The sequence below is a fragment of the Apodemus sylvaticus genome, chromosome 13 (genome assembly GCF_947179515.1).
Source record: "Apodemus sylvaticus chromosome 13, mApoSyl1.1, whole genome shotgun sequence".
Lineage (NCBI taxonomy): Eukaryota > Metazoa > Chordata > Mammalia > Rodentia > Muridae > Apodemus > Apodemus sylvaticus.
Genome location: NC_067484.1, coordinates 73,425,175 through 73,568,506, shown reverse-complemented (window position 1 = coordinate 73,568,506; position 143,332 = coordinate 73,425,175). Strand labels below are relative to the sequence as shown.

At 47.5% G+C, this 143,332-nt stretch overlaps 2 protein-coding genes across 7 annotated transcripts; one reads left to right on the top strand and one right to left on the bottom strand.

The window, feature by feature from the left end:
• Positions 1-51,312: 51,312 nt before the first annotated feature.
• Positions 51,313-110,642, top strand: Bin1 (bridging integrator 1). 6 transcript variants are annotated; one of them, XM_052156076.1, is made up of 18 exons: positions 51,313-51,595; positions 80,123-80,203; positions 86,033-86,087; positions 86,235-86,329; positions 86,692-86,787; positions 87,747-87,854; positions 93,290-93,375; positions 93,502-93,577; positions 95,214-95,296; positions 98,110-98,257; positions 100,129-100,257; positions 103,670-103,777; positions 104,165-104,188; positions 105,549-105,656; positions 106,487-106,558; positions 106,797-106,907; positions 106,996-107,097; positions 110,037-110,642. In XM_052156076.1, the coding sequence occupies exons 1-18, from the start codon at positions 51,512-51,514 to the stop codon at positions 110,142-110,144; spliced, it is 1,674 nt and encodes a 557-aa protein (XP_052012036.1). In that variant the 5' UTR covers positions 51,313-51,511; the 3' UTR covers positions 110,145-110,642. The 6 variants fall into 6 exon arrangements, with proteins under 6 accessions (XP_052012036.1, XP_052012031.1, XP_052012033.1 ...); XM_052156071.1 differs by lacking the exons at positions 103,670-103,777; positions 104,165-104,188; positions 105,549-105,656 and having other exon boundaries at positions 51,317-51,595; XM_052156072.1 differs by lacking the exons at positions 51,313-51,595; positions 103,670-103,777; positions 104,165-104,188; positions 105,549-105,656 and adding an exon at positions 71,777-71,920.
• On the bottom strand, positions 110,396-129,756 carry Tex51 (testis expressed 51). Its single transcript, XM_052155310.1, has 8 exons — positions 129,558-129,756; positions 129,394-129,468; positions 128,141-128,230; positions 127,883-127,900; positions 127,720-127,803; positions 125,908-125,983; positions 125,770-125,824; positions 110,396-110,572 (listed from the first exon to the last, which is right to left on the bottom strand). The coding sequence occupies exons 1-8, from the start codon at positions 129,754-129,756 to the stop codon at positions 110,396-110,398; spliced, it is 774 nt and encodes a 257-aa protein (XP_052011270.1).
• Positions 129,757-143,332: the final 13,576 nt, after the last annotated feature.

Sequence of the window (143,332 nt, the reverse complement as noted above, 5' to 3'; positions counted from 1 at the left end):
CCTCAGCAACAGAGAGGGCAACAGAAACCAAGGAGCACAGCACTTACCCAACAAAGACAAGACGGGACATTCGAAGCTAGAATGAAAATATTCCCAACCTCAGATGCCTGGACACCGCGTAAGAAGCCAATCAAACAGCCAGGCCTGGAGCAATGCAATACAGCTAGCTGAGAGACAGACAAAGACTTCAAAATGGTGGCCTTTATGAAGGTCATTACAGGTCCTTTAGAGGAATCAATCCAGTAAAGAAATCTCTGAAAACAAAATGGAGAACAGCTCAAGGTTTATAATTGCAAAAAGAATCAATAAAGAGAACCCAAATAGGGAAAACTGAAAATGAAAAAAAAATTAGGAACTCAGGCAGGCACCTCAGAGGGGAGCCTCATCAACAGAATACAAGAGATGAGAGGGAGAGAATCACAGGCAGCGAAGACAAGACAGAAGAAATGGATAATGCAGTAAAGAAAGATGTTAAATCTAAAAACAAACAAACAGCCCAGGCACAGAACATCCAGGACATCTGGGGCACCATGAAAAGACAAAATCCACAAATGATAGGAATAGAGGAAGGAGAAGAAACCCTGACAAAGGCACAGAAAATATTTTCAACAAGATCATAGAAGGAAAATTCCCAAACTTAAAGAAGGTTCCTATCAAGGTACAAAAAGCAAAAAGAACACCAAATAGACTGGAGCAGAAAAGAAAGTCCCCTTGACTCATAATAATCAAAACTGTAACTGTAAAGAACAAACAGAATATTAAAAACTGGTAGGGAAAAGACTAAGTAACATATATATTTTCTAAACATATTAGAAAAATGCTTGACTTTTCAATGGAGACTCTAAAAGAAGTGCCTGGGCAGCCCTGTAGGAGGTACTGAAGAAAGACTTAAACCTGAAGAGCCTCATCACAGCCAGGAAAACATAAGGAATAGTGACCTCAGACCAGCAAATCAAAAGAGAGGGAGGGGAACCCAGGCTACTACCACAAAATAACAGGACTGAACAATGCTCATTGGTAACTCTCAACAACAGTGGACTTAATTCCTCAATGAAAAGACACAGACTAACAGAATGGACTAAAAAACAAGATCCATCTACAATAGATCAAATTCAAGGTCTAGCTATAGCACATTTGGGCATACACCCAAAGGATGCTTCCTCTCACTACAGTGACACTTCCTCAACCATGTTCATTGCTCTTCTGTTCATAATAGCTGGAGATTGGAAACAACTTAGATGTCTATCAATGGATGAATGTATAAAGACATTGTGGTATATTTACACAATGAAATATTACTCAGCCATTTTAAAAAAATAAAAATCATGAAGTTTTCAGGGGTTTGTGGATGGAATGGAACCAGAAAAAAAACTCATTCCATGTAAGGAAAATCCTGATCCAGAAAGACAAATCTAACATTAGGGGTGAGGTAGACAGTGAGGGACTATGAGAGAGGGATGGATCTCCCTAGGAAGGGGATATAGAATATATAGAATATATGGAATATATAGAAATGGATGGATATGGCAGGAACCAGAATGGGAGAATCAAACAGGGAGGAGCATACAGAAGGGAGTGAGGAATGGAATGTGGATGAGCAGGAAAAAATAAGTGTGATTTGAAGGGTTATATAAAAGCTGAATATGTGTGTGTGTGTGTGTGTGTGTGTGTGTGTGTGTGTATGAAGTTGACCTAAATGAAATTGTTAAATAAATGAAGCTTCCAGTACTGGGAACATATTGTTTCATCAAGGTCTTGGCCAAAGGGGTCCCATGGGAGTCTACAAGCCAAGTTATTGTCTAGGCTATTGGTTTCCACAAACGGACATAAAGATTCTATTGCTATAGACAACACCTACCCAGCTCAGTACTTACAGAGCAGTCAAACTGGAGCCTCCCTAGAGCCTTCCTCTATACTGACTAGTTAGTGTTCAGGGTACTCAGAGATACTCTGCAGGCTGGGGTAAGCACTAACCTATCTACAAACCCTTAGATCAGCAATGCTGACCTGCCTGCAAAATACACTAGTGCAACACTGGCACAAAGCTTTGGGAGTAACCAACCACTCTCTGATTTGAGTTAAGACTCACTCTATGAGGTGGAACTCATCTATAACACTGCTTGGGTGGCCAAGACCCCGAGAAAAGATAATCCAGCGACCAGGGTAAAACCAAATACTACTGTTTTGCTAAAGGAATGAAGCATTAAGGGGCAGGAGACACAGTACAGCAAGGAATCAAGGCCTTTTAGACACAACAGGGCTGGCGCCCATATGAACTCAGAGAGACCAAGGCCTACACTGGTCCACACCAGATGGGGTCCTAGAGCTGAGAAGAATGGGCACACGCCCCCATTCCTAACTCAGAAGCAATCACTAATTGCTAGCCACTTGCAATGAAAAATTAGTTTTCTTCAAGGAAGTTGTACTGGGGAAACAAATCACTCTTTGCAGTGGATGGCCAACAGAAAACAAACTCAACAGCATCATTGGAGGCACTTTGTCCTAATGTTTTTTTTTTTAACCTTTTAAGTTCTTTGCATGCATGTGCAAGAATGCATCTCTGTGTCTAATGCATTTCTTAGGCTCTTTGGCTCTTTATCTTTCTCGTTTGGTTGTTTTGTCATATTCCAATTTGTCTGTTTGTTTGCTTATTTTATGTCATTATTGCTGTTCCTGTTTGTTCCTGTTGCCTGTTTGTTTTCTGACAGAGAGGGTTTGGATCTGGATGGGAGGGGAGGTAGAGAAGTGGCAAGAGTGGGGAAAGGGAAACTCTAATCAGATTACAGTGTATGGAAAAAAATCTATTTTCAATAATAGGGGAAAAAAGAAATGGAGGCCATGAGCTCATGGGGGTGGTGGGGTGGTGGGGGGGTGAGGGGGTGTTGGGGGGTGGTGGGGAGGGTGGGGTGGGGGTGGGGGGTAGGGGAAACAGGAGGAGGAGACACCGGAAGGTCTGGGAAGATGAAAGTGAAGGGGGATGCGATGTGTGCATATCTCAATTAAAACATTTAAAAAACCATTAGAAGATGGGCAAAAGATGGTCAGAATCTTTTTTTTCCTTTTAAGTTTGGAGAAGAACCAAATTATACAAGTCTGGGAAGTATATATTCAAGAGAAGCGGCTGGCTTTTGGTAAGAATTGTAAGCTTTGATTATATCTTCCCAAGTAACCTTAAAAAGTCACAGCCCACATTCACAGTGAAATTATCATCTTAGCAACCACCAAAGGAGATGGACTTGGGCTTTCAAGGTCCCAGTACCAAATGTCTACCATTCCACACCTGTCAAGCGGTCCATAGGAAGCTCTCTCGTTAGGATGTCTACCCATGACCTGTTTCTGGCTTGCACAGAGCAAAAGGCATTTTTTTTTTTTGTTACAAGGTGTTTGTTGAAAACAGTTACAGGCAACTGCAAAACTTCCTAGATGTCTGGAGCAGTGACTAACACACAGCAGACTACCCAATTTTCCTCCTTTGAGAGGAAAATCTGGGGAAAAGAGATACCCATGGGCTAGTGAACATCTTGGAAATAACCCTGGTTGTCGAGGAGGCTTCAGGCTTTAATTAAAAAAAAAAATAGACTGCGTAATCAGCTTTGTACAGTGTGCAAAACAAAACAGCAAAACCAAAAACACTCTGGGGATACAGAGAATCTGTTTTTCAGAGTAGTCAACAATATACCCTGTGAATCATCCCATTTTTAACAAAACCATAAGAACACTGAAAGAGACAAAGGCATGGCACATGGACAGGGAAATAAAAATAACCAGTAGACACTGTTTTCAAGAAAGTACAGACGTTGCACTTACTGGACAGAGGCTTTAAAGTAGCTGTTCAGATTCCGTTTGGGGCTCAGGAGGCTGAGGCAGAGGATCTTTTGAACCCAGTAACTTTGGGCTAGTTGGGTAACAAAGGGAGGCCATGTCTCTTAAAATTCAAATATATTTAAATGACAAAACAGACGAACCAAGAAGTTAGGCCGTACTAACCAAAAGAGCAATATTACAACAAATAGAAAACATCAATAAAAACGTAAAAGTGGTCTATCTATGTCCACATAGAAAATCAGAGGTGGGCTTGGTGGCACATTTGAAATCCCAGCATTGGGAAGGTCAGTCTGGAGCAATGCCAGTTCTGGGCCAGCCTGGGCTATGTATGTAGTGAGACTCTGTCTCTCACTCCTTCATGAAAAAAAAAATCTGGAATTAAAAATATAGCAACTAAAATGAAAACCTTATCAGTGCAGCTTGACAGCAGATGTGAGTAGGCAGAAGACACAGAAATTCATGCCTTCGAATGGCAGTCCAGTGAGACTAACACATTTCAAAAACAGACCGAAATTAAGAAGGGCCGAGCCACAGGCACCAGTGGGCCCAATGAGCACCATCAAACACTCCCAACTATGCATATTGTGGGTTTCAGATGGGGGTGTTGATCCAATCAATAAAAAATGAAGGCTCACAGATATTGTGAATGTTGGCCTATACTTTCAAATACTCTACACACGTCAAGGAGAATCAATTCAGAGTAACCCACAACAATCACATCATGACCATGTCAAAAGTTAAAGACAACAAGTCTCAAGCTCTAGAGGGATCAGAGCGTACCATACAATGAGGCCTCTGGCTTCTGTAGGACCAGAACCAGATAGCATCATGCACCAGCCTCTGCAGGATCAGAGATGTACTGGTTAGTTTCATGTCAACTTGACAAAAACTAGAGCCATTGGGAAGTAAGGGATTTATTAGAGAAAATACCCCCACCAGATTGGCCTGTGGGGCATTCTCCTGTTTGATCTTTGATATAGCAGGGCCAGGCCACTGTGGATGGAGCTACTCCAGCACTGGTGGTCCTGGGTTCTTCTTTTAGACAGCAGACTGAGCAAGCCATGAGGAGCAAGCCAGTAAGTAGCACCCCTCCATGGCCTCTGTATCAGCTCCTGACTCCAGATTCCTTGTCCTGCTTGAGTTCCTACCCTGACTTCCCTTAGTGATAGACTTATCTGGAAGTGTAAGCTGAAGTAAATCCTTTCTTTCCAAGTAGCTTTGTTCCTAATGTTTCGTCACTGCAATAGAAACCTTGCTAAGACAGAAACTGGTATCAGATATTAGACTATTGCAATGTCAGATCTGACTATGTTGGGAGAGGATTGTTAGAGAACCTTTGACCTTTGGGCCAGAAAAGCCTTTAAGTGTTCACAGCTTACTGAGCCATTGTAGAAAATTAGAAGACAATTCTGAGTGTGGTGCAGATAATAGAAGCCTGGTTTGTGACATTTCAGAGGGAAGTTTGACAGTTCCGCAAGGACTCAATCAGGGTCATTTTGAGTTAAGGATCACCAAAATGAAACTTTTGTTTTGTAGAAACAAATTAAACTGGTCAACTTGGGCTGAAGAATCAGCTGTGATTAAGAAGAGACAAGCATCACTGAGATAAAAATTTCTGGGAAGTATTTCCTTATGGTAGGCACACAGAAGCTGTGTTTTAGAGTGACCAACACCTTACCTAGAGCTGGCAGAACTTGATAGTGTTTTCCAGGTGGTACTGGTTTTGAAGGCATGATAGAATCCTGGACAGCAGCTGAGGCTTGGTACTGAAAGGGGCCAGAGGAGGCCATTGGTGAAGGTACACACTCAGTTGCAGTCAAAGGCCCAGGTTTGAAGGGGTCGTAGAGAGAAGCTGAGCACCATGGGATAGGATAGAGTCCCTGAACAGAGAACCCAGTAAGGTGTCTGGTGAAAGTGCAGACCCATTGTGGTAGAGACCCCAACAATTTGGAGATGCCAGTTCTATGTTGGGACAACTACCAAGATCAGCGTCAGCCTGAGCCTAGACGAGCTGTCTATGCTGTGCCTACACTGTCAGAGAAGCGCTGCTGGCAGGGCCCTCTGAGCCCAGATGACATGAGTGGGTCCCATATGCCAAGCACTGAGCTTTCTCCACTTGTTTAACTTTGATTTTGGTTTAATCTGATCATAACTCTGCCCGGGTTCTTCCAGCACACTTGCTTGTGTTACTGGACCCTACAGAATTTTAAGAGAGACTTTGGAGTTTTAACGAGACTACTTTTAATGAGTTAGAGAATTCCAAAGCGAGCCACTGAAACAGACGACAGCGAAATACAAAGCATTATTAACAACCACTTTGTAAGTTTACATCAGGAAAACCTACTCCAAAGGATGCTATACATGACTTAAACACACTCATTGCAAACAATAAGATTGAAACCACAATCAAAAGTCTCTCACAAAGAAAAGCCCAGGATGAGATATATTACCGCTAGATTCTATTAATGCTTCAAGGAAGATTTCAGACCAGTTCTGGTTGACTTGCTCTTCAAAATACAACATGAAATTTCTAGATGAGAACACAGGGCACACATACTCTTTCTTCAAGACACTGGGGTAGGCAAGGACATTAGCAGCACGGAAACTAGTCCCAAGGTTCAACAGAGGTGACTACATGAAAAAACGAAGCTTCTAGATAACAATAAAAACACAATAGAGCACAATACAACACAATACAACACAATACAATACAGAGTGGGAACCACCTTTCCCAGCTATGCTTCAGACAAGGGGCTATAATGTCTAGACTTTACAAAGAACTGCAGAAACTAAATACAAAAGAAGTAAAACTGCCAATCAACAAATGGACTATGAAATCAAATAGATGGCTTTCAAATAAAAAGTTATAAGTGGCCAATAACTGCTTTAAAACGTTGTCAATATTCTTAGCCAGCGAAGACATTAAAACTATTTTGAGATATCGCCTCAGTTGTCAGAATGGTTGTCATTAAGGAATCTACAACAAGCTCTGGAGGGGACACACGAGAAGAACTCTTATTCACTGTTGTGGTGCAAATTAATACGTCTATTGTGGAGATCAGTTTGGAGATTCCTCTGACCTAGCTAGAGAACCCCACACCACAGAGGTCTTTGTGACCCTTGTTTATTGCTCTTCTATTCACTATAGCAAGGAAAGGGACCCGGCCTAGCCCAGCAATAGTGAGAAGGAGAGTGTGAAAAGCTGGTGTGTATGTAAAATGTAATAGTACTCTGCTCTAAAGAAGGATGAGATGACAGCTCTTCCCCAATGTTGATCCAAGCCTACAATGTATATAGGCATATATGTAAACAAATGTATGTGTGGGTATAGTGCGACATTTAAAAAGGAGAATAAGAGAGGGTAACAAAGATAAAATGCTCACTAGTAAATTAAACCATGTGCAAGTCAGTTGAAGGCTCTCTCAGTGTCCTATGCATTTCCAATGCAAAATAGTTCTTAAACAGGCACTGTGTACATGTGATTCCGTGAAGGACTATTACCTTACCATGAACTTAAATTTTAAAGGTTTTTGTTGAGTGTTCTTGTAGGATGTAGTTTTTGAAAGTACTAATAAACATAGAGTACTTTATTCTTTAAAAAGAATATTTCAGGTATTCAAATTGTAGCATGTGAAGATTGTTAGAAGTATGCTTGAAATATAATTTTGAAAATTCTGAGAATACTTGGGAATACTGATTAATTGTTCCTCAGTCTCAGAATATCATGCCAGAAATTTGAAAATACCAGAGAACTTTTCCCCCCCACCCATATGTCACAATTCTAAATCATGTCATTGTTGGTGAATCAGCATACTTTTTTAATTGAAAAAAAGGAAAGGACAAAACAAAGAGAGAATCTTGAAGTCAGTGAGGGAGAAATGAGTCATGTGTGAGCTGTCTGCAGCGAGCGTAAAGGTGGACTTCTCAGCAGAAGCAGTTGCAGCTAGAAAGCAAGGGGTGACATATTCAAAATGGTGGAAGGGGAAGAGAGGGAGAGATAGTGAGATGACTCAGTGGGCCAAACACTTAGCACCCAGCCTGATGACCAGAGTCTGAGCCATTGGACCCACACAGTGGAAGGAGAGAACTGAGTCCCACAAAGTGACCTCTGACCTCTGTACCAGATGAGACACACACAGACACACACAGACACACACAGACACAGAGACACACACACACACACACAGACACACACACACACACACATAGAGTAATTTAAACATTAAAAAAAAAAGGAAAAAACACCTTGTAGAACAAAAAGTATACATCAAAATGAAATCTCAAAAATGCAAATCAAGCCACACCCAGGTAAATAAGCTCTATCACCAAGGATCACCCAGTGAGAGATAACTGGCAGGAGTCCTTCAGGGCAAAAGAAAAGAAACCAGAGGCAGTGAGAAGGAGAGTTCTGGAAAGAAGCTGTGTGCAAGGCTGGTAGACTGATGGAAACCTCTGTGTGTGTGGCATTTGAAAGGGCCTGTTCTCAGAGCCTAATTTACAGTTTATCTTGGGGTGTTTAGTGGACTACAGAGCCACTCCTCACCCGCTTGTCAGATCTACAGAGAAAGCCCGTTGCAATGTATTAATAGAACTCTAGTTTACACCAAGTGGAAAGGCCAGGAATGTTGTCAGATTAACATCTGAGGGCCGTTTGCAGGGCTATGACCTGTTTCTTCAGCATACCCACCAATGTGCTTTAAAACTGATTGGATTTGGCCGGGTGGTGATGATGCACACCTTTAATCCCAACACTTGGGAGGCAGAGGCAGGAGGATTTCTGAGGCCAGCCTGGTCTACAGAGTGAGTTCCAGGACAGCCAGGACTACTCAGAGAAACCCTGTCTCGAAAAACCAAAACCAAAATCAAAACCAAAAACAACAACAACAACAAACCTGATTGGATTTGTGGCTTTCTGTGCTCTGCCATATAAACCTTCCTGAAACTGCCTCTTGCCGCAACATGGAATTGTTTTTTTCAAACCATGGTCCCTCAACCTTGACTCTGGGATAAACTCTCTTATTTCCCTTTTGAAGCAAGAGCTATTTTGTTTGTTGGTTTGGTTTTTCCGGAGATTTGTTTTGGTTGTTTTATAGCAGTAACTTGAATGTAGGTGAGGAAAGGAAGAACAGGCAAAATGAGAACCACAAAAGACAGGATGAGTCACAGTACAGTCTTTTCCTCTTCTGATCTAAAAGAGAGCAGCGTGAGGCATCTGTCTGCAACCTGGAGTGATGGGCATACAATGTAAACACATAAATAAATCCAACTTTTATGAAAACAGCACGACAGGGAGAAGGGAGCAGAGCTTCATAAGGAAAGATCTGGAAACTAACAAAACCAAGAAAGCATTAATAAGAGATAGATTGATTTAAATTTAAGGAGCAGGTATAATAATCAGGATAGACACTGAACAGAAATCTTGACAGGAGCATTAAGAAAAGTTCTACACTAGAGAGAGACATCTTAATGCAAAACACGACAGGGACAGATGAACAAGGAGACAAAAATCATAAAAAAATATAGAAAATAAGCAAAATGATAAACAATCCTAATCATATCAATGATAATAATTAATACACTTAGGTTAAACAAGTGAGGATGAAAGGATAGAAAATAATACAGCCTAACTCTAATGACCCCAAGAAGTCAGAAGTTTAAAATGCTATCTTGCTTTGTTAGAAACTAGGTAAAAGGTCACATTCCAGAGCCCACCCTTTGTTTAGACCTAGCAGAAAGGCCTTGAATAGGTGATCCTGGCCCCATAAGGTAACTGAAAATGGGCTAAGCTTATCTTGCTTCTGTAAACTGCTTAAGCCATTACCCCTATACAGGAGTTCACGCAGCTATAGACATTCAAGAAAATAGGAAACTAATTGGTCCACTGAGCGCAGGCTCCGATAATTTAAACTGGTTGGCCTAAAAACTAATGGAGTGGTACAAATCAATTGGCTCACATTTTGCGGGCTCTCCATGCTAAGAAATAATTGGTTTGTGATTCAAGGGCTTTGTCATAAACTTATAAAAGCTGTCGCAATTTGGCACTCGAGGTCCACAGTCCTCTAGCCCTGTGCGGTGTATGGCTGTGGAACCCAGAATTCTGGAATAAAGAAACCCTCATGTTATTGCATCGAGACCGTTTCTCACGAGTGATTTGGGTGTCGCCTTCCAGGGCGTGGGGTGCTGGGGCACCCTAGGTTTTTGGGCTCTTACAAGGCAAAAGGCAGAAATTGTCAGACTGGTTTAAAAGCTAAAACTAACCCCCCCCCCAAAAAAAAAAGAGCAGTAACAACGACCCTGTGGCGCTAATCTCGATTGTCAATTTGGTGGATATATTATCACCTGGGAGCCAGGTCGCTAAGGATGTCTACAGGGGATTATTAGAAGTAAATAATAGAGGTGGGAAGACTGCCCACCGTGGGCAGCACCATTCCCTAGGCTGGGATCTGGGACGGGATACGAAGGTAAAGTGGGCATTCAATGCTTGCTGCTCGGTGACTCCTTCCATGTGACTGTCCCACCATGGTGGTCCGTAAGTGAACCAAAAGAAATCCCTTCTCTCTTAAGCTGCTTTTGTCAGGAAATTTTATCGTTTAATAGGAAAAGTAACTAAGATAGCATCCAAATTCGATTCTGTAAGAGATATACTTTAGAAGACTTGAGCTAAAATTGGAAGTGCCATAATGCAGGGCTGGAGAAATGGCTCAGCAGTTAAGAGCACTGACTGCTCTTCCAGAGTACCTGAGTTCAAATCCCAGCAACCACATGGAGGCTCACAACCATCTGTAATGGGATCTGATGCCCTCTTCTGGTGTGTCTTGAAGACAGCTACAGTCTGAAGATGAGCTACAGTGTGCTTACATATACGTTAAAATAAGTAAATAAATATTTTTTTAAAAAAGTGCCATAATGCAAAACATCAAAGATAAGAGAAACAGAATGACTATACTATCAGCAAAAGTAGACTTTAAAACAAAAGGTACTCTAGGGATAAAGAGGAATTTTTGGAACAACAGAAGGGTCAGTACATTAGTAAGAGGGGTGTTGTAAATATCTATACAGCTATCAGCAAATACATGAGCAGTAATGAGTGTAACTGAATAAGAAAGGAAAGATACAGTCCAGCAGTGGTGGTGATGAGCTCTAATCCCAGAACTCAGGAGCCTGGTCTACAGACTGAGTTCTAGGATAGCCAGGGCTACACAGGGAAATCCTATCTCAACCCCTGCCCACCCCCCTCCCCGCCCCCAAAGGAAATAAAAATTCAACAGTAATTGTTTGAAATTTGTGCAACTAATATTTAGTCATGGATAGCAGAAATCAGAAACAAATATTAGAATAACACAAATAGTACTGGGCTGTGGAAGTTGCTTAGCAAGTACCAGGATCTAACTTGAGTCTTCAGAGCCCATGTAAAGTCAGGTACTGCTGTCATGGGTTTACAATCCCAACATGCCTATGGTGAGGCAGCAGGGGAGATAGAACCCTGGAAGCTCACAGGCCAGGTAGCTTGGCATAGGGGACAGAAATTCAACAAGGGCTGACATCTGAGGTTGTTTTCTAAACTCCAGATGTGCGCATGTGCAAGACACACACACACACAGACACACACACACACACACACACACACACACACACACACACACGAGAATTAAAATAACTAGAACTAACAGACATTTCTAGAACTGTCCACCCAATAGAAGTAGAATCTATTTTCTTAGGTATATACAAATCCATTTTTGAGAACTGAGTATGTTAGGCCACAAAAAACCAACCAACTAACTAACCAACCAACCAACCAAACAAACAAAAAACCTACTAGTTAAGCTTAGAAAAACTGATACAGTGCTAAATACATTTTCACATCAGAATGCAAGGAAAGTTTAGGTTGTAGCTCAGTGGTGGAGTAGCTGTCTTCCATGTGTGAAACCCTGAGTCAACCTAGAGTACTGGCAGGGACAAACAAAGAAACTATAAGTCAGCAACAAAAATACATTTGAAAATGCATAAATATATAAACAGCAAAAGAAGTCACAGGGAAATTAAACAGTGCTTTGAAATCAAGTCCCATTAAAATCAGGATGAGACAAGGCTGTCCAGTGTTCCCACTCTTTTTCAATATAGTGCTGGAAACGCTAGCCTGAGCAATAAGGCAAGGGGAAGAAATGAAAGAATTACAAATACGAGAAATCAAACTAGCCCTCCCTGTAGAAGGCATGATATTGTACATAAGAGAGTCACACAGAAGACAACTGTTCAGTCATAACAGCATCAGGACAGCGTAGATGACTCTTGAGAACACCGTGTGTGTGTGTGTGTGTGTGTGTGTGTGTGTGTGTGTGTGTGTGTGTGAGTGTAAGTGTGTGTGTGTGTGATATAAAGAAGTGAACCAAGGGAGGTCACACAGTGTGTGATTCTGTCTACAGGGATGGAAAGAAGGGATGGGCTCACGAGGAGATGGCTGAAAGTTTTGGGTTACTTCTTAGAGAACCCAACATGTCCTCTCCATGACTGTGGTGATGGCAGTACAAATACTTGAGAGTCCTGGAACAGGATGCTTTAAATGGCAGAACTGTGTCACGTAGAAATCCTGTCCTAATAAAGGTGTTAGGCACTGGGGAGATAGCTCAGTTACCAAAGAGCTTGCTTTGCAAACATGAGAACCCAAGTTCGATCCCAAGAAAACACGTTTTTTTTTTTTTTTAAAAAAAAAAAACCTGTGAAGTAGCACTGAGAAAACGGAGACAGGGGAGTCACTGGGACTCACTAGTTAGCCAGCCCAGCCTGCTTGGTGATGAAAGATCCTGTCTAAAAATAAGGTGAACAGTGGAGGAAGAACACCTGAGGCTGTCGGTCGGCATCCGCACGCATGCGCACACGTTCCCCGCACAGGCACAGTTCATATCCCAGTACCCACAAGGCCTACAGCCATCCAGCATGCCTATGGGCACATATGCACATGCAGGCAAAACATTATTCTACATCCAAAAATAAATTTTGGGGGAAGTATAGATATTCACATATACTGGCGGTGGTGGCGGAGTGCAGGGGGCAGTATGGATGTTTCCAAACGATTCAGCAGAGACGTCCAGTGTTTTTGCATAGTCTGTGAGGGGGGAAAGGGTGTATCTCAGAGCCCTGGCAGCTGACCCAAGTTTTGTTGCAGGGCAGTTGCCATAATGAGAGGTAACTTGCACAGCAGTTGGGCTGGAAAGTCTTTGAAGCTATGCATGGGGACTGTAGCACTTTAGGTTCATGTTGGCTGCACACACTTCCCACTTGGGCATTGTTAGGGTAGGATTCTTGGAGCCCATGAGATTTAATCCCCAGCTGCAATGTGAGCTAGGCTCGGATGCTAAGCAGGGCAGCACAGCTGAGGGGCCAGCTCATCTTTCCCTCAAGACATGTAGCCACAGGGATCCTGAGCCCTTCCCAAACTCAGCATGCGACTAAGAATAGCCACAGTACTGTATGTGTGCTCCAAGGAAGTCATGGCTATTTATAGCTATCCCAGAATACAGAGATCCATAGACCTGCAGGACCAGGGCTCTATGATCCAGGCTGGCCTTGTATTCACAATCCCCCTGCTTCATCTCCCCGAGCACTGGCTGGGGTTGCAGATACACACGACCACACCTGGAAGTTAGAACATTGGGTGCTAAGGACAAAAACCACACACCAAGCATGGGCAGTAGTCAGGTTGTTGGGAGCAGACACAGCATCACCAGGGTGTCTTTTCCCCCGTGGCCTCTTCCACCTCACTATGTCTGCTACACACAGGGTAGCACATGGCCACAGACACTTCTGATGTGCCTCATCTGTATTTGACACCTGATGACCCCTTCCTGACTTCTGGTTCTGATTGGCTCATTGTGGTTCAGGTGCTTACTTCTAAGCCTATTACAAAAACTAGAGAGGCTGGTCAGACTACTAGGGAAGAGAGGGCAAGGGAGCAGAAAGGAGAAGATCTTCAACTCCTCTCCTGTTGGAAGTAACTCTGTAGATGAATGAGATAGTATGGGTCAGAGAGGCGAGACTGCCGGGGGGGGGGGGGGAGGGGGACGGATGGCACAGCGCATGCGCCCTGGTGCTTGCTAGCTGCTTGGCCGCAGAAACTGCTCAGGACTATAAACTCCCACCTAGCAGAACCAGGAAAGGGCTCATTATTTGCTCAACATTCCTTGTCATGACCGTCCTGACCAGCGGGAGACACACTGCTCTTGCTTTCAGTCCCAGTCTTTGGTTGGTCCTCGTGCTCAGGCATGGAACACGATCCAGAGACACTATTCAGAAAAGTCAATTCCTTGTCATCCCAGCAATGGCTCTTGGCTGACACAGAGAATCTCAGGGCAACAGTTGAGTATCCCCCTGTGGGAAAGTGGACCGTGCCAACCGACAGTAGAATGGTAAGGCCCAGCAAGCCTAAACCCCGGGAAGTCTCAGAATCGAGAATGGTAGCCATGAGAACAGCTCCCAGCCAAACTACCTGATCTGGAACGTGTGACCATGACACCCCACTGAGAGGACCAGGCAATCGGCCACATAGCATAAAACCTGGAGTTCTCTATGCTAATGAGGTATCTAGATAGGCCCAGAGCGTTTAGCCAATGACCTTCCCTTCCTGGGCATTCTTTCCCACAAAAAGTATTTAAACCCTGGTTCCCCCTGAGTAAGGTGTATGTATACAGATCTGCCACAAAAATAAGACAAGGGTCATCTCTGTCACCAAGGATGGCCTGGGGGTGTGGTAGGGGTGTGGTAGGGGGGTGGGATAAGGGTGTGTGTGGTAGGAGGTGTGGTAGGGGGTGGGGTGGAAGGGCTTTCTTAGTAAAGAGCCCTGTCTAAATCTCCCAGAGAAGGCCTTCTCTTTGCCCCTGTCCTGGACTCAGCCATCCCCTTCCTGCCTGGCGCATAGGGAAAGCGAGGACCTGTGGACCCCATCCCTGAGGTTCACAGAGGCATCTGGGTACTCAGGAGGCCAGGAACCACAACATCTGTCCCAGCCCCAGCTGTTTCTCCTCCAGCTTGCTGGCGGCACTCGGGTACCCCAGCGGCAGGGCAGACACACAGCCTGACAGGATATCCCCCTGCTCTAGATCTTCCACAGTTGTGGTGCCCAGACCTCAAAGACAGACGAAAACCTAGGGTTCCTTGGCTAGATGCATTGAATCAGTGTGTCTGGGCTGGTCCTAGACATTTGGGTGTGTGTGTGTGTGTGTGTGTGTTTGATGTTTTAAGGTTGATGTGTATATGAGCACATGTTTATGTGTAAGTGGAGGCTTGAAGACAGCACTGGGTGCTATTCTTTAGGCATTGTTCACTGTAGTTTTTTTCGTTTTGGTTTTTGAATTGGGCTAGGCAACTGACCACTGAACTCAAGGATCTGTCTGTCCTGTGTTTACCTTGACAGTCCCAGGATTATGAACTCTTGCTATCATACCTGTAATTTTGTTTTTTGAGACAGGGTTTCTCTGTGTAGTATTGGCTGTTCTGGAACTAACTCTGAGGACCAGGATAACACTGAATTAAAAGAGTTCCTCCTGCCTCCCCATCCCTCCAGTGCTGGGATTAAAGGCTCGCCTGTACGTATAAAATATAAAATATGGATTCGAGGAGTATGGAACTCAAGTCCTTGCCCTTACAAAACAAGTACTTTACTAACTTAACTATCCTTAGTATTGTCTATTTGATGTTTTAGAACTTTCTGGGAGGGGGTAGAGATGGAAAGGATTACAGGTGTGATATGGTATACATATGGAGGTCAGAGGACAGCTTGTGGGAATCCGTTTTCTCCCTACATGATGTCGATCCTAGAGATCCAACTCAGGTCACTAGGCTGGGTGGTAAGTTGCCTTGAGTGATGGCAGGCATGGGGCTGTTTTAAGGTGGTTCTGTTGGTTTTGATGGCAACTGGGCCTTTCCTGGTACCCAGATGGTACACACACACACACACACACACACACACACACACACACACACGGTATGGCGATCCCAGGAGCTGGCAGAAGCCCAGAGGTCAGGACACTAGAGAAGACAGTGTTGAAATGGATCTGCCTGTTCAGTTCCAATCAGGCCACATCAGAATGACTCAGATGGAATGTCAGAGTCTTCTAAAATTAATCACAGCCACTTAGAAAGCCGGCACCCAGCACACACAGGCCCTTGGGGAGGGGGAGTGTCGCGGACTGGCCCTGTCTATCGGCCCTCAGACATCTGTCAGAGTTTAGACCCATTAGCCAGCACTTTCCCTTCTTCTTTTTCCCCCTCTGTGACATTCTCTCTGTCTAACTGCAAGCAAAGGCTATTTTTATAAGACCAGGGTTTCATCTCTGCAAAGAAGAATGCAGGAGGCAGATATTTTAGTACAATGAATGTCTTGAGCTTATTAATAAAATCCAAGGCCAAACTTTATCCAGAATATTTAAGGCTTTCTCCCCCAACCAGATGAATTTTTAAGCCTTCAATAGGCATGCTGCAATCTGTCAAGCCATAAAGGTTGGGTGTCTCGCGAGAAAGGGAAAATGGAATACATAGGTATAGAGAGACAGAGAGGCCATCAGAACAGGAGGACTCAGTGGAGATGGGCAGGGGAAGAGAATAAGGGAGACGACATGGGGAGGGACAGCTAACATGAAGGGCCACCAGAGGGTCATCTGGAAACTTACTACAGTAGAAGCTTCTTAAAATATATACATAGTTGAAAGAAATCTAAATGGCATCTCCAACAAGATCTCTTGCCACCAAGTGAAACGTCTAGTAACAAGGATGGGTTACTTCTAATTACGTTGTTGGCTAAAGGGGCCCCATGGAAACCCCCAAACAACTCAGGTGATTGCTAATAAGGCTATTGGTTGCTATCCACAAATTGAAGGTAAAACCCTATCACTAAAAACAACAATCACATATTTCACTGAACATAGAGAAGTGCTAGTGCTGAGCTAGAGCCTTCAACCACCAATGACCAGTATTCATGGCACTGGGAGGCACTCTGTATACTACTAGAGGAGAAAGGTAACACCAACCCAGCTGTAGCCCTTATCTACTGTGGTGACTTGCCTACAAGATATGCTGGTATAATAATGGCACAAAAGTTGTGGGGGTTACCAACCACTCTTTGCCTGTATTTAAGCCCCAGTCTATGACATTGAACCTATGCCTGACACTGCTCAGTCTAGACAGGTCATTGACACAGGGGGAAACCAAATACTATTCTTATGCTAAAGGAATGCAACAATAAAACGACTCCTAATGTCATTCTACTATATTCATAGATCAATGTCTTTCTCAGCCATCGCCAGAGAAACATCCTCCTGCAGGAGATAGGAACTTCTACAGAGATCCACAACTGGACAGTGTGCTGAGGATGAGAGACCTTGGTTCACTCAGTCATAAACGGGATGTCTTCATCAAACCCCTTTCCTCAGGACCTAGGAACCACTGCAAAGAAGGAGGCAGAGAGGTTGTAAGAGCCAGTGGGGCTGTGAGACACCTAGGAAGCCATGTTTTCCAAACCTAACGGCATATATAAACCCACAGGGACCATAGTTATGTATGGGGCCTGGATGAGTCCAAGTTAGAAGGGTTCCCAGCACTTCGAAGTAAGCAAACATAACCCCCCATCCCTAACCCAGAAGCTAGCTCCAGCTGTCAACAGCTTATAAAGAAAAATTTAGTTTTCTCCAATGGAGTCTCACTGGGTATACAAACTACACTTGGTGGTGGGGGTTGGGGGAGGGTGACGGGGGGGGGGGGGTCTCATGCCCAAAAGTAGGTGGCCAACACAAACTCAGTGGTATATCTGGAGATAATTTGTTTCATAATATACTTTATTTGGGCATTTCTTACCTTTTCTTAGTTTTTTTTTTTTATCTGTTTGTTTGTTTCGTTCTATTCTGGTTTGACTTTTATTTGCCTGTCTGTTTTCTAACAAGAGAGGCAAAAGTTCATGGGGTTGGATGGGTGGAGAGATGGGAAGATCTGGAAGGAGATGAAGGAGGGAAAATGACGACCAGAATATATTGCGTAAAAAAGACATTTATTTTTTAATAAAAAATGGTCAGTCGTTGGGATTGGGGGAGATCAGATAGATTGGTGAGGAGTTAGGGTGACTATGATTGTGTATTTGTGACTATGACACAAATACATGCTAGGAAATTCTCAAGTAATTAATACGATCACTATACTAAAAAAAATTGGGGCTGGAAAGATGGCTCAGTTGATAAAGTGCTTGCTTACACAAATCTAAGGACTCGATTTCGCTCCTCAGCACAGATGCTGAAAAGCCTGGCGTGGTATATCCTGGTAATCCCAGCACTGGGAATGTGGAAACAGGTGGACTTGAGTCGTGCTGACCAGCCAGTAGCTAAGCCACTGAGTCCAAGGACAGTGTGAGATCTTGTTTCAAAAAATAACGTAGATGGTTCCTGAGGAATAACAGCTGCGGTTGACCTTTGGCCTCCACACACATGCACACGTAAGTGCATGTAAGCAGATTCCCATGCATGTACACCCATACACATGTGCACACAACTACGCTCAATGCCTGTGTACAGATATGCAGACCCACACACGAAGTTTGAATAGGATTGCTGTGAAGGATTCAGATAATCCAGAGAGCTATAGAGAAGAAAACGATTTCTCGGAGACTCCCATTCAGAGTAGATACCATGCTGATGCATTTCTTCCGAATGACAAAATGACAACTGCCTAAGTTCTATAGATTGAGGAGAATTGAACATAATTTGTATATATGCAGTAAATATTAATTTCAGTAAAGTTCTTTGCTTCTTTGCAACAAGAAAGTCACAAGGGGAGGCTCTGGAGAGGTGACTCAGTGGGTAAAACACTTGCTGTACAAGAGTCAGTGAGCACTGGGATCTGGACCATTGCAAGCCATAGAAATGCCAGTCAGGGGGGTGTCTTGCCTGTAGTAGCGCCAGCATTCTGGAGGTAGAAATGGGCTCCCTGAGCAAGCTAGGTGATCTCTGTTCATTGACTGATCCTGCTTCAGTATATAAGATGGAAAACCATCGAACAAGATACCTGACACCATCCTCTGGTCTCCACATATACATCTGTGCTCATAGACCCCATTCATGTAAAGTACATACATGGAAAACACACTCATGTAAAACACACCCCCATACACACAAGGTACTGGAGTCAAAGAGTGAAAACATTAGCTGTGTGGAGCCTTTGTGTCAATGTTGTTACTTCTCGAATGTCTTTTGTTCTCATAATCTGATGGTTAGATTATAGATGTTAATCTCTGGGGAGAAATTGAAATTTATTATAGAAAGAAATAAAACCCATCTGCCCTTTTATGGAGCAAATGCCAGGACAGGAATTTATCTGAGATCAGTTTTCCTGTTGGTGCTTTAATTGTTTGCTGTACAGGACTATCCCCCGCCCCCCCCCCCCCCCGAGCCATTCTCTTCACCATCTCCGGGATTCACCTGGGTCTCTCACCCACTGCACCGCCCCTAAACTTAATCAGCTCACTGGTCCCCAGAGTGGAACCACACCTGGATTCATCAAGGGACCATACAAGCAACATGGAGACAGTGTTTACATCTCAGGTAGGAGAAGAATTTTAGTAACTCTTGGCATACTTGGCAGGAGAGACAAAACGGTTTGTCTGGGAGAACAGTGGTGGTGTGCTGTTTTGGGAGAATAAGACAAAAACGGCCAAAGAAAATCCCATGTGTGTGTGTGTGTGGGGGGGGGGGTTGTCTCTGTAGGGCTTGTGAGAGTAGAGGCAGGGACATGGACAAGGCAGAGTGTAGTGAGACATGGGTTGGGGGTTGTCCGTAGGGGCAACACCAGGGTGGCTGTCTTCTTCTAGGTGGTATGGAGTGAACATGTGTGCTTTATGGGCAGGGTCTGCCTGGGAATGTGGAGATTCTCTGGACAGGTTGGAGGTGCAGAGCAGACATTATGAGCCCTGTAAGTGGTGTATCATGGCTGGAGGTGCGGCCTGGCCTCCACTATGAGTAACAAGAGATCTATCTGAGGCTGAGGTGGCAGCACAGATGGAGTCTGCAAGGTGTGAGGGGGGAACTGCAGCAAGACAGAGATATGAAGCCAGCAACTTCCGTAGTGACTTCCAACTTAGTAGATAAATTGGATAAAAGAAAAGAATGGAAATGTTGGCCTGACATCTTTCTTTAATGACAGGGGTAGAAAGGGGGAGAGGTCCTAGATCAGATAGTAATAAAGAGCTCTTCCTGAGACCCCCCAAAACCTTGGATCCATACAAGGACCCAAAGAGGAAGACGGTGAACTAGAGGCAATAGAAGGTGTGTTTCAGGCTTGACCTTTGGCCCAGAGAAAGGGAAATATCCACGATCCAGCATATGGACAGGGATTGTAACCATGGTTTGGGATGAGAAACCACGGCAATCAGAGAATCCTCAGCATGGAATTGCTGGAAGACTTCAACAAGCAGTGAAAGGGTCGCACAGCCTGGCTTGTGAGGTTATGGGACACGGGGGCAGGTGGGACCATCGTGTGCTGCAGAAGCAGAGACACATGCCACAGTGGCTGACGCAGTGCTGGGGCTCAGACCCTGAAACACCGGCTGATATGAGCCAGGAGAGACGTGTGGCCATCACCAGCCATCAGAAGTAGGTATGAGGGATACAGTGTTCTCTCAAACTTAAGGAAGAGCTGTATTCAGAGACTGGCATGGAGATCCAGCAACTCTGCCGCACCATTGGTGAGGCAGGATCTTTATAAAGTAAGAGAGGCTCTGAAGGATCTAAATGACCTAGCTCAGCACTTAAAAGAGTGCTCATCTTGTGTGAGAGCAGCTCAGAGAGAAGAGAAAATAGAGAGGCAAGCACGAGAGAGTAGTTCCTGACACGTACAGGGCCAGGTGCAGCTATGCAATTCTTGGAAACTTTATGCTTGGATACGGCCCAGATGTGATGGGGGGAGGGCTGAGCAGGAGGGGGTGGGGAGCAGTCTGTGATAGCCTGGGTCTCTAAATGTTAAGCGTAAACAAGGATATTGTGTGGGGGGTGGGGTGGGGGGGGGGAAAGCAGATGCTCCCAGAATTTATAAGGTTATTGGGTTACTAGGGGTGGGTTACTTCTCCAGCCTGCTGGTTAATGAGGCTCTAGCTGTCCCTGTAGATAGAGCCTGTCAACATTGCTGTTTCGTTGCGTTCCAGATGGCGAGACCCTTTAGCTAAAGACACCACATGCTCTGCTTGCAGGACTCTGAGAAACGCAGTTAGAACTAAGCCAGAAGTGTCTCTTCCCTTCCAGCTACTAAAGTTGCTGAGGAGGATTAACACTGAAAGTCCTAACTCAGCTGTGGAGCCTGATTGCTTCACGGTGGAAGCACCAGGCCCGCTGTGCCAGCCGCTGCAATAGTGGTACAAATGGTTATGGATAGAACCAACTTTTTGATTGGATTGAAGGCCCACTTCCCGGGGGGAATTCATATCTGGTACTGGGAACATAGACAACATCCTGGGATGAGGGAACTCAGGCTCCAGTGGAGAAACAACCACCATTGCTTTGTTAAACAGTGTGCTGGCTAAGGCCTTTCCCCACATTGGTGTCTATAATCATAAGCTATTATTACCACAGTACATGTCCATTTGGTTATTTTCCCAATTCCATTGTTTGTCTGTTTTCCCTTGTGTTTTGTAGTAGGAGAAATGTCCCTCACGGTGGTCATGAGCTGGCCATGAACAGGGTTTGGTACCTAGCTGGAGAACAATTAGACATGTGTGTCACTTCCTACAGGACTCAGGGACCCTTGCTGAAGAGGAAGCTGGAAATAATTGAAGAGGCGAGGGAAGGGGTGGCTTCAGGATCCAGGACTATCTGTGAGTCCGACTACTCTCTTTTCTTTGGATCTTGGTTGGGCCTGCTTGCAAAGGATCGTCAGAGCTGGACCTGTTTTGAGCGTTGATATTCTCTGGATGGGGTGCAGACCATCCAGAACCCTCATCAGTCAGAGTACCCAGCTGTTCCTCCCATCAAGCTGTCCTTCCCTGATTGCACTCGGGATTCTCATGGTAGGGCTAGAGTCTCCAGGTGGGGAAGGACTAGGGTTCCATCTACACAGAGAGTCATCCTCCCTGCAAACCTTCCAGTGTGGATGCTCTAAGGTCGCCCACATGCTCACCGTAACCCTTCCCCCTACTGTCCAGCCTGTAAGCCACATACACTCACTGGTCCCCCACGGTGAAGTGATATGAGCTCGTTGAGACCTTGGAGGAGAGAGAGATTACTTATGTGTCCCCCAGGAAAGGAATTTCAGCAGTATGCTGAAGGATGCTTTTCCTCTAGGGTACTTTGTAAACTAAAAGAAGTAATGGATAGTTTCACCTTTAACGTAGTTATGTACAAAAAGTAAAATCCTTTCCTCCTAAATAGCTTATTTCAAAAAATAAATGTTTTCAAACCACATGGTTTGAAATTTTTCTTCCTTCCTTTCTCCTCTCCCTCTTTCCTTCCTTCCTTTCTTTCTTCCTTTCTTTCTTTTCTTCTTTCTTTCTTCCTTTCTTTCTTTTTCTTTCTTTCTGTCTTTCTTTCTTTCTTTCTTTCTTTCTTTCTTTCTTTCTTTCTTTCTTTCTTTCTTTCTTGTCTGTTAAATACTTGCTTTGCAAGTGTGAAGACAAGTTTTTTTTTTGTTTGTTTGTTTTTTGTTTTTTAGAACCTATGCAAAAATAAGAGCATGCCGACAGGCACCTGTAATCCCAGTGCTGGGAAAGTAGGCAGGACGATCCCCAGGGTTTACTGGCCAGTTTGATCAGTAAGTACTGGGGCAGCGAGAGATCCTGTCTCAAAAGATACGATGGATGGATGGCTCCAGGACAATGACACCTGAGGTGGACCTCTGACCTCTACACAATAAGGGTTCCATTGTGTTCACAACAGCATGCACATGTGCGTGCACGCACACAGACACACACACACAGGCACACACATGCGCACGCACATGCATACACATACATACATACATGAATAACCTGCTCTCTGTGGTGCTGATATTGAACCCAAGACCTCACCTATTACTAAGCACACATTACTACTGACTACATCCCCACATACACACTTTTAAAGTTTGTGCTTGAGTGACATCAAACAACAGCACTGGCAACTAGCAGCTGATGACATCTTCACTGGTCAGGGGATGGCAGCTTGCAGCCTGGAAGGCCAGGCATTGAAAGCCCATGGGCAGGGCATGGGAGCGCATGCCTTCAATCACAGCACTCAGGAGGCAGAGGTAGTCATATTTCTGTGAATTTGGGGTCAGCCTGGTCTACAGAGTGAGTTCCAGGTCCACCAGGACTATGTAGAAAGACCCCATCTCAACAACAACAACAACAACAAAAATCTGTCTATGTGCGATTGTGATTTAGGCCCGTGATTTTAGCACCTCTCCAGAGTCTGGATCACTGCTGCTAATCTGTGATGTTGTGCTGGACAAACAAACGAACTAACTGGAGACTCGGTTTTTTCTTCCAAGTGCTCAGAGACCATGGTGCTTAGCCCAGATGTGGAACCTTCGGAAGATTTTTTTGAGCATTAGAGGCCAGGACCACCTGCAGGCAAAAGACCAGAGTTCACAGTTGTGTGAGGAGCAGGGGGCCAGGACAGGCTCAAGGAATTAAACAGATCTTTGCCTTTGAAGTTAATTTGGTAAAAAGCATGATTCGGGCCAGGTGTGGTGGTACATGCCTTTAATCCTGGCACTTGAGGGGCCAGCCTAGTCTATCTGTATGGTGAGTCCCAAGCTATCTAGGACTACACACTGAAATCCTGCCTCAAAACAAAGCAAAACAAATCCCCATGGCTTAGTGATCAAAGAGAGGGGAGGTCACAGATTGACCTGTGTCACCTTTCCAGCGCCAGGATTCTCCTTGTCTGCCTCAGTGAAGTTATGCACAAAAGACAAAGGGAGACAATGTCTACACTTCTAGGGAGAATGAGTCCCACAGCAAACTGGCGCGGCATCCATACTCCATATTAATTATTAGCTATTGACATTAATGTTTAGCCTTTCAAGACTACCTTTGAGCTCTATAACTTATCTCTTCGTGTGCACGTTCAGATACATGCAAGTGCATTTGTATTGGCAGGTGCACACAAGTCTGTGTATGTCTGTGTATGTCTGTGTGTGTATGTGTGTGTGTGTGTGTGTGTGTGCATGAGTGTCTATGATCATCCATGCGTGGAGACCAGAAGATAATCTCAGATGTCCTGTTGAGACTCCACCTACTGTTTTGCTTTGCTGAAATTATAATTATATTATTTTCCCCTTCCCTCTCTTCCCTTCAGCCCCTCCCACCCATGCATCTCTCAGCTCACTCTCAAATCCACGGCCTCTTGTTCTTTAATTATTGTTTTACATATTTTTTAAATACATAATTGCCAACTGCTCATTCCTTAGGATGATACTTATACATTCATGATAACCATTTGGTGTTGGATCATCCGTTGGGGCACTCTTTCCCAGGGGAGACCATCTCTCTTGCTCTCAACTTCCTCCAGTTGCCCATAGTCTGGGTCTCAAGTTCTGTGAGCGTTCTCCCTGTCAAGTCAGCATGCCTGCCCACAGGTGTCATGCTGTCCCTGTGGTTCAGGTCTTGTTTAGGCAGCCATGCTGGTGAGACTTCATGGGTGTAACTTCTATGACATTTCTAGGAGGCATTATCTCAGAGCCGACTTCTGGTTCCTCTCTCTCTCTCTCAGTCTCCCCTAACCCTCTTCTGTGATCTCTGAGCCTTGGGTGCAGGAATCGTGCCGTGGGCGTGTCAGTTGAGACTAGGCACGGCATGCCCATTTGTTTCCTGCATTTTGAAATGTTGTGGTTTTCTTAATGGTTTCTGTCTGTTGCAAAGAGAAATTTTTTTTTTGATGAGGGGTGTGGGATACACTTATCTGTGGGTATAATTACGGATCAATGTTTAGATGGCAGTTAGGAATTAAGCTGATTTAATGAAGTGGTGGTTGTAGATGTTCCTTCAAGATCCATGACTTCAGTAGTCTTGGGAAGTTGCCTAGGTTTTCAGCACCAGGCATAAAGTTTTTGATTACTGCCAAGTTATGTGTGCCCTAGCTGCACGCATATGGATTTTGTGCTATGCCGGTCATTGTTTTAGTTCATACGAATCATAGCTGGGTAGGACTGTTGGCCACTTCCTGTCTTGGCTAGGGTTACTATCACCGTGATGAAACACGGTGACAGAAGCAACTTGGGGAGGAAAGGATTCACTTAGCTTACATTCTCTCATCCTGGCTCACTTGTCATCAAAGGGAGTCAGGACGGGAACCCGGGGGCAGGAGCTGATGCCGAGGTCCCGGAGGGACACCGTACAGACTTGTTCCTCATGGCTTGTTCAGCCTGCGTCCGTATAGAACCCAGGACCATCAGCCCAGGGAGAGCCCCACCCACAAGGGGCTGAGCTCTTTCTCATAAGTCACTAATTAAGAAAATGTCCTACAGGTTTGCCCACAGCCCGATCTAATAGCTGAAGTTTCTCAGGACTCTTTCCTCTCTGATGATTGTGTTAAGTTGCTATAAAAATAGCCAATATACTTCCCTCCTTTAGAAGCTTGCATGACACTTTTTTTTAAAATAGGCTCTCTTTGCTAGCCTAGAACTTGCCAATTCAGCTACACTTAGTAGCTCTAGGAAGCTACTGGGACTGTGATTAAAAGCATGTGTAGTCACGCCTAGGTTTTTTTTTTCCAACAAGGGTTCCGAGGATTGAACTCTGGTCCTTGAAAAGCAAGCACTTTACCAACTAACTGAGCTCTCTTCTTACCACTAGGTCAAAGATTCACAGTGACATCTAACTCTCTGCTGAAGTTAGGCAGAGGCCTGTGGTGGCAGTGATGTTCAGTGGTCAGAGCCCCTACTGCCTGCCCACTCCAGCCTCTGTTCAGAACTGCATGACTCACCAGGCCTCTCTCTGACCTCTCTTCTAGTGTCTGTCTCCATTCACTTTCTCTCCCCCTATCCTGCATTTTACACCAAAGAGGAACAGGAAGTCAACGCTCTAACCATAGGGAGTTTGTACAATTCTAAAGTTGGGAAGAGGAGGGCTAAGGTGAGGGGCTTCCTGCTGACAGGGTAAGACAGAAGCCCAGGCAGCCCAGGGGGGCACATGGAGGGAGACTCACGGGAGTGGTCAATCTAGTATTTTTAAATGATTTCTAAAAAAATATTAATTTATTTTATATATGTAAGCACACTGTCGCTGTCTTCAGACACACCAGAAGAGGGCATCAGATCCCATTATAGATGGTTGTGAGCCACCATGTGGTTGCTGGGAATTGAACTCAGGGCCTCTGGGAGAGCAGTCAGTACTCTTAACCACTGAGTCATCTCTCCAGTCCTAAATGTTATTTTATCTTTTAGTGTATGTCTGAGAGTATTTTCCCTGTATGTTTGTGTACCTCATGTGTACCTAATACCTGGAAAGACCAAAAGGAAATGGTGTTGGATCCCCTGGGACTGGAGTTATAGACGGTTGTGAGCTACCAATATGGCTGCTGGGAATTGAACCCAGTTCTTCAGGAAGAGTTGTCATTACTCTTTACTGCTGAACCACCTCTCCAACTTCCTTTTATTTAGTTTTTGAGACCAGTTTTCATGTGGCCCATGCAGGCTTCAAATTCATTACCTGGCTGGGGATGACCTTGAACTTCCAATCCTCCTGCTTCTACCTCAGGAGCACTGGAATTGCAGGCACTCACTACCATGTCCTGTGTTGAACTGACTTTTATAACAGACCTGCTTCTTTGCTAAGTTATTAGTTCACTGATTCATCAATGGTTCATTTTATTCTTGAGGACAGGCCCATGACTCAACACCTGCCAAATATATCACTCCACATTCCATTGGCATGTGACTTGAGGAATTATATTCCAACATGAGTGTGTTAGTCAATTTTTGTCAACTTGACCCAAACCTGGACATCTGATATGTCTTCCTAGATATGACTTAGATGCCACGAGACTCTCAACGGATGACCTGCCTTCATCAGATTGTCCTGTGGGTGTGTCTGAGGAACATTTTCTTGACTTCTAATTGACGTGGCAGGACCCAGCCCACTGTGAGCAGTTCCAACCCTGACAGACAGTCCTGGGAGGTAGCTGAATGCATGCCTGACAGCAATAGGGTAAGTAGCAGTCCTCATGGCCTCTGCTTCAGTTCCTGCCTCCAGGTGCTTCCTGAGTTCCTGCCTTGACTTCCCTTTGTGATAGACAGTGACCTTTTAGATGAAATAAATCAGCCCAGACTGGTTTAGAGAAAAGTTTGTCACAACTTAATTTAGCAGAAGTTTAGGAAGCAATAAACACCCACAGGGTACAGGCCTTTTCTTTTAAAGTAGAGTGTGTCCTGCTGGGTTCCCTAAACAATCTCTCATGATCTTAGATTTGGGTTCCTCCAGGGCTTCAGCAGTCTTTCCTGAGAGTTCTGCGTAGAATTTCTTGGGTAGTAAAGCATGGGACCGGAGAACTGGCCCTTACAAGATACTGAAGTGGCCATGCCTGCAAATGCTTTGCAAGAGAGCACCAAGTGCTCTTGCTTGCGAATTCCATGGTCCTTACACTATTAGTTGCCCTTTTCGTGGCTTTGACAAGATACTTGACAGAGAGTTTCACTTGACTCACAGTTTGAAGGCACAGTCCACAGAACCAGTGTAGGAGTGACAAGCAAGCTGGTCACCTCACACCTATAGTCGGGATGCAGGGGGGTGGGGGGACACAGGCTAGAGTAGCTCACGATTGAAGTTCTCGGGGTGATGTCAATCACTTTTAGGGAGGATCTACCCACTTCAACCCAATGCAGAGAATTGTCTTCTAAGTGACAAACTGACAATCAATATTAAACATCATACCAGGGTACTCTTTAACAGTGATAGGCACTTTGGTGGGGCAGAGGGGTGGCTCTTTAAGAGGCCAGTTTCCTGAAGTTCCACTCAGCCGGAGCTGCTTGGAGTTTTGTTCTATCCTTTTAGCACTAGACTCAAGTACTCACGAGCTTCTAACTTCTCTCTCTTTTTCGATTGGTGGGGTCCCTAGGCTTGCGATCATCCGGGCAGTTGTCAGTGAAGCACCTTGTCTGACAGCTTGGAGGTAGAGTGTCTCCCAGTGTCCTAGGTGATAGAGGCTAGCCCGTCCTAGGTGACAGAGGCTAGCCCCCAGATTGGCACTATGGGGGAGTGGTGAACCTTTGAGAGGTAGGACCTAGAGGGGAGTTACTCGGGCAGCTGGTGTGGGATTGTAGGATGCCTGGCTACTCTCTTCTCTTTTTTGAGGTTCTTGACCACATCTGCCATGGGGCGAGTGCTCCATCCTACACCTCCACCTGATGCTCTGCCTCATAGCAGCCCCGAGTCAGTGGGACCCACTGACCAGAGACTGAAACTGTGGACTCAAACAAACAAACAAACAAACAAACAAACATTTCTTCTTTTTTAATCTAATTTATTCAATTATTTTAATGTTGCAGTGGAAATAAATGCACGATCTGTTTGCTTTCTACTGCTGTGATGAAGATCTCAACCAAAGGCAAACCATGTGTGCTGGGGGAGGCATTTGACTGCATATCCCGGTCACAGTCCACTGAGGGAAACAAAAACAGGGTCTTGAAGCAGGAACTGAAGCAGAGGCTACGAGGACCATGCTTATTGGCTTGCTCCCCATGGTGTAATTCTGCCTTTTCTCTCTACAACCCAGACACACCTGCCCAGGAGGAGCACTGCCCACAGTGGGCTGGGCCTTCCCGCCTCAATCTTCTCAGATATGTCTATGTTTGTGCCAAGCTAGAAGAAACAGCTTACTATTCTGTTAGATAACGACAAGTCCGTATGCAACAGACAGTGCACAGTTTATTTCATTTTGCAGGTTAGGACACAAAGACTTAAAGTCTACTCTGAATCAGGGTGGCAAAGCTCCTGATGGCCACAGTTCTTATCTGAAGACTATTGCACAATATGAGCATATTAATTTAAAGGTTGATCTACAGCTACAAAAAGTGAAAATCAAATTTGAATTTCAAAAGTAAGGTATTGATTAGATAATATAGTACAACATAAGGCCCACAGTGGGGCCTTATACAGCAATTAAAAATGATGTGGACAGATGAGATGACTCAGCAGGTAAAAGTCCCTGCCCCCACTCTACCGCCTGTGGCACACATGGTAAGAGAGAACTTGCTCCCATAGGTAACACATCAATAAACAAATACATGTTAAAAATTGAAGAATAATGTGGTATTTACTGACACAGAAATACTTATACAACATACTTAAAAATAAAAAAGACAAATACATATATGTCAACAGTCTGAGTTGCTGACCAGGAGAGGTAGTGTATTCCTGAATTCCAGGACTGTGGAGGCTGAGGTGGGAGGATGGTGAATTTGAGACCACTCTGGGCTCTATAATAAGTTCAAGGCAGTTTGGGGAATACAGTGAGACCGTTTTCCATATGCAAAGACAAAGGCGCTTAAGCCAAAGTGAGGGCACACTATTATTTCATAAGCCGTGCAGCTTGGGTTTTGCTTAATTTTTGCTGGGAGGGATTGAACCCAGGGTACTTGCACATTAGGTGTACATCCCTGTAGATTTTAAAGATTTATTTTTATTTATAATTAGGTGTGTGTGTGTGTGTGTGTGTGTGTGTGTAGTGCTGGTGCCCTTGAAGGCCAGAGGCATCTAACCCCTCTGGCATTGGAGTTACAGGTGGCTGTGAGTCACTGTGGCTCTTCATGAGGTCCTCTGTGAGAATGGTGTGCATTCTTAACCACTGAGCCAGCTCTTCAGCCTCTCACGTAGTTTCTGCTCTGTAGAAAATATCTAGATATGGGTCTACTTGCAAAACCCAGCAAGTCTCTCATGTGTGTTCTGTTTGCTTTCTGTTAATTTGATAACATCAACATGTGAACTTTCATAAATGTTGTTGAAATTCATAAACTTTCTTTCTTTCTTTCTTTCTTTCTTTCTTTCTTTCTTTCTTTCTTTCTTTCTTTTTCTTTTCTTTTTTCTTACAGATTTTGCTTTGTTGGGGTTTGGTTTTTAGACACAGGGTTTCCGTTTTAGCTTTGGCTTCCCTGGGTCTTTCTCTGTAGCCTAGGTTTGTCTCAGACTCAGAGATCCGCTTTCTGCCTCCCAAGTCCTGGGATTAAAGGTGTGTGCCACCACCAGCTAGTGAGATTCATTAAGAATTTCTATATGAATCATTTAGTAAAAGAGAGTTACAGAGGTCTTAGTCCACATGTGTGAAGAGGAGTTTACCCATGTAGTAAGCTGGGTTCACACGCAGGGTCGCCCTGCTCGAGCATCAGACTTGCAGTTACAGGTCTGTGTCTCCACGCTCAGCTTGTAGCATTCCCTAAGGAGAAATAACATGTCAAAACAACGATTTCAGCTTTTGAAATGTAAAGCAAATGTTCTAAGGCCTATAAATACTGTTGGGAGAAATATCTGTGGTGTGCAATCTAGCTTTTCAACATTATCCACATATAATTTATTTTCAAAAGGTAGGGAATATTAGGGACAAGTTTGTAAAAAGAGGAGACTCTGTCGGTCCTGTAGTGATTATGAGACTTTGCATGTCGGGGGTGGGGTGGGGAGGGAGGGGATCTGTGTCAGAGGACACCTTGGGGACCACTCCCCAGGCACCACCTACCTTAACTTTTTGAGACAGGGTCTGGGACTGCCGGATAGTAAGTAGCTGACTGGCCAGAAACCTGGGGGTCTCCACATCCCTGTCTCCTCAACACTGGGCTTTCAAGTGTGCGCCAACACACCCAGCTCTCTCTCCCCCCTTACCATGTGAGTTCTGAGGATTGGCAAACTCATTATCACCGATGCTGTCCCCCACCCCCACACACACACTATGTGATCTTGGGAAGTCTTTTCCCTTCTGTTCTCAGGTTCTCAGCTTCTCCATCTAAAAGATGAGGGACCACTTAGCAGCAGAGAGGTACGCAAGGACTGGAGCCAGGTCCCGTTTGCTCTTATGGAGTCTGCAACATAGGCTAGTCTCAGTGTAGGACGTCATGAGTGGGTGAGTGAATGGATGAACTGTTCTCAGTGTAGAACGGCATGTGCAGGTGAATGAGTGAATGGATGAGTGAATGAATGAATGAATGAATGGATGGATGGATGGATGGATGGATGGATGAACGAAATGGAGTGGCAGTGTTGGACGGTCTTTGGAAACATGGCAAATAGTCAGAGTCCTCGTGTGTGTCCTGGAGCAGAGGATCCAGAGTTTACAGGAATCTACAGAATTAGATGTGACTGTGCTTCACCTGCCAGTGTGGGGCTTGGAGTGGCAGTGTTGGACGGTCTTTGGAAACATGGCAAACAGTCGGAGTCCTCGTGTGTGTCCTGGGGCAGAGGATCCAGAGTTTACAGGAATCTACAGAGTTAGATGTGACTGTGCTTCACCCGCCAGTGTGGGGCAGGTGCAGGTTTCTGTACTTAGTAGCAATGCAGTGTTAATCTTTGTCAGCCATGAGATCTGTTCTTTTTCTTCTCCCTCCCTCCTCCTTCCCCTCTCCCTCCCTCCTCTCTCTCTCTCTCTCTCTCTCTCTCTCTCTCTCTCTCTCTCTCTCGACAGAGTTTTTTGCACAGTTCAAGCTATGTCCTAAACTTACTATGTAAACCAGGCTAGCTTCAGACTCATAGAAATCCACCTGCCTGTTTCCCAAGTATCGTAATTAAAAAGCATACACCATCATGCCCACGGGTTTTTTTTTTTTCCAGCCATGACATCTTAAACACATTAAACACCTTTAGCATTAACCTTGCTTTCTCATTGGTAAAACGAAAGTGATTGTTAATATTTAGTTCATAGGGTTGCTATGAACATTCCAACAACCTCTTTAAAAATTAGCTCCAAATGGTAGATTGAATTTCAGTTATCTTACTACCCCAAATCCTTAAAACTGTTAGAAAAAATATACATGCACCATTAATCTGTATTGTAGAGAGCAAGAAGTGGTGAGCTCAGCTGGAGCACATCGTGTTAGTGTTTTGTTTGGGTTTTGGTTTTCAGAGGCAGAGTACTACTGTGTAGCCCTGGCTAGCTTGGAATTTGCTATGTAGATCAGGCTGGCCTCTAACTAACTCAGAGAGCTGCTTGCCTCTGCTTCCCAAGTGCTGGGATTGAAGGCAAGTGCCGCCATGCTTGGCCTGTCTTGGTGTTTTGAGACAGGATTTCTCATTGGCCTGGGACTTACCAGGTAGGTTAGGCTGGCGGACCAGCAAGCTCCAAACTGTTTCTGCTTCCCCAGTGTTGGGATTAAAGGTATACCGTCATGCTCGGCTTTTCCCCCCTAAGATTTACTTTATTTTATTTATGTGTTTTGCCTGCACCTTTGTCTGTGTGCCTGGTGCTTAGGGAGGCCAGTAAAAGAGTGTTGGAACCTGAGTTAAAGACTCAGGTTATGAGCTACCACATGGGTGCTGGGAATGGAACCTGGGTCCCATGGAATAGCGATAAATGCTCTTAACCCTTGAGCCGTCTTTCCAGATCAGTTGACCAGCTCTTTACATGGGTATGGGGGACTGAGTTCTGGTTCACATGCTTGTATAAGTAAGCACTTTAGCAATCGAGAAAGTGCCCCAGTCCTGAAGCTTTGATGAATCTCTTGTTTTAAAGAGAGGTGGTGTTGGAGGGTGGGACCATTGCAATCAGAGATGTGGCTTTGCAGGTGAAATAACTGATGGGAGGAGAGGGAAGGGGGAAGGGGTGGGGTGGCAGGGGGGAGGGTGTAACCAACAGGGCAATGTGTTGGGATGCTAAGATAGGCATCACAGAGCCAACTAGCTGCCTTTCCCACCCCAACTTCCTCATCTAACCAAATAGTGTGCAGCAGTGAGACGTGTAAGCTGTTCACTTACAAAGGCCAAGCATCAGCTCTTCCCCACACCAGGCTCAGACAGAGGCTGCAGAACAAAGGTGAATCATTCCAAGGTGCTGGGGACCCAGGGTGTGAGCTTCAGGGGCAGTGGGTGAGCAGCCAGGGTGACTCATCGGGACATAGGTAGACACTTAGGGCATGAGCTCAGAGGTGGCATTGCTGCTGTTTCATCCTTGGCCAGTATATCCAAGGCCAGTCTACCCGGGCAGGAGCACCCCCAGCCAGCCTGAGCACACGGGGCCAGACAGCATGTGGAGAGCCCACCTTTCTCTCCTTCCTTTCTTCTTCTGAGTTGTGCGGATCTCTAATCATCCCTGCCTGGTTCTGCTGAAAGTAAAAGGGGGAAAGGGAACTTAAAAAGCAGAACTGGAATGTGTGCATAAAAGCACATCCTATTTAAAGCTAAGGCCCCGGTTTAAGAGAAGTCAGCAGAGAGAAAGACTGTTTAAGTGGGGGTCAGCACTGAACCTAAGGTCCTTAAAGTCCTCCTGCCCGCCGGCTCCAGGCCTGGGGGTTGGGCGGCAGGATGCGCTGCGCTCCAGTTTTTCCTGCATTTGCAGGTCCACTTGCTCGTTCTCCTCAACTCTGACTCTCTGCCACAGCACACAGAAAGAGACACAGGGGTGGCACTAGTGCTACTGGAAGCCAGAGTGCTGGAGAGGAGTGGCTTCTCTCGTCACCTCGAGGCCTAGGATCACCTGAGAATATGGCCGCTGTTGCGGAGTGTTTATTAGGTAAATTGCGGTTAATTGTGAGGAGCACCATTCCCTGGGCTACAATCCTGGGCTGTGTAAAAAAAAAAAAAATGAGAAAGTGAACTGGGCACAAGCGTTGTCCTTCTGATCGTGGGGGTGACCTTAAGCAGACAAGTTCATCACTATGATGAACTGTCCCTTTGAACTGTGGGCCAGAATAATATATTTATATTACATCTATCAGAATATTTTATCACAGGAAAAAAGAAGAAAGAAGAAAGAAGAAGAAGAAAGAAGAAGAAGAAGAAGAAGAAGAAGAAGAAGAAGAAGAAGAAGAAGAAGAAGAAGACCACCACCACCAAACCAAAGACAAACAAATTTAAAGCCTTGTGCCTTCCAAATATGACCTAATTTGTTGCTTATGTTCAGTAAAACATTCTCATTCAACATGTTAATTTGGGAGAGAGGCACATTCAATATGTAGCAATGAGCTTGAAATGTTCGTGGAAAAAACATCTGTGTTGGTGGCTTTATGTATTGGGGGGCTTGTTAAACACTAGTAGAACTCTTGCTGGAGGAGAGAATTGTGTAGCTATGATTGACATATCCAGTTGATGTCAATGACAAAGGCAGCCCTTTGTAATGTGGGTGAGTCTCCTGCTACCAGGTCAAGGCAGGGCTAGCCAAAAACGAGTGTTCTACAATAGAAAGCATTAGTTGGATTGTGGCCAGAAATCTCAAAGGAGTTTCCAGTCTGCTGGCCTACTTTACAGATCTCAGACCTGGACAAATCTAGGATAATTTGAGTCTCAAAAAGATAAAGAACTAAACTTATAGAAAATGTCAAAGACAGAAAGAAAAAAAGGAAGGAAGGAAGGAAGGAAGGAAGGAAGGAAGGAAGGAAGGAAGAAAGGCTAGGTGTGGTGGTGCATGTCTATAATCTCAGCACTCCTGAGGCTGTGCCAGATCAACTGGGCTGTAACAGGTGATAGGATAGCCTGGGCTATGTCAGGAGAACCTATCTAAAAAGCAAAACAAACAAACAAAAAACCTCAAAACCTTCAAACAAAAATCCCAAAGCAAATCCAACCAGTCAATCAAAGAAAACAAACAAACAAACAAAACAAAATAAAATGTCCACAGGAAAATAAATGGTACTGGAAACTATATTAAGCGAGGAAGCCAGGTTGGGAAAACTGGACCTGCTCTCTGTGGTTGCAGGACCTGGCTTTAAGTCTCCTATGTGTATGTACTTGTGACATGTAAGTATGTAGAGGTCAGGAAGCTATGTGGGGCCATAGAGGGGCAAAGAGGCCCAAAGGGAGAAGCTGGGGAGGTGTTAATGTAAGACATGTGATACGAACATGGGAGAGGGAATGCTGGGATGGAAGCATGTAACGGAGCAGAGAGCAGCAAAAGGGTCAACGGAAACTAAGTATGAAAATGCAAAAAAGAAACCAGCCATTTTGCAAGCTTATTAAAAAATAATTAAAAATACCTCAGTGCCTTTACAGCAATGTTTAAAAAGAAAGCGAAAGTGGGGGCACCCCACTTCATCCGTCACCACTGATGACAGTCCTACCATTTCCTCATTCTAGGAATAAGGAGGCACAACCATGCATTTGTAATTGTGTTTTTTTCTCTAAAAACAGGAAATGTAGAAAGATGTTAGAATTGGAAAAAAATCTCTCCTTGGGGTTCCCAGTGAGAAATCAGGTCACCGAATGGGTCATTCTGGACACTGAAAGTTCCTATCGAGAGTCACTGGGGATCCCATTCTGTGCAGTGACAAATGACCTCCCCGCAACTCCATGACTCGCTGCGATGTGAAAACAACCTGTCGTGATGGAGCCATGAAGCATCATCACCTTAGCAACGGGTCCAGCCAGCATCAGACACTTCTCATGATGGTACGGTCAAGCGTTCAGTGTGGCCGTTCGAAAGTCAGTCGCTAGCTCCATTGAGTTGTGTGTGTTGGGGAGGCAAGTGTGTGCTGTGGCCTGTGTGTGCCAGTCAGGGGACAATTTTCAGGAAACTGTTTTCTCTTCTGCCATGTTGGTCCTGGGGATTGAACTCAGGTTGTCAGACTTAATGGCAAGTGCCTTTATGGTGTGGTTATGCCAAATCCAAGGCTACAGAACAAACCAAACCTCCTGGAAAACAGTTGTCTCATGTTCAGAATATGGGCTACACTGTAGATAACTAACCCCCTCCTTCTCCCTCCTATTTTTTCCTTTTCTCCACCCCCTCCGTCCCCCCCCCTTGTGTGTGCGTCTCTGGATTTCCTTCTCAGTGTATGTTGTTAAAACAAACAAACAAACAAACAAACAACAATAACAACAAAACACCCAACACCACCAAAACAACAGCCAAGCTCAGAAGTGTGTCAGACAGGGGGAGGCAGCTGTATCCCTGGAGCTTGCAGAATCCTCTAGGTAAATTGGGGAGTTCTGGGCTAGAGAGAGAGAGAGAGACACACCTTGTTTTAGACACAAGATATATGGCTCTGAAGAATGACATCTAAGGTAGTTCTCTGTCCTCCACAAGTTCACCCCCCCCACACACACACACGAGATAGAAAGAAGAGGAAGCCTTAAAAAGAGTCAAGCATTTCCTAGGCAGGGAGGCCTGTGGGATGAGCTACATCTGACAAATCTGACAACATTGCTGTGACGGGGCGCAGAGCCCGTTGAATTGGACATTGTCAGATGTTTACTCGGAGTGAACAAAAACCATGATTATGTTGTGTCCTCTTCTGTAAAATGCAAAATGCAAAACCCATGATTTCATTGCAAGAGTAATGCTGGCCACCTGCACTTCGGTGAATGTGTGTCTGTCTGTCCCAGTGAGCCTGTCCTCAAGGTCCAGCCAGGCCAAGCCCAGCTGTGTCCCCAGAGCTTTCCCCAGCTCTCGGGGTTGTCTAGCCTGGCAGGATTAGTAGATGTTGACTTCAGAAGTGAGGCATAGCATCAGGAAAAAAGTGAGTGGAACATGACTTAAAACCTCATGTCCTGGCCAGACCTATTTTAGCCAGTGTTCCCAGAGGGGGAAATGGTAGGGGGTGGACAGCTGAGTTGGTAAAGTGCATACCTTGCAAGCCTGAGAACCTGAGTTTATCCCCCAAGAGCCCACGTTAAAGAAACGCTGGGCACAGTGGCTCATGCTTGTAACCCCATAGCTAGGCTGATCCTGGGGTCGACTGTCCAGCCAGCCTAGCTTATTTGACAATCGTAGAGCAACGAAAGACCCTGTCTCTAAAACCAAAAAAGAATGACACTGTGCCTGTCCTCTGACACACACAGCACCTACCCCCACAGGAACACACATACACACACACACACACACACACACATACATACACACATACATATACTCATACATACCATGTACACACATACTCCACAAGTTCACCACACACACACACACACACATGCACACACATGCATTTACATATGCATACACATACACATAGATACACACATTTACATACACACATGCATACACACATACGTACACACACATACATGCCCATACATGTACACACGAGAGAGGAGGCAAAAAGAGCAGCCCCAAATGAGAAGATGGCTAAGCAGACAAGGTTAGACAAATTCACTTGCCATGGATGAGACCCTAGGGAGGCCATGGTCTCCTCATTTTCTCTCCAGTGCTGAGGGCCATATCTGAGCTGGGTGAATGGTTCCTACAGCCCTCTCATGGAACATCTCCTGAACACTTGGTCTGTGCCCAGCCCCAAGGATAGTAGCCCTGGGTACTACTGTTAGCCAGACCCAGTCTCTATTCCCCAACGGCGAGTTGAAGGCTGTGGCTCTCTGATGGCGTCACCTCTACTCAAGGAAAAATGAGTATTTCGCAGAGTGTTAGAAGTTTTCAATGTGGCACCTGAATAGGAAGTGACTTTTCCCCCCTACATGAGTGTCATTTCCTCTGGAACTTTAATCGTCACTTGGAGAAGAGCACACATCCTCATCCACTGTCAGGTTAAGAATGGGGGCCAGAGCTGGGGAAGTGGATCAGTCACGAAGGTGCTCACTGCTCACACACTAGGGCCTGCGCTGGGACCCCTAGTCGCCAGGTTGGATGTGTGCACCTGCAGCCTGCGTGCTGGGAGGAGGGGGAGGGGCTGGGGCTGTGCGGAGACCAGGGTCCTTGGGGCTGGATTCTCAGAAATCTTGTAAGAAGGGTGGAGAACTTCATTCTTCCATTAGGACAGAACACTTTCTAGTGTGTGGCAGGGGTACTAAGTGTATAAGATAGACAGGCACTACCATTCTGGGGGGAAGGGATGGCAAAGAGTCACGTGTCCTAAGTTATGTGAGTCAAAGAAGGAACTCTGGGATATTTAGTTAAGTTCCTGTTTTGCCTCCCAGTCCCATGCTCCCAGAAATAAGACTCAGACTTAAATTATATTTACAAATATTTTGTTCATATAATTAGGCTCTACTCTGGTTATATCATAACTAAATATTTATTTTAACCTACATTTTGCCCTGTGGCTGGTTACCTGTGCTTAGGTACCCTGCATCCGTGCCTCTGTCTCCTCCCCCCCCCCACTTCCTTCTCTTCCAGATATTTTTCCCTCCCAAAGTCCCACCTTTATTTTCTGCCTAAGCCATAGGCCATAGACTCTTTAATTGATAGGTAAGGAGGCATCCATACAATACACAAAAGGATCTCTTTACACTGGAGAAGCTGATACCAAAGTCAAAGATGTCATGCCAAGTAGCTGGGTCTGTATGTGTGTGTCTGTGTGTGTGTGCGCCCACACCTGTCTTTATAAAAGATATATTCAGAGCCCCATCTGTGTGCAGCCTGGGCAACGCTGCGATGTTTGAGGCTGGGGAAGCACCTCTAGGTCTATGTGTGTCCCAACACAGTCACTCGGGACCTAAAGACTCAAATGGCTTCATAATTGGATTTTGGATATATAAGATGGGTTTGGATAGACGGAGAGACAGGAAAAAAAGGTAAGAATAAGGAAAGGTCTGTCCTGAAGGAAGCAGGAGGAACATGGGAGAGGGGAGGCCAGCTAGGGGGGAATTTCAGTTGATCCAGAATCTCACCAACATTTGATGGTGTCAGTCTTCTTAATCTGAGCCACTTCTTTCTGTACATGTGCAAGGTTAGCCCCTCTGAGTTTCAGTTTGACTTCCCCTAAAGATGAGGGGAAATGAGCCTCTTATTATACGCATAAGCTATTGTTTATTACCATAACAAATTACCTCACAAAAGTAACTTAAGGAAGAAAGGGTATATTTTAGCTCATGGTTAAAGAGTACAGCCCATCCTGGGGGGTGGGGGGAGTGGGAGGGGCTGGTCACATCAAATCTGTAATTAAGAAGCAGAGAGAGAGAGAGAGAGAGAGAGAGAGAGAGAGAGAGAGAGAGGAGAAAGAGAGAGGGGAGGGAGAGAGAGAGAGAGAGAGAGAGAGAGAGAGAGAGAGAGAGAGAGAGAGAGAGAGATCAATGAGACATTTCTCTCAATTTCTCTCAGTTTCTCCCTTTTTATTCAGTCCAGGATCCCAGCCCCACGGATTGGTGCTGTACACATTCTGGGTGTCTCTTCTCACAACAACAAACAATCTAGATTCTCACTCATTTGACGCCCACAAGTACTTGCTGACTGGAGCCAGATATAGCTGTCATCTGGAAGGCTCTGCTAGGGCATGAGAAATACAGAGGGGGACACTCTCAGCCAGCCATTGAACTGAGCACAGGACCTCCAATGGAGGAGCTAGAGAGAGGACCTAAGGAGCTGAAGGGCTTTGCAGCGCCATAGGAGGAACAACAATATGAACCAACCAGTACCCCCCAGAACTCCCAGGGACAAAACCATCAACCAAAGAGTACACAAGGAGTCACCCATGGCTCCAGCCACATAGGCAGCAGAGGATGGCCTTGTTGGACACCAAAGGGAGGAGAGGCCCTTGGTCCTGGAAAGGCCATAGTGTAGAGGAATACCAGGACAGGGAAGCAGGAGAGGGTTGATTGGGGAAGGGGAGATGGCTTATGGGATTTTCAGGGAAGGGGCGAACCAGGAAAGGGGACAACATTTGAAATGTAAACAAAGATATATCTAATTAAAAAAATAGATACTCATTCATAGGCATGTCTGGAAGTTTGCTTCTTATGTGGTCCCAGATCCCGGCAAGCTGACGATCACTGTTAACCAGTGTGCTGTGCTTATTGCCAGTTGTGAATCTTCTTTGGGGAAGGGTTTCTTGAATTATTTGCTGGCTCGTTTTTTTTTTTAGCAAGCTGTTTCTTCTGATTAGGGAATTGCAGTACATCCTTATGTATTCTGTCTATAAGTCAGATTAGCATGTCATAGACCAAGATTATCTGTGTGGGTTAATTCTTCATCTTTACAGCAGTGCCTCTGGGATTTTCAAGTTCCATTTAACAATCTTTTGTGACTTTGAGCTTCTTTTAAAACATTTATTTATGATGTGTGTGTGTGTGTGTGTGTGTGTGTGTGTGTGGTGAGTTGTATGATTTCTGATGTGTTAGGCCTTGTGAAAGTCAGAGGAAAACTTTCCGGAGTCAGTTTTCTTCTTTCTCCTTGTTTTGAGGCAGGGTCTCTCCTTTTTCTGTCATATCGCATGCTCCACGACAGCCGGCCCTCAGGTTTCTGGACAGTTCTCCTGTGTCACCCTGTCATCTGCTGTAGGTGTGGTGAAATCACAGAAGAATACCATCACGTTGGATGATTCCATGATTCCAGAGATTAAGCTTGTGTCATCCGGTTTGCCTGGAACGTGCTTTTAGTCGATGAGCCATTTTGCCAGGCACATTTAGCTATTTTTAATGGTGGCTTCATATTCAAGTCATAAGTACCCCAAATTTAGACATAGCCAACTGCTACTTAGACATTTATATGGCCGTCACTTTTCACCATGCTCTGTCACAGCAACCCAGGGCACACACATCTGTTATAGACCCTGACACTGCTGTCCTAAAGGGTGCTGTGCCTGGTGATCCAAGGAAGCGAGTGCCCTCTTGGATACCCGATAGCTTAGTGATGTGTTTATAGAAGAGTGAAACTTTAGCAGTAGTTAAAAGAGGCGGGGGTAGTTTTGCCTCAGTGATTTGTTTTAATAAGCCCAGTTTTGTTTGTTTGGTGGCTGATACAGGGATAATTATAGTAAACTTCCGGGAAGTGTTTCCCAGGATGGGCTCTTGCCTCTATAGGATCTCAGCAGTGATTTGCTAAGGGAGTGCTGGGCAAAGGGCGGTTTGCTTTTCTGTACTGCTGTTTACACATTGGTAAAGCTGGCAAAGGTCAGACTCCTGCCTCACCCGAGATACAGGCCACACACTGCACTGGCTAAAGAGACCGGGGATCGTGGTAATGATCACCATTTACTACTCCCCTAAGTGCAGGGCCAGGGGTGTTTCGGTTACTTCCGCCTCCTAACAACAGCCTGGCCAGACCAGTGGGGTGGCTTTCTTTGAAAAGAGCAAGTAGTTATTGGCCCAGGAGAGGTCAAAAAAGACGGAGAGGAGAAACGAGGAAACCGCCATCTTGAAAAGTTTTCTTTTTCCAGTTGTGTGCCTGAGGTTGAGCTCATCAATCTTCTTACATCTTAGTCTTTGAGACAGGCTCTCTCAATCAAACCCAGAGCTCACTGATCAAGCTTCTCTGACTAATCAGCTGGCTCGGGGCTTTCCCTGTCTGCCTTCCAAGGCTAGAGTTACATGTGGACTCCGGTTTGCATGGATTCTGGGGCTCTGAATTCCTTGGGCTTGCATAGCTTTAATCATCAAGCAACACACACACCCTTATCCCCATGCGCCCTTTGGGGGACTTCTTTTTCTGGTGACAAAAGGACAGAACTGGTTTATATTCTGTCAGAATCTTTGTTGCTATCCTGGAGCTAGCAGGTGACTAAGCAACTGACCCACTGCTGAGACCCCCCTCAAAACGTCTGTGTCAGTGTCAGTAGGTTTGGAAGCCGGGGTGAAGGAGAGAGGTTCTTCTGGAGAGCTCGTAGGATATTCATCTTCCCTGATCTGTATGGATGGCCACAAAGAAACTGGACAGACCCAGGGAACGCAGTGGGGACAGCAGGGCTCAGCACAGGCTATGAAGGGCTTGTCCTGAGCACCCTTCTCCCCTCTAAGCATCTGTCCCTGACCTGAGTGTCTGGGAATGAACATGACCCAGTGTATTCCTTACTTTTCTTATTAATGCAACAAAATATTTGACCAAAGCATCCTAAGGGGGAAAGGATTTAGTTTGCTCTCAGTTTGAAGGTATATAGTCCATCATGGCGGGGGGGGGGGGGGGGGGGGGGACGGGGGACGGCATGAAGGTGGGAGCTTGAGGCCGCAGGTCACAGTCCCCAGTCAGAAGAGCAGTGGTGGTGGTGGTGGTTCTCTGTTTCATTCAGTCTAGGACCTAGCTGGATGGAATGGTGCCACTCACACTTAGGGTGGGTCCTCCCAGATCAATTAACCCAATCTCTCTCATAGACATATCCAGAGATCTGCCTTGTAGGTGACCCCAGATCTTGTCAAGTTGATAACCAACACATCCTGTTTGCTGAGGAGAATCAGAGTTGACATGTATTTCTCGGGTGTAGTTATTTTTCTTATTACTAAAATCTGTCCCATGTTTGGCATTCCAAACAAAGAGGCTGAGGTAGAGGCATACAGGAGACAGTAGTTTGGAGATAACTAGGCATGTGCTGGAGTTGCCGCTAAGAAGGATAGACCATGTATTAATGGCATACAATGTCTCTTTTCATTACAAGTGATCTCTGATTGGATTTATTTATCTGTCCATTTATTTTATTGAGACTGGATCTCATGTATCCCAGGCTGGCCTAGAATTCAGTATGTGGTTGAGGATGGCCTTGAACTTCTTATCTTTTTCTCTTCACCTCCAGGATGTGCTCTCACTCACACTGTCTGTGTGTGTGTATGTGCGTGTATAGGCCAGGGGTCAACTTTAAATCTTTGGATGTCTTCCCCAATCATGTTCCATCTAATTTTTTGAGATAATGTCTCTCACTGAACCCAGAACTCATTTAATCGAGGGAAGCCAGTTGGCCAGCAAGCCCTAGAGATTAACCTGTTTCCACTCAATGGCAGCAGCACTAGAGTTACAGGTACACATTTTAAGTCTGGTGCTTTTGCTCCTGTGGCAAGCTCCTTATTGACTGAGCTATCTCCCCATGTCCCCCCACAATCCTTAAACTGTCTGTTTGAATCCCATGGGTCCCTTGAAGCTAGGTATGCACATATCAGGTGCAAAAGAGATGTTTCCTCTACGTCATACTGTCTTAGTTGTTGTATAGCAACATACAACAACATGTTACACTGCTGTTATAGAATGTCTGATGCTGGGAAACACATACATACATACATACATACATACAGAAGAAGTTTATGCAGTTCATAGTTTTAGATGGTGACTATATAAGATTGGGTAGCCCTGCTTGAACTGTCTCCTAGTGAGAGCTTTGTGGCCATGCTATGTGGCTAGAAGCCATATAGGCACGTGGCACAGAGTCGCTTTATATCAACCTATTCTCATGAGAACTGACCAAATCACGAAAGCACTACACATGCTTTCTGAGGACAGTGCTCCTTGAGTTAGTCACCTTTCCCTCAACCCTGTCTTCTTTCTTAAAAATGTCGTGGTAAGCATGCTTCTAGCCCAAAGGAGTTAAAAAGAAGCAGGAGGATTGAAAGGGAAGATGGACTTGATACTATCTGGCATCTGCTATGCATAGTGGCTGTTTATCCTGTGTCCCACTGAAAACTAAAAGGGACATTAGTTCTATATTACAGACAGGATGTGAACAGTTTAAGTGAGATGCTCATGAACAGAACAGTAGTGCTCAGGGAGCTGATTTCTGAACCCCTGTCTGTCTACTCCTTCCATGATGCCTTTAGGCTGGTGGTGGTATTTTACAAACAAGGGAATGAGAGTCATTTGAGTTTATGAGTTCTTGGACACCTTATCCTACTTGATTCTCTGAAACAATTAGTTCTGCCTGTAGATTATCCTAGATTCTGGACAAGGTAGCTCTTTCCCTATATTAAGAGATAAAGCCTACCATTCTAGTGCATAAAGCTGATCTATCCCAGAGATTGCGGAGTGCTGACTAAACTCACACGGGATCTTCTAGCCAATGTCCTTGTTAAGCTCATTTCTGAGTTCCCATCTTTAAATGGATAGCAATAAAGCCATGGGAAGACACAAAGGTTTCTTTTTTTTTTTTTTGAAATTAAATATGACATCAGCTCCCCCTTCCCTTTCCTCCCTCCAACCCTTCTCTTGTACTCCTCCTGTCCTTGTGCTCTCTCAAAATCCTGGCCTCCACTTTTTGGTTCGATCCTATGTTAAACACTATAGAAATATAACCTTCTCAGTCCATATAATGTTACTTGTATGTGCGTGATTTTAGGGCTGGCCACCTGTTATTGGATGGATAGTCAGTCAGGGTGGTGCTCTTATCTAAAGAAGACTTATTTCGATTGCTCTCAGCATTCCTTAGTTGCCTAAGGCTCTCTGCCTATCCGTGAGACCCTATAGACGTCCCCTTCCCATACAAAGTAGCATCTCCGTAAGTGTAATCCTTATTCAGTCCTGTTTACGCAGCCATGTTGATGAGATTTCATAGGTGTAGATTCTCTGATATTTCTAGGAGATGAACGCTCACAGTAAACTTCCTGTTTTTCTGGCTCTTACAGTCTTTCCTCTCCCGATGATTCATGACCTTTGATGCAGGAGTTGTGTTATAGATAGAGCTGGGCACCATATGGTAACTTGTTCTTTGTATTTTAATCGATTCTGGTTTTCTGTAATCATCTCTGTCTGCTGCAAAGAGACATTTCTTAGACAGGGGTGGGAACTATATTTATATGTGGGTATAGCTGCTTAAAATGGAAGTAGGAATTATTCTGGTTTGGTGAACGGCAGTTGTAGGCTTTTCCTCAAGCACCAGGTCTTCATCAGCACCAGGCATCTGGATACCTGGTTTCCAGTACCAGGCATGATTTCCCTCTTGTTGCCTGGATTTTAAGGTCAATTAGAGAGATGCTGATTTCTGCAAAGGTGTGTGTGTGTGTGTGTGTGTGCCTCTATTATGCCCTTAGGGATTTTGTGCCATGGTGGTCTCATTGTTTAGTTTATAGGTATCAAAGATGGGTGGGTAGCTTCTCTTGAAAACTTGCATGGCATGTCCTGATACCACAACAAATGACTTTTAGATTCACATTACTAAGTGAAGGAGGCTGAGGAGGTTATATACTAGTTATGTTTAGATTTTGATAATCAAGAGTAGAAATGCTGAAGAGGGGCTGGTGAGATGGCTCAGCAGTTAAGAGCACCAACTGCTCTTCCGAAGGTCCTGAGTTCAAATCCCAGCAACCACATAGTGTCTCATAACCATCTCTAATGAGATCTGACTCCTCTTCTGGTGTGTCTGAAGACAGCTACAGTGTACTTACATATAATAAATAAATCTTTACAAAAAATAAATGCTGAAGAGACAATGCAGCAGCTAAGAGCACTGGGTGCAGTTTCTGATGACTCAGGATTGATTCCAATCATGCACATGGTGGCTCATGACCACCTGTAACTCCAGTCTCAGGGAATGTGATGAACGATTCTGGCCTCCTTGGGCATTAGGAAAGCATGTAGTGCACAACACCACAGTGACAAAACACCTGTACACATAAAGCAGGGCAATATTTTCAATAAAAATAGAATAAGTGATCACAAAAGATGTTCAAATAATATTCTTGAGTTATAAAAGAAACACAAGGAGGGCTGGAAAGACAGCTCAGCCATTGAAGGCTAGATTCACAACCTAAAAAAGGAATCTAAGGAAATCCTGTTTCTCTGAAAGGAAAATTTACCATCTTTAGCATGTCTATGCAGTGGACATCACTACATCTGTCAGAACAACCAAACTCAGAACACCGACGGCACCCGAATTCTAGTGGCACTGTGGATAGAGAGGTGGCATCTAGCCTTTGCTGGTAGGAATGCAAAATGATTCAGCAACTTTAGAAGATAGCTTGGGAAATTCTTTTAACACTAAATTTATCCTTGCCATTTGGTCCAGCAATTTCACATCTTAATACTTCTCCAAAGGAGTCTATAATTTATATTTATAAATGCCCGAATACCAGCTACTTTAAGCTACCTTATTTACAATTATCCAAAATTAGAAGCCAGAAAGATGTCCCTTAATAGATGAGAGGAACAGCTGTGGTGTTCCAGACAACAGGATGCTATACAGCGCTGAAGGACATGAGCTTCGACGCCATGGAAAGATAGAGGAACCTCACCCTTCGCCATGCCCTCTGTCTGCTATGCCTGTGTACTATGTATGCATGAGAGTTAGTGCATGTGGGGTGCTAAAGTCTATGTCAGGAATCATTCCCGATGGCTGTCACACCTTACTCACTGACGCAGGGCCTCTCAGTCAAATCCAGATCTAGCTGACACGGCTCACGAGCCAACTAGCTCTGGGGACACTGTCTCTACTTTTTCAAGCTGGAATTACAGGTAGACTGCCACACCTGCCCAGCATTTATTTGGGTTCTGCTTTTGCCACACTTTTGCCCTCAGTCTTGCGTGACAAGCACTTTAACCACTGAGCCATCTCCCTACCTACGTGAGAGAGGTGAAGGAGGAATCTCAAATACATGTGACTAAGTGAAAGTCGCCAATCTATAAAGGTAATGCGCTGTACAGTTCCAACTCTATGACATTCTGGAAGAGACACGCCAGTGTGACTAGGTCATGCGCTGATGGGAGTTGGCGCTGAGAGGGGTGAATAGCTGGAACACGGGAGACAGTGAACTGCCCCATGTATAGTATGCATGTTACTATACACTTGTCCAAACCCATAAAATGTACATCACCAAGAGTACTGGTAGAAACTAAGGAATTTGGGGCAAAGTGAGATGACCAGGTTAATCAACTGTAATGAAGGGCCACTGATGCGCATGTTGATGGAGGGGAAGGCTGCATGTCATGGTTAGTGTTGTCAACCTGATACAGCCTAGACACATCTGTGAAGAGAATCTCAGGGAGAGAGGGTCTGGATCAGGTGAGTGTGCACGTGTCTGTGGGGATTGCCTTGATTGCCTTGATTGATGGGAGGAGACTCAGTGTGAACGTGGGTGGCACCATTCCCTGCCCTCAAGCCCTGGATTGTAAGAGAGCAAACAGAGCTAGCTGAGCACCAAGTAGACATCATTTTCTCTGCTTCTGATGTGACCAGTTCCCTTAAGCATTTGCAGCTGTGGTGTTCCCATCACGATGGACTAAAGCTTGGAATTGTGAGATAAAATAAGTGCCTTCTCCAGACACTGGTTTTTGTCAGGGTAATTTATCACAGCAACACAAACAACCCCATGATGCCATGCCAGACTGTGAGTGACAGGTACACAGGGGCTGGCTGTGTCTTCAGCTGTGTGTGTGTTCCCCTCACCCGCAGACAGGGTTTCTCTGTGTAGCCCTGGCTATCCTGGAACTCGCTCTGTAGACCAGGCTGGCCTCGAACTCAGAAATCTGCCTGCCTCTGCCTCCCAAGTGCTGGGATTAAAGGTGTGCACCACCACCGTCTGGCTCGGCTCAGTTTTATTGTAAATCTAAAACTGTTCTAAAGGGAGCCAGAGAGGTGGCTCAGTGGTTAATCGTATTCCGCCTGGCAGAGGACCCGAGATTGGTTCCTAGTTCTTATGCTGGGTAGAGCAACACTGCCTGTAATCCTAGCTCCATGGGATCTGAAACTCTTCTGGCCTCTGTAGCCACCTGCAATCACAGACACATATCCAATGCACGCAGGCACACAATTTAAAACAAATTAATCTTTAAGAAGCTGTTCTGAAACATCAAGTCTATTAGAAACATATATTGTTTCTCTGCCTCCCCTAAATTCAGGTCCTGTTCTCAAGCCTCCCCTCCCCCTCCTTTCTCTCACTATGTTTGTTGCTTCCCAAATACTGTCCTAAAAATGTTTCCTTATAATTTTTGCATTAAAAATTTCTGTATGTTTGTGTTCATGTGTATGGTTGCACATGGAGACCAGACAACCACCTTGGATGTCATGCCTCAAGCTTCTATCTACCTTGTTTTCTGAGACAGGATTACTCACCTTCACCTGGAGTTTGCTAATTTGTTCAGGATGGCTGGCCTGACCTGAACAGTGCATAGACTCTATCCCCACGGCTCCTGATTTGTGTGGTGTGTGTGTGTATGTGTGTATATGTGTGTGTGTGTGTATGTGTGTGTGTATGTGTGTGTGTGTGTGTGTGTATGTGTGTGTGTGTGTGTGTGTGTGTGTAAGGGTGGTGAGAGGCTAACCTTGGCTATAATTCTTCAGGAGCTGTCCAGCTTGTTTTCTGGGACAAGGTCTCTCACTGGCTTGGACTCCGCTGTCAGTCAGGTTGGCTGACCAGTGCTTCTTTATTTGCGTTCTGCAGATGGGACTAGAGCCTCAGCATTCTCTCTTTTTTTTTTCAATTTATTTTCTATATTCTTTGTTTACATTCTAAAAGCTTTCCCCTTTCCCAGTCCCCACCCTCCCATATGTCCCATAAGTCCTCTTCTCTCCATCCATTCTCCTATCTTTCCCCCTCCTTTTTCTCTGTCCTGGTACTCCCCTACAATGCTGGATCAACCCTTTCCAGGATTAGGGCCCTCTTCTTCCTTCTTCATGGGAATCATTTGATATGCTTTTTTTTTAATTTGGATATTTTCTTTATTTACATTTCAAATGTTTCCCCCTTTCCATGTTCAGCATTCTTTCTTGATGTATAGTTGTTCTGAGTCTTTGATCCTGGGCATCTAAGTAGCTCCTACATAGACCTGAGGATAACGCATGTATATATTTGGTTGTCTTTTCATTTATAATTATGCCAAGGTCATCGCTTTCCTGTTGTTTCTCAGCTGTGTCAGATTCTCCAAAGCCTTCTCTTACTGCTGTGCCGGGCGTGGCTGGCCCTTTCCCAATGAGGAACATTTCTGTTGCTTTGTATTTTTCTGTCATATTTTGAAACACCAAAAGCCCAGCGAAGCAGAATCTTCTATTCCCAGGGGCTGACTATAATAGAATTTGACTTCTGCTCATTTCTCTCCTCAAGGAATGTTGGAAGAAATTGCTTTGACAGACCTGGGGATGCGGATCAGTTGGTAGGGTACTTGCCCAGTACCCATGAAGCTCTGGGTTCTGCAAATAGAACTTTGTAAACTGGGCATCATTGCACATACTTGTAGCCCCAGCATTTAGGAGGTGGAGGCAGGAGGATCAGAAGTTCAAGGTCATCCCCAGCCATATAAGTTTTAGGTCAAGGGATATATAAGAGTTGGGAGGAGGGGGAAGTGGTAAGGGGAGGGGGAAGGGGGAAAGGGGAGAGATGAGGGGAATGGGGTATGAGGTCAGAGGAGAGGGAAATGATTACTGTGGGAGAATGGTAGACAATTGTGAACTTAGGAAAGAGACTGTGAGGTAAAAATATATTTAGGAGAATGCTGTTTTAGAAACCCAGGCTGTTTAGATTTTGTTTGCTGGGCTCACAAATGGGGCATAGGTTTATTATGATAATTTGCATATTCATGTGTGTATATGTGTGTGCATTTAAGTGTGTGGTTCGGGATGGAGAGATGGCTCAGCGGTTAAGAGCAAGGACTGCTCTTCCGAAGGTCCTGAGTTCAAATTCCAGCAACCACATGGTGGCTCACAAGCATCTGTAATGAGATCTGACACCCTCTTGTGGAGTGTCTAAGACGGCTACAGTGTACTTACATACATAAGATAAATAAATAAATCTTAAAAAAATGTGTGGTGTACGTTCAGATCAAGAGGCCACCCTGGCTATCTACCTCAGCTGTTCTCCGCTTTATTTTCATTGTCTGGAGGTTACTGACTTCTTCAGTCAGTCTGTCTGGCCAGCAAGCTGCGGGGATTCTCCTGTTGGTGCTTCTAAAGCCCTGGCATGAGTCATCTGTGTGATAAGCTTTATTTGCATTCTGTGATCTAACATAGGTCCCATATTGATAGTTTCAATGATACTTTCCATTCCCAGTGTTTGGTGCTGGTGAGGGCTGGCTCTTTGCTTGTCATTTTGTAGGTGACCAGCTGCTGAGCCATTCTCCTTGCCACAAAAGGAAGACTAACAGGCCAGGAAGCAGTCCAGGATGAGAGAACCAGATATACCCTGGTGACATTCAGGAGGGTTCCAGGGACCAGGATGGGCCACTGCGAAGGCTGACTGGGCTTTTTGTGTCTAGGCCTCAGTTTCTCCATTTGTACAAGGACTTGGTGCAGAGCCTACAAGAGTCCTTTCTGAATGCCGCTCTCCCTGAGACCCTGTTCCCAGCCCCCTTTGCTCCTCTGTCTACTGAGTGCCCCACAGGTCTCACACCCTGGTTCCCGGCCACACACTGGACTCATCTAAGACCCAGGAGCACCTATTTCTGTTCAGCTCTACTACAGCTCCTGAAAAACTTTCAGGGTACCAAAGTGGCCTGGAACTGGTCACACCCCGGTATGGCTTCGGGTAGAGGACATGGATCCCAGCATACTGCACAAATACGTACAGTACAGTTGGCTCTCCCTATTTGCAGTTCTGCATTGTAGGAGGACTGATAACATTCAGGGAAATTTTTATCTGCACTGAATATCTGCATTGAACTCTTTTTTTCCTAGTCCTTAGTCTCTAAACAATACAGAACACAGCCATTTATACAATATTTGCAGGTATTAGACATTATGAATCATAAGAAATGATTTAAAGTATGTGGGGGAACAGGTGTCGGTTACATGTAAATACTCTGCTATGTGTGTATGCTTGCATAATCGTGTGTATGTGTGTGTGTGTGTGTGTCCACTCAAGGCCAGAGTACAACCTGAGCTGTCATTTTGACTCAGGGTTTCTGGTTGGCCTGTAACTTCCCAAGTACGGTAGTTAGGCTATACAGCAAGCCTCAACGGCCTGTTTCTGCTTTCCCAGGGGGACTTTTGCATAAAAGACTTGAGTGTCCTAAGGTTTGGTATCCACAGAGGTCATATGGAAGGACAACCTTATCTTCATGACTACTGAAAGACCCTTAATCATCTTCCTAGTACAGGATTAGGCAATCCTCCCCTCCCCCGCCTATTGCAAAGACTAGGATGCAGTTGTCTTCTTGGTTGTTTCCTTTGTAAAATGCTAATAAATTGGAGCCTCTCCCTCATTGGACTGCTGGAAAGCTGGGAGAAATAATGCTTACCAAATCACTCAGCTCAGTGCCAGGCACACATTAAGTATGTAGTTAACTTAGATGGTGTTCCCTAGGATGAAAGTTAAAGGCCAAACTGGAAAAAACGGAGTGCTTAGTCCGCATTGGGCTAGGCAAAGAGAAAAGGACAGAGACGTGCCCTAGGGTGCTGAAGGAGGGCGGAACACTAGCCCGCCAGTAGGAGGGGAATCCCTGGAAGGGCACTTTCCCAGCCCGCGGGGACTCTGGGATTCCAGGGCCACGCACGTGTCTATCCCTGCACACAGTCTTTGATTTTTAGAAAGCACCTAACTCCTTCACCTGGTTACCTTTCTAGAGTTGCAGGAGGTATCTGTTTGGGAGGAGGACTTACGCCTCAGGGTCGCGGTGGCGCTGAATTGGGTAGAGCATAGGTAGTCCCCAACCCTAGGCGAAGTCGTAAGCACGTCCGGGGAGTCCCTGACCCGCAGCCCCCAGTGCCCGCCCTCCAGGATCCCTCCTCCTGGGCGGTGAGATCCAGATCCCAGAATGGCCCTTTAAAAGGCTGCGTCGTGTCCGGAGGGGGCGGGCTGGGGGCCGCTGACCCGCCCGCGGCTGGTCCCTTCTCCCCGCCCCCTCCCTCCTCCTTTGGCTCCCTCCCTCCCTGGATCCCCGCGCTGCTCACTCGCTCTCCCCGCGCACGCTCCGTCTCCGTCAGTCCCCTGAGCTGTTCTGGTGCGCGGCGTGGAGCCAGGGCTCAGGCTGGTGGAGCGGCCGGGGCTGGAGGCTGGGAGTGCGGCGCGCACGGCCTCCCCGCGCCATTATCCGCGCTCGCTACGGGCGAGGCCGGCGCCAGGATGGCAGAAATGGGGAGCAAGGGGGTGACGGCGGGCAAGATCGCCAGCAATGTACAGAAGAAGCTGACCCGAGCGCAGGAGAAGGTGAGTGAACGGTAAACCTGCCACACCTCTCACCCCTACCCCCAGGGATCTAGCTGGTCACTTCCGGATGATCACCGCCAAGGAGTCCCCGGGTTTGGTCTCCTTGCAGTTACCGTGCCCCCCTTCTCCCTACCTGGGCGCCAGCGGGGGAGAGCGCAGCTGTCCACCTTGTACCCCCCTTCCCCCATCGTTCTGTACCTTCGTGACTCCTCTGCAGAGAAGTGGAGGCCCACGCTCCGGTTTGATCCTCGGACGCGGGGTCCACTCTCATCCTACCGCGGAGTCCAAGGGTCAGGAGGCTGGGAGGTGACCCCCAGCTCTCCAGACCCAGACGGGCAATCCAGGCGGGGCTTGCATGGGGGGGGGGGAGCCTGTCTCGTCGCCCCTGGGGCCGAACGCGTCCCAGACTTCTAAGGCTATACTTTCTTTCCCAGCTGGCTGGTGCGTACGCCCACTGCCCTCTTTTTCCTACCGCCTCTCTACCTTAGTCCCTGAAAGAGGGATCGTTTTCCTTTTTCCAAGAGGTGCCTGCGGCCTAGAAAGTCCCGCCCAGACCCGCCGGGTAGCAGATTCTGCACCCCTCGCCCCAACGGGGCTGTGGCGGTTTCAGCCGCTGGAGAGAGTGGTGGTGGGGGCTCAAGGCTATCCGGTGGCCCAGAGAGGGGTGTGGAGGGCGCCACAGGAAACCCTATCCCTGTTATTCGAGAGTATTCTGGGGTTTTTGCAGGGGAAGGGATCAGAGCTTCCTGGGACACCCTGACTGTGCAGGAAATGCAGGGATTGGGGGCGGGGGTCCTTTGCTGGCCTGCCTTTTACCCCACGCCGTCCCTGGCTTATTGAATTGGATCACGCCAGCTGCTGACGCCACTTCCCCTGCCAATTCCGACTATGAAATCTGAGATTGTACAATCCGTGCTTCTGCCAGGGATAGCCCCTCATGGCGCTATCTGGGCTGGGGCCTGGTGGGGACAGGGACAGGCTTGCCTTTTTCTTGGGCTGTTTATAAACAATGACTTTCGCAGCTGAGAGCTGTGAGTTCCCCAAGGATGCAGCCACGTGATGGGGGGCGGGTAGATCTTCCTTAGAGCCCTACTCCTCAACCTTGTGGCTACTAGCTAAGAAGAGGGTTACAGAGTCTGGGGAGGCTCTTGCTAATCCCTTGATCTGGCTGGCGCTCCTTTCCCCATCCAGGAGGAGAGCTAAGAGAGAGATCAGGAACCTTTCTGTAGTCTGTGGGTAGCTGAGGAGACCTAGGTGACCCAGCTGGAACGGTAGACAGACACAGCCACCCTGGCTCCTAGTGACCTAGTAATTCATCTAAGGTGTGTGGAACCTAAAGGAAATGAATGAAAATATTGGGAGTAAACTGAGACAAATTCCCTAGCCCACCACTCGAAGACCAAGTTCACTGGCTGTTCACTATAGCCAGGACGTACCTCTTCCCAGATGCACTGTTTGTGTGTTTTGTTTTTTGGCAGGAGCCTCCTTGCTGCAACTCTGGGAGCCTCAAGCACAGGCTCTGTTCCTTTCTTGTAGATGGCCTTGATTCACTGGGCCACTGAGCAGCCATCTCCCTCCTCAGTGCCTGCTCAGAGGTTTTGGGCAGTTGGCTGACAGCTGGTTGGCTGTGGACCATGGCTCTGGCCAACAGCTGGTCTTGGCTGAACCCGGGGCTTCATGGACCTGCACTCGTCTTTGGCCGCATTTGCTCTTTGTCCCATGGGCATTAGTTAGGGACCATTTGCCCAGGGGAAGCTAAGACAGTCTGACAGGCATCCTGAGACAGCAGCCTGCTTCCCATCCTCTCCCTCCTTGGCCTGCTACAGGCCCTGTTTCAGGAAGCCCCGTGCCTTACCTAGACACTGTCCTCTTCTGTCTGTCTTTCTGACACTTGGAATCTACATTTGTCACAGCTTGGGTATACTGGTTGGGCTGACTCCCCAGGATCTTCTAGTGGTGATCTGTATCCTGTTCAGTGACCCTGTTAATGGGACCTCAGTCCCATGGCCTTACGAGCAGTCCTGACAGTGGACCTACCTTCCCCGGCCAAATAAACTAGCCATGGGGCAATTTTAATCTTTTTATTTTTATTGTCATGGAAGGGCATTTTCTGGGCAAGGATAACATCTGTCATGGTAAAAAGCCAGAGAAGGTTGGGGACATAGCTCACTTGGAAACGTGTTTGTCACACAAATATGAAGATCTGAGTTCCATCCCCCAGAACCCATGTGTGAAGCTGGGAGCAGAGGAGAGCTTGTGAGCTTGTGATCCCAGGTCTGGGATCTCAACTGGGTGATACAAGCGAACTCCTGGATCAGTGACAGCTCTGAGCGCTGGCCTCTACACGCGTGTGCACAAGAAGTAATAAAAAGAAAGCCTGCAGTGTATTTGCATAGGAAGAAGGCCCCCGTTCCCTCAGGTTTTTTTCTTCCCAATTTCTCAGCCCTGACACTCGTGGAGACTCAGTGACAAGAAAGGCCAGTGTGCCCTCTGGTGTCATGGGGACCTGTGTGGGTCAGAGAGCCACCTTTCTGCAGTCTTCCCTAATGGGCTTGGGTTGCGGCCTTTGATTCACCTGCCTCCTTCACTGCCCTGGGCATCTGTGCTGGCATCTATCCTCTTGTATCTGTCTGGCTCTGGTGGGTGTTTAGCGGATGCTTATGAATGAAGGCGGATGCTTATGATGAATATAGGTACTTGGGTGCTTGATCTTGGAGCCCTGGCTGGCCCAGACCTGGTTCTCTTCCACTTTCTTGGTTGCACACATGCCTCATGCTAGGATGAGTCCCTGCACGCTGCCTCAGGCAGGAAGCTTACTGTTCAGGCCTTCATGGAACTTAGTCCTGTACTGCTGCCCGCCGTGTGCCTTCGGTGAGCTAGTGTGCCCGCGGTGAGCGAGTGTGCCTGGAGCCTAGGCCCACGGACTTCATGAGGTCATCTTCCCATTGCATTTGGCTTAGCTGACCCTCTATAAATGACTGTGTCCATTTTTGGGCCTCAGAAGGGTGGCCGGGCAAAGCCAGTTTAGGGTGGAGGCTGGGTCAGATGACAAGAGGATTAGAGGTTGGCGAGAGAGCTGGGCCCTTGGGGGATGGGGTGGTTGGGGAAAAGGACAGCTGGGGTGGGGGTGTGGAATCTTGCCCGCCCTCGTCCATGGCCTAGGAGTCCTCTGGGAAGAGTGCATGAGGGAGGCTGGGCTTTGCTCTCACAGTTTTGGGTCAGCTGCTGAGCGTAGGGTAGCAGGTCTTGGGTTATGGTGGGAATACACAAAGAGGGAATGGTCCCTTGGTGGCTGTGGCTGCCCCTGGGCATGCTTGGAGGGGTGCAAACGAGAGTGTTTGGAACACCAGTGGGAGTGGGAAGTCCACTGCACAGGGCTGTCAGTGCACAGCACGTCTCTGGCACGTGGAGCGGATGCTCAGCGAAGGAAAGGGGCGGCCGTGGTTATTTGTAGGACCTTGACCCGTAGAGGTAAACTGCGCTGTAGGATGCTCTGTTGGGCCACCCTGACACACGGCCGCGACCTGCACTGTGTTCCTCTGCATGGTCAAGCGAGGTCTTCCCATGGGGGAAGCACATCAGACGTCTTAGTATGAGCTGGTTTTGAACATGAAGCTTCTGGGAGTGACCCAAAGAGTAGCTTAGCTCCCTGGGGAAAGGTACGTGTGCCCCCTTTAACAGAATGGGCTTTTGCTGCATAGTGCTGGCTGCCTGCTAGAAACATGTAGCCCTTGCAACTGAGGCCGTCTGGGCCACTGGCTACACTTCTGCAGGAGGACCCAGCCTAAAGCTGCTGATCTCCACGAACCCATCTTCTACATCCCCTTTCTGTCTGCTTCCCTCACGGGCCCTCTCTCATCTCTTTTCCTCTCTGTCTGAAACTCTCCGCACTGAGCTTCTCTCCTTGAGCTTGGACAGGCTCTGCTGAACCTTCCAGCCGAGATCAGATTTCCTGCAATTTCTTTATGTAAGTGGTTTCTATTCCCTGCAAGACCCTGCATCCTGTATGGGGTGTTAGGGACCCGGGAACGGGGACAGGGGAGATGCTGTGGAGACCCTGGGCTCAGGAAGGTGTAGGAGAGCTGTAAGCATGCCCGTGGGGGGTCCTCCCGAGCCCCGCCCCCTCAGGCCTGGTGGCCTCAGTACTATACTGGCTGTGGCCTGTGGAAGCCAGGCTATTGCTATTATGTTGGGGGTTGGTAGATAAGGGAGAGGTGGTGGATGGTTAGGGCACACGTATATCAAGAGGTATGAAGGCCAGTGAGGATGGTGCGAATTTCAGTTCTGTGAGAGGGAGGGTGTGGCTGGGTGAAAGACTCAGGCTAGATTTAATTAAGTGTTGTATGCTGGGGTGGGAGTCTGTGCACCCCAGAGAGTCTCCCAGCAGCGGAGGCAGAACCTCTTTTTACCCCGCACTCACTGTTCATCCTTTGAGGTTCCCTTGTGGCCTTCCTGCTCTGGCTTCTGCCCTGGGGGGCCTTGAGTCTGTTCTTTCCCAAGTTGTGAGGCTGGGACAACACTGAGAAAGCTTCAGCCATCCGCTGCAGCAAGTCAAGGGATGTGCCTCATATGACTTTGTTCCCTGAGGTAGATTTTCTATCCCAGGTAGCCGAGGTCATGGGGGGGCCTCTAGGTCCCCCTGACTGGCTGCAGGACCTTCGTCAGGTGGCAGGTCCTTCCAGCCACACCAGGCCAGGGATAAACTGGGGATAACATTCTCTTCACAGGCACGATTGTGAAGAACAGGAAGCCTTTGACAGATGCAAGTTATATAGTACATGCTCGCTACATATCGGCTAATAGGTAGACTGTTGTCATAGAACCTCCTTGGGAATCCTCTTTCCCTACAAGGCCCACTGCTCAGATCGTTCCCTGGGAGTGTCCCTTATAGGCCTCTGTAGACAGCTAATCCCTGCTGAGCTGTTAGCTGGTTAGGGCTTAGGATAACAGTGTGTGTGTGTGTGTGTGTGTGTGTGTGTACATACACTGTGTACTTGTGTGTCTATGCACATGAGTGAGTGTTGTGTATAGAGGCAGTCTTGATGGCAGAACGCTTGGACTTTGAATCAGAATATTTTAGAGTTAACTTAGCTCCTACAAATAAACTAACCTGGGCCCCCTTCTCTGGTCTTTTGTTTCTTGACACTGTTGGAGTGATGATGAATTTCCATATCTATCCTATAGGACATGTAGCACCCACTGTGTGAGGAAGAGGTGCTGATGTCCTAGCTGGAGACATACCTGGTCATCACCCAAGTGGTCACAGCAGGAACGTGTTCCATTTGTGGCTGAGCTTGGGTCTTTATATGTGACTACAGATGTGGGTGGCTGGATAGATGGGGAAGACTAGGGGAGCTTCTAGTCTCCGGGTGAGAGGACGTCTTTAGCCGTGGGGACTTCCTGTTGGGTGTCTGGTGTGTTGTGCTTTCCTAAAAGCTGCCTCCTTGGCAAGCTTTCACTAGGTCTTACGAATGCAAAGAAAAGGCTACTAATCCTAAAATTTTATACCACAGACGGACAGGCTGGGGCAGGTGTGTATCTTGGCTTGGGTGTTTGTGCAGGGCCAGGTGGGTGGGGGTGCCTTTCAGAGTGGACTTTGGGGAGTATGGGAGAGGCACCTCACAAATACTACTACCAAAGGTGTCAAAGATGGCCTGGAATGCTGGGGTCTACTCACAAGATCCCATCCAAACACTGCAGCAATGGATGATCATGGGCTGAATCATCTCCCCATAGCAACACTGCTCCTGTCCTTGGGCAAATCATGCCAATCTCTGTAACCTAAGTGTCCCCTTCTAAAACAGGACTAATGGAACGTGCTTCCTCAGGTACTTGAAGGTTGGAATGGAAGTCTGCACAGATGCTGCTAGGCCAGGCCAGGCCCAAGAGTCACCAGTAGGACCCATTTAATCTCTCATTGTTCTATTGTCACAGAAGAGGATTCCTGGAGGGAAAGCAGGGCACCCAGGCCTCTAAAGCCCCCTGTAAGAGGCTGCCACCTCCTAACTGCATATGCCCTTAAGCCATTAAGGGGTCAGAGCTGGGGAATGGAGGAGAAAAAGGCTGCTCTTTCTGTCCAAGGGAAGCTTCATCTAATATCGTTAATAATAACAGCCACACATAATAAACAGCTCTGTCTTGCCACCATTTCAGTGAAGAAACTGAGAGGCTGCAAGGTGGCTTTGGACAAAAGAAGGCACTTGTCATCAAGACGGACCACCAGCGGTCTATCCCAGATCCCCGGGGATTCCATGTGGTGGAAGAAAGAGGGCTGACTTCCACATGTGTGCCACGGTACATATGCACACATGTACATGAATTACATTCATACACATGAATTAATGAATGAATGAATGAATGAACAGATGTAATAGAATTTATCTTGAAAAAAAAGAAGGGCTAGAGAGTTGGCTCAGCGTTTAAGAGCACTGACTGCTCTTCCAGAGGTCCTGAGTTCAATTCCCAGCAACCACATGGTGGCTTACAACCATCTGTAATGGGATCTTCTGGTGTGTCTGAAGAGAGCAATGGTGAATAAATAAAAAAAAAAATTAAAAAAAGAAAAGAAAAGAAAGAAAAAAAGTTTGGTTCTGTGGTTGACATTTCAGATTGTCTCTCTGACCCAACCAGATTTATAGATTACCACCTTTCCTGAGGTGAGGTGGACTTTGGCCCCTAATACACTTGACCCTTAAATAAGATGTACCTCTGATCCCACTTGGGATGGAAATTTATACTGTATGTGGACGGCCTGGGTTTCCAGAGCAAGACTGAAGGTGGCAGCTCAGTCTCACACTGGATGCTGCAGACCAGAGGACCTTAGTTTTAGGAACAAGATGTCTCCTGTTCAAACCTGGAGCTTGCTGCCCGTGAGACCCCTGTATCTGCCTCCTCCAGTGCCAGAGTTCCTGGAGTACATTGCTGTGCCTGGGATTTAGGAGGGAGCTTGGGATCTGAACTCTGGGCCTTATGCTTGAATTTGCCAACAGAGTCCTTTCTCCAGTTTAGAAACTCTTTTTATTCTAAAATATAAACTGTATACTTTAGTTTCTATCATTGCTACAAAATTCCTTTTATAAAATCACTGAGATACTGGGTTTTAAAAAATGTTCTGGGGAGGAAATACTATGCTGTTGACCCTATATAAGCTAGGAAATCTTTCTCAGTGTGTAGCCCCTGCTCTGGACCTGGTACTGCACCCACTGTGGCCTAGGCCCAGGCTGGAGAGTAAATCCTGTCTCTACTCTCAAGGGCAAGGTACTGTCTCCTGCCTCTGTGGTGTCTGGAGCTCCAGCCCAGCACACAGCAGGTATTCTAAGCATGAAATCACTGCTAAAGGTTCTTAGAAAATGGATTTGAGGATGCCCAGGGTGCAAATGTCCAAGTCTTCTGGCGGTCAAATGTGTTACATAAATTAATGAAATATTTGCATAGAAACTAGCTATGCACACCATCCTATATGCTGCCAGATCTCTCTAGATGATTTACAGTGGCCAATTCAGTGTGAACACATGCCACACTGTATATCATTCACGAGACAACAGCAAGAAAAACCGTCTGTGTGTGTTCAGACACCATTTTGTCTTTTGAAATGTTTTTGATATTCAGTTTGTTGAATCTGGGGCTGTAGAATCAGAAAGCCAGTGTACTTAATGCTGAAGGATGCATGGCTTCTGACATCAGGAGACAGCACTGATGCCTGACAGGCCTGGAGGCTGTGTTTCATGGTGGAGAGGGATGCATGCTGTGGAACTGGGGTTATTTATACTAGAGGATGCTATCCCACCCTACTCTGCCACATAATCTAGGTCTCCCTTCCTCCATGGTCAGATGGATGAGTAAATAGCTTAGGCACGTGGTGGAGTCAAATCTCAGCAAGTGACTGCAGATCTGCTGCCTGGTCAGATGGTTCTTGTGGCTGGTCAGGGCTGTGTGTGTGTGTGCATGCGTGCGCGTGTGTATCTCTGTGTGTGTCTATGTCTCTGTGTGTGTCTGTGTGTTGGGGTGGGAGCACTGCTTGCTTTAGGTTGGATGACAAACAGGACCTTGGTCCTCAGCAGAGGAATGCCCTATATGAGCAAACTTACAAGAGACAGAAGGACCGGGCTGTATGGACCAAGGGCTGGGACAGCGCGATTTGCTAGGCCTGAGACCTCACATACAGCTGGCGGCTCTCCATCCTTAGAGGTGGTTCTTAGGTTTTATTTTTCTTCCAGACCCTGCACTTTTGTCTTACTTTCTTCCCCAGATCCTAAGTTTCACAACAGATGGATTGGGGTCACAACACGGGGTTGGGAGGGAGCCTCAGATCATCTCCGGGGATTTCTGGGAAAAGGGCATTTGTGTCTCTAGTGTCCTTTGGAAGGACGCCTAGGCTGCAGCATCTTCCCACTGCAGCGTGAGGGCCCAGCACTGAGCTGAGCCCCAGGTCATCATGGGAGTGCGTGGGTGGCCACAGACAGCAGCTACTACGGGTCTAGCGAGGGAGGTGTTCCCCCTGTCAGAGCTGCTGCAGGTCCTACTACCACAGGCTCCGTTCCTCATACAGCCGCCCTGGCACCATGTTGGGACAACCCCCAAGGATTCCTCGTGTTGTATGCATCACATCTGACCTGAGTTAAATTCTGGGGAGACTGTGGCTCACTTGGGCCAGAGGTTGTCTCTCTCCCTGAGCACCTGGGCACTATGGGTCAGGAGGCTGAGAGGGAGGAGCTGCCCACCTCTCACACAGAGCCCTGACAGGCCTGGATGATCTGGGGAGGCTGAGGAGAGGAGGTAGTCCTGAGCCGAGCTCCAGGGCAAGGTGACAGGTTTCCTGGCAGTCACAGAAGTAGAACTTTCAAGGCCTGTTTGAGATGGAAAGTTAATGCAGTTGGCCTTCTCTCCTAAGGCCGAGAAAAGATAAATGGAGGCCAGGCTGAGGAGATAACTGTGGCTTTGCCACAGACTAGGGCTAGCTGGTGCTTGCGTGTGCACGTGCGCGCGCGTGTGAAGGTCAGAAGTCAACTTCACGATTCTGTTCATCTTTTTTTTTTTTAAATTAATTCTTAAGTTAATGAATTACTCTAGAATGCATATTGTGTGAGTGAAGGTTTGTGTCAAGGAGTGTGTGGAGGTTTGGAGATAACTTTTGGAAGCTGGTTCTCACCTTTCACTTTGTTGAAGATGTGTCTCTAGGTTCTGCTGCTCCTATGTGTCCTTCAGGTAGCTGGCCCATGACCTTCCAGACAATTCTCTGTTCTTTTCTTCTCTCTCACTGTAGGTGTGCTGGAATTACAAATACACATTACCATACCAGCCTGTCTGTCTATCTATCTATCACTATCTATCTATCTATCTATCTATCTATCTATCTATCTATCTATCTATCTACCTATCTATCATCTATCTATCTTGTCCAAGGGTTTCCGGTGGCGATTGCCTTTAGCCACTGGCCCAGCTTCCTGGCTTGCTCTCACCTTGGTTTTGTGAGATAGGGCCTCTCACAGTTTGGAACTGACTGCCTAGTGAACCCCAGGGAACTGCCAGTCTCTGCCTCCCAGAATCGGGGTTGACTGTTGGTTCCACTGCATCCTGACTCTTTGATGTGGGTTTTGAGGATCAGATTCAGGCTCTTTTGCTCCTATGGCAAACACCTTGCCCGTTGACCTGTCTTGCTGGCCTCCTGGGTCAAGCCCTTTAGCTTTCTGTCTCAGCTGTATCTGGAAACTTTCTGTCTCCCCAGCTTGTGCTCAACCAAGCAGTCAGTCTTTTAGCATCTTACTGACTCCAGGTATGAGGATCTCAGGACAGCTGGGGAGAGGAAGTGAGCTCTTCATTCCCAGAGGGAGTAACTTTGGCCAGAGTAGAAACAAGCTATTTCTAAGAAGCCTAAGGACCTCGGGTTAGATGAGGCTAATAGACAGCCTCCTGTATATTTGGTTCCGCTTAGGCCTTCTTAAAGGCCTGTTGGAGGGGTATGGGGGTATAGGGGTATGGGGGTATAGGGGTAGGGGGGTATAGGGGTAGGGGGTATGAAGGGGTGGCACCAGTGGATCTGGTGAGCAGAGGTGTCGGGACCCACTCACCCTTTTTAGCCATTGGCCTAGAAAGGCATGGGACTGTCTCACTCTTGGGTCCTGTCAGCTGTGGCCACGCCTGGCTGTAGGTGCAGATCCCGGGGGGTGGGGAGGGGGAGATGAAGACAATGAATTCTGTTGTATGGAGGGCTATAACGTTGTTGGCTGGTGAGGAGGTGGAGATTTCCATGGCTGCCTTGGTGAGTGCTTCACTCACTTGCTTTGCTGGTGCTTCAGGGCCGGAAGAGGGGTAGGGTGACAGGGTGGCCTTAGCTGGTTCAGCCGCCTTCTAACAGCTGCAGCTTCTTTCTTTGGACCTTTTTCTAAGTTCAGCCTCTCCCTGGGACATCAGCCAAGATGCCTGGGCTCTGGCAAACCTGGGCCTCACCACTGAGCCGCGGGCACTGACCTGATACCCAGAGGTCTTTAGTGGACCCCATTTCCATGCTTATAGATTGCTCTGTTTTACCTGTTTCTTAGGTCCAAGAATGCACGAGGTGTTCTATTCCACGTAGCACTGTCCATGGGATTGACCAAGTGATCAGGCATGTGTGATGGGGTAGAAGGGGATTCTGACTTAGATGGGACCACAGGCAAGACGGCCGGGGGGCCAGTTGAAGCTGGATGGGATAAAAGGCAGGAAGAGAATTTAGACATCTTAGGGATAGTTGAGAAGATTTAACTTCAGAGAGGGGAGAGAACTTGGCCTGCGGATTTGCTTGCTCTCTGAGTCCACGTTTCCTCTAAAAAGGGAGAGGAGAGAACCTGTCCCCAACCCCGCCCTGGCCCCCTGTCTCCTGATAGGATTAATCTGCTCCACCTCACAGAGATCCTGGGAAGGCCACTATGGTCTGCAGGGAGCTACCACTGCGGCCTTGCGTTTTCTTTGTGGTTGTGTCAGGTCTCTAGGAATTGAACTCCTGTGTGTGATGCCAGGCTGGGGCTGCAGCTGGAGGAGGCAGACAGACAGGAGCTCTGAAGAGAAGCCTTGGGACTCTCATTCTGTGCCCAGATTGGTTTTGCTTAGTGAGAGAGGGAGAGAGAGAGAGAGAGAGAGAGAGAGAGAGAGAGAGAGAGAGAGAGAGAGAGAGAGAGAATGAGAATTAGTTGGGAGTAGAGTATATACACACGGAGGTCAGAATGTTGGGTGTCCTGATAGATCATTCTTACGTTATTCCCTTGAGACAAGGTCTCTGAACTTGAAGCTAGGTTGGCAGTCAGCCTGGCCAGGTATCCCTGCTGTATCCTCCCTAGCCACCCACCCAGTGCTGGAGTTAGGGATTGGAACCCAGGTCTGTACACTGTCTCCTACTGAGCCACCCCCTCAGTCCTGGCTCTGCCCATTTTGTGCTGTCCTCTTCTTGAATACAGGGAACAAGAGGATGGGTGAGGGGGAAGTGTCCACCCTAAAGCAAATGACAGAGAGTCCTTGTTTTTAGATGGAACTCCCATGTGGTCAGGGTCTGGCTACCTTGAAGGCTAGCGCGCTCCAGAGAAAGTGAACCGGACCCTGCACTGCGTTGGGGATTTCTCCATGACCCTAGACCTCCTATTGACTCCAGAAATATGCCAGGGTGAATGAACTGAGGTATTCTTATGAATAATGTCACCAGAGGTTCAGGGATGGATATGAAAAAGCTGCTCTGGTCCCCGATGTGGTGGTAACAGCTGGGTCAAGAAATACCCATCATCATGAAAGAAAGGTTGGGGACTCTATGAGCCATCAAAGGCTGGCAGGAGACTTAAGGATCAGTTTCATCAGTACAGACTGAATCTTGTCCCCAACTGAGGGGCAGACCCTCCTTCTAATCCCTTTGACATTGGGAAGGTTACTCATGGAGGACATTATCTATCCTCCCTCGTAGAGCTGAGGTGTCACTATTTGTCAGTCCAGGATGCTGCAGGTCAGAGAGGCAGCCTTTTACAAGGTGTGTGCTAGCACCTTAGACCAGCGCGGGTCAGACTGCTCTGTGGCCTCCATGGTAAATCCAGCCCCAGCTTGGGATCAAGATAGTGGGGTTGGAGGCTCTGTGGGGAAGGAAGAAGTAAGTCACCTCTTGCAGGGGGCCGGCCCCAGGTCACACTGGCCCTACCAACTGTGGGCCAAGGGCTAGCCTGTGGAATTTGCTGGGTTTCGGTCTACTGCCAGCCTTCAGCCCTTTCTCCTGCCTTCTGCTTCAGTTCATTCTTAAACCAACAATGGTTGCTTTTAAGCAGCAGGCTCTTGGGCAGGGGCAGCTAGGAGCCAGTGGGACAGTCTGATCAGAGGATATGTGACGATTGGGTTGGGACCTCTGCCCTCTCTCCTGCTGGGGAGTCCATGCCACCCTCCCTGGGCTCCACACCTAAGCCCTTCCACCACAGGAGGCAGTGAAGATCAGATGTTGGGATCTAGCTCTTGGCAAATGCTCTCCAAGAGTTCTGACATCATAGAGGGCAACATCTGCTGCAGAGGAGAGGGGTCCAGGTGACTTGTCCATGGCTGCAGAACTGTGACTGCCCTCTGGTTGCTCCTCGCTCGGCTCCTCTGAGCTGGTGGATCCCTGAAGTGTTGAGTTCAGTGGTGCTCAGGGCCCCAGCAGAAATCATGCAAGGCACTGAGGCTGCAGTACTCTCCAGACAGGGCTCAACCGCTCTGAGCCTCATCACGCTCTTCTGCTGTGCTCCCTAGGACCTGGAGTGTGGAGCCTTCCTAAGACCACACAAGCTGGCAGAGCCTTTTCCTCCCCACTGCCCCTTGACTTGCATCAAGAGGGAGGAGGTCAGTGGCTTCTCTGACCTCTGCACCCTCTCTTCAGTTTTCTCAGCCACTTTCTTTGCCAAGACAGGAACAGGTTATACAGCCCAGGCTGGTCTTGAACTCATGGTCCCCCTGCCAGAGCCTTCCAAGTGCTGGGACTACAGACAGGCAACCCCACACCACTGATTAGTCCCTTATAGGAAGGAATTATGGAAAGTTGTAAGGAAAATATGAATTCCCATGATTTTTTTCTTTCCCGTGTGTTTGTGTGTTCACATGTGTGTGCATGCATGTATTGGTCAAAAGTCAACGTTAGGTGTCATTTCTCAGGTACCCTGTTTCTTTGAGACAAAGGTTTTCACCGGCCTGGAGCTCTCTGATCCAGCCAGGCTGGCTAATTAGCGACTCCCACAGACCATACAAGGGAGCTCTTCTGTGCCCTCTCCATGCGAGAACTACTACCATGGACTACCATGCCATAGAGTTTTGGGGGAAGGGATTGAACTCAGGTCTTCATGTTTTCAAGGAAAGCACTTTACTCACTGAGCCTTCTCCCCACAATTCACTTTTGTTGCTCGGAGAGGAGGCAGGAATAAAAAAACCAAAACAGACAATAAAACAAGTTTAGTGTTTTATGGAATAATGTAATTTTTCAATGCTTCTGTTTTTGTTTTGTAGTGCTGGGAGTGGAACCCGGGGCTTTATGCCTGCTGAGGCAGCTGGTGCACTCGGCCCATTTGTGTTCTTCCAGAGCCCAGGCGGCAGGTGTTGAGGGGGTGGGAGATGGTGGCTGAAGAGGCAGCTCCACCCCCATGCCTGGGCTGGGAATAACGCCACACTCGCGTTGGGGCAAGGAGTGGTGGCTCTAATGACATATCTGGATAGCTGGGTAGAGGACTACAGCCAGGGGTAGGGCATGTGCCTGTGGGGACTGTGCCCCACCCAACATGACAGGCCCTGGGGTCACCCTGTGCCATTCGCATTCCACTGGCCATGCCTGGTTGCCAGCCTTTTGGCCTAGCTCCTAGGGCCAGACTCTTAAGGCCCAGTCAGGGCTCCACACAGTGGCTGCTGCTGGTTCTGCGAGACTGTCCCTCAGGGACAGCCCTTTGAGTTTCCCTTTCGCTGATTTTTGAGGACGGTACTGTCTTATCCTTGTGTGTGTGTGTGTGTGTGTGTGTGTGTGTGTGTGTGTGATGTGTGGAGGCCTCAAGCTGATGTTGCTCTCTCATCCTCCTTATTCTAAGTCAGGGTCTCAGTCAAACCCAGGGCTCACTCATCGTGCTAGCCAACTTGCTGTGGGGGATCCCCTGTGGCTGCCTTCTAAGGTTGGGGTTAATGAAAGCTGCCATGGCCACCCAACCAATACATGGGTTCTGGGACCCCGAATTTCCGGCCTTCTTGCTTTCATAACCATCTCTTTAGGCACTGGCCCATCTCTGTTTTTTGACCTGATAGGCAGTCTGACTGGGTATCTTCTGACTCTACTAGGGTTACAAGTATTCCACCATGCCTGTCTTTTGATGTGGGTTCTAGGACTCGGGTCTTCATGCTTACAAGGAAACCAGCTTACTAACTGAGCCATATCTCCAACCTCTTCACATTTCTAACTGAGAAGCTAAAGGGCAAGAGTGGGGTCCTCACAGGACCGTGATGAATTGCAGCCGAGAAGGCTGCTGCTGGCGGGAGCTTGCTCTGTGAGGTGGGCTTAGCTGCTGTCTCTCCCTGAGGAAGGCTATGCATGAGCTCCAGAGAGTCCCAGGGGTGTGTGTAGGAACATGTGGAGAGCTGGGTCTGGTGGGGACTAGGTGGAGTTGGCTGGCTTGGGAAAAAGCAATCCTACCTCGGTTAGCACAAACCAGAGATGACAGGAATAGAACCGGCCATGACTCCTAGGGTGGCGTCTGATCCTTGTGTCCCCTATACTTCCTGGCATCTCTGGACACCTCACTGCCCCATGTATCACTGTCTTGGGGGGTGACATCCTTTCTCTAATTGTTCAAACCTGGGCCCTGTAGTCCATTTTTCTTATTCTATCTGGCTATTCCCACCATTGCCTGTCCACGCTCTGACCATGCAATCTCACCTGAATGGATTCCCTGATCTACCCTTTTGAAGGATATCCCCATGTATCAAAACTGATAGAACAGAAGTCAATCAACATCAGGCTTGATGGGTGGGTGGGCCCAGTTGGTACAGTGTTTACTCTACAGACCTGAGGACCCGGGTTCCAGAACTTCAGAACTTAGTGCTAGATTTAGCTAGACTGTCTGGCTAGCAAGCTCCTCATCACTTCCCCAGTTAATCACCCCTTGAGGAAGTCGGTAAGAAGAGAACATGATGCTGGAGGGCGGGGAATGTGGCTCAGGTGGTCCAGTAGTTGCCTGTGCTAAGGCCCTCGGGTTTTCTCCCTAGCGTCATACAAACCAGGGCGGATGGCACACACCTGTAATCTCAGCACTATAGAGGGAGAAACAGAGGCTCAAGGATGGTGACTTAAAGAGATTCAGGAACTGAACCAAGAGGACTCAGGTCTATTAAGGTAGCCTCAAGCCTGTGGGTAGGGGAGACCCCTCTACCCCAGGTGAAAATGTGTGGTCACCCTGTGGGTCTCCATTACTTTGGGTCCCTCCAGTGGGGGTGAGAGGCTGTCTGAGGGCTGGCGAATGTTCTAGTCTTCTATGGATGGAACTTTGTCTCTGGCTGCTTCCCAAGACCGGTGGCATCACAGACGCTTGTGTTAGCTTTGAAGATGGGAAGCAGAGCCCATGGCTGGCCAGCCCGTGCTGCCCTGCAGGAAGCATCCAGGGTTGTTCCTGGCCGGGGTCTTCTCCATTCTGGATTTGTTTTCAGAGACTGAGCTCCTGCGTGGGAACTCGATTCTCTCTACTAAGACTATATAGCTGGGGCAGGTGCAAGGCCTTGGACCCAGCAGCCAGATCTGTCCCACAGGCTAACCCCAGTTCAAGCCTTTCTCTCTGGTTGCTTTCTCAGGCTCGGTTGCTTTTGCTAGGGTCACTCTGAAGGGATGGAGCGCGCATTTGTTAAATACTGGACAAAAGCTACTTTTAAAAAAAATTTATTAAATATTTGCTTTATTTACATTTCAAATGTTAACCCCTTTCCATGTTACCCCACAGAAAACCCCCATCCCATCCCCCCTCAGCCTGATCACCCCTTCTCCCTGCTAAAGTCCCCCTCCCCCCAATTTTCCTGACTTGCATTCCCCTATTCTGGGGAATCGAGCATTCATAGGACCGATGGCCTCTCCTCCCATTGATGTCTGAAATGGCCATCTTCTGCTACGTATGTAGCTGGAGCCATGGGTCCCTCCATGTGTACTCTTTGGTTGGTGGTTTAGTCCCTGGGAGCACTGGGGATACTGGTTGGTACATATTATTGTTCCTCCTGTGGAGCTGCAAACCTCTTCAGCTCCTTGGGTCTTCCCTCTAGCTGCTTCATTGGGGATCCTATTCTCATTCTATTGGTTGGCTGTGAGCCATGGCTGTTTTGATCCACTCTCCAATAAGGATCAAAGTATCCACACTTTGGTCTTCTTTCATCTTGAGCTTCATGTGATCTGTGAGTTGTATCTTGGGTATTCCAAGCTTTTGGGCTAATATCCACTTATCATTGATTGCATACTGTGTGTGTTCTTTTGTGATTGGGTTACATCACACAAAAGCTAATTAAGGAAGGAAGGAAAGAAGGCAGGCAGGCAGGAAGGGTTTCTGTGGTCCATTATTGTGGGAAAGGCAGGACTTCAGTAGCATGAGGCAGCTGGTCCCATTGCATCTGAGGTCAGGAAGCAGAGAATTGAACGCTGGTGCTCAGTTCTCCGTGTCCTGTTTAGTCCCCACCCCTCCCAGGACCCCAACTTATGGAATGGCTCTGCCTGCATTCAGGGTGGATCTTCCTGCCTTAATTAGCGCAGTCTAGAAAATCCTTCTAGACACAGCCAGAGGCTTGTTGCTGGTGATTCTAGATCCTGACAATTGGACAGTCAATATGAATCATCACAGAGGGCTTAGACCTTAGTGTCTGGATTCAGGCTCTGAGGAGACAGTGGCAGAGATTGGCGAGATGAGAAGCTGCCCTTCAAGCAGTCACCAGCGCATGAGGCAAGGCCACCTCCAGGAGCCACCTGGAGATGAAGCTGTGGTCCTTTGTCACCCTGCTTGGTGTGCCTCTGTCTACTCTCTCACAAAATGGCTCCCATAAGCCTGTTAGTTCCAGAAAAGAAGAAGAATAGAAGTTATGGTTGAAAGTGGCTCAGATGGCAGCTTAGACCGAGAAAGGGTCTGGACAGGCCTGTGAGCATCCCTGAGTCAGAGCCCCCTGTGGGAGGAAAATGATCTCTATTGGAACCTATCACCCTAAGCACTGGCCAGAGAAGCCTGCAGAAGCTGCTGCTTAGTTGAAGCCCCAACAGGTGGTGGTCTGCGGGACTGCTGGTCCTGGCCTGTCTCTCTTCCCACATTGACAAATCTGAGCTGCGATGATTCACGACTGCTTCAAGACCACAGACTCCTGACCCTGTTCTGTGTAACAATGTGTGCAGTAGTGTCTTTGCTTTGGTTCCTTTGTCATGCTTAAAAAAATTATTATTGGTGTGTGTGTGTGTGTGTGTGTGTGTGTGTGTGTGTGTGTGTGTATTCCCTCCTTCTACCATGGGTTCTGAGGATCAGTCTTCCAGTTCTCAGGCAAATGCTGCAAGAGGTTCTTGCCCATCAAGCTATCTGGTCCACCCTGTCTTGCTTTTTCTTATCTGTGGTTTAGTTCTTTTTCTTTCATTGCTTAAGGAAGGAGAGGTTTATTCCAGCTTAGAGTGTGAGGAGATACAGTTTGTCCTAGCAGGAGCCTGAGGCAGCTGGTCCCCTTGCATCTGCAGTCAGGAAGCAAGGAGAGATGAATTCTGTTGCTCATCTCATTTTCTCCAAAGTTCAGCAGCCCAGCCTAGGGGATGGTGCCGCCCATGTGTAGGGTGGGTGTTCCCACCTCAGTTAGCCCAGACTAGAAACTCTCTCACAGACACACCCAGAGGCTCTTCTCCTAGGTTATTCTATCTCTGGTCAGATTGACAGTTAACTGCTACAGAGGGCTGTACTCAGGAGCTTGAGACATGAAGTGAAGACTAAATGCCAGGGAACAAGGATTCCCAGGCCAGTGACACCTAATGGGAAGACTGATTCTAGGCTGGAGGCAGGACAGGGTGGGAGGAGTCTGGGACATTTTGCAATGCTAGAAAAGAAGGTCAGGAAGATAAATGGGGATCTGTCAGGAGTCTCCCACTGGTCACATTTGGGATATTTGAGCTTCAACAAGAATAATGATAGGAACAGATTCGTGTCCCAGTGGATGCAGAATGAAAACATGAGTTCTTCCAGCAGCCTTCCCACCTGCAGAGGTAAGCAGGGCACGTGGAGGAGGCTGGACCACAGTTACAAGCACTTCTCAGGCTTTCATGGATACACAGAACTCAGGGTGGAGGTGGGGCTGCATGGAGACTGCCTGAAGGAGGGGCACCTAAACTAATTCAGCAGGGCAGGCGGGAGCCTGGAATTCCTTTTCTTCACCAGGTTCTTAGCTAACAGCTACGTAGCTGGTCCATAGACTTCCTGTGCTGACTAGTTTTATGTCAACTTGACACAAGATAGGCTCATTTGCAAAGAGGAAACGTTTCCACCAGATTGGCCTGTTGGCAACCCTGTAGATTTTCTGATTGATGACTAGAGTGGGAGGTCCCAGCTCCCTGTGGGTGGTTTTACCCCTGAGCAAGTAGTCCCAGATGCTGTGAAACAGCAGGCTGAGCAAGCCACGAGGAGCAAGCCAATAAAGCAGCATTCCTTCATGGCTTCTGCTTTCGTTCCTGCCTTGAGTTCTTGCCCAGACTTCCTTCAGTGATGGAATGTGATGTGGAACTATAATTGAAATAAATCCTTCCCACCCTAAGTTGGTTTTGGTTATGGTATTGTATCACGGCATTAAAACTCTGAGACACCTCCCTTTGATTCATAAACCTGTGCGTGTGTGCACCCACATGCATGTTTATGTATGTGTTTGGGTGGACGTGCATGTGTGCGTGTAGGCCAACACCAATACTTTTCTCAGTTGCTTCCCACCCGATTTGCCGAGTCAGGGCTCCTTACTGAACCTGGGGATCCCTGATTCTGCTGTGCCAGCTCTCCAGCTGGTCAGCAGACCCCAGGAGTCCATCTGCCCCTGCCTCCCCAGTGCTGGAATCACAGATGTGTTCCTTTACACTCTACTTTCCTATGTGTTTGCTGTGGAACTGAACATGTGTTTAAGTCCATAAAACAGGTGTGTGGGCCACAGCTGTAATCTTAGCACTTTAGGCTGGAGGATCAGAAGTTCAAAGTTACTCTTGGTTACATGGTGAGTTTGAGCCCAGCCTGGGCTACATGAGACCCTGTCTCCAAACAAACAAACAAACAAACAAACAAACAACACAAGAAAAAGGTCAAGTGTGGCAGATGGGAAGGGTTGCCCAGTGGCTATGGAGGAGGAGAGCATACAGTGGGGTGTTGTGTTAGTGTTCATCTTTCTTACAAGATCTATTCTTTCAGAACGAGACTGAGGGGGACCTGTGGAGGCTGCTGTGAAGCATGGGCCTTGATCCCCTCTTCAGACCTTCTGCTGTTTTACTATCGGGAGCCTGAATGCTTGGTGGCTGTCCATACCTTCACCGGGTCCTTGTGAGAGCCAACCCAGGTCACTCCAGTGTCCTAGCAGAGGTGGAGAGGAGAACCCCTCATCTCTAGGGCAGAGTCAGAAGGGCATGGGTGTAAGAGATGGACTGGAAAGGATCTTTGATGCTAAGGGTCCTTGTGATAGAGAATGGATCTAGTGGGAAACTGTCGCTGTGACCCTTTGCCATTGCTATTCCCTCTGAGGGCTTGTCTTCTCTGGGACAGAAGAGGGGAGCTGGGAGGATCCTGTACCCCCTTCTCCTCCTGGGTACCCATCTCCAGCCACTCCCACATCCTTGGCCTATCTTTTCATATCCCTGTATTTCCCTATAAGGCCTGCAGCTGGCCAATCTGCCTCTGTCAACCTGGGATACCCTTTAAGTTTGGGGTAGGGGGACCCAGGGAGAGGCCCCCACTATGCTCTAAACCATCACACCTAGCTTGGTTGATCCTAGCTCTGTGTGAGAGGGATCTAGGGATGCGGAGGGACCCACAGAGGAATCAGGGAATCAGTGTAAAACTCAGGGCTACCTTTGGCCTGATTCTGGGGTCCCTTCCTCATTTTTGCTTCCCACAGGGGAAACATGTCTGATTTCTCACAGGGGCTTTTGCCTGCCTTCCTGTCCGCCCCAGTGTGAGTTTGTGAGGGCATTAGAGTGTGCATCCTGTCTCTGCGGTCCCCAGCCACAGCCTCTGCTGTGTGAAGAAGTTCAGTGGGGGTGGGGGGAGCCGCCCTACTGACTGGATGAAACTCACTCGGAGACAGTTTCTTGCTGAGGCTACAGCCCAGACTCGCCGGGAGGAGATGATGAGGAAGGTGAAGGCCTGGGGACTTTTTGGGGGTCTCAGCAATGGAGTGGGGGGGTGTCCTGGGAGGGAGGCTGGTGAGTGCATGCGCTCATGTCTGTGAGTAGGCAAAGTGGAGTGAGTGGTGGGTGGAGTTCAGTCTCCACTTCCTACAGCAGGTGGGACTACAGAGACCTTCAGTTTTCCTGCCTGGCCTGGGATTTCCATTTCTCTTTGTCTTTCCTCCTGGGCTCCTGGATTTGACCCTGGGCTCTGGGAAAGTGCTTATTCCTGAGAGAGAGAGAGAGAGAGAGAGAGAGAGAGAGAGAGAGAGAGAGAGTCAGTCAGACAGACAGACTCTCACAAGCACACAGAGAGACAAAGAGAGGGAGGGAGGGGGAGAGGGACATACAGACCGTCAGAGACAGAGTCAAGCACACAGAGAGTGAGGGTGGGAGAGAGAGTCAGACAGACAGACACAGAGAGGGAGAGAGAGAGGAAGAGAGAGAGGAAGAGAGAGACTGTTGTAGAGTTGCTGGAGGGTGTGCCAGGTTGTCTCATATACTCAAGGAGAATTCTGAGCCCAGAGCTTCTGTTCTTACTCTGGGCCAAGAGGAAGGCCACACTGGGCGCTGGAGGACTTCGAGAGGACTTCCTTCCTTCCTTCCCAGAGGCACAGGTGGCTCCAGCCCGCACTGGCCTTTTCCTAGTAGCTCCTCTCAGCCCTCCCGGGGAAGGTGGGCCGTCTCCTTTTGCTGCTGCTGAGGGGCTGTACAGCTGGCTGACTGCGGAAGGAGGTCTGGGGCCATTGCTGAGGTGTGGAGGTGTCCGTTGACAGACACTTCAGCTCCACTCACATCTGGCCAAGGGCTGAGGATGTGAGGAGAGGAAACCCTGATAGGAGGTGACATTGAGTGGCACTGATAAGGCTTCCTGGACTGCTGGCTCGGGGCCTGTTTAGTGACCTCCTGTGCTGGCAAACACACACATGGGGAGGTGTGGCCAGTCTGAGTCTTGTCCTTTGTCCCATGTGAAAGTTCCTCTTTGTACCTTACTAAGTGCCACATACAGGGTGAGTGTGTGGAGCTGTAAGTGGCTCGGAAGGTCTGGGGCTTCCTTGTGTGTGTGTGTGTGAATTAGAATCCACATGACACCCATTGGGATTTCCCGGTGTGTTCTATGACAAAGAGTTGAACCAGGAATACATGGTGACAGAAATAGACAGCTCATGAAAGACTAGAAAGATGGGGCTAAGGAGGTGGCCCAGTGCTAAAGTGCTCACTACTGGGGGGGGGGTGACCTGAGTTCAGAGCTCTGGAAGCTATGTAAAGCCATATCTGTGATGCCACTGACTAGATAGGGGAGAGAGACAGGAAAATCCCTGGAAGCTCATGAAGTAGTCTGGCATCCAAATGTGGCATAAGGTCAGCTCTATATGGCTTGTGGGGTACACAGTTTACCCACTGAGCCAGTTCCCCAGCCTCTCTTATTTCGGTCAGATGCTTCTGGGAACTCTTTCTCTCTGACCTCTACTACCTCTTAAGTTCTGCCTATAACTCAGGATACCTGGGTACCACTACAACCACTGTCACTCTGCCCTTCTCATCCTTCACAGCTCCACATAGTGTCTTAGGCTCTTCAGCCTCTCCTGGTTGCTCCAGATACTGAGGGCCCTTGCTTCCCCATTTCTCTGTGTCTGTGAGCTCAGCACAAGAGACTCCAATGAGAGGGATGAATGGGCTCTATCTGTGGGCAGAAGGATGTGTGTGTGTGTGTGTGTGTAGGCTATGGAGGAAGAAACGGTGGCTATGCCTATGTCACTCTGTTGGTCTGCTCACGTCGGAAGCTGATGGTAAGTGTCTTCAGCCAGGTCTAGCAGCCCTTGCTCTCTACCGTCTCTGGCCTGCTGTGGTCTGTTCTGTGTTTACCCTCAGCTTCCCTGCAGTGTCATGGGCCTTGGCCGCGGCAGCAGAATCATCTGGGTATGTGAGGACACCCTGCTTGGCCCCCTTCCTTCTCAGCCCACGTTGAGTGGGTGGGGCTGCCAGCAGTGCAGTGAGATCAGTGGGGAGGGGCGTTTGGTCTCTTAGGCTGTTTCTGAAGCTTTCTTCTTGGTGACATCATGACAGCCCGGCTGAGACTCCCTTCTTGGCTGTTAATAGAGCTTTGGATAGAAGGTAAGGAGTCCTGGGTGCTCCCGTCTCACTGTCTTCATCTATTTCTTGCTGGTATAATACAGGCAGGGTAATGTATAAAGAAGATACTTTGGGGTTGGGCACAATTGGTGGAGTGCATGCTGTGTAACCCTGAGGGCTTGAGATCAGATCCTCAACACCCACATAAAAGAAAGAAGGGAGGAAGAAAAATATTTTAGTCAGTTTGCTCTCATTGTAAAAAATTGACCTAAAAAAGAGGAAAAGTAAATCTCTCCCTTAGCTCTGTATCAGCCTGCTTGCAAGGACCCTTCTTCCCACCCTCCCTCCACTTGCTGGAGATTCTGCATCTTGGCTAGCTCTTTCTCCTGGACCCTCCCAGCCTTCCCTTCTAGCCTATCTACATTCCTTTGTGTCAGCCACGAATACCCAGAAACAGCCTCAGTGCCACCAGGGACCCACAGTAGCCACACTGAGCACGTGGGTAGGTGCTTCTCACTGTCCTTCTGCTCTTCCACTGTGTTCTGACCAGACTCACTCCGAATCCTTCCTGTAGCAGCCTGCTTGCGGAAGCCCCTCCTCCCTTCCCAACCCTGTTCACTGGAGATGCCATCTCTCGGTACAGACCCAGAACCCCCTCATCCCTGTCTCACCAGGTTTATTCTTTGTTCACTATAGCTTCCTCTCACCAAGTCTCTACTCCTTGGGGACTCACTTCTTGGTGTGGACCAAATCTCCCTAGGTCTTTCACATAGGCCCTGCCAGACTTTCCTCCTAGCCCAGCCCATTCCTTTCTGTCACCCACTACCAGGGTCCCCCAAGCCACATTTACCTAAGATCTAGAGAGGGCAGCAGAAACCAAAGAACAAAACACCTAGCCAACAAAGATAAGACTAGATATATCAACACCTAGAAACACCCTATCATCATCACTTCAGATGCCCAGACTCCAGTGCAAAAACACAGCATGAATAGTCATGAGAGTATATCTTCACCAGAGCCAAGGCCTTATTACAGTGGGTCTTGAAAAATGTAATATAGTTAAGATACAAGTCAAGGACTTCAGAACAGCAGTTATGAATATGTTCAGGAATATTGAAGAGCCTATGAATAAATCCCGTGAACACAAAGAAATAGTTGAATGAACTAATGAAAACAGTTAAAGACATAAAAGTAGAATTAGAATCACTTAAAAAAAAACAAGATGGAAACAAAATAGGAAATTAATTTAGAATGTCAAACAAAAATCTCAGAGGTAAGCCTCACCAACAGCATACAAGAGAGGGAAAAGACAACCTCAGGCATTGAAGACAAGGTAGGGAAAAAAATGGATACTTCAGTCAAAAAATGTTGAATGTAAAAAAACTCCCAGGTACAAAACATCCAGGAAATCTGGGACACTGTGGAAAGATCAAATCTAAGTGTAATAGGGGCAGAGGAAGGAGAAGAAACTCAGGTCAGAGGCACAGAAAATATTTTCAGCAAAATCGTAAAAGAAAAATTCCCCAACCTAAAGAAGGAAGTACTTATCAAGACCCAAGAAGAACACCAATTAGACAGGACCAGAAAAAAAAATTCCTACACATAATAATCAAAAATAATCAAAATTTTCTATACATAATAATCAAAACACGAAACATACAGAACACAGAAAGGATATTAAAAGCTGCAAGTGAAGAAGATGAGATAACATATAAAGGAAGACCCATTAGAATAACACCTGGCTTCTCAAGCGACACTCTGAAAGCCAAAATGGCCAGGCTCCTGTTCTACAAAGTCTGAGAGACCACTAATGCTAACTCAGACTATTATACCCAGCAAAACTATTGATTATAATTGATGAGGAAAAAAAAACCCATTCCATGATAAACATTCCTATTTAAACATTTTCTGTCTACCAGTCCAGTTCTATAGAAGGCACTAGAAGAAAAACTTCAGTCTAAAGAGATGGAAAGACTCAGTGTAGCAGTATAAGGCAAAACCAGAACAGGGAAGTGGGAAGGGGTGGGTGGGAGAACAGGGGGAGGGAAGGGGGCTTATGTGACTTTCAGGGAGTGGGGGGCCAGAAAAGGGGAAATCATTTGAAATGTAAATAAAAAATATATCGAATAAAATTTAAAAAAAAGAGAGATGAACAACAGCCAAGGAGGCACAGGGACTAAATAGTACTAGAACAATCAATTAATAGAGAAAAAACCTATACCATAACAACAAACTAACAGAATCCATAAACACTGTTCATTGGTAACTGTGATGGCTATTCTTGGTTGTCAACTTGACTATATCTGGAATGAACTACAATCCAGAAATGGAGAGCACACATGTGACCCAGATTTTGAGACTGGTAAACACATGCCTTTAATTTAGATCTCAAGGCACACCTTTAATAACTTTTCCCATCCTTTTACCCTGAGGTATGTTTCTCGGATGCAGCAGAAAGATGGATCTGGCTTTCTAATCCAATCTGTTAATCTGTGTCTGGGCCATACCTTCTGCTGGAGGTCTACATAAGGACGATAGAACAAGGAAGGGTTTGTTCTTCTTTCTCTGCTTACACTTACTTGCCAGCACAACTGTTGGAGCTGGCTTCTTCAGGGTTCCAGCTTATACAGAAGGCCAGCTGAAACACCCAGCCTCATGGGACTGAGTAACTACTAGACTCTTGGACTTCCCGTTTACAGCTGGCCATTGTTGAGTGAGTTGGACTGCAGCCTGTAAATCATTCCAATAAATTCCCTTTTTATATAGACTCATTTAATAAGTCCTGAGTCTGGAGAACCCTGACTAATACAGTATCTCTCAATATTAACCATTAAATTCCCCAGTAAGACACAGATTAACAGATCAGATTAGAAAGCAAGACCCATCTTCCTGCCCCATCTGAAAAATACAAGTAATCAATATCTCAGGTAAAAGGAAGCACAAAGTTATTCCAAGCAAATGAACCTATGAAGCATATAGCCATTTTAATATCTTACAAATCAGACTTTAAACCAAAACGAATCGGAGGAGATAAAGATCCTCATCAAACAAAACGTCCACTAAGAGGACAGTGCAATCCTAAACAGTTATACATCAAATACAGGGGCAAATTCATAAAAAGAAACACTACTACAATAATTCCAATAAATTCCCTTTTTATATAGACTCATTTACACTACTACAGCTAAAATCAAAGATTGACTGTCACACAGAGATAGAGTGACTTCAGTACCCCACTCTTAGCAATAGACAGGTCAACTAGATAAACACTAAACAGGGAAATCCTGGAGGTAACAGATGTTATACACTAAATGGACTTAACAGATAGTAACAGAACATTTCACCCAAGCACAAAAAAATTTCCTTCTCTGAGCCTCATGGAACTTTGTCCAAAACTGACTACATACTTGGACACAAAGAAGTCTCAGCAAATACAAGGAGATTGAAATAACACCACGCATCCTGTCTGACCATTGTGAATTAAAGCTGAGTATCAGTAACAATAGAAACAACAGAAAGCTTACAGATTCATGGCCATTGATCAAGTCTACTAAATGAAAAAATGAGTCAAGACAGAAATTAAGGAGGAAATAAAAAACAAAATTCAACATACTCCAAAACTATGGGACACAGTGAAGGCAGTTCTGAGAGGTAGGCATAAAGTGTGTGTGTGTGTGTGTGTGTGTGTGTGTGTGTGCGCGCGCACACACACACATATTAAATAGTCCCCATATTAACCACATAACAATACACCTGAAAGATCTAGAACAAAAAGAAGAACATACTCTCAGTGGATTAAATGGCAAGAAATAATCAAACTCAGGGATAAAGATCAATAAAATAGAAAGAAATAAAATCAATACAAAGGGTCAATGAAATAAGTTTGTTCTTTGAGAGCATCAGTAACATTGATAGATGCTTAGGCAAATTAACTAAAAGATGGAGAGAGATTAACAAATTAGAGAGGAAAAGGGCGCATAACAACAGACAACAAAGAAATCCAGAGACTCAAAAGGATGAACTTTAAATATCTGTTTAATACCCATCAAACTGAAAAACCTAAAGGAAATGAGTACATTCCTTGACATATATGACCCACTAAGGTTAAATGAAGATCAGTGAAGCAATTTAAACAGACTCATCAGCCCCAGTGAAAGAGAAGTTGTAATTAAAATCTTCTCAATGAGCTGGGTGGTGGTGGCGCACACCTGTAATCCCAGCACTCTGGGAGGCAGAGGCAGGCGGATTTTTGAGTTTGAGGCCAGCCTGGTCTACAGAGTGAGTTCCAGGACAGCCAGGGCTACACAGAGAAACCCTGTCTCAAAAAATCCAAATCCAAAAAACCAAAATCTTCCCAGTGAAAAAGAAGTCCAGGGTAAGAATGCACTCAGCATAGAACTCTTTCAGACCTCCAAAGAAGAATGAATTCCAGTACTCCTCAAAGTATCCACAACACAGAAACAGAAGGAACACTGCCTAATTCTTATGAGCTCACAATTATCCTGTACCTAAACCAAAGACTCAATAAAGAAAAAAAATTACCAACAAATTTCTCTTATGAACTATGGGCTTAAGGGAAAATCAAATACTATCATTCTACTAAAAGTATGTAGCAATAAGTGACTCCTAATGACATTCTGTAATAGTTTTAGATAAGTTGCTTTGCTCAGCCATCATCAGAGATTGGCATGAACACAGAGACCCGCAGCTGAACAATGTGCAGAGACAGAGAGACTCTGATACTCAGTCCTAAATGGGACGTCTTCGTCAAACTCTCGCTCAGGACTTAGGGATTTTTCAGGAACAGGAGGAGAGAAAGACTGGTGATGGATGACTCTATCAGTGTTCTTCAGACACCACAAGTCTGATGCACACATGAGCCCTTCAGTACTGTGGCAGCATGCAAAGGCCTGCACAGGTTTATTCCAGAAGGGGTCTCAGTGCTGAGAAGGGGAGATGGCCAGGGACTCACACTCCTAACAAGAAGCTCTCTGCAATTGGTACCCATGTGCAAAGGAGAAGTTAGTTTTTTCCAATGGAGTCCCACTGGGAATATTAATTATACTTCAGGGCAGGCCCTATGCCTAGCAGTAGATGGCCAACAGAAAGCAAACCCAGTGGTCCTTTTGTATATTTTTGTCCCTTATTGTTTTGTTTAGACTTTTTTTTTTTGCCTTATTGGTGTTTGCTTATATATTTAGATTACTGATTTGTGTATATGTGTGTGTATTTCTTGGTTTTGTTTGTTTTGTTTTTGAAAGACAGACATATAACTTGTGAAATTTGGTGGGTAAGAAGGTGGGAAGTTCTGAGAGGAGTTAGGGAGAGGGGAAAAGTCTGAATATAATATATTGTATGAAGAAATTGTTTTCCAATTTAAAAGGGGCAGCCCCTTAAAAAAAAAGAGAACAAAAGAGGATAGGTCTGTTTGGTGCCAGAAGTTAAAATCTTCAGTCGGTTTGACTCTTTGCTTTTGGGTCCAGTGTGAGCCAATATGTCATTTTTGGGGAGAAGTTTCTCATCTTGTAGCAGACAAGAAGCAAAAGAGAGAAAGAGCAGGGCATGGAGTCCCAGTAATCCCTTCAAGGGCATGTCCTCGATGACTTAACTCTCTCCTATGTCCTACCACATCCCAGTGGCATCAAGTCTTGTGACCAAGTCTTCAACATATGGGCCTTTGGCACATAGTTGGAGAAATGCTTACCCAAATTACTATATACAAGGGAGGGTGTGTGCATCACTATGGGATACTGTGCAAATTTACACAAGGAATGAGCACTGCTGGGATTTGGTATTGGCTCAGAGTCACAGTATTGAGGTGTAGCACACAAGTAAGTCACTCTTAAGAACTGAACTACTGCCTTGATAATGGCGTCCATTTTCCACACAGGATGAAAAAGCCCTGGTTACCTTCCATTGGGTCTTCTGCCTGTACTACCTTGTTAGGATAAACCTTCCAACATAAGACGTGTGGCCATACATCCTGACCATTACACAGTCCTCATGATCTTTGCGCCCCAACCTTTCCTGCCTGAGCACCGTTGTTCCAGCCACTGGGCTTCTCAAGCTGACGATCCTTCCTTCTCTCTGTGCGGCAGGTCCTGCAGAAACTGGGGAAGGCGGACGAGACGAAGGATGAGCAGTTTGAACAGTGCGTCCAGAATTTCAATAAGCAGCTGGTGAGTGTTTATGGGGGTGGACCAGCGTTTGCCAGGTAGGAGATGGTGAGGACCCTACCATCAGAAGGGAGAATGGTGTGTATCGGTGAGGCTGTGGAGGACCCTTTCATAGATCAAGCAGTGAATCTCAGAGATGTCGGGTCAATTATCCTGGGCCATCCAGGTTTGAAAGTAGATTCAGATCGCACTTGTCTGTCTCTAAAGCCTGGAAAGGCTCTCAGGGTATTCTTACCAGGATACATCTCAGGCTAATTATGTAGACAGTATGGAGGAAACAGATACAAGGAAGGACTTTTCCAAAACCCTGAATATCCCAAATGGAAATGACCTTCAACCATCCCCTGGTTGAAGGTCGGGGAAAGAAAAGGCAGCATGAGGGAGGCCAAGCCAGCTAGGCCATAGCCTATGGCTTCCTCAGGATAGACCCATGAGACTCTGAGGCCACAAAGAATGGGGTAGGGAATGGGAGGCGAGGTTAGGGCTCTACTGGAAAGAGGGTGGAGTAGGCCCAGGCTGTAAGACTCCAGCTTCAAGTGCTCCTTGTCTATAGTGGGCCTTGGAGAGCATTGAAGGTACCCACTGAAGCCTCTGTAGCTGCTCTGGAACCCAGGGGAAGGCTCTCAGTGGCTCAGACCTGGGATCTGGGAGTGACAACGGCATGCTGGGAGAAGGCTGGAGCATTCTGGGAAGGCCAAAGAAGATGCTGGGAGAGGGTTGGTGAACAGCTGGAGAGACCAGGAAAGCATGTCAGGAGGCTTAAGGACAAGGCACCTGGCCTGCCAGAGGTAGCTAACACAAGGGCTTCCCCAGCGCAGGAGCGGGAGCCACCATGGCTACCTGTCCCTCCGGCCAGTAATGGGAGGTGAGCAGGTCCCCTGACAGGGGGAGTCTTTGGCTTTAGCTTCTTTGTCTGCCAAATGGAGGCTTGAGCAAGAGGTTAGAAGCCTCAGCCTCTGAGTCTGTCTCTTGTGAGGCAGGGCGCGTCCCCACCTAAACTGTTTTCTTCAGGCTGTGGCAGCTTTGAGGCCCCTTTGGAGACTGCTGTTACCTGTGTACTCACTGTGGGGAGGCCATGCGTCGCCTGCTCTGCCTTGCAGGCTTGCTTTACCACAGTTTACGGAGTGTGTGGGATAGAACCCAGGGCTTTGTGCTTGGTAGCAAGCACTCTACCAGCCAAGCCAAACCCTCAGCTTCTGGTATTTTCTTTATTGTCAGGTGAAGCACTGTGGTGAGGTGCAGTTAGAGCCACCTGGCTAGTTGAAGGGGGGCTGGGAGATTGAAATCCGGACTCTGGGCCGTTTCACTTCCTCTAAATTCACTCAGCCCTGAGGTGGATGCTCTGAGCCTGGCGTGGGGCTGCTCATGTCTCTTTGAGGCAGGCTGGGCTGGTGGGGGGAGGCCAGGGAAGTACAAGACAGAGGCTGAGGCCTGTCCATGTGGCCTGGGCCAGCAGAGCGGGCCTTCCTATTCTTCCTATAGTGTTTCTAGGCATGGCTCTGGGCCTGGAGGGCACCTGCTGGCATCTCTCAGCTCTTGTGTTCCAGAACAGGGACTTGAACCACCAGCCCACGGATGGTGGTAGAAACAGAGACCTCTTCTGAGTGACGGGCAGTTTTGAGACTGCAGTTTTGGGGTGCATCACAGTGACCTTCACCTGGAGGTTATACAGGTTTAGACCAGCCTGGTGTGCATGAGCTGTTCTCTATTCTCGAGGGACAGAATCCAGGAGCTGTAGTGAGCTCGGTCCTCTGCCAGCCCACAGACCTGGGATCAGAGCGGGGTATAGGAAGCCCCACTTTCTCCTGTGGCTCTGACTGGAGCCTTCAGCGTAGTTAGTATAGGGTTGACAACGTGTTTGGTCTCAGGGCAGTAGATCTTCTCCTTCCGTGTCCTCTGGAGGAGGTGGAGGTCACCTGATCTTATTTACTCTCACGGTGACCCAGGTGGATGGCTCTCTTCCGACCCAGTTGGTGCCAGTCACAGGTAGTCACAGTCACCCTCGACTTCTGCCTTGCCCCGAGTGACCACACTGAGCAGAGCAGGTGGGTTCTGAGGCAGCTGGCAATTAAGATTCAGGGTCACCTTTCAAATATGCCTGGTTTGTTCACAAAGATTCTTTACAATGCCATGCTAGACAGAGATTATAGCCGTCCCATTTAAATAGACACCTCAGCAAGTGGTGAACTATTGGGCATAAAATGCAGGCTTCTACTGGGATTTTTCTCCAGTGAGGTCATTTTTGGAGCAGGTTTGACCCGTGCTGTTAGGTCCTTCTTCAGCTGTGGCAGCTGTGGTGGCGCTGTTGGACGGTCCAGATAGTCTTTGCGAGCAATGGTCAGTGCTGGCTGGAGCAGCAAAGGTGTAGGAAACTTGATGGTCACTCGAGCCAGAGTCACACAGTGGCCATTCTCAAAGTCCCCTTGCCAGTGGGGACCGGTGCAGAGTCTTGAATTGCCATCTCAGTACAGCAGCACGATCCCGGGGCCACCTCCAATGCTCCAGTTTTTCTGTATTGTTCAGTGGATGTGAGATCTGGGCCATCCGGGCTCACAGCTTAGGGCTGATTTATCAACACTTAGGAGCTGCCTCAGGCTTGGCTCATATCAGAGTTGGCTTGTGGTTGGTTCCTTAACACATCTTGTAGTCATTACTCTATTCAGAGTCACACACAGTAGTTTCGCATGTGTCCTAACATGGGTCCTAGGGAGAGCACATGTTGCTTCCAGCCTCCAGCACTGCATACCCCATTCAGCCCTCTAGAAACTATCACGGGCTGCCAGGCTGGCTGAGCTCTTACATGTAGGGCAGTTCTAGACTGCTGGGTCCTAAGGCTCACTGAGGTGCTTGAGCCCTACTCTTGGCTGTTTAGAGTAAAATCCTGTCCCTGGCACTGAATGCCTAGCAGCAAGAGTTGGAGCTGAAGCTAACTGTCCCCTAAAACCACAAGGAGATGGGATTCTGAGTCTATAGGTCTCGGGTGGGGCTGGATAGAGGAAGGCCTGGCATGGGTGTGTGGAGGCTGGCTGGGCCCGGCCTCCTCTGGCTCTGCGTTAGACCCTTCATAACACTCACCGGCCCAGCTGAGCCATGGCCTAGAACATTCTTCCCTAGCTGGACTCTAATGGCACTGGAACTCGGGAACTTCTAGAGAATTATGGCCCAGCCATTTTATTTAGGCTCCAAGGAAGACAGTTCTGGGTAGTCCCTTCCTCAACTGAGGGTATTAATCTGCTCACAGCCCAGTGTCTGGAAGACACAGGAACCTTGGTACAGCCCGCAGCTTGTGCAAGTTGAGTAAATGCCTGTCCCACCCCAGGGGGCCTCTTGCTTTGGTGGAAGATAGGCACATGCATTGGAAGAGGTAGGAAGGGGGCTGAAGGTATAGCTGGGATGAGGGATGCTTAACAGGAAAAGGGGCTGCGTCTGGAAGGTTCTATGGCCTTGGGTAGCAGAGTGGCAGTGTACCTCACGGGCACACTTTAACCCTCATCTCTAACAGAGAAGGATTTAGGTGTTAAAGTGGGGACGCTTTGGAGTACTGGGATTCTAACTGTCCTGCCGCAAGCCTCTGCATCCTGTCTTGAAACACTTCTAGCTCTGGCTTTTGTTTCCTCATTTAATTTGTTCTCAGTGAGCCTTGAACTTGGGTGTTCAGACTTATGCTAAGCAGGGCTACGTGCCAGATGGTCAGCCTCTCTTATTTTTATGATGCTGATCTGTGGATTTACCTAACTGCAGAGTGAAGATATTTCTGTGAACAGCAGCAGCAGTAGCAACAAACACGATTATCCAAACAAAAGCAATGCGGTGTGCTATTTAAATGTCATTTGCATTATGAATAATGCATAGATAGATGGCGTACAGTACACAGGAGGACACATGCAGGGTCTGTGCATAATTTTTGGCATTTCATATAAAGGGCTTGTGCATCCGTGGGTGTGGGTGTGTGACAGACAGGGTTACAGGACCCGCCTCTAATGTTTCTCAAAGTACAGCTATCCTCTAGGGGGACTGAGAGCATTTTAGAGAGAAATTTTGATCCTTTCACTCTCTCTGGTTAATTTTTCGTGTTTTTCTTAAACCTTCGCTGCTGGTGTCCTAGGCTGTAAAACAGACAGCAGATGGCAAACGGCAAAACTTGGACTCCACCCAAGTCTAGCGTAGTGAACTAGTGAGTTTGTTGGAGCCGGCACTGGTGACTCAAAGGCAGCTGTGTCCTGAGAAGCCCACCCAGCGTGGGTGATGACTCACCAAAGCGGCACCCCCTAGAGTTTCCTGACTTGCAGGCAGTGCGGCTGGCTGGAGAGTCCCCTCCCCCGCCAGCAATTGTTACTCTTTATATAACCTTGGGGAGAGAGCTTATAGATCTGTACAGTTCAGGAGCTTCTTGGGAGACATTGTTACCAGTTACGTAGCTAGCCTGAGTCCTCCCTCCAGCTTGGAGGTGCTCCCTGCATCTTCCGGGCTTTGTATGATGCTCGCTATGATTCTGACCTGGCAGCATCCTTGTCAAGTGATGGTAGTGATGGCGAGATAAGGTACACAGAGCTGTGGGGCCCAGGGAGAAGTGCAGGTTCCAGCAAATGAAGAGGGGTAAGCAATAGAGGGTGGGGCATGCTGGGTTGAGCCAGGAAGATGCCCAGTCCCTGTGTGCCCTTCCTGGAGGTGGCCCAGTATGGGCAGAGATCATCTTCAGGCTGAGTGCTGCACCCTCTAGGTCTCCTGTGCCTTTGCCATGGGTTTCTCTCCATCTCTCTTCTCCAGAGTGGGAGGGGCCAAGACAGAGCAGCCTCAGCTGCATACCCCTCTCCAGGATGAGCCCCCGCCCCCAGGCCTGACTTCACAGCTCTGGGGCCTGGTGTCTCATCTGAGCAGTTCCTGAGCACTTGTGGTGTGCCAGGCAGGGTCATTATTTGTTTTGTATTCTCGAGGCTCAGGAAAGAATACGGACTTGCTTATTGCAAGAACCTCAGACTTGTTTGTGCGTTCCTTTTACTTAGCACTTTGGGTGTTGTAACCCTCCTGGTACCCTGTCTCAGCATTCCTGGTCCATTTCTATCATAGGGATGTGAGGTCTAGCCTGTGGTTCCATCCTCTCTGCTGCCTCTGGGGATCTGCTACTCTGCTAGCTCAGGAAGCTTCTAGTCTGCTCACTCCTCTCCAGCCTTCTCCGCCATCTCTGTCACCTGGGCTGGAGGCCCTTGGCGTTCTTGGCAGTATCTCTGTACTTCTGTATTCTGCTGACTCTGTGCTTTTCTTCTTCTTCTTGGAGTCTGCCACCCTCTATTCATCAGCACCACAGTCCCCCTGAAGACTCACGGGAGCTCTCTGCCCTTACTTTGGGACTGTGGGTGTCTCTGGTCTTGGGTGCTACCTAAAGTTGCAGAACGAGGTGCCTGATGGTCCTTGAACCCACCTGGCCATGTTTCTGAGCTCATTTGTCACATGTTTACTGTCATCTGAGATCTGAACTGTTGCGTTTGCGTACTCTGTGTGTATAGTATCACATACATACATACATACATACATACATACATACATACATACAGTGTGACATCACTGTGCAGGGGTCTCATCTTCTAGCCACTCTTACACTACTGAGTGGTGGCTGGCAAGTGGGGCTGTGGGGCTCAAGGGAGTAACGGTGACAGTAACAATGGCTGGAGGTCCACAGCTGCTGTTCTCTGAGGTTCCAGCTTGTAGGGAGAACACAGGTTGGTGGCTGTTGGCAAGAAGGATGCCTGGTTTGCTATGTGATTGGCAGTAGGAAGGGGAGGGTTGGGAACTAGTGTCCCCAGGACCTGACCTTGTTCTTGGATTTTCTGGCAGACAGAGGGTACTAGGCTGCAGAAGGATCTTCGGACCTACCTGGCTTCTGTTAAAGGTAAGAAGATGTGTCTGTCTGTAAGGATTTGGGGCTGTCGAGCTGAGGTGGGCCGAGCTACGGGTCAGCTGGGCCACATCTGTGGTGGCAATGGCTGGATGGGGGGTGTGGCATGTGGAGCCCACGCACCTTCTACCTACCCCACAGCCATGCATGAAGCCTCCAAGAAGCTGAGCGAGTGTCTCCAGGAGGTGTATGAACCTGAGTGGCCCGGCAGGGATGAAGCGAACAAGATTGCGGAGGTAAGCATGGGTGGGCGGCTTGACTCCTCCCCCAGGGCCTGTCCCTGCAATGTCTCACATCCTGATGCAAGCTACGCTGATTCTCTGGCACTCACACACACTGTAACCTTGGCCACGCTGCCTTCCTCTTCAGCAGGCTTTGCTTTTGGTGCTCGCCACAGTCCCCCTTGCTGATCCCGATAGTCTTTATTCGAACCTTGCTGTCATCCCAGGGACACTGCAAACTCAGGAAGCCAAGGCACTGAGAGTCCGTAGAGCTTTGAGGTGGCAGGCTCTGGGGTGAGAGCCGGGGACGGTGAAACACCCTCATTCCTGGCCTGTGTGCCTTAGCTCTACACAGCCCTCTCCATCCTGTGTTTCAGAACAATGACCTACTGTGGATGGATTACCACCAGAAGCTGGTGGACCAGGCTCTGCTCACCATGGACACCTACCTGGGCCAGTTCCCTGATATCAAGGTAAGAGACCTCTGGCCTCCTCGTCTTGTGTGGGCTTCGATCTTGTGGAAGGAGCTAGACTTTGGAAGAAGCCTATGATGTAGAGCTGGCTCAGGTGGGAAGCGGCTGCCCTGTGGTCAGGTATCTGCTTAGCCTGTCAGTTTGCCTCTTCAGGGCTGGTCTGTCTGTGACCAGTCACTAGTTGGCTACATCTCCTAGGGGAGATATAGGGCACTGATAATACACCGAAGAAATAATCTTACCCAAGTATATTTGAAGTGACTTGGGGGTTATGCCTACCCTAGCATGAGTGACAACTTACAAAGCTGCATCCCTGGCGCCCCTGCACAGCTTTTGGGCAGTGTGTCAAGTGAGAGAATTTCCTTTCCAGTAATCATGACTACTGATATAACCTCAGGCAGGGGCTTAGGTGCGAGGAGGTGTGTCAGATCCAAGCCCTGTATTGGTGCCATGTGTTTGGTAGGGTATGGGTTGCCCGTTAACTGTGTGGGTGTATTTGTAGTATCCAGTGTTCAGAAAGCTGGCTGCTTCTGCTGGAACTGAATATATGCTTGGAGCCTTGCCTACTAAGGTTTTCTCTAATGCCTCCAGGCCCCTAGGTGCTGCGTCCATGGATGTTCTCGAGTCTGAGATGATGTTTAGGAGGGCTATCTGCCTTACAGGCAGTGCAGATATATAAAGTCAGGAGATCTGGGGCCTGGCTGAGGAAAATGGTTCAGCTCATACGGTCCTGGCCAGATCGCTCTGACAGGTGAATCCCTGTTGCCAGGGAAAAGGGTGATACGGAGAGATCAGAGCACTAGGCACAGTAAGCTTCCTGCCTCCAGAAAGCTCTGTTGCCAGGTTGGAGTCTGGACCCAGATATATTGCTTCAGGCCTCTCTTGCCTGCTTTGTCTGGGCTCAGCCTGGGGAATCCTGCCATCAAGCCCCGCTGATCCTGCCTCTCTCTGCTCCCTAGTCACGCATCGCCAAGCGTGGGCGGAAGCTGGTGGACTACGACAGCGCCCGGCACCACTATGAGTCTCTTCAAACCGCCAAAAAGAAGGATGAAGCCAAAATTGCCAAGGTAAGGGCGGGCTGCGACAGGGTCCGGGAATCCGAGAGAGGTTAGTCCAAGGTTTCCAGCTGCGGGTGGGGTTGGCGCTGAACCCAGTGCCAGATCGCAGAAGACCCTGCGGTGGGTGCCTAGGGAGGCGGCGGGTTGGGGCTGTCGCTGGCCTCTTTTTACCCTTTTGCCCTGCTCTGAGGCAGTTTCCCAGATGAGAATAGACCCAGCTTGGGTTTCCCTGGCGTGGCACTATCTTGCTCAACGCACTGAGCAGAATTCTGACGTGGGATCCGATGTGACTCTGTCATGCTGGAACAAGCCTGTGGGCTAGTCACATAGTCCTGTGGTGGGCGGCAGAGCCCTGTGTGCTAAACCCTGCTGACTTTTCTCATAGCTGTTGTGCAGTTCGACACCCCCTTTCCACACCCACGTGGGTGGGAGCCCCCTTATTTTCTCAGCCTTGGGGGTTGGGAGGGGGGAAAAGCTACACCTGCTGCAGGCTGGTCTCCAGATGGGGGCTGGCCTGTCTGTCTCCGCGTGGGATTGTGGGCTTGCTGTTTAATTATCTATGTCTCTGTTTTTTTTTCCCTCCCACCTCCCTCCTGTCTCTCCATTCTCCTTTTGCCTTGACCTCTCCTTCCCTCCCCCACTTTCCCCCAGCCTGTCTCGCTGCTTGAGAAAGCCGCCCCCCAGTGGTGCCAAGGCAAACTACAGGCTCATCTTGTAGCTCAAACTAACCTGCTCCGAAATCAGGTGATACTGGCTTCTAACCTTGCACGTGCTGGCGCCTTCCGGTCTGTTGTCCTCTCTTGGGTGTCATTCTACCCAGCCTCCACAAGCTTCCCAGGGATCATGGAGGGCTTATCTTTTTTCTGGGGTTTGGAGACAAGCAGGGTCAGAGTCTGAGCTGGAAGCGTGTGTCTCGGGGTGGGGTTCGGCGGGGCTTTGAGATTCCTTTGAGACTCCTATTTTAGAGGAGACACTTGACCAATGTTAGAAGTTGTGGCTGACCTGGACACCTACCCAGGTCTGTGCTCTTTTCAGATGACCGGCACCTGGAACACCTTTGAGCACCCCACTGTCTCTGGGGGCTCCTGGCCTGTTCCTCGAGCTGTTTGGAAGCTCCAAAGTTATTTCGAAGGAACATATCTGCTCCCAGTGGCACTCTTACTCCCAGGATCCCAGAGTTGACTGTAGCTGAGTGGGCCTCTTAACCCAAGGTCGTTAACCTGGCCCTTGGTCTGGGCTCCATGAGGGTGGTCCTTGCTAGAGAGGACTCAGAAACTGGCCACCGGAGGAGACTCCAGGAACTGTATCCTGGCTGGGATGCTAAGCTCTATCAGGGAGACCTGGGTCCAGAAAGGTCATCCTTTGGAGGTTACGTGAAGGGCAAAGGTTGTAAAGGACTTTTACTAAACACTGGACCATGCCACCACTCTGCCGGGAATCCTACAGTCTTCTTGGTGTCCTGAACCTGGAACTGGCTAAAGTTTGGCTGGGGTCCGCTAGAGATGAGGCAGGTAGAACAAGAGACACGGACCACACATTTTTGTTTGTCTTCCAACCTTGCTTGAGACTCAGGAAACCCTTTGTAGAGGGGATGAGGCAGGTAGCCAAGACTCGACCCAGGAAGAGGTCGGATTTCTCCTGGACAGTGCCCCATTTTTCCGGGGCCACCTCCCGATTGATTTCACCATCTCCAACCGCACGTATCAAATGTGCAGGATGGGGAAGGAGGGGCTCCGGCCTGACAAGGCCAGCTGCCTAATTTCTGATGTGAACCGCTGTCTAATTTCTCGAAGCCCAAGGAGTTGGGGCTAACTTTGGAGGCACTGAGGTTAGGATCAAGGTGATTGGCTATTCAGAGCCTGTGGGTGTGGTCTTACAGGTCTGGAAACGCCCACTGAGCCTTGGGAGGAAGAGCAGGAGGATGCGTGCGTGGCTGGGCGGGGCTAGAGCCAAAGGCAGGTTTTTTGGCGTTCCGCTCCTGGGACGGGTGTGCCTGATGCTTTAGGGCTCCTGAGATGGGTGTGGGTTGGGGACTCCTGCTTAGAAGGGCCCTTAAGTCACTGTGGGGAGCAGCAGGGGAGGTTGAGTCACAGGGTCACCTTTTCAGATGCTGGGCTGTTTCACTTATCTCATGGGACACCTCCCTCTTGTCCCTCCCCTCCTAATGCCTAGCTGGAAAGCTAGAGCAACTTTACTGCCACCCTTGTCACCAGCAGGTACCAGTAGCAAGCTGTGAGCGTCAACTTGGGACCCTAATGCACCGAGGGTAGACTTGACTTTAAGCCACAGTGTACCCTCTGCTGGCTGTGCTTGTAGAACTGACTTGCTTTCCTAAGGCGCTGCTGGCCCTGGCGGCTCTGCAGGCTTGCACCAGCCTCTCGGGCTTGCCTGCAAGACAGGCCCAGACTCTCCAGTCAGCTCTTTGTCTTAGAATGGAGAGGGATGTGGGGGCTGGGAGGTCTTCTGTTTTACCCACAGCTCTCCCCTGCTCTGCCACTTCCTAAGGTGCGGTATTTGTGGTATGGTGTGCACAGTTGCCTTCCAAGCACTTCCTAAAAGGCAGGGCTAGGAGGCACATATCAAAGGATGCAGGTCCCGACTTCGGGGAATTTAAAGTGGACCTGCCCTTGTTCTATGCTGTGTCGCTGGGACCCTGGACCTATCTGTACTGTGAGAGGCTCCCAGCTTTGATCTGACCTGTCCAAAGGGAATCTTTTGTCTTTAGGTCACCCTCCTAATTCACCTTTAATTGTGTGTGTGTGTGTGTGTGTGTGTGTTGGTCAGAGGACAACCTCAGACCTCAGGAGTTGTTCCTCAGGCACTGTCTTAGTTAGGGTTTCTGTTGCTTTGATGAAACAGCAGGTAGGGGAGAAAGGGTTTATTGGGCTTTACACTTCCATATTGCATTGGAAAGAATCAGGAGCTCAGACACGGCAGGAGCCTGAAGGCAAGAGCTGACACAGATGCCGTGAAGGGCTGCTGCTTACTGGCTTGCTCTTCATAGCTTGCTCAGCCTGCTTTCTTAGAGAATCCAGGAAGAGCAGCCCAGGGATGAAACCCTCACGGTGGGCTGGGCTCTTCCCCATCAGTTGGTAATTAAGAAAATGCCTAATGGACTTGCCTCCAGCTTGATCTCACAGAGGGCTTTTCTCAACTGAGGAGTTTCCTCCTCTCAGATAACTCTAGTTTGTGTGCCAATTTGACATAAAACTATCCAGTGCAGGTACCATCTACCTTTGTTATTGTTGTTATCATCATCATCATCATCACCACCACCACCATCATCATCATCACCATCATCATCATCATCGTTGTTATTATTTAGTATATGGGGGCATGCATATGTTGAGGTCCGTTTAGAATCAAATTAAAACACGGAAAAAGAATCAAACAAAAGCCTTAAAGGTGAGGCTGGGAAGACAGCTCGGGGAAACTCTGGATGGGCAGGAAGCGCCCTTTAACCTAACTACGCATGCATAAGGACTTCTGTTTGACCCCACAACCCACTTTAGATTTAAAGTTTAAATTCAAAGCTTTGACGAACCATTTTTTTTCTTCTACATTTACATGGGCCTCAGGGATTGAGTTCAGGTTGTCAGGCTCCTGTAGCAAATGCTTTTTCTTGTTGAGAGAGTTTCTGTACCACATGAGACAGGGTTTCTCATTAGCCCAAGACTCACCAAATAGGCTGGGTGACTGGCTAGGGGACTTAGGGGACTCAGGGGTCTCTTTGCTGGGACGACACACATTACTAGGCCCTGCTGTGTGTGTGTGTGTGTATGTGTGTATGTGTCTGTCTGTGTGTCTGCCACCTTTAGGAGGGCACCCTCAGAGGCTAGAAGAGGGAGTCAGATCACCTGAAATTGAAATGAAAAGGGATTGTGACCTTCCTGATGTAGGCGCTAGAACTGAATCTAGGTCCTTTGGATGGGCAGGAAGCACCCTTTAACCTAACTACTAAGCCATCTTTCTGATTCCAGGTCCCAAATTTAAAGTGGGGGTTCTGGGAGTCAAACAGAAGTCCTTGTGTGTAGTTTCCTAAGCTGTTTTCCCAGTCTCACCTTTAAAGGTTTTTTTTTTTTTTCATTTCTTTGTTTTTTGGGTTTTTTGTTTTGTTTTGTTTTGTGTCCTCTGTTTTTAAATTAGACTCTATAAAGGGCTGCTCGGGAGCCCTTGTGTTACCTGGAGTGTGTGATGGTCAGATGTCACAGATGTCCCATCTCTTATCACATCCAAGGCTCCAGCTTGGGGTACACTAGGACTGGGTGCTCAGTGGGCTGGTCCTGGTGGGCCTTAAGGTGGGTGAAGTAGCCAGCTTGGCCTGGGAGGAAAAAAAAGATGTGCTTTTGTCTGAGTGGTGTTCTGGCCAGCTGTGGTTCCAACGCCAGCCTTAGAATGAGAGGCTGCTGTCCTCACATTTTCCCTGAGCCTGATGCCCCAGGGAGCCTGGGTTGTGAGTCAGAATTGAATGTGAGTCAACCCTGTCTGTGTGACTCACTGCTCTGGCTGGTGTTGGGGTCTAGTGCCACCTCTTGGTAGAGTAAGGGATGTAGGAAGAGCCATGGCCACTGGGTATGGGCACCTCAGACCAGTTCCATCCCACTGCCGCTGGCCCTAGGTTGGGACAGATCATAGGAGAGGGATTTGTGGGAAAAACTTACCTATGAAAGTAATGAGAAACTAGACACCAGAGTGAAGCAGGCTCCGGCCCCAAGAGAGCAAAACAGGAAACTTCAGGAAGAGTTGGAGAAAGCAGCAGCAGGCTAGCTGAATCTCAGGGCTGACACTTGGCTCAGGGGAGCTGATGTGGAAATAGGAAGGGTTTGCCTGAGTCTGGGGTCTGCCTCTGTACTCCAGGTCTCTAGGTTGTTTGATTTCAAGCTCCCCTCCCCCACTATGTATGTCTCTGTGTGTTTAGGCTAAGAGTCAAGCTCTTGTATTGTCCCCGAGAAGTTGTCCGGATCAATATTTTGTGACAGGATCTCTCTTTGGGACCAGAGGCACATTGGTTTAGTTTGGCTGACTACCCAGTGAGCTCCAGGGATCTTCCTGTGTGCACCTCCCCAGAACTGGGATTTCTAGGGTGTCCTACCACATCTGGCTTCTCATGTAGTTGCTGGGGGATCAAACTCAGGTCCTCCTGTTTATCCTGAAAGCACTTTATCAACCCAACCATCTCTCCAGCCCGTCTCCAGCCGTCTTACTGCCTATCTCCACAAACCCTCTTTTTCTAATGGCAGTTCAACCGTCCCCATTCCCAGGGTGTCCTCTAGGTCTCCAATGGGAAATGCTGGGTGGGCATCCACGACTAGTCTATCCTGCTCAGGCCCTGAGGTCCACATCCAGGCTGGAGAGGGTACCAGCTATGAGGGCAGGTCTGGCTCACCTCCCCAGGGCAGAGTTCCACACAGATTCTAACATACCTCACTGCTTCTCCATCCCAGGCAGAAGAGGAGCTCATCAAAGCCCAGAAGGTGTTTGAGGAGATGAATGTGGATCTGCAGGAGGAGCTGCCGTCCCTGTGGAACAGGTGAAGTCAGGAGGGGCCCATATCCCTGGTGGCCAGCCTGGCCCTGTGCCTTCCACTCACTTCAGGGCTCTGTGTTTCTGAGGGTGCGTGTGATTCTCACCATGTCACCTCCTCTTCCTCTGGCAGCCGCGTAGGTTTCTATGTCAACACGTTCCAGAGCATCGCGTGTCTGGAGGAAAACTTCCATAAAGAGATGAGTAAGGTAGGCCAGGGTGGCCCGGCAGTGCACAGCCTCAGTCAGAGGCGGGGTGGGGAGCTTGGGTGGCCCGGCAGTGCACAGCCTCAGTCAGAGGCGGGGTGGGGAGCTTGGGTGGCCCGGCAGTGCACAGCCTCAGTCAGAGGCGGGGTGGGGAGCTTGGGTACTCTGATGACCACGCTAACTTTTCTACCTGGGGCAGCTGTGGGTGGTCCAGTCCAGCTCCAGCCTGCCATGCCCAGTCCTGTACTTCTTCTCTGGACCACATTTTGAGAATGTGATCATCCCTTTCTCAGACTATGATTATCCTCCCAGGCAGCTCTGAGAGATCAGAGCTAGAAACAGTGATGGATATTTTCCTCAGTAAAAATAAATAATAAATAAGTTACCAGAATTTTGGTAATTAAAAAAACAGTCTCCTGTGTTTCTTAAGGTAGGGAGATGGGATGTTTCTCTTCCTGAATCTGGAAAGGAGGTGTGCTAAACTCACACTCTTATGTTGTATTAAAGGGGAAGCTATGTAGCACCGAGGTTGGGGACCCCTGGTGTGACAGCTCTCCCACTCTATATGGTGGCTGTTCTGACTTTGTCCTGTGGACCCAGAGGAATGATGATTCCAGGTTTTGGGGCTGAAGAGAAAGAGTTGGTTCAGGGCCTTTTCCTGACCACAACCCTCCCGTTTAAGGCCTCTCTTTTCATCCTGATTTCCCTTTTCCTTCTTTAAGATTTGAGGCAAATCATACAACAGTTAAGACTGGTGCGATGGGTAAAGATGCTTGCTACACAGCCTGGTTAGGGGTTCAGGTTAGATCCTGGAGCTTAAGTAATGGAGGAAGGAACTGCACAGAATGGTGTCCCCCCCAATAAGAAATATGTAAATCGGAAACCTTTCTGCAGAATTTGTTCAAGGCACCAAAGGCAGAATTATGTATAAGTAGGAGAAAAATTAACCTCTATACTTCCTTGTGGCTAAAATAAAAAGAGAAATGTTTTCAGCAATGAACCCCACATCTGCCTGAGACAACCTCTTTCTTCTGTTTGTGATTTTGGAGAAATTTCTGGAGATTGTAGTTAGGTTTAGAGGCTTCTTGGCAAAATGACCTTAATAACCAGGATTAACATTAAATCCTGCAATCTTCAAAAATGAAGTTTAAGAAGTAAAATGTTGACGTGCCTTATACTTGAAATCAAACCAGTAGGAAGAGGTGCCGGAAGTAAGGAGGCATGAATTGTGAGTCTGAGGCCAGGGCAGCTCTCCTCTCAAACTAAAATAATCAAAAGGGCTGGGGACGTGATTGAGCAGTAAGGTACTCGCCTAACGTGTAAAGCCTTTGGTTCAAAAGGATTTGCGTATGTTAGATAAATATTCTACTTCCTCCCAAACAGTAGACTCTTGTGTGACATTTAGGATGTCCCTTTAAATAGCAAGATGACTCCCAGAGACAGACACTGTGAGCAGTACAGCTCGTGTGCCCTGGTTTCTGTGCTGCCAGTTGGTTCTCTGGGCTCATTGTGTTGGGATCATCTTCGGTTGGTGGAGTCAGGGAGGCTGCTCCTGGGAGAGGCAGGGGAAGGGGTGAGGAGCTCTTCCTGCTGAAGGTGTGCGTGCCAAGCCTGCTTCTCTCCACTCTTCCCTCTGCAGCTCAATCAGAACCTCAATGATGTCCTGGTCAGCCTCGAGAAGCAACATGGGAGCAACACCTTCACTGTCAAGGCCCAGCCCAGGTGGGTCAAGGCGGGGAGGGTGAGGTCAGTGGGGGCCCCGTGACTCCATGCTCAGCAGCACAGGGGCAGCTTTTCTGGAGACCCTTGTTCTTGGTCTCTGTGGGTTGGCCCGGGGCCTCTGGAAATCTCGCAGGCTCTGCCTCCTGGTATCGTGGAAACAGCTCCTGTAGTCTTGTTCTGTGGAGGAAGGAGTGTGGCTCCGGAGCCTGCAGATCCCTGAGCCTTTGTAGAGTAGAGGGCAAGAGGGAGACGGGGCTCCATTGTTGACACAAGGCTGTGGTTCTTGGCATGCAGGCCTTCCTGCCTCTTGCTCAAGGTAAGGGCCAAGAATGGTGGCAGTGCTTGGTACTTTGTCCTTTTCTGTGCTTTCCTGGGCAGCTGCCAGGAGATCCTGTCACCTGAGGGAGATCATGAGGGGAAGGAATAGAAACAACCCGGAGTCTGGGATTACACCCCTTCTCCCTTCCTCCCCCCACCCCGTGTGTGTGTGTGTGTGTGTGTGTGTGTGTGTGTGTGTGTGTATGAGTTGGGGTATGTGGTGTTGATCGTGTATGTGTGTGTAAGTCTGAGTGAGTGCATACTGTGCACACGTGTAGACTACACTGTAGGCACTATTCCATTGCTCTGCAAAGTCTCTGCTTCTTGGGTAACTGGGCTGCTGTCCAGAACTTTGGAGGACTTCAGTGAAGAGTCTCATTCCTTTCTCTCCTCTGAAAACGGAATGTGGAATGGACAGAGAGGAGCCTGCAGTTGTTCTGGGGAGCACGGGGGAGGGGAAAGACCTGGCCCAGTTGGAAAGATTGTCAGGCCCAGGCTGGAGGAACAGGCTCTTGGCCATAGTCCCCACTAAGGTTGCCTGTTTGTGCCCCACGCAGGCCTCCTGCAGCCTTCCGAGATCTGTCAGCCACTATAGTTGCAGGTAGAGACACAGGGCAGACAGGGACATGGGGTGCGGATTGAGAGGAGGTCCTAGGAGGGGAGACTAGAAGACAGAGGTAAAGGCAGGAGACATCAGGGCAGACTGGGGGTGGGTGGGAAATCCTGGGGGAGGAGCAGAGGGAGGAAGGCTAAGAACAGGTAGAGGACGTGCAGGCTGAGGTTAGTGGGGGAAGGTCCAGAACGGGCTGGGAGGTCAGAGCCAGGCTGAAGGGCAGACTAAGGACAGGTAGTGACCTTCGTCAGAGGCCCCTGAGCAGGAAGGAAGGAAGAAGTGGAGGAGGAAGGCCTCGTTCTCCTGGCTTCTCCAAATGAAGCATCCACACCCCACCATCCCCACAGAAAGAAAACTAAGCTGTTCTCACGGCTGCACAGAAAGAAGAACAGGTACCGCCTTGAGTGCAGTGCCACGGGCCTCTGGGTCCCCGCCCTGACTGCGCATGCGCCCTGTGACTGTGCCCTGTTGAAGGGCCCACTAACCCCTAACCTGCCCGTGTGTCCTGTTGCTTGGGGACATGTGTCAGGAGGGCATGGAGGACTTGGGATACTAGGGAGGTAGAAGGTACTGGCATCTGATTGGAGGATTAGTCTTAGCTTTGTTTTTTGCACACGCTAAAGTCAGCGCTGGGCTGCTGACAGCAGCATACGGGTGGAAAGGGTGCTGAGGAGAGACAAGGAGCCACACTGCTAAAAACATTCCCCATGTGCACTGTATTTTGCATTGCTATGTATTCTTTAGGGAGGCGAGTACACCCCCGTAAAGCAAGACTACCCCAGAACAGGCATATGGGGTACCCAGTTCTAGGTTCTTCTAGAATGTTGTAGATCTTCACATGTCAACACCAGAGCTGATTGCTTCATATAGCTCTTGAGCAGCTGACGCGTGTCCATTGCGATCCAGGAAGCTGAGCTGGTAATGCTAATTTATTTAAATAAAGTAGGCCTGCGATTGTGCCCCTGCATATCCAGTGGTTGCAGTGTACATCCCTACCCCGTGTGTTCCCAAGTAGACCCTGCTGCTCAGGACTTGGCGTTCTTTCAGCTGTCACCTCTCTGCAGTGAATCCGCCGGCCCATCCATGCTAGCTTTGCCTGGGGATGTTTCTCCAGGGCGTGCACTAAGCTGAGGAACTGTGGGAGGGAAAGTGTAGCCGCAGTGAGGGCGCCTGGGTTGTGGTCAAATCTGCGCAGTTGGGAAGGGACAGGTGGGGAGATGGTACAGAGGTCTGTGGAGCAGGCTGTGGAGTGGGGCGCGTGAACAGGCTGCTGTCTGATGAAAGAGACTCACTTTGCCTCTAGGATGTCTGGCTTGCTTGTGCTATGAGGCCCAGGCGGGGAGGAGATTGGTTCTTGCTGGTGCGCCCTTGTTTCTAAGGCAAGCCCCCTATGCGCCCCACGGGAGCATGTCCTGGTCCTCCACGCATGTCCTGGTCCTCACACTTCTACTCTGTCCATGCACAGGGTCCCATAAGGGGATTCGTAAGGGTTCACATGCACACTTAGGTTTCATATATGGATTTATAGGACATACACATACTGATACATGTATCCATAGGACACATCCTCAGCACATGATTCTTTTCACGTGTAGGTGCTTGGGGCTTACCATGCACTCACAGGTCTACACATGGGGCCATTGTGCTCACATATGCACACAGCTTCACATGTGGATCCCCTGGGCCTCACACATGTACATACATCCTTTTGTGGAGCTATGATGCTCACACATGCACACAGAGCTCTACATGTGGATCGATGGAGTTCATGCATACACACATGTAACTCCCTGTGGGCACCCACCAGGTGCTCATAGTCTGTTCCTTGCCTTCTGGTCCTTTGTCCTGTTGATACCACTCTCGGTTTGTCCTTCTTCTACAGTGACAATGCCCCTGAAAAAGGGAACAAGAGCCCCTCGCCTCCTCCAGATAGCTCTCCTGCTGCTACACCTGAGATCAGAGTGAACCATGAGCCAGAGCCGGCCAGTGGGGCCTCACCCGGGGCCACCATCCCCAAGTCCCCATCGCAGGTAGGCACGGCTGTTATCTCTGCATCCTGGTTTTCTTCTCTTACTCTTTCTTTGCTGTTATCCTCTCCTCTTTCTCTCCAATCCCCTGCCTGGGCCTGAGTGGTTTTGAGCCTGGGGCTCTGCTCCATGGAGGACCAGTTCTGACCTCAGTCTGCATGGGCTACACTGACCCTGGCGGCCCCCGTGTACTTCACAGTGGTATTTGTAAATGTGTCCATCCACAGACGTGCAGGACTTCCCCTTGCACGTCTCCCCGCTTCTCTGCCCTGTTTCCTTGACTCGGTGCCTTTTCTCCCTAGACAGTTGCTCTGGGTGTTCTGACCCTGAGTATCCAGTTTCTCTCCAGACTTCAGGCCGAGAGAAAAACCCTGTCAGGTTTTCACAGCATCATGGAAGGAACAGAGAGTATGGTCTCAGTGAGGAAAGGTGGGGGGTGATCTCAGGGGCACGGCCTCAGGCCTCAGTCCTCTCTGTCCTGTCCCATTCCGCCAAGCCCTCTGGGCTCCTGAGGAGGTCCTAGGAGCCGGCAGCTGGGTGGGGTTGAAAGGAGTGAGTCTTCTAGCTTCTGTTCATGGGAAACTAAGCTGAGAGAGGCAGTAAGAGCCCACATCTGAGCAATGGGCTGCCATTGGTGAGGTTGGCTCCCAGGAAGAGCTGGCCACACTTCCGTGGGATCCCAGGTAGAGCTGGCCACACTTGCGTTGGATCCCAGGTAGAGCTGGCCACACTTGCGTTGGATCCCAGGTAGAGCTGGCCACACTTCCGTTGGATCCCAGGAAGAGCTGGCCACACTTCCGTGGGATCCCAGATAGAACTGGCCACACTTCCGTTGGATCCCAGGTAGAACTGGCCACACTTCCGTTGGATCCCAGGTAGAACTGGCCACACTTCCGTGGGATCCCAGGTAGAGCTGGCCACACTTCCGTTGGATCCCAGGTAGAACTGGCCACACTTCCGTTGGATCCCAGATAGAACTGGCCACAGTTCCGTTGGATCTCAGGTAGAGCTGGCCACACTTCCGTTGGATCCCAGGTAGAGCTGGCCACACTTCCGTTGGATCCCAGATAGAACTGGCCACAGTTCCGTTGGATCTCAGGTAGAGCTGGCCACACTTCCGTTGGATCCCAGGTAGAGCTGGCCACACTTCCGTTGGATCCCAGATAGAACTGGCCACAGTTCCGTTGGATCTCAGGTAGAGCTGGCCACACTTCCGTTGGATCCCAGGCAGAGCTGGCCACACTTCCGTTGGATCCCAGGAAGAGCTGGCCATACTTCTGTTGGATCCCAGGTAGAGCTGGCCACACTTCCGTTCACTGACTCTTCACTGACTCTTTTGAGCTGCCCTGGGGCAATGGATAGAGACTAAGATGAAGACAGCCCTGCACTTGGGCTGCTTATGGGTCCTCATGGGGACCTAGCTCAGGCTGACTTCTTTAGGGACAGCCTGAGCCTGAGCCGGGGCTCCTTTTGGGACATCCCAGCCTAGGGAGGTGGAGGGAAGGTCTGTGGAGGGCAAAGATTAGCAGGGGAGTTGGACTTTAAGTCAAAGTTCCTTCCTAGATAGGCAGGGAAGAATTGCCCCAGTGGGCTATGGGAGCATGTAAGGAGTCTTCTCTGCCTCTGTTTACCTTCTCTGCTTCTTTCCACTGCTTCTTTCTCCTTCTTTTTTGCACAGTGGCTTTGGACCGCCTGTCTTGGGGTCTCCCCTTGGAGTGTCCTATAGTCTTCTTGTCTATTAAGGGGAGCAGTGACTCACTTGTTTGCCCCAGTGGCCTGAGTGGCCCAGGAGTGACTAACTTAACCTTGGCTTTGTCTTTGTCTCCCCCGTGCCACGCCCCCCCCCCCCACGCTTCCCCCTTGCTGGCCCACAGCTCCGGAAAGGCCCGCCTGTCCCTCCGCCTCCCAAACACACCCCATCCAAGGAGATGAAGCAGGAGCAGATTCTCAGCCTTTTTGATGACGCATTTGTCCCTGAGATCAGCGTGACCACCCCCTCCCAGGTCAGCCGTGTCCACCGCGGCCCAGCCTTCTCCTCTGATATCACTCTTTCTCTCAGAGCATGCATGGCCTTTCATCCTTCAAACTCTGAGCTTCTCTCAAGAGCCAAGAATTTGGCTGGAGAGATGGGCTGGAACCTCCATTTTTGATCTACCCACCTCCCCTTTCCATCTTTCTTCCATCATCATCATCACCACCACCACCACCATCATCATCACCACCACCACCATCATCATCATCATCACCATCATCACCATCACCCTCCACCCATCAGAGCATGTACCATGGCTAGATAAGGGGACATGATTGTGACAGGTCTTCCCCATTTCTTGGTGGTATTGATCAATCACAGTGGTTGATGCTCTATATAATGGGAACATGGAGTGGTTGGGCAGCCATGGGCTATTTCCTCGTGCAGGTGATGTTTGCCTGGGGAGGATTTGCACAGACATTACTTTAGATGGAGATAGAAGAACTAGGCCTGAAGGGCTAAGAGACAGGCTCACTGCGTGGTACAGGTGGCTGGCAGTGCCCAGTCCTGTTGGATACTATAATGACCTCAAGATGTAGAGACATAATCTGTCAGGAGGCTGTTTGTGTCATGAAGTGCCCACCCTCAGATGGGGATAGGGAGGGGCGTGCATTTTGTGGTGGAAGAACATCTTGTTAAGATCGGAGTAGGCCGACACACAGTCAGGCCTGCCTAGGGTGATCTGTCCCCTGCTTCAAGGTGACCTTAAGCCTCCTGGTCTCCTACCCCATGCAGGGCTTCCCTATTGTGGAAGTAGTTAGTCCCGACCCTAGGGGACTTAGCTAGAGCCCTTCCCATGTCTCTCTAGACTCTAACTTCCCCAGGGTCATTTGTTCAGTCCAGATTCCCAGAGAAGCGGGACAGAGTCTGAGGGTCGGAGTATGGAGGAGACAACTTGGAAGGGAGATCAGTGGCCATTCTCAACAGGCACCTAGGGAGGTAGGGCCTTCAGCGCCCGTGGAGGGACTGCACAGTGGACCCAAAGCCCCTGTACAGAAAGGCGGTACAGAGGCAGGCAGGAAAAGTCTGTGTGGTAATAACGCAAGTAACAGAAGCTGATAGTCTTCAGGCTAGGTTGGTGCTGGGACCCTTCCCTTTCTTCCTCAGCATGCCTGTGGCTCGAGGGTACCGGGGCATGTGCCCAGAATGTGTTTACTATGGTAGACACGGGATACCATAGCGCTGGTGGATGCTGAGGGAGATGGAACAGCTACTTACTTACACTGTCCTGTTTGATTTTCAAATGCTCCCTGTATTAGTTTGGGTTCTCTAGAGTCACAGAACGTATGGTAGTCTTTATATAGTTAAGGAAATTGTCGATGACTTTCAGTCTGTAGTTCAACTCCCCAACAATGGTCAGCAGCAGCTGTGGATGAAAGTCCAAGGATCTAGCAGTTTCTTAGTCCCACGAAGCAAGCAGGCAAGGAAGAGTGAGAGAGAGAAAATCTTCCTTCTTCCAATGTCCTTATATATCTCCAGCAGAGGGTGTAGCCCAGATTAAAGGCTGTAGGTCTCCAGCAGAGGGTGTGGCCTGGATTAAAGGCGTGTGCATCCATGCCTTTAATCCCAAATGATCTTGAACTCAGAGATCTCCTTGTCTTAGCCACTATGCTTCAAGGTCTCCATGCCAAGATCCAGGTCAGAAATATCTCTGAGCCTCCAAATTAGGATCATAGGTGAGCCTTCCAATGTAGTTCATTCCAGATATAGTCAAGTTGACAACCAGGAATAGCCACTACACTCCCTGTGAGGGGACATACCCCATTTATCGGGTGAGGGACCTGGTCTACAGCTTGTCCCACGGCCATGTGTCAGAGGGAGCCACACGGTGGCCCACCAGGCTCCACGTGTTCCCCTCCACCCCATGTCATTGCATGCCGTGCTTGCTGAGTTTTATGTCTGTCTTCAGGGAGGGGCTACCGGTTGTTAGGGGGTGGGAGAGAACGCTGGGTTGGTATTGCACGTGTCGGGGGATGGGCTCATGTTGTCGGTGGCGCCAACAGGCTGTTTGGTGTGACGTGGTGCGCGACAGCATCCCTTCAGTCTTTTGGTCCTGTGTGAGAAACAGTCATTTGCCACAGGCAGGCTTGAAAGAAGACTGGGGTCTTCTGCTTATTGCACATCGGGTGACTTCTAAGAAGGGCCAAGGTTGGTGGCTGAATGACAGAGGCGCCTGCACCCATGGACGGGATGCCCTTCAAAGTCCTGAGGCCATGACACCTCCAGCCCAGCTTTTAGATGAGGTTGGACTGGAAGGAGAGAAGGAAAGCTTTAGAGGTCAACCTGCGGCCACCTGACCTGGCGCATGTGCACCATTGTCCCTTAGCGTCCTCAGGACCGTTGAGACACCTCTGAAGAGCCGCAGGCCGCATTACACACTTCCCAGTCTTTCTCGATGGGAGCCTTGGGATGGGCACAGGCCTGGGACGCCCTCTCTCAGAGTTGGGCTCCCATGGAAAGCAAGCGGAGGTCAGAAGAGGCGCCCTGAGCTTCTTCCTGCTCAGACTGGGATGGCGTCTTCCATAGCTCTGAGGAGAAAGCCCACAAGCAAAGCAAGACTGCGACTTCTTTAAGCCAGCCTGTCCTCACACACTGGTGTTGTCCAATATCCTCCCAACCTTGAGTCTGTACCCTAGTCAGCTACTATCGCCTTGTTCAGGGGTCTCCCTCACAGGGCTGGGCAGAGATACCTCCCATGACATGCTTGTCTGGGGTTCCTTGGAGCTTTATATTGTTGGAATACTAGCTTCATGTATACTGCTGAGCTGCTGCCAGGTTCCATGAAAGGGAATTAGAGGTGGCTGCGGATGTTGTCTGTAGCTGTGATGCAGGTACCCTAGGCTCCCTCACACTGGGACCCCATACTGAAGACGCCCTTGGGGTGTGTATGCTGCTAAGTCTTTCCTCATCCCCAGAGCTGAGTGACAGGTTGGGGTGTCCCAGACGGTGACTTGGCTGGGTGTCAGACCCTTGGCCAAGGGGTCTCTTGGTTGGGAGATTGAGGTGGGCATGTCCAGACCAGGCTACAGTCTTGTTCTATTCTTGATACACAAGGGCAAGGTCAGGTGAGCTTGTGGGGCAAAGGGCAGAGAAGAGACAGAAGTGATCTGATCTTGGCTGGGAAAACCCAAACCAAACCAAAAATCAAAAACAGCAGCAACAACAACAAAACAAAACCAAAACAAAAAAATGGCCTGTAGTTGGATGTCCTAATTGCAATCAGATATCTTCACATAGGTGGGGGCCTGTACTAGTTTGTGTAGTTGTACTTTTGTGTGTGTGTGTGTGTGTGTATGTGTGTGTGTGTGTGCTTCCTCTGTGTGCACAAGGCATAGGCCAATCTGTTACTAACTGCTTCCTTCCTCTGTTGTGCTGTCACCAAGTTTGAGGCCCCTGGGCCTTTCTCAGAGCAGGCCAGTCTACTAGACCTGGACTTCGAGCCCATCCCACCAGTGGCAAGCCCTGTGAAGGCACCCACACCCTCTGGTCAGGTTGGTTGTGCCCAGCAATGTCCATGGCCCATCAGCCTCAGCGCCAAGCCTTGTGCTGTGTGACCCACATAGGCTACCACAGGTCTTTTGGGGGTGAGGCCTTTTGCCCGGTGACCTAGTCCTTGTTCCAGTCCTTAGCCCACTTGACTTCCTTTGGGTGTAGAACAGATGTGGGCTAACTGGACTACTCTTGTTCAGGGCACGTCTCACATCTGGCCATGCCTTCATTAGTGACCCTGTGGGCCTCCCTGAGCTGGGGTCTGAAGCCCTTAGAGCCAGGCTTGGAGCCTGCAGGGTTGGGGTGTGAGTGGGGTCCCTTGGTGTGCTTGCACCCCTGTCTCTAACCTGTGTACTGACTCCGTCCTTTTCCTGTTACTGCTGCCTCAGTCAATCCCGTGGGACCTCTGGGAGGTAAGCCACACCCTTGTTCTGCGCCAGTGCCTGCACTTCGGGGGCTCTTAGTGCGAAACCCCACTCACTCCTTTACCCTGTCTCCCTACGGCACACTCACTTGTCTGTGCTCATGTGGGGGCAGGGAGGCTGCATCTCGTTCTCAGGGCCTTGGCAATGGGGCTCCTTGGTAGCTCAAGACTGGGTCTTACGCTGGTTAGATTTCGGGTCTTGCTGGTGTTCAGCTGGTCAGGTAGCCAGCTGGTCTTCTAAAATGGCCATCTGCTCAAGGAGTCCTGACTATGGCGAAGTACTAGACAGCTGTTTTTCTGGGGACTCACCCCAGGGATCTCTGGAGACTCAGAGACTCACGCTTGGAATGTGCCCACAATTAGTGGCAACAAAATCAGGGTTCCAGGACACAGTCTGGCAAGGGCCAACAGCAGCCAGGACTCTGGGGACTCAAGAGTTTCTATAAAAGAGCTTCATTCTGTAAAGTGCTAGCTGAGTTTGATAAAAATCCAGGCATTGGCTGGAGAGATAGCTCAGTGGTTAAGAACATTACTGTTCTTACAGAGGTCTGGGTTCTAGTCCTAGTACCCATATCACGTGGTGCGCAATCGCTATAATCTCAGTTCCAGGGGTGCAATGTCTTCAAGGCTCTACAGGCCTTTGCACACATGGTACATGTACACTTCAACAGGCGTGTGCACACACACACTAATAATAATAATAATAATAATAATAATAATAATAATAATAATAAATCCTTTTAAAAGGTACCAGGTGTGGTGACATAAATTTGAGGAGCAGAGATTGGGTGGGGTCTCTGGATCTTGCTGGACAACCAGTCTAACTCGAAACAGTGAGTGCCAAGTTCAGATGAGAGACACTGCCCTCTCAAAGAGCAAAGTTAGACAGTGTCTGAAGAAGACAGACGGGATGGACAGACCTCTGGTCTCCACATATATGTCACATATGTGCATAAGCATCATGCACATCACAGACACACGCGTGCGCGCGCACGCACACACACACACACACACACACACACACACACACACACACACACGCAGAGTGTTTCTGCAATCACCAGAGAGATAAGGCTGGAGTGGGCTGGCAGGGCCATTTTGGCCATTTTGGTAGATGCTATGCTGTGTGGTGACGTCACACCTGCCTGACTCCTTGGTAGTGCCAGGACAAGAGGAATGGGAGGCGGTTGACCCCACAAAAATTCTGATCACGCTGCTACCCCAAGCCACACCCCTTGTTAATGCTGGGCACTGAAGACCACCCTCTCTTGTCTCCTGCCCTTGTCCAATATACCTTTCCCACCTGGCCTTCTCACCACCCCCCCCCCATCTTGGTGGCCTGTCACTAGCCCACAGAGAGTCAAGCTGGCAGCCTGCCTTCCGGGGAGCCCAGTTCTGCTGAGGGCAGCTTTGCTGTGTCCTGGCCCAGCCAGACAGCCGAGCCAGGGCCTGCCCAAGTAAGTGCTCCCTCCTCCTGTCCCCATCTGGTGGCTTCCCGTCTCTGGGGTGTAGCATGGACAAAGAGCCAGAGGAAATGCACAGTACGGACAAGGCCTGGTGGCCCTGGGATGGTGTCGCTAGGGGGTCCCTAAGGTGGGTGATCGAAGCTCAGGTCACATCTTTCTCCCACTCTCTCACCTCAAAGTAACCCCTGCAGGGTGGAAAGGGGGGTGGGCGGGGAGCATTTTAGACAACCTAACATGTTATTCTAGACATTTCCCAGAATTTTCTTGTCTTCATCCTAACTTTTGTCTTTGCTACATTTGAGGAAGTGGAGGGCGGGAAGGTTGAATAATTAAGGTCCGGAGCTCCGAAGTGGTTGAGTCTGGGTGTTGGTTAAGGATAGCCCACAGTGGAGCCTTTGCCATGGTCGACTGTAGTGTTCTGTGGAGAAGGCGGCATCGGGGACTGGAGACCCTGCTTGATATGCTAAGCATGCTTGGTGGGTTCAGACCATCCGGCAGGCTCCAGCTAACCAGTCAGGGGCTGGCAGCGTGGGCAGGACGAAACAGGGGATTTAGAGGAAAGGGCTTGTAAGGCCAAGGCAGGGATACGCCATTCACTGAGGTGTAGACCGTTCTCTACCCGCTCATCTCCCTCCCTGGGTCAGCCGGCATCGCCTCTCCACCTGCCTATCCTGCCGGATGCTCCAGGATTGCGTGAGAAGCATTTCTAGGCCAGCCCGGAACACACCCGTGGCCCTCCCACTTGCACGCTGCCCTCCCGTGGTGTGGTGTGGATCCGTCCTGCTCGGAATCTGACCCTTTGCTGGCATTTTATGTTGCAGCCAGCAGAGGCCTCCGAGGTGGTGGGTGGAGCCCAGGAGCCAGGGGAGACAGCAGCCAGTGAAGCAGCCTCCGTAAGACGCAGGGACCACGCCCTGTTTTTTCTTCCCTGTTGTCTGTCTGCCCAGTGCTGTCTGTCTTCTGCCTGTCTGCGGCTTCCCTGTGTTCCCCACCCAAGTTGGTGCCGGACACAGTTCTCTGGAAGAGCACAGGGCAGGGGAGTTTGGTACAAGACACACGAACACAACCCCTTCCTTCCTATGGCTTTTCCCACACGGCCATTGGTCCGGCTGACTCGCCCCCTATCCCCAGAGCTCTCTTCCGGCTGTGGTGGTGGAGACCTTCTCAGCAACTGTGAATGGCGCCGTGGAGGGCAACGCTGGGACTGGACGCTTGGACCTGCCCCCGGGATTCATGTTCAAGGTGAGCGTAGGCTAGCTAACTGGCCGCCTGTCTTTTGCAGGCTAGATGGGGGACATAGCCCCCTGACACGCTCTCCCAACTTTTACAGGTGCAAGCCCAGCATGATTACACGGCCACTGACACTGACGAGTTGCAACTCAAAGCTGGCGATGTGGTGCTGGTGATCCCTTTCCAGAACCCAGAGGAGCAGGTGAGCTTAGGGCGCGGAATTTCCCCCGGTTGCTGATGCAATGGTGAGCCTGGCCAGCAGGGGGCAGCAGAGGCCCAATGGAGCAGGGCATGTCTAGGTTGCCAATTACCTGCATCTCTTTTTGTTTAATCTTATCTATTTTCCTCTCCCTGTCCTCCCCCCCCCCCACTCCCGTCCGTCCTCTTTTTAGCTGGTGCTAGTGCATTTCGTTTCTTCCAGCTGCCCTGCCAACGTTTGCATCTGAGTTTCTTTCTTGTCTTTGTCATGCCTTGGGGCCTGCCTTGTACCTGCTGCAGTGGCAGAGTGTAGGCTGCATTGGCCGTCTAGGCTGACTCTGCTCCGTATGGTTGGCCTCTCTTGCCCTAAGTAGGTATGGGCTGAGCTTTGCGGAGTGCCCAGGCTTGAATCTACTTCTGCAGTGTGTGTGTGTGTGTGTGTGTGTGTGTGGGCTAGAAGACAACCTTAGTTTTTGTTCCTTAGGAGCCATATATACTTTTAAGATAGGTTCAGCCTGTCTCTACTTCTTCAGTGCTGGGTTTCAATACAGCCCCCTACATGTGGCTTTTTACATGGGTTTGGGGTTGGAACTCAGATCCTCATGCTTAAGTGGTAAGGACATTGCTAACCGAGCCAATTCTCTCGCCCCATGTACTGTTGCCTCTAAAGCCCCAGGTCTCTGCTGGCCTCTTTGGTGGGTCTTTCTTAGCTGGGTGAGATTTTTGAGAAGCATAATCCCTGGCCACCAGCCAACAGGGTGGTTGTGCATGGTACTGGAGGGGAGGAAAGAGGATCTATAGAGGAGGAGATTGATAAAAAGGCAGAGATCTGTAAGAGCACAGATGATGCTAGAATAGAATTGCAAAGATCCAGGGAGGTGCCAGGCATGGTCCAGCTTTGGGACAGTTAGTGTAACTCCAGCAGTGAGGGCCTGCACAGAAAACCACTGAGGGTTAGTGTCAAAGGGGAGACTAAGATGGAATCAGAGGCCGTCAAAGAACGGATCCAGGACCTTCCGGCAAGCATGTCTGACCTGGGATAGCTACGAATGCAAACCCAACATAAAACAGCAAACTTATTTAGAACATTATGAGATTCTGTTCATTTGTTTGTTCTGAAACAAGGCCTCATGTTGCTAGGGCTAGCCTGGAACCTACCATGCAGCTGAGAATGCTCTTGGGCTAGCCTGGAACCTACCATGTGGCTGAGAATGGTCTTGGAATCCTGAGCTTCCTGCCTTTGCCTCTGGAGTTCTGGAATCTCTGACGTACACTATCATGCCTGGTTCATGTGGTGCTGGGGATAGAACCTGGTACATGTAAGGCTATCACCCTGCCAACTCAACCACATCCCAGTCCCTAGTAGTATGAGATTTGTTTGTTTGTTTGCTTTTGTTTTATTTTTTTCTTTTCAACTTGGTTGAACAGTTCTCAATCATGAACTCTGTAGCTGGCAGCAGCTGTCACAGTGTCTAAACGCTAAACACACCTACTAGAGGCTTTAACATTTTTATCATATATTGTGTGTGTGTCTGTGTGTGTGTGTGTACGGCATGTGACATGGGCTATGTGTGGAGGTCAGAGAACAACTTAACAGGAGACTTCAGTCCTTCTACCACATAGGATCAAGGGATCTAACTTAGTTTTAGACTTGGCACGAGCCATAGGGTCACCTCACTTTCTTTTTTTGTTTCTTGTTTTTTGTTGTTTTGTTTTCAGTGCTGGGTATTGTATTGAATCAAGGGCCACAGGCATGCTCAACCACCAGGCTATATCTCCAGCCCTCTTAAGTTTTAGGATCTCACTAAATTGTCCAGAGGTCATCTGGGACTCACTCTAGTCCAGGCTGGCCTTGAACTTGCAATCATCCTCCAAAACAGCTAGGAATGCAGGCCTGTGCTAACAGGTCTGGCTAGATGTTCTTAACTGCTAGTACTTAAGGAACTTTCCAGATGTTTCTAGAAGTCTAAAGACTTGGGGAGGGGGGGAATGTTGGGATCCTATTGGAAGTTGTTAGGATTTGGGAAACCCAGGTCCAGAGAGACACACAGGAGTTTGAAGACTCTCCAGATTTCTTAGAGTTGACAGAGCAGTGGGCTCTGAAGGGCGCTTCAGTGGGGTGGGGTGGGGGGGTGGGTGGGGGTGGGGAGTGGGGGAGTGAGGGGTAGACGTGGGGGCAAAAAGAGGAGAGGAGAGGAGAGGGTGTGTTGGAGCAAGGGGATGTGTCCAGGGTCATCTGCCATCAAATTACGCTATGAGAGCTGGGCAGTGGTGGCGCACGCCTTTAATCCCAGCACTTGGGAGGCAGAGGCAGGTGGATTTCTGAGTTCGAGGCCAGCCTGGTCTACAGCGTGAGTTCCAGGATAGCCAGGACTATACAGAGAAACCCTGTCTCAAAACAAACAAACAAACAAACCCAAAAACAAACAAACAAACAAACAAACAATTAGACTATGAGACCCTATATCAGCTTGTCCCATGGACTGTCTGGAAGAACAGTGGAGTGGTTAGTGTGACTGCTATCATGCAGTCACTGCCTGGCTTCCCTATCCCAGAACAGGTCAAAGAGACTTGGCTCTTGTCAGAGCTGTGAGAGAAGCGGCAAGGAGTGTGACAGCTGCGTGTGTCAGGTCCTGGTCTTTTGCTGTGTCCAGAGGGTCTGGATTCTAAGAGGGATGTATCTGCAATCAGCAGATGGTTATGGGCCAGGGCCGAGGACACAGTTCAGGTTAGACCAGTGCCGTGACCAGGCACAGGATTCGGAATGGCAGGCAGGCCGGCTCCTCTGAGGTCGGCTCCTCCGAGGTCAGCTCCTCTGAGGTCAGCTCCTCCCACGTCACCTCCTCCGAGGTCGGCTGCTCCTCCCGGGTGGGTTGGCTTGGGTCCTAGTATACTCTGGGTGTTGTGAGGTGCGCCTGTGTTACCCGTGCTCTGTTGGCCCAGGATGAAGGCTGGCTCATGGGTGTGAAGGAGAGCGACTGGAATCAGCACAAGGAACTGGAGAAATGCCGCGGCGTCTTCCCTGAGAATTTTACAGAGCGGGTGCAGTGACCACGGAGCCTCTGCAGCCTTCCGGTGTGTGAAGAATCTTTTCCCAAAAGATGTGTGCTTTTCTTTTCTTTGTTTTTCTTCCTCTCTTTTCTGTTTTTGTTTTGTTTTGAAACTCTTGAAAAGTGTCGGGAAGTTGGGGAGCGGAAACTTAAGCCAAGAGGTGTACCCCCAAAGATGAAGTGGTTTTCCAAAGAGCCGTCCGACCCAGTTCAGTGGACTTCTCCAGTGTTCCCGAAGCTGCTGTGTGCCCCCTAGTTGATTCCCGATGCCCGCATGTTCAGGGCGGGCCGGGGGTGCAGAGCCACCGCCACACTTGCCTGACGCTTGGCCGCGCCACCGAGCAGGGCTTGGGTCCTCTTCAGGCAGCTGCCCTGGGCAGGGCCTGCACACTGGCCCAGCCTGGTCCCGCTCTGCAGACCAACCGTGTGCTGTTTGAAAATAAGCCCTAGTGTTCAAAATACAGCGAAACAAACAAAAAAGAAAAACCTGACAAAACCACCAGAACAATGCGCGTCTTTTCTTTGCTTCTACTGTGTGTGTGGGATCTAGGCCAACTGAGGCTTCTTTTATTGCTGCTGTTCCTGAGGTACAGGGGCTGGGGAAACTGCGTGGATAGCATCTCCTCTAGACTCACGGCGGGAGCTCCTGGGGTTTCGACTGAAACCGTGGGTTAGAGGTCAAGGTGGACACTCTGGGTACAGTCGTAAGTCACCTTATTTAACACAAGTCAGCACATAACACACGTCAGCACTTTGTGGGATGGGCATAGCACTCAGTGAACACTGGCTCCAAGGACTAAGGAGTGGAAGGAACCTGCAAGGGGAGATGGCCGTGAGGGGAGCCTCAGACCCCAAGGGGAGCCTGAATCGAGCTCAGGCCAGGATATACCTAAAGGTGAACCAGCTATGCGATTTCCCCTCTCCACTCCCTTCCTGTGGCCCCTCTGGACACAGCTACTGCTGTTTGTCTCATGAACAGATGGAGGAGTTCAGTACCCAGGACTGCAGAAAAGCACCCAGATCTCCAGAGGCGGCCAACGAGGCTTCTTCAGGTTTTGGGTTTAGCATGGACTCCCCATGCCTTGCTACAGGTGACTGGACTGCTTTGTCGTGGGCTCCAACCTCAGCCTTCTTTGGGTGACAAACAGAGCCAGGTATATCAAAGTAACACTGTGTAGGCCAGAGTTTCCAGCCTGCAGCCTGTGGGCTACTAAAACCCCAGGATAGCTATAAATGTGACCTGGCACAAAGGATAAAGCTTAGTTAAAGTAGTGTAGGATTTCTTGTGCAGACGTGTTTGGTAATGCAATTCATGGTTCTCACGTGTGAACTTCATGGACGACTTCTTTCTTGCCCGGATGTCAGAAGGTTGGACACACCTATAGGACATTATTTCTAGTCGCCTGCTTAGAAAGCTAGAGCTTTCCTCTCCTTCCTTTCCCCCCTGTCTTTTCCCTTGGGGGACTTGGGTTTAGAGCCCAAATCTAGGATGCAAGGTCCCTCTGCTCTATGGAGGTTTTCAGCCAGGGTCTTCAGTGTGGAAGATTTTCAGTCATTTTCACTAAAAACTAGTGCCATTAGAAAGTATTTGCATTAGATTTTAATGTACTTCAAGGTTTCAAGATTATGTCATAAGAGCTTCTTGTCCATACTGCCCTACCTGCCCAACCCCCACTCCATCTTTTTAAAAAATAGAAGAAGCTCTATTTATATAGCCCAGGCTGACTGTCATCCTCCTGCCTCAGCTTTCCGGTCCTGAAATTATAGGTCTGCCCCATTATTCCTGATGGTAGCCATGTACCTAGGAGCTGGGAATTGCAGGGTTCCTGTCAATCAGGAGAGTCAGAGCCAGGCATCCGGTACTATTACTTGTCTCATTTCTGCAACAAGCTACCTGATGAAAATCGCTTAAGGAAGAATTTATTGTAGCTTGCAGTTCCAGGGGCTACAGCCTATCATGGCGGCAGGAGCAGGAAGTGTCTGGTCATCTTACATCCACAGTCAGGAAGTCGAGGAGCAAGAGGGACGCTGGTCAAAGCTTGCAGTCTCTTTATTCAGTCTGGGGCCTCAGGCTGTAGACTGGAGCCACCACCCAGGGGCAAGTCTTTCTTCTTAGTTAATCCACTCTAGGAAAGTGGGCCAAAGTCCTTCGCTTAAAACCCAGAATGCTGAAACTGCTAGATGAAAATATAGGAAGGACTTCAAGATACAGAAGCAAGAAACAGTGCTGTTGAGACAGAAGCTTTTCTGCTTGCAGGCTGGAGGGCTGGCTTGGTGGTTGAGAGTCCTTCAGAGTCCTTCAGAGGATCTGAGTTGAGCTCCTAGCACTCATAAGGGAGCTCAAACTGCCTGTAACTCCAGCCTCTGTCTGCACTGAGATAGACATAGACAGACACATGAAAAGCAGAATGCTTGGAGAGGAGGTGTGGGAAGAAGTACTCAGTCAACTGTGGGCGTGGGAACTGCTGCGGCTCTTATGGGTACCAGCAGGGAGCTTTCTCAAAAAATTAACAATTCATTTCTACACCTCCTGGGTATAACTGCACATCCGTGACTGATGTAGGGTTCTTCACAGTGGTTAGGAAACAGAAGCAGCTTGGACATCCATTAACAGAAGAACGGAAAATCAAAGTTTGCTATACATGCACACGGTGAAAACACATACACGGTGAAATTTTATTCAGCTGTAAGAAATTGAAATAACAAAATGTACAGGAATGGACCTGCAAAGTGTATTGAGTAAGGTGACCCAGACTCGGGAAATAGAAAGAAAAACACAGTGAGCTGAGGCTAACCCCAGACCATCCCAGAACTAAAAAACCTGTGCAGTGAGAGGAGGGGCTAGTGTATGACTGTCCCCCATGCAGCACCCAGGATTCCTGTTCTACAAGTAGACACAGTTTCTGACCATGAGCACCCTGAGGAAAACCAGCCTGAGTGTTTGGACAGCATGAACAGTTGGCTAACTGATGGAGCACGGAACTGATGGCTGAGGTCTGTTAGAATTTCCAGCAAACTTGCCGAGACCCTTTAAGTCCTTCCACACGTGTGCAGGTGTTCAGTGTGGCCCAGTCTCCTGCTTCTGTGGATGTTCTAATTACAGTCAGTGAAGCAGGAACACAGTGCTATGACAAACACTGTAGAAATGACTGTAAAAGTAACGTTTATTCACCTGAAGTAATTGTCTCCAAAGCTTACTGCCTTCGTCTATTAATCTAGGCCTAGTCCTGGAAGCTTCCAGTCTCCAGACAATCTTATTTAGGCCTACAATATTTTCAGCCTCTGAGACTTACAGCTGAATAAGCTCACCCTTTCTAGCTCTTTCTGGCCTCTGGCTGACTGGTCAACTCAGCTGTTCTGGCTCAAAACTCCTCTCCAAGCTGACTGAGTCAATCTGGCTTCTCTCAGCTTCTGACTGAATTGCTCTGCTTGGCCTCTAACTAACTCTAGCAATCTGTTCTAATCTTCTGGCTCCTTCTTTGACTTGTTTTGTCTTCACCTGTGTCTAACTTGTTCTCTCTCTCTGCAACATGTCTCTGTTCAACTATCCCAGTAAGATTGCCTCCTCTCTCCCTTTCTGTACTGCTTCTCTCTTAAATAGCCTCCCTTTTCTCTGTGTGGTGTTTTTGTTTGTTTGTTTTTGTGAGAGTTGGGCGTATCCCATTATGTCAACTCTTCCTGATTCGTCACTTTGTCTGCCCCTCAATTAGACATCACTTTCAAACATGGCTGCTTCCTTCTACAAACCAACCCCACCTTCACTGTTTGGGAGTACGAGTGTGTACTAAGCATGTTTCTGTATCCCAGCCAGAGTAACCATATTGCTGGATTGAAATCCCTCTACAAATGACTACTTGGAAGATGGCTGCATAATCCGGAGGCCAGAGTTGAGATCTCCAGCATCCATGTAATGCCCGGTGGTCATGGTAGCATGCCTGTAATTGAAAAGAGGAATCCCTTGAGGCAGCTGGCTAGTCAGCCTGTATTGTGTGCTCTGGGTTGGCTAAGAAGACCCTGCCTGTCTTTGCTAGGGTTACCATTGCTGCAATGAAACATCATGACCAAAAGCAAGTTAGTGAGAAAAATTATTTGGCTTGCATTTCCATATTGCTGTTCATCACTGAAGGAAGTCATGGCAGGAACTCGAACAGGACAGCAGGAGCTAGTGCAGAGGCCCTGGAGGAGTCCTGTTCACTGCCTTGCTCTTTTTTTTTTTTTTTTTTTTTTTTTAAGATTTATTTATTATATGTAAGTACACTGTAGCTGTCTTCAGATGCACCAGAAGAGGGCATCAGATCTCTTTACGGATGGTTATGAGCCACCATGTGGGTGCTGGGATTTGAACTCATGACCTTTGGAAGAACAGTCGGTGCTCTTACCCACAGAGCCATCTCTCCAGCCCCACATTGCCTTGCTCTTAATGACTTGCTCAGCCTGCTTTCTTATAGAACCCAGGACCACTGGGCCAAGGATGTCCCCAGCCACAGTGGGCTGAACCCTCCCCCATTAACCACTAATTAATAAAGTGCAGTACTGACTTCCCCACAGCCTGATCTTCCAGAGGCATTTTCTTAACTGAGGTTCCCTCCTCTCAGATGACTTTAGCTGTGCCAAGCTGACATAAAACCAGTTCAACCTCGGGTTTCCACATGTATGTATATAAACAAGCATGTTTACATTACATGTATACTCACACACAAGTGAACATGAACACACACACACATGTGCTAGATAAGTAAATAGACAGGTAAGGGGGTCCCCTGCCTCTAGGCCTTGGGCAGCCGTTGGGCACTTTGACGGTCTTTCCACTCTTAGGTGAGGCCGTCCAGTCTTCCTGTGCAATAATGAGCATTTAAGTTCAGAAAGCATACGAAAGGGCAGGCATGGTGCACTCCTGGGCTCCCAGCACCAGAGAGGCGAAGACGGATGGATTCCTGGGGCTTACTGGCTACCCAGTTTAATCCAATTGGCAAACTCCATGTAAAAATGAAAGACCCTGTCTCAGAAAAGCTCCTGTTCAGCTCCTGAGGAAGAACATCCAGGGTAACATCTGGTCTCTACATACACACACATACACCTGAACGTGCACCTGTGTGCACACAGAAACACGTAGGCACATGTAAACATATATGAAAGAAATCAGTGCCCTGCTCGACTTATTGAGTTGTATTTTAATTATGGCTGATTCTCATTTTCTATTAAGGAATCAAATTACCATATCCCTTAATAGTAGCCACCGAAGTCTCTCAGTTCCCTTGCTGATCTGAGAAAAAGGATTGTCAGACTAACCTTCTGTTAGCACTAGCTGGGAAGGTTTGATGAACTCTTGTGCACCCCCTTGTGGTCTAGCTCAGGAACTACTACAACTGGGAGTAAGTGGTGATGAATCCAAACATCACCTGTCAGGCTACACGATCAGCCTGCTGAGGCTTCCTGAGTGAGGCCTTGGGAGAAACTCTCGGTGGTGCCTTCCCCGAGGTTACAACCCTAGGCCGGATAAAAATCTATCTCTCTTAGGTAATTTTTCCTTCACCACATTTAGTAAACAAACTGAGTGGGAAATGAGAAGGAAAAGAACTGGAAGGAGCCCAGACAAATCCTAGTCAGCAGCAGCTGAGCCAGGTCCAGCTGTGAGTGCAAAGTCAGTGGCTGGCTGACAGCTGAATAGAGGCAGCTGGACAGCTCAAAATGCCAGGACAGGGATACGGGTAGCTGAGGTGGGGTTTGGGGGCTAAAGGGGCTAGAGAGTTGTGCTTCAGGATTGATGGCTCTGAGGAGAGAGGAAAGAGAAACTTGAGGCTAGAGAATGGTGAAGTCATTAGGGCCAAAGGACTCACACACCCCGGGTTCTGGGCTGTCACAAAGCTTGGTGTTAAGTGCTGAGGAATGTTGATACTGAAGTTTGCCTGCTAGCCCCAAACAAGTTCTAAGGAACTCTGACTTTCTAGGAATCCTGATACCTAGGCTTGCCTGAAGCTGCAAAACCAGCTTCAGCCAAGGGCTGAAACATTTGATTTCCTAAGCTTATGTACTGTTCATAGGCTAATACCCACAGATCAAAGGATCTGCAGACCCGAGTCCTACAGCGAGTACACAGGGTGCCACCAGCTGTGAGCCCCCCACCCACTGTTGTTGCTGGCATCAGACATCTGCCCAGAGATCAGAGTTTGAAGAGTTTCTTCTCATCCTCTCTGACTTGTATTTGGGTATCAGACCCCTGCTGATTGACAACATTCTCAGTCTTTTCTTTCCCCTCCGGCCTCTCTCCAGACTGAATTTTAGTGGGGCTAGGGAAAGGGATGGCCATACCATTACAAGAAAGAAGTGCTGTGACCACAGGTAGAAAAAAAGTGCAGTGTACTCATTAAAGAGCCCTGTAGAGGTACCTTGTAGTCACCCGATGTAGACGTCATCTTGGAGGATTACTGCCGAAAAGTCCTACCCTTTCTACTTCTAACTCCGGCTGGCTGGCTCAACTCAGCTGTTCTGGCTCAAACTCCTCTCCAAGCTGACTGATTCGAGCTGACTTCTTTCAGCTTCTTGTTGAATTGCTCTGTTTGGCCTCTAACTCTGGCGATCTGTTCAAATCCTTTGACTCCTTACTCTCTGGCTTCAACTACCTCTGCCGACCTGCAGCGCACAGCATGAACTCAGGAACAAACTCCAGTCCACTGCACGACACTCACTGCACTGAGTTCCCGCTGACTGACTGAACTTCATCGCACTGAAATCAACTGACTAAATAGAACTGGTTGACTAGATCTGAGATCTCCAGATCTCCTGAGTGCTGGGACTAAAGGCCTGTACCAGCATGCCTGGACCCAAGCTTTTCTTCACCTGAAACTTGCTTTATGCCAGGCTGGCCTTGAGCTTAGAGGCTTGTCTCTGTCTCCTGGGATTAACGTTATGTCTGTATTCCAGCCAGATCACACAGACATAGAAAATCTTTGTATATGATCCCTTGTCAGAGTAGCCATGGTGCTGGATTAAGATTCCTCTCTGGAGAGCCCAGTTTATGCTGTCTTAGTTGTGACTTCCTTTCATGGGAAGTGCTGGCTACCTCGGGTCAGTGCCTAACCAAAGACCAGGCCCTGACTTAGGAGACTGCCACTTGAATGCACTTTGCTCTCCGTGTCTATGTGCACGCCAACCTCTCTCAGCATTTAGTGACGATTCCCTGGCATCCAGCCCCCATTCCCTAGATGTTCTCTGGAAAGCCAGGAGTTACTGCTATTTTTTTTTTCTTTTCTGTCCCAGAGAAGTCTAAAAGGAAGAGGGCTTTTGTGAGTAGGCTGCAGGCCCAGGGAAAGCTCTTCTTGGCTTGGGAGCCTTGCTGTGTTAGACCAATGGGGTTATTCTTCCTCCACAGAAAACTTTTGAGGATATAAATATTCCCTCTTTCCCCCCTCGCCCGCCTCTCCTTTCTCCCCAGTTTCTTCCTCTCTATGTATATGATGGGACACATGCATGTAGAAACCAGAGAATGACAAGTGTCTTTTTCACCTAATCTCCACTTTAGTTTTTGAGACAGCATCTCTCACTCAACCTTGATGTTGACTATTCAGCTGGTGATCTATCCAGCAGGTCCCAGGACCCCACCTCTGCATCCTCAGTAGGTACAACTAGCTTTTTAATGTGAGAAGTGAACTACAGACTTTTCAGGAAACTGGATGGATCTGAAAAGCATTACACTAAAGTGACCTAGACTCAGAAAACACAAACTAACTCTACAGCTCTTTTCAAAGGAGATGTAAGCTCACACTGAGCTAAGGTTGACTCAAAGCCATCCCAGATCTAAGAAGTCTGGGTATGGGTTTTGTCCATTTCCTGTGCCTCCTCTTTTTTCCTTCTCCTCTACGTCCTCTCCTCTTCTCCTCCTTCTCTTTCTCTCCCTCCCTTCCTTCTTCCCCCTTTTCTCTTCTCTCCTCTCTTCTCTTTTTCCCTCTTGCTCTCCCCTCTCCTCTCCTTCCTGTCCTCTCTCCTATTCCCCTCTCTTTTCTCCCCCCTCCTCTTTGTTGAACAAGATTTGACTTCGTCCTCAGTACATATTACTCCCCAGAACTCTGACACGTGAGGACTTTGTGTTTACGTGGAGGGCACACATAGAGCTGGTCTCTGGAAATGTGCTGCCAGGGCCCTTAGCACTCTGTGTCTTTTTGGGCTCGGCTCTATTTCCTCTGTCATGAGGAAGGAACATAAAGAAGTATTAGATTGTGAACAATGGAAAGTGTGTGTGTATGTGTGTATGTGTAGAGTCCCAGAGGTTCTGGCACTTTCTGCCTTACAGTTTTTCCCATCTTGAGCAAATCCAAACCAGTAAAAGCTTCACAAGGAACAGCCAGCCTCATAAAGACTTCTTTTTAGAGAACTCCTAGGGTCCCTGAGTAGGACAAAGGGTTCTTCGTATGGCTTAGGAAGTGGCCTCAGAAGTTGGGTGCTTCCAAAGCTAATACAAGGTCAAGGAGCAAGGCATGCCTCAAAAGAACAGCGAAAAATGATCTTGGTAAACTGAAGTTCCCATAATAGAAAGCAGCATCTACATAAACATTCTATGGGACTGATTTATTAAGGCTTTGTGGGGCTGGAAGAGGGCTCATATTTCTGCACTTGCAGAGTATGGATGGGAGTTTGATTCCAGCACCCATGTCTGGTAGCTCACAAATGCTGGTATCTCTGGATCCAGGGGATGTGACCATCCTCTTCTGACCTTTGTGGCATATACATTCAGGTGCACACTGCCCCCGCCACAGATACACACACACACACACACACACACACACACACACACACACACTAAATATTTTTTAAAAGACTTCAACGACTGTTAATGATGGCCAGAATTGGAAGTGTCTTGTCCTTTTCAATTACAGGAATAACAAACATTCATTTCCGCTGATAGGGTTTCCTAATTACTGTTTTCCATGCTGGCTCAGAAATAACAGTTGCCTCACAGCATACAAGTTTTTCATTCTTTCTCTTGCCTGGGTCATTTTGGGCCAGTGATGACTTTGCTCAGACTCAGTAGAGTTTTTAATACTGTCATTGGTTCCACTGTCGGATGAGTTATCAACTTCATGCCAGTTTCTTCTCTGATAGTGACTGTCTGGGGTTCCAAGAGCCCCGTAGTCACTTCTCATGGATGAGATCAACAGTGATGACAGGAAAGGCTGCTCTCCTGAGGCCTTCGATTATGGGAAGAATGTGGTGAATAATGGTGTCGTAGTTAGGGTGATACATATGACCAGAAGTCATGTGCAGGGGCTTTGGAGATGGCTCAATCAGTACACTGCTTGAGGAACAACCACAGGGACCCAAATTGCATTCCCAGGGCCCATGTGGAAAACAAAAACGGGCATGGTGATATGTGCTTACAATCCCATTGTTGGTGACATGTGTTTATGATCCCATTGTTGGTGGAGACCTGCTGATGTCTATGGTTTGTTGGCCAGCAAGCATACCTAAAGGGGCAAGTTCCAGGCAAAGTGGGAGACTATCTCAAAAAAACAAAACAAACAAACAAAAAACCCAAGATGAATCAAAAGAAATCCAGAGGTTAACTTCAGGCACATGCATGTGCATGTGTACCTGCTGCACACACATGTATACTGGTCCCCATACAAACAGGCCTATACCTATACACACAAAAACATACATGTAGTAAGTCTTGGCAACAGAGAAACAGGCAGAACACTCAGGAATCTAGGCTGTTTCTCTGCTGTGGTTGGTACCTGGTGTTGCTCACCTGGGAGATGTGGAGGATGGCTCAGCTGGCAAAATGTTTGCTTAGGAAGCATGGGGAGCTCAGTTAGATTCCCAGATCCCATGTGAAAAAAAATCCAGGTGTGGTGGTGCAAACTCACAACCACAGTGGTTGAGACATGGAGTTAAATGAATTTCAAGATTCCTTGGCCAGCCAGTATAGCCTATTTGGCAAGTTCCTTGACTCAGAAATCAAGGTAGACTAGACTCACAGCTCCAGGGGGCTCATTGGACTCACACATGGATAATTCACCCACTCAGATATCCCATTTGCTTTTCTGTGCCCCTTTCCATATCAATTCATCAGGTAAAGAGCTCAGTCCATGCCACTAGTACACACAGTGGAAAGTCCTTCCTGCATGCTTAGGTGGGGAATATAGATTCCATTCATTTCTGACAACTGCACCTATTCCAGATGTACACACTTGGTCCCTTCTAGAGGCAGATACTAGATTCTCACACTCAATCATGTGCATGTGAGTATGTGTGTATGTGCATGAACGTGCGCGCGCGCGCGCACGCACACACACACACACACACACACACACACACACACACACCACTCTTGAGGATCAACATTTTCCATCAAAGGGCACTAGATTCACACTAGTAACTCCACCTACTCCCAAGCTTACTTGCCTCACACTTGCCTTCTGTTTATTCTCTGACCCTCCTCTCTTAGTAGATAATGTTTAGCTAAAGTTAGTTAAGTCTGTAAAGTCTTTAAAGATAAAGTTTTTACAGACTCATATCACCAACTCCACCAACACACCTTACTTAAGTTCTTAGTATCTCCCTCAGTCTCCTAAAGATTGACTCTGTGTAACCACTTCAGTAACTACAGAAGGTTTGCTCCTATATTAGAAACCTAAAAACTAGAAAACTGAGTGAGGACTATTTGTGAAGCTCCATTTGAGCATCAACACTGAATAGCCCAAAACTCAATCCTAAGTCCCATATAGTCAACCACCTGACAAATTAAGGTATCATGAAACAGTTCCAAACACCTATTTAACAAAAGAGAAGCAGGATTTCCACACCAAGAAAACAGTATGAACAACCTATCTCCATATGTCTTTGTCCAATTCCAAATACACAAATGTGAATAATTAAAATAATAAGTTTCCACCAAAAAATTTGTACCTCCATAGTTGTCCCCAGGCAAACACACTAAGATAACTTACAAGATGATTTTAAAAGAGTAATAACAAACATGGTCCAATAACTCAATAATATGAATAGATCTAGAATGAAGACTGAAAATATAAACAAATGAAATAACAGAAACAATTCTTAAGATATGAAAATAGAAGTGGATAAAGAGAAGAAAAAGCCAAACTGAAACAAAGCTAGTAATGACAACAGCATACAGGTCAAAGGCAAAGAAATATTTCAATAAAATCATAGAAGAAAACTTCTCTAATCCAAGGGAAGAATTGCTTGTTAGAAATTAAAGTGGAGTACAGACCATCAAATAGGATTAGTAAAGAAGCTCCCCATGTTTTATAAGTTAAGAGAGTAACCATAGAGAACAGTATTGAAATAGCAAGAAAGATAAAGTAATATATAAAGTAAGATTTATCAGAATAACAAATTGTTTTAGTAGAGACCATGAAAGCCAGAAAGAACTGCACTGATAGTTTACAAGTTATAGAAGATAATGTATGTCAGCCCAGACTTCTATACCCAGCAAAACTGTCAGCCATATTTGAAAGGGAAAGGAAACATTTCCATGACAGAAACAGATTAAAGGAATTTATGAATGCTAAACCAGCTCTAGTGTTGCACCCAGATTTTGGGGTTCTCAAACCGAATCTGGATGCCAAAGCAAAAAGTCTTTGTTCAAGCTTAATCTAAAACTTCAGAGTCCTCTGATGCAGCAGACTCATGCTGAGAGCCCCAAGCCTCAATTAGGCAGGTTTTTTAAATACTATTTTGAGCAGGGAATGGGGGTCTCTAATCTAGCAGTTGCCTTATTTGGCAAGGGTTGAGCAGAAAACTAGGGTCTCCAGCTTGGGACTCACCTTATTTGGCAAGGGGTATCTTGGTGCACAGAGATTTGGTCAGTAATGACTTCAGCTGGCTTGAATAATTTGTCTACACCCTCTGGAATTTTAGGCACGTTTCCTCTATTTCCTGATTGGCTTAGGCCCAGGGCAGCTTCTTCCTGGAATTCTTTGTGGTATTTTTATTAACTGGAGTTCAAACTGGGGACAAGCAGGCTCAAGATGGAATCAGCTTGCAAATCTGAGTTTCTCCCATTGCCTGTATTTCTCACTACAAAAGATACTGGAAAAAATACTTAGGCATGAAAAACTGGTAAAACACATTCAAGAAGACACAAGGAACAAGTAGTTGCTGAACACTGAATCAGAAGATGTTGAATAAAATAACCACAAAAAGCAACAAAATGATAGGAATTAACACACATAGTTGAATCATAACTCTCAATATTAATGGTATCAATTTTACAATAAAGAGAACTTTGTCTAACAAATTGAATCGGAAAACAGGATCTATCTGTGTTGCCTCAAAGAAACATACCTCATGAGCTGAGAGTTACCTTGTAAGGTAAATGGATAGAAAAAGATATTCCAAGCAAACAGAACAATCAGGTTTAGCTATTCTAATATCTGACAAAGTAGATCAAACCATGACTAATCAAGAGAGATGAGAAGGAACACTTAATTCTCAACAATGGAAAAATATAGCAAAAGGATAGTCCAATTCTAAAGGTATGTATGTACCAAATATAGGAGCAGTCAACTTTACAAAAGATACACTATTAGACTTAAAACTTTAAACACTTAAATAATGATAGCAGATGTGATGTTTTGAATACTGCCTTCTATAAAGATTGTTGCGGTTATGGTGTCATAGAATATGGAGAATTTAAATTGGTATGGACTTAGATGCTTCATCTAGATGGCTATGCTATGCAAGCTATCAGAGGAGAAGAGTAATTACCAATTATACCCAGATGGACACTCTGTAGGCTCCAACAATAACTGGTCTGGGGAGAAGACATACCCAATGGAATAATAATGGCTTGAACATCATGGGAGCAACAAGTACTGTTGGTTTGGATTTAAGGCTACTCTACAAGATAAAACCCTCACGTGACTCTATTATCAGTTTCCAAACCTATAGCCAGGCTCCAGGGGAAACCTACTAATATTCCTCTGCTAAATGGACAATGTTAAAATGTCTCCTAATGGTTTATCATTTTACCAGTAGATCAAAGTTTCTTCCAGTCCTTATCTAAGAAGCTTCTATTTTCAGTAGTTGGTGACTAACCTGTTGACTTACTGCTGGCCAAGATACAGAGAAGGAGTGACTACAGAATGCTGTTACGAAGGGAGCATATAGATCAGAGCCACCTTCCCAAGGCTCAAAGATCATTGTGGAAAAGAATCAGAAAGATCGTGAGAATCAGAAGCAGCAGATGACTACAAGGAAACATCTGGACACAACAGGGGAGCACACAAGAACTCACAGTGGGTGTGACTGTGCACACAAACTCAGTACAAGCCCAAGCTAGGCCAAATCCAGCATGGAGAGGGAAGTTGGGCACACAATCCCACTCTCTCTATGGAGGAATTAGCAGAGAAAAGGAACAACAGTTTTCTCTAAGAGTATAGCCCCTGGTTCGTTAACCATGCTCTACTGGAAGACCATTTTTACATCCAGTTATAATTTGCGTGATGCAAATTAGTCTTGGAGGGTGTTTTTAAAGGACACAAATTTGGGTGGATAGGAAATGTGGGGGTGGATCTGGGGAGAGTTGTGGGGATGCAAATATGACCAAAACACACTGTGTGGAAATTCCCAAAGAACAGCTAAAATTTATTTTTTTTTAAACTGTGGACAGTACCTGAGAAAATACCTTCCATATTGTCATCTGCTCTTGATATGCACATACATGTGTGCACATCTATCTTCAACAGGCCTGCCTCACATATCTGAACATATCGCATATACACAAATGCACAGGCCTAGATGGGGTTAACTTTTGCTTGGCATCTGTACGTGTTTATTCCTTGGTTTCAGTGAATGCTTGGTTTCAGGAACCCACATGGGAAATGGCTCTTTGGTGTTGATCACGGGAGATGGGGGGTGGTGGGGGTGGTGGGGGTGGTGGGGATGGGGGGTGGTGGGGTGGGGGGGAATTTAAATACTTTACAATAGCTATGGTGCCACTGGGTGATATGCCTTTATGGGACCACCAGCTCAGGGTGGTACTGCTCACAGAAAGCTCATATCATCAGTCAAGAAAAGGTACAACAGGCTTGCCCACGGGGCAGTCTAATTGGGACATTTTCTCAATTGAGGCTTCTTCTTCTAAAAGGATTCTAGCTTGTTATACGTTAATATAAAAACTAGCCAGCACAACATGATTTTAAAAAGTCCCCCTGCCTTCACCTAAATAAAGAAAGTGACTTTCAGGCCTTGGGCTGTAACTGTTGACAGAGTGTTCCTAGGTGATTTTATTTTATTTTAACTAATTTAATTAATTAGTTAATCTGTTTATTCACTTCGCATCCCCATCACAGCCCCCTTCCATCCTGTCCTCCCAGTCCACGCTCTTACCTCCTTACTCCATTCACCCCTCCCCTTCTTCCCACAACCTCAAGTCACCTCAGGACTAAGCGGGTCCTCTCCCACTGACATCAGACCAGGCAGCCCAGCAAGAGGAAAGAGATCCAAATTAAAAACAAGGACATCATGAAATTTTCAGGCAAATGAATGGAACCGGAAAATATCATTCCAAGTGAGGTAACCCAGACCGAGAAAGACACACGTGGTATATTCTCACTTATAAGTGGATATTAGCCATAAAGTACACGATAATCATGCTACAATCCACAGACCCAAAGAAGTTAAGAAACAAGGAGGGCCCAAGGGAAGATGCTTGAATCTCACTGAGAACAGGAAATAAAATAGACATCGGAAGTGAATGGAAGGGAAGTGGGTGGGAGGGGAAATGGAGAGGGAGAACAGGGTAGGGATTAGTTGTGGGGAGAGCAGGGGTGAGGGATGAGGGGGGAGAGAAGGGAAATTGGTGGTGGGGGGTATCTCTGGGCCAAGCCTGGACAGGGGAGGATCCTGGGAGGATTTGGGAATAACCACAGCTGAGACTCCTGGCAGCAGGGGATACAGAGCCTGAAGTGGCCACCTCCTCAGTCAAGCAGGAATACCAGAGGCCGGAGGGATTTGAAATCCAGTCAAGTTGATGACAAAAACTGACTATCCCAACTATCCCATACACTTGAACCAAATCTTCAAAAAAAATGTTTTTAATAACTATTTACAAAGGGGTATGTGTTAGGAGGGAGAGGAGAGAGAAAGGGGTGGGGGTGGGGAAGAATATGAGTCTTGTCTGCAGAACCGCAGGACCTCAGAGCTCTCCCGGCTCCAGGGAGGAGTGCTTTGTGCAATAGCGAGTCATCAGGACCAGAGACAATTAGCTTTCAGACAGGACAGGCTTTGGTGGCTGCCCTGGTGGCTGCTCATATCCTGAAGGAGGTAACTGACTGCCTCTTCCCTGGAAAAAGGAAAGAAATGGGACTTTCCAACGCAATCCCAGTCCCCCCAGCTCCGTCCCGGGAGTCCCGCAGACTCCCAAAGCCAAAGACACCAGGAACCTCAACGAAGCTATTACTGTGCTGGCCTGTTCAGATCAGTGTGCAGGGCAGAGAGGGGAGGTGGCTCAGCAGGGCTACTCTGGTGAGAACAGGAGGCCTGAGGAACTTGGCTAATCTGTGCCCTGGATCCCAGCTTTCATGTCTCTGCATACAGCAGACCCAACAGGCAAGAGCCAGGCCTCAGGGCCTGATTAGCCCCAGACAGCTGTGCATTTCCAGTACCTCATCAGCCGCCGCCACCGCCTCTACCTTCCTTTGGAGCCAGAAATGGTAACCACTGAGTAAGAAAAAGGTGAGAGACAGGTCAGTTAAAGAGTGGGTGTTTCCTTAGGGACACTGAGGCTGAGAGAAGTCGCTCACCCAATGCCAGCTACAGCCAGGAACATGAAAACGGTGAACAGGATCGCAACCCACTTGTAGCTACTCTTGACCCTGGCTGGGGTGGAAAAGGAGGAATGCTGTGTTTGGGGACTCCAGTGGGGCACTTGAGGCTGCAAAAGGGTGTGTCCTGCACAGATGTGCCCTTCAACAAAGTGTTTACCGTACCAGCAGCTGCTAAGGTTGTAGGGCACAGCAAGGACAGGCAGTAGCGGTCAAAAGACCCAAGGGAGGCCTGAGAGTGTTGGGCAGCCAAGGGCTTTCCTTGAACAGGGAGGACCCGAGTGCCACCCCTGATGGGATGCACCCGTGATCCCAGAGCCTGGGAGGATCCCAAGCAGACCTGAATCTCACTGGCCAACTGGCCTAGTGCATTTGGTGAATTTTAGGCCAAGGAGAGGAGACTTCAGAAAGAAGATGGCGCACTAGGGAGGTAATTCTCAGGCAAAATGCTTGCCATGTGAGCCTAATGGCTGGAGCAGGGGACATCCAGCACCCAGGAAAAAGTCAGATGCAATAGTCTCTCTCTCTCTCTCTCTCTCTCTCTCTCTCTCTCTCTCTCACACACACACACACACACACACATTCTGTCTCTCCCTATCCCTATCTCTGTCTACACACACACACACACACACACACACATAGAGAGAGAGAGAGACGAGAGAGAGAGAGAGAGAGAGAGAGAGAGAGAGAGAGAGAGAGAGAGAAACAGAGACAGAGACAGAGACAGAGGAGAGAGAAAGGAGAAAGAAAGAGAGAGAGAAAGAGAGGAGAGGAGAGGAGAGGAGAGGAGAGGAGAGGAGAGAGAGAGAGAGAGAGAGAGAGAGAGAGAGAGAGAGAGAGAGAGAACTGGGGAAGCGGGAATGAAGTGCAGCAATACATTCAACCAGGCTTAGCTGAGGTGGATGGAGGAAGGCAGGCGGCTGCTCCTGGCTTAGGGTGTGAGGATGTAAGTGAGGCCAGTTGCTAAGAAGGACACTGAAGGTGCAGCCTGTTGAACTTAATAAAACCCGTGGTGTAGTTGCTACCTGCCTCAATGGTTTATGTTTCTGAACGAAACACACACACACACACACACACACACACACACACACACACACACACAGCCTTTATATTTTAATGTCGTAAACAGCACAAAAGCTGGGCCACTGCCTTACCTCCATGCTGTTAATCCCGAGTTACTACTTACTAACACTACGTTCCATCTTGGCTGCTCTTAACTCCAATTAGAAAGCCACCTGGCCCACGGTTTCTTGGCCCAGAGCCTGGGGCCCTTTTCTTGCTTTTTACCACATAGCGGACTCTCTCTCTTCTGTCCACACTCTCAAGCATGGTGGATTTTTCTCCTCTACACTGTTCCCTGCATGGCGATCTCTCTTCCTTGACGCCTTCCTTCAGGTCCCCAAGCCCAGGAATCCTAAAATCCCGCCTCTGTCTGCCCTTCCTAGCTATTGGCTGTTGGCGTCTTTATTTACCAATCAGAACCAACTGGGGGTGGGCTCTCAGAAGCTACGTGCAGACACCCCCTGCAAGCAGGTTTTTGGGGAACAATTAGCATCCACAATATAAGCATCTACAGTAGCAGGACTAGAGATGGGATGGAGTGTTCCAGACATACTGAATCCGAGGACCCGGAAGCAAGTGGCTCTCAGGCTTTGAAGCCCAAGAAACCTCAAAGATTCTGCTGTCCTCACCCACCAGGAAAAATCCAGAAACATTCTAGTCTGGATAGAAAAGAATGATGGAAAGAGATGGCAAACCCAGGGGTGGAGGGTTAGGGAAGGGAGGATGTACCTGTGCACAAGGTAGGGTCGTTGCAGGACAGGTGGAGTGTCTGGCAGTCAGCACATGCAGTGACTTCCGTTTCAGAAAGGATGTCTGATGGTGCAATGGGCAGGGTCTCAGACATGGCAGGGTCTCGCGTCCCTCCCTCCAGCTCAGCCCTGGGCGTACTCACCACAGGACTTATTGCAGACTGCCCGGGAAAGTGAGACGATGGAGAAACTGAGGCACTAGAGAGGCAGACAGAGCTGGGAGCAGTGGGGAGCGGGGGTGGGGGGTGGGGGGTGGGGGTGGGGGGAACAGGGCAGGGAAGGAACCTAAGCTGTGGGTAGGCCAGAGTTCCTCAGGAGATCTTAGAAGGGATTGCCCATTGGGTTCTATGTGCCACAGTCTCAAAGGTTGAGGGGACTACAGGGACAGCCCCATCTCCTACCCCTCTGCATCAGGTCTTGGGACCTTTCCTTTAGCCTCTTGGCCAGGAGACTCTTCTGAACATTAATCTCTTCAAGCAGTGCTGGCTTATCTGTGTGCAGCAGGAGGGAGTGAAACTCATTGGTATAAAGTTAGTCTTTTTCTTTTGTGTGTGTACGTGTGCACATATGTGTACAGGTGGACACGCATGTAGATGCACATGAGTGTAGAACCTGGAGGTCACACTTGGGTGGTGTTCTTTAAGAATCACCCACCTTATTTTTGAGACAGGGCCTCTAATTGGCCTGGAACTCTGCTCTGCCTGCCTGGCCAGCCAGTCCCGGGATCCTCCTGCCTCTGCTTCCTCAGCACTGGGATGCATTTTTGTTTGTTTTTAATGTAGGTTCTGGGAATTGAACTCAGGTCTTCATGCTTAAAGGGAGAAATCTTTTAATGACTGAGCCTTCTCTCCGGTTTTTTCTTAACTTAAAAGAAAACCTGTGTGTGTGTGTGTGTGTGTGTGTGTGTGTGAGAGAGAGAGAGAGAGAGAGAGACAGAGAGAGAGAGACAGAGAGACAGAGAGAGACAGAGAGAGACAGAGAAACAGAGAGAGAGACAGAGAGAGAGAGACAGACAGACAGACAGAGAGACAGAGGGGGGGTCTATGAATATGCATCTGTATCTATGTTCCTGTTTGAGTGCAAGTCTGTACACGTCACTGCGTGCATATGGATGTCAGAGGAAGACCTGGGGTAACAGTCCTTACCTCCCATCTTAGCTCTTGAGGCAGGGTTTCTTGTTGCCTGCCGATGTGTATATATGCAGCTAGCTGACCCAGGAGCTTCTGGGAAAACCTGTCTCCACCTCCCATCTCCCTTTAGGAGCTCTGGGATTACAGACATGTGCTACTATGCCCAGCTTTACCTGGGTGAGCTGTGGGATCTGAATTCAGACCTTCACGCTTGTATAGTCAAGTGATTTTTCTACTGAACCATCTTCCCAGTCTCCCCCCCTCCCCCAAACACTCAGACTTGATCTCATGTATCCCAGACTGATCACTATGTAGCTGAGGATGGTCTTGAACTTATGATCCTCTTGCCTTCACTTTACAAGTGCTAGAATTACAAGACTATACCATCATAGGATGCATGTCAGCACGGTAACACAGTGCTCTCCAAGGAAGCTTCCCTGCCCACCATCTAAGCCACCTCCGGGGAACGCTGTAGGATGACTCTTGGTAATCAAGCTCAACCCCGCCCACCGTGTCTTCCTTACCGTCCCTCAGCTTTTTGATGGTGGTGTCTACGTGGGTGAAGAATGTAGCTGTTTCCTCATCCAAATTGTCTCGAGCTGAGGATGGGACATGGGACAGAGGGACGTTGGGGACATGATCAGGTCACATAAAAGGGTGCTCCCAGCCCTGCCCAGCTGTGCCTCACCAAGATACCAGGGCAAGGGTATGTCGTCATTCTCCAGGACAAAGGAGTGTAGGCTCTGTGAGAGTTCTGTGGGTGGCCCTGGGCTGCCCCAGAGCAACTGAAGGTCATAGTCGATCATGGCAATCAGCTCTGGCCAGCAGCGGAGGCAGCTCTTCCCAGAGCTCTCTGCCAGAAGGCAGATCAGCAAGACGAGACGCATCTTCTGGAGTCCTTTCCACAGTACTCACAGTCTCGCATGGAACGTTGTTGCCCTGGAAACAGTATTCTCAGGGGACAGAACAAAGGTAAATTCCATGCAACCTGACCCAGCAAGGGTAGGCTGAAGTGAGACCAGGCTTAGGCACCACAGCCAATGCAGAGGGAGAACAGAGGCTGGAGAAAGTGACGTCAACAGCAATGTAGAAGCCAGTTGGCACTGAGAGGTCTGAGGGCCATAGGGGCCAGGGGAGGGGACACCCGATGCATTGTCTTTTTGGATAAAACTTTATTAAAGGGTTAATGTCATTGACATTGACCAGCAGACACACACAGTATGGCTAGTCTTTGGCCCAGGAGATGGCATGTCTGGAGGTGAGGTGTCACAGCAGAAGGGGAGGGAATCCTGGGCTAAGAATGTATGGCTGTGATATTCGAGGAAGATGAAGAGGAAGGTCACATCTAGGTGAAGTGTAGTCATCATTATACTGTAGGATGTAGCCTCAGGTATCCCCCAGCCTCTCTGCACTGAGATCCTGGAGTCAGGACGCCGGATTTGTAAACGTCTTTGTGCCTGTGAAAATGGCTTCTATCATTCTGGAATCTGGGCGGGAGAGGAGTCTGTTTACATATACTCACAGGTAGGCCGGCTCTCAGTAGCAGGCCTCCCACCAGTAGGTTCTGCAGCAGCTGTAAGAGAGAGGTGGCCTCTGGTGAGTATCAGCTGATCAGCTGCACGCTCAAGCGTGTTAGAGACTAGAAACCCTTCCCCGCCTGAGCGACATGCACCGTGCTTGGGAAACACTAGCCATGCAGACGGGAGAGAAGGACGGTGCCATTTCGGTGACCTAAAAGGTCACGAGCTGCCACACCAACCCCAGTAGATTCTGTGTGACAAAAAGTTCCACAGGCCTAGGCGTTTTTTACCCCAAAGGGGGAAGTCTCCTGGAACCGGCTGTGAAACTTTCCAGTTAGAGGATAATTCTGAGCCGTAGTTCTCAAAAAGCAGTTTACTCTAAATTTCCTCTTTTTCTCTCTTCACAAGGGTATCCTAATGGCCCGGCCGATGATAATCCGTTCTTTGAAGTAGAGTCACTGACCATTGCAAAGCGTTGCACTCTTTTTTAAGAAGTGCAACGCTTTGCCTCATAGTCATTTACATAGTCACTTACATGGTTACAACCTTGCAACAACATGCAGGTTGATAGACTATGCGGCTATGCGTATGTAGATGAGGGTGGCTCTGACACTGTGGTACGGAAAGCATTGATTAAGTCAAGAAGCTTTTACAACGTAAAAGCTAAATGTTAGATAAGAATTTCTCACAAAAACTTATTAAGACCCAGGGGGTATAAGAAACTTCCAACTCTTTGAAGGTTTACTGTTAACTACAAGTGACTCTGTATTCTAATCAGGAAGATTGATGGCATCTATAAATTGATCCTCTAAATCTCTTACATGAGAAACATTGTACCTGATTGATTTTGCATTTCCTTGTGCCAAATGGTGGTGATAATTGTGCCTGCCTCACTGGCTACATCTTTTGAAATGGTAATACCAACTCTTCCTGTGTAAAAATCCTTACTTTAGAGCTCCTAAATACATTCAGATTCAAACCGCCTCTGTGTGTGGTTGTTTCTGTTTGAACCTGTTTCTCTCCTGAAATCCAAAGTTCTCCCTCAGATCTGAATCTTCCTGGCTGGGACCGTCCGTGGCAACAAGCCCCATGATTCTGTGCCTTTCGAGAGCCTGCCTTTGACCCTGGTCATTGGCTTGTTCACTATTCACATGTGCTTCCCTTTTCTTAATTAATGGCCTCTGATTTTCTTTTTAGTCATGTGTTCCTGGTGCAGCCCTTCGCCCCGGGGCATGTGAATCTGGACTTCAAGTGTGTGGTCTCCAAACTAAGATCCATCCCTGGAATACCAAGTGAGCCTTGGGTTAGTTAATCTCTTGCCTCAGAATGGACCACTGGTGTTTGGCAGGGAGGATTCTTTGATGACTCATGTGTTAACTTGTATATGAGGGCCCTGTTTGCAACATATGAAGGACAGAGTGAACTGGTTGCTTTGTTGGGAGAGGATTTTATATATAACTGAGTGTAAATGGAGGCCCTGGGTTGCTAAGCTATTCCATAAAGCTTCAAGATTATACAGCATTTCTATGTGTAAGGTCTTGAGCCTTGGAACCTTATCAGAATTCTGTTGATCATACCTTTGACTGCCAAATACTTACTCTCTGGGCATGCAGCAATGTCAGCAGCTCCTCCACCACCATGTTAGGAAACTGTGCCTCCCTTTTAGCATGAAGCTATGTTTGCTGCAGGCATAGCTGCAGTATACCCTTGATGCTAGTGACCCAGTGTTAGTGCGGTTTACCATTAACTCAGGGCAACATCCTCCGCAAGAATCCTCCGCTTTAGAGGAGGGGCCAGGAGAGGCTAACAGAGGAGTGAAAATGTTTGATGCATATGGTACACATGCGTGCAAATGTCTTAACAAAACCTATTGCGTTGTACAGGGACTATATATTCTAAAAATACTCTAAAAAGAAAAGAATCCCTTGGGCTGGATGGATCAGTGGTTAAGAGCACTGGATGCTCTTCCAGAGGACCCAGGTTCAATTCTCAGCACCCACCTGGCAGCTCACAACTCTCTGTAACTCCAATTCCAGAAGTTCTGACACCCTTGAACAGACAAATGTATTCACAAAATGCCAATGCATATAAAATAAAAATAAATAAAATTTAAAAATAAAAGAATCCCCCCCCCCCATCTTAGACACCAGAGTCAAGCTCCGAAATTTCCCCAATCACTGTCTCTTCTTCTCTCCAGTTGTTACTAAACAATGTATGGCTCCTCTTCTGCCCTCGGATCTGATGACTCACTAGAATATTCTGCAGAACTCCAGAGAGAATCTTGTATTTCTGTTTCCATGGTAAAGGATAGGAATCGGGGCTAGCCCAGCGAAGAAACATGGTAAAGACAAAATTTTGGAGGATCCCATGTCCTGAGGGTGTAGTTCTCAAGTGTGTTAATGTGGGCTGCCATCTAGGAAGCTCATCTGAACCTTGGCATCCGGCTTTCCCAGAGGCCTTGTGTTGGTGTGACTGAAGAAGGTAGGATTGATCCACACAGGATGGAACTCAATCTCTCAGTCTCCAACTTCAACCTCACATTCCCCCGTTATTTATTTACTTTACATTCCAATTGTAGGCCTTCTCACCTCCCGGTCTCCCCACTCACAAAGCCCCCCCCCCCCATGCTCCTATTCCACTGGGTATCCCTCCTCCATGATATCAAGTCACTGCAGGAGTAGGTGCATCCTCTCCCACTGAGGCCAGACAGATAGGGGAGCAGGATCGACAGACAGACAACAGCTTTAGGGACAGCTCCCACTCTAGTTGTTGGGGGACTGGCATAAAGACCAAGCTGTACATCTGCTACATATATGCAGTGTGTGTGTGTGTGTGTGTGTGTGTGTTTGTGTGTGTGTGTGTGTGTGTGTGTGTGTATGTGTCTAGATCCAGCCCATGCTTGTTTTTTGTCAACCTTATTTTTTTTTTAATTGAAACATTTTCTTTCAGACAACTTATTTCGATCATGATTTCCCCTCCTTTAATTCCTCCTAGGTCCCCCTCACCTTCCTACCCACCCAACTTTGTATCCTTTCTTTCTCTGTCTGTCTTTGAAAAATAAACAAAAAAGAAATAAATAAAACCACAAAGGTAGAAATGAAAAGAAATAGACCACTAAGATGAAAACAGTGCGATGAGACACAGTCTACAGAACTACTACTGCATTTATTTTATGTTTGCTGCTCTTGGGTATCAGACCTGGCCCTAAGTGTGGCTAAAATATTCAGTGAGACTCCACTGGAGAAAACTGATTTTTCCTTTGTATCAATTATAGATAGCTTCTTGGTTACAAGCGGGACCCTCATCTGACTTGCACATGTGCAGGTTCTCTGTGAATTCATCTGTGTATCAGTTGCTGCGTCTGTAAGATACTGTTTACTTGTCAGCATCCACCGCCAGCCCCTCTTCCTGTCCTTTTTGTTCCCCCTCCCACAATAACTGACTTTGATTAAGTCATTTAAGGTTTGTACTGCCTGCATTGGAAAAGTAAAGACAAAAAACTTATTTTTTTTTCAGTTCTTACCTCATGGAAGATTAATGATGACAACTAACTGAAAAATTGAAAATATATAGGATACTCAAGTTAGCCCATTTACCCTTTGTGGAACTCAGCCAAGGTTGTATCCCCCGGACAGCTGAACAAGTAAAGCAGATTTTCAGCCATAGTGAGGCAGCACATCTTACATATGTTACTGAGGCTGATCTCAAAAGGCCATGTGCAGTCTGACTTATGTAATGGTTATAAAACTAATCCCATTATATCATATAACCCTTTATTCTTTATCATTTATGAGCACTTCCTGTGGATGCTCATACAGAGATATCAGTTAATTCAATGAAGAAGCTTTCATTATTGATACCCAGATGATTACTTATGTAAGTGAAATGTCTCCTGTAATTGAGGAAGAACAGTCTATGCAGGTGTGGCCTGGCTTGGCAAAGGGAAACAGCCCCTGAGGAAAACCATTAGCAGAGTGTAATGTGACTTTGAGATAAACTTTGTCCTAGTTCAGTAGTCTGCACTGGCTTCTCCTTGGGGATCTACTCACAGTCACAGTGGTCCCGACTCACCTCACATCTGAGAGCACTGGGGTTCAATGTTACAAGTGTTATTAGGATTTTAAAGAAGAAGAATAATGGCCTCTGTTTCAGACATGATAAAGATGAATTAACTTGCAGGGGATGGAGTAGATAAGTTGAATTGCTTTTGACCTTTGACCTCTATATTGCTTTCTTTTCCTAGAACTAAAATCAGACTTCTTGTTTCCAAAAAAATTGGAATATTTTAGGGGAATTCTTCTATAATCCATTAAGTTGGAAAATCTAAAAGAAATATACATATTTCTAGCTTCACTGACACCACAAAAGTTAAACCAAGATGAGATCAAGCAACCTAAGCAGACACAGAGCAAATATATTGAAGTAACAATAAAAGCCTTTAAATAAAAAAAGCCCTGGTCGGGATGGATTCACAGAAGAATCCTAACAAATGTCCAAAGAAGATCCACAGCCAAATACTTCTTAAATTATGAAAATAATACAAACGGAAGAAACTCTTCTAAATTGTATCTATGGAGCCAGTATTACTTGCATACTAATACCAGGTGGACACAACTGGAAAAGAGCACCACAGACCAATATTCTTGATAAGATAGATGCAAAAAATTCTCAGTGCAATACTTGAAAACTGAATACAGATAAATATCAAGAAGATCACCCACCATGACCAGGTTGGCTTTATCCTAGAGACCTAGGAATGGTTCAGTGTATATATGTGTCCTGGATAATTTAATGTCAACTTGACACAAGCTAGAGTAATCTGAAAGGAGATAATCTCAATTAAGAAATGCTTCCACAAGATCCAGATGTAAGGCATTTTCCAGATATAAGGTAATTAGTGACTGATGGGGCAAGGACCAGCCTATTGTGGGTAGTGCCATCCCTGAGCTGGTGGTCCTAGGTTGTATAAAATTGAAGGTGGAGCAAGCCATGAGGAGCAAGCCAATAAACAGCATCCCTCTACGACCTCTGCCTCAGCGTCTGCCTCCAGGTTCCTGCTCTGTTTGAGTTCCTGTCCTGACTTCCTTCAATGATGGACTATAATGGAGAAGTGCAAGCAACCAATTAAGCACTTTTCATCATGGTAGTAGAAACATGAACTAGGTTCCTTGTGTGTGTGTGTTCCATTTTCTAGTTGCCAGGTCCCCCTGGGTCATGCCCAGTTCCCCATCCCCTGAGCTCCATTTTCTGGCCCATAGCTCTGTCTACATTCCTGGAGGCCTGCTCACACCAGGGATAACCAGGTAGGACCCCACCACAGGCCCTTCCTTGTCTGCTAGGTCCCCTTAGGACATATCCAGCATCAGTGAACTGCGCCCTGCCCTGCACCCTATTTTCTGGCCAAACTCTGCCTGCACTCTTGGAGGACTGTTGGCACCAGGGACAACTCCCTTCCCCCAATCCCTTCCTTCCAAGTCTTCCCAAAGCAGACCCAACTTCAGTAAACTACACCCACTACCCTGTGCTCCATTTTTCAGTCTACAACTCCGCCTGCATTTCCGGAGGCCAGCTGGCACCAGGGTCAACCAGGTGGCTAAAGGCCAGCATAAGAACACTCAACAAGATCCAGGGCAGGATGGCACTGCCAGAGCACAGCTGTCCTACAACAGCAAGCCCTGGATATCCTAACAGCTGAAGCACAAGAAAATGACCTTAAATCCAATCATATAAAGATGATAGAGGCCTTTAAAATGGAAATGAACACATCTCTCAAAGAAATACAGGGAAATACAATAAATGGGTAAGGAAAATAAATAAAATTAAGAGCTGAAAATGGAAATAGAAGCAATAAAGAAAACGCAAATTGAGGGAATCCTGGAGATGGAAAACCTAGGTAAGGAAACAGGAACTGCAGACACAAGCATCACTAACAGAATACAAAAGATGGAAGATAGAATCTTAGTTGTAGAAGAAAGCAATATACAAAAGATGGAAGATAGAATCTTAGTTGTAGAAGAAAGCAATATATCAATGAAGGGAAATGCCAAATATAAAAGGTTTCTAACACAAAACATCCAGAGTAGAAGAAGAAGATCCCCAGCTCAAAGGCCCAGAAAATATTTTCAACAAAATCATAGGAGAAAATTTCCCCAACCTAAAGAAAGATATCTATAAACATGTAAGAAAGTTACAGAGCCCCAAATAGATTGGGCCAGAGAAGCAAATCTCCCCAACCCCCACATCATAATTAAAATACTACATGTACAGAACAAAGACTATTAAAAGCTGCAAGGGAAAAAGGCCCAATTACATATAAAGGTAAACCTATCAAAATTATACCTGACTTCTCAACAAAGACTATATAAGCCAGAAGGGCCTGGACAGATGTCTTGCAGTCTCTAAGAGACTATAGATGCCAACCTAGATTATATCTAGTAAAGCTTTCAATAATCATAGACAGAGAAAAGAAGACATTCCAAGACAAAACCAAATTTAAACAATATTTATCCATTAACCCAGCCCTACAGAAGAGACTAGAAGGAAAACTGCAGCCCAAGGAGGTTAACTATACCCATGAGAACACAGGAAACAATTCCACACCAGCAAAACCAAAAGAGGACTAGCGCGCGCGACACACACACACACACACACACACACACACACACACCATCTACCAATATGAAAATAACTAACACTAATACTGGTCATTAAAATCTCTTAACATCAATGGACTCAATTCCCCATTAAAAAGACACAGGCGAATGCATGCAAAACCAGAATCCATCATTTTGCTGCATATAAGAAACATACCTCGGGGCTGGAGAGATGGCTCAGTGGTTAAGAGCACCGCCTGTTATCCCAAAGGTCATGAGTTCAAATCCCAGCAACCACATGGTGGCTCACACCCATCCATAACAAGATCTGATGCCCTTTTATGGAGTGTCTGAAGATAACTACAGTGTACTTACATATAATAAATAAATCTTAAAAAAAAAACATACCTCAGCAACAAAGGTAGATATTACCTCAGAGTAAAGGCTATAAAAAGATTTTCCAAATAAAAAGGCCCAAGAAGGAAGCTGAGGTAACCATTCTAATATCAAATAAAATAGACTTTTCAACCAAAATTAATCAAAAGAGATGGAGGACACTTCATATTCATCAAGTTGACATATTAATTCTGAATATTTATGCCAGAGCCAGAAACTAAACAGAAATTATGAAGCTAACATGTGGACTTAACATATCTACAGAACATTTCACCAAAACACAAAAGAATATACCTCTTCTCAGCACCTCATAGAACCTTCTCCAAAACTGACCATATAATCAGTCACAAAGCAAGTCTTGGCAGATACAAGAAAATTGAAATAAACCCCTGTATCTTATCAGACCACCATGAATTTAAGCTGGACTTCAACAACAAGAACAGAACAACAGAAAGACTACAAGCTCATGGAAACTGAACTATTAAATGGAATAAATAAAGAAATTAAAGACTTTCTAGAGTTCAATGAGATTGAAGGCACAACAAACCCAAACTTACGGGACACAATAAAAGCAGAGTTAAGGGCAAAGTTCATAGCACTACATGCCTTCATAAAGAGAGATTGGAGAAAAGAGAAGAGATTGGAGAGTTAGTATACTAGTAATTTAAAAGTACACCTGAAAGCTGTAGAACAAAAAGAAGCAAACAGATCCAAGAGGAGTAGACAGGAGATGGTAATCAAACTCGGGGCTGAAATCAATACTTTAGAAACAAAGAACAATACAAAGAATCATCAAACCCAAGAGCTGGTTCTTTGAGAAAGTCAATGACATAGACAAACCCTCGCCAAACTAAAAGACAGAGGGACTGTATCCAAATTAATGAAATCAGAAGTGAAAAGGGAGACATAACAACAGATACTGAGGAAATCTGAGAATTATTAGGTCTTACTTCAAAAACCTGTACTCCACAAACTCAGAAAGTCTAAACGAAAGGATGATTTTCTTGATAGATACTACTTACCAAAGTTAAAATCAAGGTCAGATAAACAATTTAAATAGATCTTTAGGAAATAAAAGCAGCCATTAAAAGTTTCTCAACTGAATAAAGCCCAGGACCAGATGGTTTTCGAACAGAATTCTTCCAGACTTTCAAAGAAGAAAGAGAGATTATTAATACTCCTTAAACTATTCCACAAAATAAGAAGGAACATTACCATATCTTTTTGTGAGGCCAGTCACCCTGATAACTAAACCACACAAAGACTTAACAAAGAGAGAGAATTTCAGGCCAATTTCCCATAGGAACATTGATGCAGAAATAAATAAAATAAAATACTCTTTTTTTTATTCGATATAATTTTTATTTGCATTTCAAATGATTTCCCCTTTCCTGGCTCCCCATTCCCCAAAAGTCCCATAAGCCCTCTTCCCTCCCCCTGTTCCCCCATCCACTCCTTCCCACTTCCCTGTTCTGGTATTGCTCTATACTGCTGCACTGAGCCTTTCCAGAACTAGGGGCCACTCCTCCGTTCTTCTTGGACATCATTTACTATGTGGATTATGTCTTGGATATTCCAAGTTTCTAGACTAATATCCACTTATCAGTGAGTGCATACCATGATTGATCTTTTGAGACTGGGTTACCTCACTTAGTATGATGTTCTCCAGCTCCATCCATTTGTCTAAGAATTTCATGAATTCATTGTTTCTAATGGCTGAAGAGTACTCCATTGTGTATATACACCACATTTTTTGTATCCATTCCTCCATTGAGGGAATCTGGGTTCTTTCCAGCTTCTGGCTATTATAAATAGGGCTGCTATGAACATAGTGGAGCATGTATCCTTATTACATGCTGGGGAATCTTCTGGGTATATGCCCAGAAGTGGTATAGCAAGGTCCTCTGGAAGTGACGTGCCCAGTTTTCTGAGGAACCACCAGACTGATTTCCAGAGTGGTTGTACCAGCTTGCAACCCCACCAACAGTGGAGGAGTGTTCCTCTTTCTCCACATCCTTGCCAACACCTACTGTCTCTTGAGTTCTTTTTTTTTTTTCTCTCTATATAGCCCTGGCTGTCCTGGAACTCACTCTGTAGACCAGGCTGGCCTCGAACTCAGAAATCCACCTGCCTCTGCCTTCCAAGTGCTGGGATTACAGCCGTGCACCACCATTGCCTGGCTTCTCTTGAGTTCTTAAACTGAATCCAAGAACACATCAAAAACATCATCCACCACGAACAAGCAGGCTTCATCATAGGGATGCAGGGATGGTTCAATATATGAAAATCCATCAATGCAATCCATCATATAAACAAACTGAGAGGGAAAAAACCCCACATGATAATCTCATTAGATACTATAAAACCTTCCACATAATCCAACACGTCTTCATGATAAAAGTCTTGGAGAGACTATGGATACAGGGCACATACCTAAACACAATAAAGACATTATACAGCTGCCCCTGCACTTCAATGTAATCATCACCAGAACTAATTAACACAGTTCCTTGAATCAGTGGCTGAGGACAATGGGGAAGTAGGCTGGCTTAACAACTCACAGCCTCTTCTGCCCCTACCCCCCACCTCCTCCCTTGGGGGCCCCCACCTGCACCCTCCCTTGGGCCCCCCCACCTGCCCCCTCCCTCGTGCCCCTCCCTGGCCCCCTCCCCCTCCCCAGGTCAGCATTGAGGTGTGTAGAGCTTCTATGATGAGCCCTAGACTGATATGGTGCTTGAGTCTGTCCTCCACTCCACCCTTTGGGGGCTCCTTCAGCTCCAGCAGGTGAAAGGGGCACGCTGTCCTCCCCCCTTCATTTGTCTCTCAGTGTCATCCCGTGCACCTACTGTGTGCCAGGCACACTTCATATGCAGTGAGTGTGTCTGTCAACTGCATCCTGGCAGTCGATGCCAGGAGAAGAGCCTGGAGAAGAGACAGATGATCCTGGAGAAGATGCTGGACACAGAGGTTTGGGCACGTCCAGTACGCAGCTCAAAGATGAGGAGGAACAGTTACATTTCCCCAAGAGGAACAGTTAGAGACACTTGCTTATGAGATGCCAAATCTTTTAAGTTCAGACTCCATTTTAGATAACCTGACTTAAGTTCGAACTCAGGTAAACTAACAGGCTGGTACCTAGGATTAGTTTTCAAGTTGCCCCCAACAATACCGGAGCCTAGCTCCACTTTCCAGGCTAATCCCCAACAAGAACAGAGTTTCCAGGTTATACCCTCAACAAGACCAGCATCTCCAGGTTATTTCCCTAACAAACCTGCACCCCCAGGTTACAAGCCCACCCCCTCTCTAAAGACCACCAATGCAGAGCGGGGAGAAGTTTATGACATGGCTCCCAGCAGCAGCCAGTTATGTTAAAGGCCAGGGCAGCTCTCCAATTAGATGCTTGCCCATGTACTCCCTGCTTGCTGCTCTCTGTAAAGCCTTGCCCCACAGACATTCCGGGCTCCTCCCCCACCAAAACTGTCCTGTGTGATGGTGATGCATTGGGCGATGGTGATGCATGGTGTGGCGAGCTAGCTGGAATAGAATAAAGACCTTGCTGTGAGCTGAATCAGATCAGATCCTGTCTGTTTTTTTGGGGAATCGCTAACATTTCCATGGCACTACACTTACTCTGCCCATTGCTGTTTTGTTCACGACAGCGTCAATGCTAAAGCACATCTCACCTCTAAGGGGAGAGGAGAGAGTTTATTCTGGGCACAAATTCGAGTGATGATGGTTTTGGCCAGGGAATACAGATTTAGGTTACCACAAATGCCAAGTTCTATTTTGGAAGCAGTTTCACAATGTTTCTTTAGTAACAGAACCAAGAAACTTTTCAAATACATTAAGTAGGCAACTAGTTACAAGAAAACAGAAAATCTCCCTGTAGAGCCCAGATATTGTGTGATGACTCTCAGTCCTTTGATTGGTAGAAACCATGGTTTTGTTAATACGTTCCAAAATGTTTTTGCCTAGTAGATATAGGATGTTTGGTCTGACACAAAAGTGGACAGGAATTCAGGAGGCTAAAGACAGCTCAAGATAAATTATACTTAGACTCTGGACTGGCAACATTCTAAACTCCTTACATTACTTAAGTTCTATCAATCAGTCTTAGCAGACTTAGCTTCTTTCCAGGAATCCTTGTTCCCAACAGCAAGGCAAAGGAACCAGTCAGTCAGGATATCCATGAACAGATGGATGAACAAGAAAAATGTGGTGTAAACACACAGTGGCATTTTATTTAGGCTGTGAGGAAAAATGAAGTTATAATATTTTTAGAAAAATGGATAGAGCTGGAAAAAAATAATTGTTAGAAGTTTTGGGAAGTCCTGGTGGAGTTACCGTGTGATAACATGGAAATTAGAGTCATCTCTTAGAGGTTTATTAGTCTCATTAAGAAGAGAATTTAAGAACAGACTCAAACAGGCTCTCAAGGACAATTTAATACGGTTTAAAAGAACCTCCCTGGGGAGACAAAGAAGAGAAGGGGAAACCCATGCTATTTGAGTTAGCCCGCATGGAGTCCAGCCACATAGCAACTTTGTTCTAAACCCAAACACGAAATATATTCAGTCTCCAGCAGTATATGAAAGCAAAAGCCAGAATAAAAAATACAAGGAAAGTTATGCTTTTCTAAGTCAGGACTCAAAAGCTCGTGGATGCAGCTAACTGCTAAGTGACTCTTAGCACCATGCTAGAGGGCAGGGAATCTGGGGAACAAAACTACATTGTTTCATTAAAGTTATAGTTAATCCTCCTATCTTTTTAGCTTTGTTTAAGAGGAATCTATCTTCCTGTCCCTTGGCTAGGTCAGTGACAGTCTAGCCAGGTCTCTAGATCTAGGCCAAAAGACTTCATTTTTTGTTTTCATCAAAAAGTTTCCCTGCTGGCCCTAACAATGTTGTAACAAAGTTACAGTGTTGTAACAGTGTTTGGGCCAGCAAGTAACATGTAACAGTTGTATTATGTGATGCAATCTGGGCACAGAAAGACAAATGCTGCCCAGTTTTCCTCATCTGCTGGTCCTAGCTTGTAATTATTATCAATGTACATTTATTTTGGCTAGGAAAAGGTAAAGGGAGTGAGGGGAGGTCAGGGAAAGGCTTTAAGGGTAATATGGAACTTGTGGCATGGAAGTGGAAGGGAAAAGAGGGGTAGGCATGGGGGGCAGTGGCGGCAAAAGAAATATTAGCCAAAAATAATTATACACCACGAAGAAGCCTGTTACTTTTATTACACGAAGCCCACCAGAGATGAACACTCACAGTTCACAGACAATTGGAAGTCTTTATTCCAGCTGGCTGGGACTACACTCACATATTCAGACTTAAGGTGTAGTCATGAACATTTAGATAAAGGGACTCTTGAAGGGAAAGCCTACATTCTGGTATCTCAGTCAGCAGCTTCAGCAGGAAGTTTGTGCAAGCAAGCAGTTTAACAAAAGCTAAGATAAGCAGTTAGCTGGGGTGGAGGAGGGTGGGATTTGGGCAAGCAAGCCTTACCAGAAACTAAGTTATCTGGGCATCTTGTCCTAGAGTTCTAAAATAGAGTTGGATACTTTTCCATGGTATTCCCCATCAAGTGTAACAGATCTTTATGCCTTAGCATAACTAACTCCATGGTGGAAGTTCCATTCAGGCCATAAAACTCAACAAGTAGACAGTACCTTTTGTCAAATGAAAACAAAGAACTAATCCATCAAACCCCAAAGTGTTGGGAACGTCTCTAACAGTTCAAACCTTCCTTTCTGCTTTCTGTAGTTCTGTTTTTGGCTAATGCTCTTGTTAACTGAAGTATGTCAACCAACATCATTTTTGTGCTTAAAAGCTCATCCTGAGAAAGGCTTGGGGCTACATTGGGATCCTAGACAGGAATACCCAGTCAATCCTCCCTGGCTAATAGAGACTTTATATTGACTTAAACCTATGTCTAAGTAGTTTTCTCTGGCAGAT

Excerpts from the sequence above, each read along its gene's own strand:
- Bin1 (XM_052156076.1), top strand. The coding sequence starts at position 51,512 with ATGGCAGAAATGGGGAGCAAGGGGGTGACGGCGGGCAAGATCGCCAGC. Across the intron at positions 86,330-86,691 it reads AAGCGAACAAGATTGCGGAG|AACAATGACCTACTGTGGAT; the intron begins GTAAGCATGGGT and ends CCTGTGTTTCAG. Across the intron at positions 93,578-95,213 it reads TCCATAAAGAGATGAGTAAG|CTCAATCAGAACCTCAATGA; the intron begins GTAGGCCAGGGT and ends TTCCCTCTGCAG.
- Tex51 (XM_052155310.1), bottom strand. The coding sequence starts at position 129,756 with ATGCGTCTCGTCTTGCTGATCTGCCTTCTGGCAGAGAGCTCTGGGAAG. Across the intron at positions 129,469-129,557 it reads ACCCTTGCCCTGGTATCTTG|CTCGAGACAATTTGGATGAG; the intron begins GTGAGGCACAGC and ends TCCCATCCTCAG. Across the intron at positions 125,825-125,907 it reads CTGGCTGTAGCTGGCATTGG|TGGTTACCATTTCTGGCTCC; the intron begins GTGAGCGACTTC and ends TTTCTTACTCAG.